General features: G+C 47.6%; 4 protein-coding genes, 1 long non-coding RNA gene and 1 other non-coding gene across 19 annotated transcripts; 3 read left to right on the top strand and 3 right to left on the bottom strand.

Moving 5' to 3' along the window:
* Positions 1-13705: 13705 nt before the first annotated feature.
* Nfe2 (nuclear factor, erythroid 2) lies at positions 13706-21764 on the top strand. 3 transcript variants are annotated; one of them, XM_028874408.2, is made up of 3 exons: positions 13706-14002; positions 18554-18723; positions 20505-21764. In XM_028874408.2, the coding sequence occupies exons 2-3, from the start codon at positions 18610-18612 to the stop codon at positions 21510-21512; spliced, it is 1122 nt and encodes a 373-aa protein (XP_028730241.1). In that variant the 5' UTR covers positions 13706-14002; positions 18554-18609; the 3' UTR covers positions 21513-21764. The 3 variants fall into 3 exon arrangements, with proteins under 3 accessions (XP_028730241.1, XP_037053206.1, XP_037053205.1); XM_037197311.1 differs by lacking the exon at positions 13706-14002 and adding an exon at positions 16471-16543; XM_037197310.1 differs by lacking the exon at positions 13706-14002 and adding an exon at positions 18249-18391.
* A 1834-nt stretch (positions 21765-23598) lies between these two features.
* Hnrnpa1 (heterogeneous nuclear ribonucleoprotein A1) lies at positions 23599-29880 on the bottom strand. 4 transcript variants are annotated; one of them, XR_003735034.2, is made up of 12 exons: positions 29769-29880; positions 29109-29225; positions 28744-28890; positions 28319-28529; positions 28144-28236; positions 27964-28056; positions 27726-27800; positions 27364-27522; positions 26652-26807; positions 26381-26446; positions 23943-24015; positions 23599-23743 (listed from the first exon to the last, which is right to left on the bottom strand). XR_003735034.2 is itself a non-coding variant. In XM_028874406.2 (11 exons), the coding sequence occupies exons 1-10, from the start codon at positions 29781-29783 to the stop codon at positions 26391-26393; spliced, it is 1122 nt and encodes a 373-aa protein (XP_028730239.1). In that variant the 5' UTR covers positions 29784-29879; the 3' UTR covers positions 25820-26153; positions 26381-26390. The 4 variants fall into 4 exon arrangements, 2 of the variants coding, with proteins under 2 accessions (XP_028730239.1, XP_028730240.1); XR_003735035.2 differs by lacking the exon at positions 27364-27522 and having other exon boundaries at positions 29769-29876; XM_028874406.2 differs by lacking the exons at positions 23599-23743; positions 23943-24015 and adding an exon at positions 25820-26153 and having other exon boundaries at positions 29769-29879.
* A 544-nt stretch (positions 29881-30424) lies between these two features.
* Cbx5 (chromobox 5) lies at positions 30425-73786 on the top strand. Of its 7 annotated transcripts, none has more exons than XM_028874412.2 (6): positions 52307-52417; positions 52557-52656; positions 54233-54414; positions 63833-64019; positions 67825-67922; positions 69141-73786. In XM_028874412.2, exons 2-6 carry the CDS (start codon positions 52597-52599, stop codon positions 69289-69291), a joined length of 678 nt encoding a protein of 225 aa, XP_028730245.1. In that variant the 5' UTR covers positions 52307-52417; positions 52557-52596; the 3' UTR covers positions 69292-73786. The 7 variants fall into 7 exon arrangements, with proteins under 7 accessions (XP_028730246.1, XP_028730245.1, XP_028730242.1 ...); XM_028874409.2 differs by having other exon boundaries at positions 52308-52417; positions 67822-67922; XM_028874410.2 differs by having other exon boundaries at positions 52319-52417; positions 52553-52656; positions 67822-67922.
* LOC119086332 lies at positions 39092-41007 on the bottom strand. Its single transcript, XR_005089580.1, has 2 exons — positions 40676-41007; positions 39092-39169 (listed from the first exon to the last, which is right to left on the bottom strand). It is a non-coding gene; the product is annotated as an uncharacterized LOC119086332 (long non-coding RNA).
* An 11864-nt stretch (positions 73787-85650) lies between the features above and the next one.
* LOC114696703 lies at positions 85651-85757 on the bottom strand. Its single transcript, XR_003735050.1, has one exon. It is a non-coding gene; the product is annotated as a U6 spliceosomal RNA (small nuclear RNA).
* Positions 85758-106853: 21096 nt separating this feature from the next.
* Smug1 (single-strand-selective monofunctional uracil-DNA glycosylase 1) lies at positions 106854-117913 on the top strand. Of its 3 annotated transcripts, XM_037197313.1 has the most exons (4): positions 106854-106938; positions 113669-113991; positions 114895-115014; positions 115128-117913. In XM_037197313.1, the coding sequence occupies exons 2-4, from the start codon at positions 113680-113682 to the stop codon at positions 115419-115421; spliced, it is 726 nt and encodes a 241-aa protein (XP_037053208.1). In that variant the 5' UTR covers positions 106854-106938; positions 113669-113679; the 3' UTR covers positions 115422-117913. The 3 variants fall into 3 exon arrangements, with proteins under 3 accessions (XP_037053208.1, XP_028730249.1, XP_028730251.1); XM_028874416.2 differs by having other exon boundaries at positions 114895-117913; XM_028874418.2 differs by having other exon boundaries at positions 113669-113970; positions 114895-117913.
* Positions 117914-140104: the final 22191 nt, after the last annotated feature.

Raw genomic sequence — 140104 nt, forward strand, 5'->3', positions numbered from 1 at the left:
TAAATCTAATATATATTTAATAATTTTTTTTTTGGTTTTGGTTTTTTGAGACAGGATTTCTCTGTGTAGTTTTGGTACCTGTCCTGGATCTTACTCTGTAGACCAGGCTGGCCTCAAAACTCACAGAGATCCGCCTGGCTCTGTCTCCCTAGTGCTGGGATTAAAGGCATGTGCCACAGCTACCAGACTAATCCTCATTTTTTTTTTCCGGGAGCTGAGGACCAAACCCAGGGCCTTGTGCTTGCTAGGCAAGCACTCTACCACTGAGCTAAATCCCCAACCCCTAATAATCATTTTAAAGTGTTCAATTCAGTAGTGTTGATATTTGTGGTGTTGCACAACCTCTATTATCTATTTCCAAAACACTTTCATTACCCCCACAGAAAATCTGTACTCATAAAATAGTTGTTCCCTACTTCCCCCTCCAACCAACCCTCTCAACCACCAAACTGCTTTCTCTATGAATTGAAAGGAAAAAAAAAAAAAGAGCCAGGTGGGGGTGGACTATGCCTTTAATGCCAGCACTCAGAAGGCAGACATAGGCAGATCTCTGTAAATTTGAGTCCACCCTGGTCTACAGAGCAGTTTTAGGACAGTCAGGGTTACACAGAGAAACCTTGTCTTGAAAAACCAACCAACCAACAAACAAACAAACAGCTTTCTTACACTTATTTAGTGTATGTGCATGAACATACATGTGACAGGGAGAATGTGTGGCAGTCAGAGAGTAAGTTTCAAGAGTTGATTTTCTCCACCACATGGAACACAGGGATCAAACTCAGATCATCAAGCTTGGTGACAAGCACCTTTAACCCAGAGCCACCTCACCAATCTGGTCCTCCCATCCCAACCTCTGTTTTCTAGACAGGTTATCTAGCCCAGGCTGGTCTTGAACTCTGTATTAGTCTGCTTTTTGTTGCTGTGATAAAACATCTACCAAAAGTAACTTGAGGAGGTGTGGTAGTTTGAATGTAATTGGCCGCCATAAACTCAGAGAATGGCACTATTAGGAGGTGTGGCTTTGTTGGAGTAGATGTGGCCTTGTTGGAGGAACTGTGTCACTGTAGGGGAGGGCTTTGAGGTCTTCTATGCTCAGCTACAAACAGCCCAATGTCTCAGTTCACTTCCTGTTGCTTGCAAATCAGGATGTAGGACACTCAGCTCCTTCTCTAGCACCATGTCTGCCTGCATGCCACCATGTCCCACCATGATGATAATGGACTAAACCTCTGAACTGTAAACTACCTCAATTAAATATTTTCCTTTATAAGAGGTGCTGTGCAGCTGAGCAGTGGTGGCGCACACCTTTAATCCCAGCACTTGGGAGGCAGAGCCAGGAAGATCTCTGTGAGTTTGAGGCCAACCTGGTCTACAGATCAAGATCCAGGACAGGAACCAAAACTACACAGAGAAACTCTGTCTCAAAAAAAAAAAAAAAGAGTTGCTGTGGTCATAGTTTCTCTTCGAAGCAATAGAAACCCTAACAAGGACAGGAAAAAAGGGTTTATCTGGCTTACATGTCTGAGGTCACAGTCCATTTAGAGATTCTAAGACAGGAACTCAAGGCAGGAATCTGGAATCGAGAACTGAAGCAGAGACCATAGAGGACTGCTGCTTACTGGTTTGCTCATCCTGCTTGCTTATACAACACAGGATTACCTGCTCTAGGGTGGCATCACCCATAATCATTAACAAAACGTCCTATAGGGACTTGAGAAATGGCTTATCAAAACAGGGTTTGTCTGTGTATCCCTTCCCTGACTGTCCTAGAACTCAGAGATTTGCCTGCTTCTGCCTGATGAGTGCTCGGACTACAGCGTGCAGCATCACAGCCCGGCTGAGCACTCACTGCTCCTGCAAAGGATCCTGGTTCAGTTCTTTTTATCCATTCATTGATTGACAGGCATTTGGGTTATTGTACCTTTAACAGTTGTGAATAGTGCCACTATGAATATTCATGTCACAAATATTTGCTTGTGCTCAGGGAAACAGCTCAGTGGTAGAGTATTTACCTGGCATGTGTAGGTTCCTGGGATTGATTCCCAGACTTAAAAAAAAAAAAAATTGCTCCGGTACATTTCAATAAATTTGGAGGCCAGGCGGTGGTGGCACATACCTTTAGTCCCAGCACTTGTTGGGCAGAGGCAGGCAGATCTCTGTGAGTTGGAGGCCAGCCTGGTCTACAGAGTGAGTCTCAGGACAGCCAGGACTGTTACACAGAAAAGCCTTGTCTCTGAGGGGTGGGGGGTGGGGAGCAAAACATCAACTTCCCAGCTCTCAAGGGCTGGAGAGATGGCTCAGTGGTTAAGAGCACTGGCTGCTCTTTCAAGAGGTCCTGAGTTCAATTCCCAGCAACCATAGGTGGCTCACAACCATCTGTAATGAGATCTGGCGCCCTCCAGAAATGGATGCAGACAGAACACTATATACATAATAAATAAATAAATCTTTAAAAAAATAAATTTGGATATATACTTAAGAGTAGTAATTCTGCCGGGCGGTGGTGGTGGTGGCGGCGGCGGCGGCGGCGGCGGCGGCGGCGGCGGCGGCGGCGGCGGCGGCGGCGGCGGCGGCGGCGGCGGCGCACGCCTTTAATCCCAGCACTCGGGAGGCAGAGGCAGGCAGATCTCTGTGAGTTGGAGGCCAGCCTGGGCTACCAAGTGAGTTCCAGGAAAGGCGCAAAGCTACACAGAGAAACCCTGTCTCGAAAAACAAAAAAGAAAAAAAAAAGAGTAGTAATTCTGAGCCGGGCGGTGGTGGCGCACACCTTTAATCCCAGCACTCGGGAGGCAGAGCCAGGTGGATGGATCTCTGTGAGTTCGAGGCTAGCCTGGTCTCCAAAGCGAGTTCCAGGAAAGGCAATAAGCTACACAGAGAAACCCTGTCTCGAAAAACCAAAAATAAATAAATAAATAAATAAATAAATAAATAAATAAATAAATAAAAGAGTAGTAATTCTGTATTCACCTTTGAAGACTTGTCTATTTCCCTATTGACTGCACTATTTATTTATTTACTTTTTTTTTTTTTTCTAGACAGTGTTTCTCTGTGTAGCTTTGCAACTTTCCTGGGACTCACTTGGTAGCCCAGGCTGGCCTCGAACTCACAGAGATCCGCCTGCCTCTGCCTCCCGAGTGCTGGGATTAAAGGCATGAGCCACCATTGCCCGGCTTATTTATTTACTTTTTGAAATATGCATTTATGTTATGTGTGTGCCTCAGTGTATGTCTGTTTACCATGTGCACACAGGAGCCTACAGAGGTCAGAAGGGGGCACTGGATCCTGTTGTAAGCAACCATGTGGGTGTTAAGAACTAAACTTGGGTCCTCGGCAAGGGCTGTAAGCACTCTTGACCACTGAGCTGTCTCTCCAGCCCCAATATTTGTCTGTTTGTTTATAGAGTAGCCTGGGCTGGCCTTGAACTAACTGTGTAGCTCAGGTTTGCTTTTGCACTTGTGACATTCTTAGTAGGAAGTATAGTTTAGTTGATAGAATCCCTGGCTAACATGCATGATGCCTAAGTTTGATTCCCTACAGCAGAGAGAGAGAGAGAGAGAGAACTTTCTATCTCAGTCTCCCAAGAGGTAGAAGCACAATATACAGTTCAAGGTTGCCCATTTTACATCCCGTAGGAGAAGTTATATGAGGTCTCTTGATTTCTCCACATCTTCACCAACACTCAGTCTCTGAGTTCGTTGTTTGTTTGTTTTTGCATTTTGTACAGCCGTTCTCACTGAGATGAAGTGGTGTCTCATTGTGGTTTGATTTGCATTTCCCACATGACTAATGCTTTAACGTCTTTTCTGTGTTCATGTTGTCTATTTGCATATCTTCCAGAAGAAATGTGTGTACAAGTCCTTAGCCCATTTTTAAATTAGGTTGTCTTTCTCTTGTTGAATTATAATAATAGGTGATGAAGTGGGACTTGGAAAGACAATTCAGAGCTCACAATACTCTTCTTTCTTTCTTTCTTTCTTTCTTTCTTTCTTTTTCTTTTCTTTTCTTTTTTTTTTCTTTTCTTTTTTTTTTTTTTTTTTTTTTTTTTTGGTTTTTTGAGACAGGGTTTCTCTGTGTAGCAACATTGGCTTTCCTGGAACTTGCTCTGTAGACCAGGCTGGACTGGAACTCACAGAGATCTGTCTCTGCCTCCAGAGTTCTGGGATTAAAGGCCTGCACCACCATACCAGGCTAACTCTTTTTGTTTGTTTGTTTGATTGGTTGGTTGGTTTTTGTTTTTTTCAAGACAGGGTTTGTCTGTGTAACAGTCCTGGCTGTCCTGGAACTCACTTTGTAGACCACGCTGGCCTTGAACTCACTGAGATCCGCCTGCCTCTGCCTCCCAAGTGCTGGGATCAAAGGCGTGCGTCACCACCTTCCTACATCCTTCCTTCTTTCCTTCCTTCCTTGCTTTCTCTATTTATTTGTTTGTTTTTATTTTTATTTATTTATTTATTTATTTTTCTTTTTGGAGCTGAGGACCGAATCCAGGGACTTGTGCTTGCTAGGCAAGGCAAGCGCTTTACCACTGAGCTAAATCCCCAACCCCTGTTTTTATTTTTCAAGACAACATTTCTCTGTGTAGTTTTGGTGCCTGTCCTGGATCTCGCTCTATAGATCAGGCTGGCCTGGAACTCACAGAGATCTGCCTGGCTCTGCCTCCCAGGTGCCGGGATTAAAGGCATGTACCACCACCACCACCACCACCACCACCACCACCACCACCACCCGGCACATACGTTTTTAAAAGTTTGTTTTGAAACAGGATTTCACTTTGTAGCTCTGGCTGGCCTGAATTTGCTGTATATCAGACTGGCCTTGAACTCATAGAGATCTACATGTCTCTGCCTCACAAGTGTTGGGTTTGTTAGCATGTACCACCAAGCTCAGCAATTTATAGGAGATATTTATGTATTCTAGATTTCTGGATGCTATATCTTTGCCTGACATATGAACTGCAAGTATTTTCTCCTATTTTATAGAGGCTATTATTATTATTTTGATATGGTGTCTTGCTACATTGCCCAAACAAGTTTCTAATTTTCAGTTTTCCTGCCAGCCTCCCAAATAGCTGGGATTGTATAGCAGCAGTTTTTAAGGTGGTAAATATGACATTCATATGCAGAAAGGATTGCAAGAGATGTGGAAGACAGAAAGACCATAGTTCTTCAGCTTACAGCTAGAACAATACAGTCAGAAAATATACAATAAAAACAATATAGTCAGAAAATGCCCCTAGAGGACAGTGCACCCTGTATGAAACTGAAAAAGGCAAATGGTGCTAGATTAGGTCAGCCGTTTGTGGAAATGGCAAGTGATCTAATGTAGTTCCAGGAAAGCATAATTCTGTCAATGTATCTGCAGCTCTAGCAACCTAATCACTTAAAGTGAAATAGCTGGAGCCTAAATGCAACCAAGCTCTGACACAGTCGGTTACAACAGCATGGCTGAAGGGGATATAAACAGAAGCAATTACATTAACTTTGCTAGAGCTGAAACCCAATCAACTGAATTGTGCCTTGACTTCATAGACAGGGGAATAACGGTCTTCAAAAGAGCTACCCCACCATGGCCTATTTTTCCAGTGATGTTTTGGGAAAAGGATTCTCTGCTTGGCTAACATGAGTGAATGTCTGATATCTTTACTAACGTAACAGATGCAGGTCTATTACTCATGAAAATTATAGCCAGTTCTCCTTGTTCACCAAGCAACCTTCTAATTACCATACTTGCCTTCTGAAGTAGCCAGCTAGTATACCTAGATAGTAGAACGTCCAGGACACTGTCAATTTTATGTAGAAATATGTAAATCAACCACATGTCTTATACATCATGCTCTTTTAAGTTAGGTCAGCATAAGATGAATTAATTGACCCAAGTTAGACTAAAATTGAATTTCTAAACCTTTAAGCCAAGGCTTAGTTCTTTGTACAGAAAAACGAATTAGTGTTGTGAGATATTTTTACAGTGTGAAGATATGTTGCTGTGATTGGTTTAATAAAGAGTAGAATGGCCAATAGCTAGGCAGGAGGTGTAGGCAGGACTTCAGGGCAGAGAGAGAGGAAGTAGGAGATGAATCTAGGTTAGTGAAAGACAGCATGGAAACTTGAAATGAGTCAGACATACAGAACAGGAGAGAGGTAAAAACCATGTGGTAGAATGTAGATTAGTAAAAATATGGGTTAATTTAAGTTATAAGAGCTAGTGGGGCCGGGCGGTGGTGGCTCACGCCTTTAATCCCAGCACTCGGGAGGCAGAGGCAGGCGGATCTCTGTGAGTTGGAAGCCAGCCTGGGCTACCAAGTGAGTTCCAGGAAAGGCGCAAAGCTACACAGAGAAACCCTGTCTCGAAAAACCAAAAAAAAAAAAAAAAAAAAAAAAAAAGAGCTAGTGGGAGGGACAAGCCTAAACTTGTTGTTATTTGGGAGCTGGCTGCCCAAAGAAAAATCCAACTACAAATCAGTGTGTTTCTATCCAGCCTAAGGGTGGGAGAGGTCTATTTCTTGTGCTCTAAGAGACAGTGAGAGGTGTTTTTTTTTTTTTTTTTTTCTGGACTCAAACTGGAGACTCAGAAAAGTAATTTACAAAGCCTGGTCTACAAAGGTCACCTGGATTGGGCTTTGCATACTCAAATTCCACCTGGTGGCTTGTTCTGCCTCCGGAGATAGCCATCATGGATTGATCCCAGGCAGCCACGGTAGAGTAGGGAACAGCACAGTGATCATCAATGCCAACAGAGTGGACAGCTCCAGTGGCTGACCTGGAGATGTGGGCACACACCTTCCCTAAGACAACTGGTGAGGACACTTGAGCCTTGGGCTCTAGACAGCATTGTTGGCAAGGGCTTTGGGAAGGGAGTATAGTTAGCATCTTTCTTCTAAAAATATTTATTTATTTACTCGTGTGTGTGTGTGTGTGTGTGTGTGTGTGTGTGTGTGTGTGTAATACGTACCACTCCAGTGCCATGGTGAGTGTGTGCAGGTGAGAAGACAGTTTACTGGCAGCAGTTTCTTTAATGGGCTGAGCCATCTCACTAGCCCAGAGGCAGCATCTTTCTGACCTGAGGACTTTTTACATTTTCTCTGAGGTATAGCAGTTGTCTCTTCAACACAAGGCTATGATGAAACTCAAGACCACAAAAAAGGAAGATTCCTTGGGTGCCTTAACCTGCTGAACCATCTTACTGGCCTCCCAACCTCTGTTTAAAGGAAAGTTTATAGGGACTGGAGAGATCACTCAGCAGCGAAGTGTGAACACTGGTCTTGCAAAAAACCCTAGTTTGAGAGCCGGTGTGGTAAGCAGAGGCAGGCAGTTCTGAGTTCAAGGCCAGCCTGGCAGTTCCAAGACAGCCAGGGCTACACACACAGGAACACTGTCTCAAAAACAAAACAACAAAAACACGCCCCCCAACCCTAGCTAGAGTCTGAGAATCATCATCAGGTTGCTCACAAACCACCTGTAACTCTAGCTCCAGGAGATTGGACATCTTTGGCATCTATGGGCACCGGCACACACTGAACATATTCACACAGAGGCCTCCACACATACACATAATTAAAAATAATAAAATAAAAATCTTTTTTAAAAAAAAAGAAGCTCACTATATTCCACGTATCAAATCACTGAATTTAACATAGTGCGTATGTTGCCAGGTGGTAGTGGCACATGCCTTTAATCCCAGCACTCAAGAGGCAGAGACAGAAGGACCTCTGTGGAGTTGAGGTCAGTCTTGTCTACAGAGCAAGTTCCAGGACAGCCAGGGAGGTTATACAAAGAAACCCTGTCTCAAAAACAAAAATAAACAAACAAAAAAATCTAAAAACCAAAACAAAACGTGTGTGTGTGTGTGTGTGTGTGTGTGTGTGTGTGTGTGTGTGTGTGTCTAGGGCCTGAAGCATGATAGGCAAGTACACTGACACTGAGTTACGCCCACGCCATCTTTTTAATTTTTATTTTGAGACAAGATCTGCCCAGGCTAGCCTTACACCCAATAAATAGTCTAAGCAGACCTTGAACTTTCAAAAAGACAAATGAATATATATGCCCAAGCTGAAGTAGCCAGAAAATGTGTTGTGGAACTGGAGCTTGACTTAACACGGGCTTTGGAGAGTGATCAGGCACCGACATTACTAGGCTTCCCAGTAATAAACAATGTACATTGCCTCATCTGATCCCACACATCCTGTGACGGAAGCTCAGAGATCCCCATTTAACTCAGGGAGGTTAAATAATTTGCCCAGGTTCACACTACTGGGAATTAAACTGAGGCTCAAAGCCAAGGAGGGCATTCTGGGTTAGAGATTCAGTAGGGGCAAAGACAGGAGGCTGGGATGCAGGATATTCTAAAAGGAGTAAGTAAACAGCTTGGCACCCAGCCATCCTTTCTGAGGGTGGCACTTCCTAGGCAGTTCCGCCCCCTGCAGATCACAACAGTGGGGTGGGTAGGAGTTCTGGGTTCCTGGAAGGTGACTGAGGCCCTAAGACTGGCCCTGTGCCCACTCTGTGGCTAGCATGAACCCCTCCCAACAGTGGCGGTGTGGAAGAGCCATGGCCTGAGGCTAGTTCCTGGAAGTCTAGCTGCCAACACTGTATCTGTCTTCCTCTCAGACTCAGGCCACCTCTTGGCTTCAGCTGTCTGTAACATTTCTTCACCAGTGTGGCCTCCAGATAGAGAGTTCTAAATTCCTGAAGACCCAAAAGGCTACGGCCTCCTGATATCTAAGCATTCATTTCCTAATAATAAGCTATTTTGTTAATTTTTTTGTAATCAATTAATTTATAATTAATTTAAGGAAGAAAGGCAGCAAAAGCATGAGACCATTGGTCATATTGCATCTGTAGTCAGAAAGCAGAAATGAATGATTATTTTATTTATTAGTGGTTTTTTTTATTATTTTATTTGTAGTACTGTGAATCAAACCCTTGGCTTCACACATGCTAGGCAAGAGCTCTGTTGTTGGATTACACACTTAGCCCTACACTCACTTAATTATCTCCAATTTTTCAGGTTCGGAAGTAAAGATCAGAAAGGTTGTGTTGCCCAGGCCCACACAGCCAATGACAAATGCCGGGACTGAAACATAGGTAGTAAGATTCAAGATCCTAGGAGAAAAACAAAAAGAAAAAAAAAAAATCAAGACGTGGTCCTCAGCTGGGTGTGGTGCTTGAAGCCTGCAATCCTAGCGCTGAGGAAACGAGGAAGGAGCAGCAGTGCTGGGAGTTAAAGGACAGCCTGGGCTACATAGTGAGTTCCAGGTCAGAGCTACAAAGTGAGACACTGTGTCGAAAGAGAGGGGGTGGGGGGGGGGAGAAAAAGAGAGGAAGAAAAGAAGAGCTGGGTACGGTGGTGGCTCACACCTTTAATCCCAGCACCCCAGAGGCAGATGCAGATGGATCTCTGAGTTTGAGGCCAGTCTGGTCTACACAGTGAGTTCCAGGACAGCCAGGACTACACAGAGAAGCCCTGTCTAGAAAAATTTTTAAAAAGGGAAAAAGAAAAGAAAACAACAAGAAGAAATAGAAAAGCTGATCCTTATTGTACGAGGACAACTATTTCTCCCAGGTTTAGTTAGAATTAAGCACCAAGGGCTACTTTTTGAATAACTTATTTATTTCCATTTTGTGTGCATTAGTGTTCTGCCTGCACGTATGTTTGTGTGATAGTGTCTGATTCCCCTGCAACTGGAGTTACAGATGGTTGTGAGCTGCTGTATGGGTGCTGAGAATAGAACTCAGTTCCCCTGGAAAAGCAGCCAGTGCTCTTAAACGCTGAGCCATCTCTTCAGCCCCTCCAAGGGCTATATTTTTTTTCTGGGATATTCTCACTCTAGGCTCTGCCAGCAAGACACAACCTTTAGATGCCAGAGTCCAGGAAAACTGGAGTCCTACTGAGTCCCTGGGAAGTCTCAGCTCTTTTAGCCTCAGAGTGTAATATCCCTTCCACCTTCAGAGTCAGTCCTCTGAGAATTCTTATCGGAGGAAAGGAACCTCCTCTAAGAAATGGGAAAACCCTATCCTCATTCAAATTGGAATACAAGGAAAATGAGTGATGACTCTGGAGATTGGACTCCACTATCTAGCCTTAGTTTAGACCTCCCCCACTCCCTACTTTAGCTAGTAGAGCTTCAGTATTCCCTGGTCTCAGGCGTCCTCAACCACCTCCCCCATCCGGGGCAACCGCCCAGCTCTGCTGTTTAGGATAACACCAAGCCCTCCCCCTGGCCCCCTGTGGCTGCCTCCCCTTTCCGTCTGTTGAGAGAGGAAGCCAGGGGGTGGCGAGTGCAACGCTGCCGGGCACTGATAAAAGGCCAGTCCCATCCCCGCCCTCTGGGGCCACTGCGGTCACACCAGTAGGCAAGCCGGGCAAGGCAGCCAGTTCCCTGTGGGACCCATGGCCCTCCCCTGGTTCCACCTCTACCCACCCCGCCCTGCTCACCCTTCTCGGGAAGCTGGTTGCATAACCCAGTGGGGTGTTTGGCAACATTGCTTGTGGCTTGACCTGATGCTGATGGTGGTGTGCACATACGTAGTGGGGGTGGGTTGGCCAGGGGTGACAAGTTAACCATTTAGGGGTGGAACAGCAAAAGTGGAAAATGTTAACATAGTAAAGTTATGTGGCCACTGTTCTATCTGTATTCTGTCTCTGCTACCTTTGTTGAAGTGGAAGAATTTTGGAGACATGAAAATCTCTTTTCGTTTTTTTGTTTTTTTGTTTTTTTTTTTTTTTGTGTGTGTGTGTGTGTGTGTTTTTTTGTTTTGTTTTTTGAGACGTGGTTTCTCTGTGTAGCCCTGGCTGACCTGGAACTCACTCTGTAGACCAGGCTGGCCTCTAACTCACAGAGACCCGCCTGCCTCTGCCTCCTGAGTGCTGGGATTAAAATCATACACCATCAATACCAGGCGAGACAGGAAAATCTTAGTCATTGTCACTTGGACAAGTCTATGCAGTCCACTTAGGTGGCACTCCCCTAATACCCTGCAGATTGTAAATCAAGCAAAAGAGATTTGGTGTAGCAGAACACTGACTGTGGACATAAGGAATCTGAGAGGAGGAGGCTAAAACAAATCCCCTCCTTCCTGGGGTGACTTAGAGGCAGGACACAGCCCAGAAACCACAAGACAGGGCTCTGCCTTAAGAGAGGGTGAGGTGAAGTGGAGGCTAGCTACTAGCTTAGCTCATACCTGGCCACATCTCAACAAACAGCATGTAAAGAACTTCAGATATCTCTAGGAGTCCCTACAGGAGAGAATACACCCTCCCAAGTTTGATTCTCAGAATGCCTTGTCCTTCAGCTCCTGTCACATTTCACAGGCCTCCTTATCCCAGATCCCAGGACCTAGGAAAATGCTTACCGCTAGGTGACACCCCAGCCCCTGGGGTCTTTAGGCTTATCATCTACTTGTCACCTTAAGCACACTCCAGAAAGTCCAAAGTATTTGTATTTTATGCCTCACTGTACCCATACATACCTTTGCCAGAATACTCTTTTCTCCTTTCTCCACAGTTCAGATCCACTGGAAAACCCTCTCCTAAGTTTCAGCAGATAGAATTTATTTATTTCCTTCCATAGTGCTTCATATAGACTTTTTGTTTTGTTTTTGAGATGGGGTCTTGTTTTGTAGCCCTGGATGGCTTGGAACTTGCTGTATAGATCAGACCGGTCTGGAAGTGGGCAATGTTTTTTTTTTTTTTTTTTTTTTTTTTTTTTTCCTTTGCTCCGTGACTGTTGGGTTTATAAGCATCTGCCACCACATCCAGCATTTTTCTTTTTTTAAACAGTCTTTCATTATGTGTTACATGCTGACCTGAAACTCACCATATAGCCCAGGTTGGCCTGGAAATCTCTGTCCTCCTGCCCCTGCCTCCCAAGCCCTGGGTTTTTAGGCATGTGCCATCATGCCCACTGGCTATAGATCTTATTGTGTGTGAGAACACAGACTGTTTTAGTCATATTTATGTTTCTGGAGTAGAAAATAAATATTTTTGAATGAATGAGGGCTAAGGTCTATGTTGTCTATAGAGGTATCTGAAATGCCACACTGTGTTCATAGACTATCTGTGACCCAACATTGTATAATCAGCTGCATGTTTGACTGTCATGACCTCTTATCCCCTCTGAGGACCTGAATAAGTATGCATGTATGTGACCTAGATTCAGTCCCATACCAAGCCCTGAGCCCACATCCAGCATGCAGGAAAGTCACTGGATTGCCTTCTGTCTCACAGAAACCGTGAAGTAAAGGTGAGTGCCTGCCATCAGGATGGAATGCAGAGCACCCAGCCTTGGGTCTGGCTGGGCATGAGCAATCTCAGCCATGCTATTGTGATGGGAAGCTTCTTGTGGTAACAACACTGCATCATTACTTGCTTGACTTTGTTGCCAGATTGTGGAGGATGCTGGGGAGAACTGGAGTGGACAAAGAGGAGGTGTTTGTGAAGGAAGTTAAAGGGTTCCCAGCAGCTGCTTTTCATGCTCCAGGACAGAATATTCCCATTATTCTAATACAATCCTATCGGAAGATCTGATAGAATGACAGCTCTGCCTTGAGGTAGCACTCATCTGCTTCCTGCCTATTTTATTAGTGTGTGTGTGTGTGTGTGTGTGTGTGTGTGTGTGTGTGTGTGTGTGACCTGGAACTCACTATGTAGCTAAGGATGGCCTTGAACTACTGATCTTGTTTCCTCCACCTCCTGAGTTCTAGGGTTATAGATCTTTTGTCAAACACCCAGCTTGCTTCTGCTCTGTAAATGTTTCCAAATTAACTTGAATATCAGTGAGGAAAATAATAGAGAAAAAGTATAAACTGCACCAATCAGAACTGAAGTTAGACCAAAAAGACGTGTTCCTTTGAGCTGAAAGTTGCTAAAGTGGGCACAGTGAGCATGCCTATAACTCCAGCATTCCACAGGTGAAGGCAGAACAGTTAGGAGCTCAAAGTCATTCTTGGCCACAAAGCCAGTTTTGGGGCTGGCCTTGGCTACACCATCTCAAAAGATCCCATCACAAAACAACTGAAAACTAAGGAAGGCAAACTTTCCTTCTAGAGAGAACTACTTGGCCTGTGACTTGGAGGCAGAAGGATGAGAGACTTCTGGGAGGACACACTAGCTTGATACAGAACTGTTGTGTATCTGGGACAAATCTAATATACACATGTGTCCTGCCCTGGAAGAAAGAAGTATCTCTTTTAGGGAAACTAATAATCATCCAACACAACAGCCTCCCACCTAAGGACCTCCCACCCCCATACACTTTGGCAATAAATAAATAAACGTGGCCACAAAAGAAGCCTTTGTCTTAGAGCATCTAAGGCTGGGGAGAGGGAGGCGGAGAGAAAGGCTACACATTGAAGAGGGCCTCTAAGCAGCCGGCGGCCCCTCACCCTCAAAATAACGCTCTTAGAGCCCAGGCTTTCTAGAAGCGAAGCTGTTGCCCTAAGCAAATTGGACTCACTGTCTGCGGCCCTCTGCCTTGCTATGACTCAGTTTCCCTATCTGTCCCTAAGAGCCACCACCTGGGAAAAGGAGGAGGCTGCTGACTGTGTTTAAGCTTGGGGGTCACTTGTGAGTGGAGCATCAGCTGGGAAGTCAGGACAGGGAGCGCACAGTCCGGGACCAGCTGGAGAGGACCGAGAGCTTGTGAGCCCCGGGTGCCCCCGTGGCCTTAGAGAGGCGGGGGCGGGGTGCAGGCAGAAACCACACCGGGCTCAAGTTTCCTCTCTTGGCCAGAAGGGGCAGGAGGAGAGGAGGGCCACGGGGAAAGGGAACGGTTGGAGGAAGCACTGTAACTCTGGCCGAGGGCTTCGGAGAGACCGCCGGTGCACCAGCTTCTTCCCCGGGCCAACCGGTGCTCCTTGCCCAGCCATGGCCCGGGGGCGGGGCCCGGCCCTTGGCGGCGCTCACAGGCAGCGCTCAGCGCCCCGGAGGCGTCAGCTCTGACCCAGCCTCCCAGGGACACTACCAGCAGCCTCATCTCTCTCCTCACCCGGCTTGGAATCCGCCACAGGTGCCTGAAGGGCGAGTAGGGGGAGGGAGCCCTCAGTGGCATCTGAGGAGGGCAGGCGGGGCAGGTAGAAGAGATACAAAGAGGAATACCTAACTTTCTGTCTGGATGTTTCTAAGACATCTTCCAAGACTGGCCCTGGTGTAGGAAACTAATAACTTTGGAGTAATACTACTTGGAGATACTTTGGAGATAACTTTGGACGGCTTCCTGGCTGTCCTGGGATCCTTGGGGTGGGAGGTTGTGAATGGGGAGCACACAGTGCTTTCTTGGGGCACCCTGAAGGAGCAGGGGAGTAACCAGGGGGAACCCTTCTATTGGCCTGTTGTCTGGAGGAGCTTGTAGGCTCCAGTAATATGGTGCCACCATGTCCCCTTCCCCACTGCATTCTGCAGCTCCAGCCATTTGAGATTTGGGGGAAGCTTAGGAACTGTAGATAGATATTGGATATCTGAATTTCGGAGAAGCCTTGCTACAGCAAAGGCCGGGTGGTTGGCCGAGAGGAGCTGTTCTTGCTTCTCTTCCTCTCCAGTCCTGGGGCAGTGGTGCTAAGCTGGATCTGCAAAGAGGGTGTCTAACAAAGTGTAGATGCTTCTGTGGGACTTCTTGGTTGCTTGCAGCTGGAGGTTGAGATGCTGTGGGAGAGAAAGAGAGCTACCAGATCTGCTGGATGCAGCCTCCATTTATTGCTTCCAAAGAACCGGAGTTTGGGTTCTAGGGATAAAGTCACAGGAGAGCAGAAATTTGTTCCCTTTTCCTTGTTCCCAGGCATTTCCAAGTGTGCTCCCAGGGGACTGAGCTTCCCTGACTCAAATCTTTTTCTCTTCCTTCTTCATTCTATTGGTTTCTCGATTTCACCTCTCTGTGCCTCTCCCTCTTGGGAAGTTTTCCCTGATCTTTGTAACTAGTTTGCTTACCTGCTTATCTACACACCAAGTTTTACTCATGTCTCCCCAATCCTTCCATTATTTGTGTTGACACTAGGAGAGGTGGAGTTACCTAATAAGTCTCCATAAAGCACCCTGGGGCAAGCTCCCTATCAAAGAAGTGAAAAGTCCCAGGTTAGCCATGGAAGGTAAAATGTCTTCCTCTCTCACCTCTCCAAATGATCCTGTATCCTTAGTCAGAAAGCTTCATATTCTATAAAGTCCTAGGGATCATGAGAAGACCTTTGGAGAATTCTAGGGATGTAGCTTAGTGGTAGAGTGCTGGCCTGGCATATTCAAGGCTCTGGGTTGGTCTGGAGAGAGGCCAGGAGGGAGGAAAGAAGGAGGGGAGGAAGGGAGAAGGAAGGGAGGAGGAAGAAAAAAGTGGGTTAGGACCACCAGGATGAAAGAGGAAGGAAGGATGGAAGGATGGAGGTTAGTTTCTGCAGTTGGCTCAAATTCTACCTGATCCACAGTGCTTAGTACTAAAGAGAATAACTAGCCCAGTGGATCCAGTGATTATATGACTGAAGATGAGGGCTAAACTGTAAAACAAGAGCTACTTTTGCTAAAGACAAGGGCCCCTGGAAGCCTAGCCCACATTCCTGGTCTCTTTTCAGTACTTTCTTTGGTGTTCTATTTGAACATGTCTGGCTCCTAGTCTGTCCTATTGGCTGCAAGCTTGCTGGTCCCCTGAAAGGCAGGCTCCCAAGACCCAAAGGGCCTATGCCTGGTACAAAAGATGGTCCTGTAATTTCCTTTATGAACCTCTGCCCAGCCTCCAGCCTCTTCCTGCCCTCTCTACCCTCTCAATTTTTTTTTTAAATCCTAAGAAGAGGGAGAAGACCCACTTCCAGGTCTTCATGGGAAAGGACTGATAGCTAGGCACCACCTGGAGTCTAGCCTTGCCTGGGGTCAAAGGTTTGCAGTTAGATGAAGACTATAGAACATTAGCTGTTCCCTTTCTTTGTATTCTTTCTTGAAAATTCATCTATCTGTGTTTCTTGAGGCAAGATTGGCCTGTTTGTGAAAATGTCTAGGACATTTGTTGAAATACTTGTTCTTAGTGCCTGCACATGAATTCAGTTCAGCAGGCCTGGATGGCCTTCAGGGATGTTTTCCATGTACCCCCAAGTGAATATGGTGCACAGTAAGATTTGTGGCTCTGACTAGATGCAGTCTGCTCCCTCTCATAGCAGTGAGGTCCTCTAGTCCTGCCTTCATTTAATTGGAGACTATGATGCAATTTGTTCAAGGTCATGCATCTTGAAGAGTAGAGAACCTTGCCTTCTCGGGCAAGATCTTTGTATTGCTCCTCAGATTCAGACCCAGGAAGAGAGGAAAAACAAAGAGAGGCAATAGTCATAGTCCCTGCCCACCCCCAAACTCCTTCTCCATTCACTCTGTCTTTGGGCAATTTCCGCCAGAACCTGGGTGGGGAGGGTGGAGTTCCGGTGTTGAAATGGCATCCTGGACAGACATAAACACCCCACCCATTCTACCCATTGGTCAAAGGCCTGTACCTATACCAACTCCCATTTCTGGGGATGGCATTATAGCAAGAGGGTGGAGGCTAAGCCTCAGGCAGACCAGCTGTAAAAAGGACACTTGGAGCCAGGTGGTGGTGGTGGTGGTGGTGGTGGTGGTGGTGGTGGTGGTGCACTCCTTTAATCCCAGCACTCAGGAGGCAGAGGGAGGCAGATCTATGAGTCTGAGGCCAGCATGGTCTGCAGAGTGAGTTCCAGGACAGCCAGGACTGCTTCACAGAGAAACCCTGTCTCGAAACCCCCCTACCCCCCAAAAAGGTAGTGATTATACATTTTGTGGTAGGTCCAAGAGAGGATTCCACAATGAACCTCAGGAATGGACTATTCTTCTGGTGGGTGATGTAAAGTCATACAACACAACTTTAGGTCATCCAGCCCCATCCCCTGTTCTTCTGTAAGGTTTCCTTTATTTATATGGTGTGTAGTGTGGATGTGCATGCATGTACATGCTGTGCTGTGTCTTGGCCCTGAGAGATCAGGAGAACCTTGCCAAGTCTACTTGGAATCTGTTGTTAGACACAGAGAGAGCAGATTCAGATAGAAATGGGTATGGGGAATACGGAGGTAGGATGAAGAGAGGGATGGACCAAGAGGAGATAATGAAAGCAAGGCTAAGAGTTTGCAGAGAACTGTCCAAGCAGCAAGGAATTCTTCCAGTTCAAGTTGTCTAACTCCTTGGCTTTACAACTGGGAGAACTGACAAGGAGCAGTGAGATGGCTTGCCCAGCTACCAGACTGCTGCTTTGTGGCAGAACTCAAGCTAGAGCCCAGGTTAAAAGAAGAGGGGCTGAAGGATTGGCAGTACTTGGGGGCCCCAAAAGATATTTCCCAGAAGAGAAAAGGGTATGAGACATCATGGGAACTTGCTAAGGTAGACAGCCCATACCTAGGGAACCAAAGGGGCCTAGAAAGCAGCAAGGGATATGATCAGGTTCCAACCTGCCACCTATCAGCTTGGGCCTCAGTGTCTGCCTCCTACCCCTTAAAAGGTCTTTGTGAAGCCCAGTCTTATATGCTATGCTTATAAAACGCCAGCACAATTCTTGACAAATGCTTGCTAAGTCTTTGCTGTGTGTTGACCTTGGAAGAGAAAGGAGCCATGGTCATGTGGGGTGGGGCATGGCCAAATGACCTGGTTGGGATACAGGGTTGAGGTCCAGTGTCTCCTGGAGCCCATTCCTTCTCTGCCTCTGCTGCCTGAAGCTGATAAACCTCTTATCTGGCCCAGGCAGAGGAGCCCAGAGTAAGGATGGGAGTAGAGGGTAGGGCTGCTATCACCAGCAGGCCTGGGCCCTATCTAAGACAGGGGAGGGGCTGTCTGTCTGCACTTCCCACAACACACTCCTTGGGGATCCCCAAGCACTCACATCTTGGGAGGAAAGGAAAGGGCTGAAATGCTAGGCATGGTGGTACATGCCTCTAATTCCAGCACTTGGGAGGCAGAGGCAGGCAGATCCCTGTGAGTTAGAGGCCAGCCTGGACTACAGAGCGAGTTCCAGGACAGCCAGGGTTACATAGAGAGACCCTGTTTCAAACAACGAAACTGAGGACCCAAGAGGAAGACATGGGTGACTCTTGATGTTTCCCCCAGAATGGAAAACAAAACCTCAATCTCAAAAACTCAGACGACTGGATTTTGCCACTGACAGGAATACCATTTTTAGAGAGTAAGAGAAGACATCTTTTTTTTTTTTTTGGTTTTTCGAGACAGGGTTTCTTTGTGTAGCTTTGCGCCTTTCCTGGAACTCACTTGGTAGACCAGGCTGGCCTCGAACTCACAGAGATCCGCCTGCCTCTGCCTCCCGAGTGCTGGAATTAAAGGCGTGCGCCACCACCGCCCGGCCAAGAGAAGACATCTTGTCTGAGAAAAAGTAAAGATGCCTACTGTGTGCCCAGAGGACTGACTATGGCCAGAGCAGGTGAGGTAGAGAGTACTCCACAGAAAAGAATTTTGCAGTCCCTAGGGTCCTGGCATGAGTGAACCACTGACACCGACCCTTTCTTCTGGGGATTCTGCACAGGGACAGGATAAACTTTTGATCTGGCAGAAGTAGCTCTAACTCTTCCTTCCTTCCACACAGGTTGCTGGAGCCCTTTGAGCTTTGGGGGAACCAGGGCCAGCCGCTGGCACAGTAGGATGCCCCCTTGTCCTCCTCAGCAGAACAGGAACAGGTTGTCACAGCTGCCTGTTGGGGAGCCAGGCGAGATGGAATTGACTTGGCAAGAGATCATGTCCATTACTGAGCTGCAGGTGAGTATGGGGCAGGCGCTGCGGGGGCAGGGGCTCTGGCCTGGCCAGAAAGAGAGAGCAGAGGGGGGCGATGTGGAACATGGAGTGGGGGCAGGGCAGGGGAGAGGGGAGGATCTGGCTTGCAGTGTGGGCTTCTGTCCAGCGGCTCTGCTCACATTTCTACCACCCTCTCTCCTCTTTGCCCCTCTTTTTTTATTTTCTTCTCATCTGATCTTCCTCTCTTCCAGCACTGCCCATCTTCCCTCATTACCACCCCGCACCCTTAGCAAAGAGCTCCTTTCCTCCAGGTAGCAGAGACTTAGTTAAAGGGCCTCAGAGAGGGGAGCGAGACTATGCCGGGGTCCTCTCCTCTCGAATGTTGGACAAAGGGGTGTCTGTTGGTCTAACAATGACACCTTTGTCCTCAGCTGGGCTTGAGCAGGATAGCTCTCCTATGTAAGTTGGGGGCCTTGTTTGTAACATGTGTTCTCCTCTTCACTGCACCTGGGCCTGGACAGAGGGCTAACCCCCAGCCTGGGCTCTGTGCCTACCCCACCTCAGGCCTCCTGGTGTCCTCAGGATCTGCCCTAGACCCTCTTCCCACATACCAGCTCCCTCTGCTGGGCACACAGGGAATGGCGAGGTCCTGGACTTGACCTTTTGACCCTAGATAACCACAGCAGGAAGAGGGTTCTGAGGATCCATCTCTCCATCTAGGATAATATAGCCTTGTCTTCCTAAAGAGAGTAAAGGAACAGGAGCTATGTGGCCCAGTAAGAGCTTCTCCTGAAGAGGAGACTGTAACCACTTCAATGGGAGGTTCTTCTCTGAGGTCTCACCACAGGGACTTTTATTCCTGCTTAAACTGCTCTTCTTCCTCCTCCCTACTTTTTTCTTTTCTTTTTGTTTTTTTTTTTCCTGTTGTTTTTCTGTTGTTGTTGTTTTTGAGACAGGGTTTCTCTGTGTACCCCTGGCTGTCCTGGAACTCACTCTGTAGAGCAGGGTGGCCTTGAACTCAGAGATCTTGGCTCCCTCTGCCTCCCCAGTGCTACGGTTAAAGATGTGTGCTACCATGCCCAGCTTCTTTCTTTCTTTTTCCCAGACAGGGACTCACTATGTAGCCCTGGAGTTTGCTATGTATACCAGGATGGCCTTGAACTCAGAGAGATACACCTGCCCCTATCCCCTATGTGCTTGGATTAAGGGCCTCTTGATTTTATTATTTCATGTATATTCCTGTTTTTGCGTGCATGCATGTCTGTGTGAATGTGTTGCATCCCCTGAAACTGGAGTTACAGACAGACGCGAGTTGCCATGTGGGTGCTGGGAATTCAACCCAGGTCCTCTGGAAGAGTAGCTACTGCTCTTAACTGCTGAGCCAACTTTTCAGCGCCTCTCTTATTTTTTTTTTTTTTTTTTTTTTTTTTTTGACACAGGGTCTTACACAGCACTGGCTGGCCTTGTACTTGCTATGTAGCCAAGACTGACCTTAAACTCCTGACCCTCCTGTTTCCACATCTCGAATGCTGGTATTGTAAGCCGGTGCCACCATGCCAGCAAACTGCTTTATTCTTGAAACAACTTGATTAACACTATGCAAAAAGCTTCCACTGCCTTTTGTTTTTCAAGACAGGGTTTCTCTGTGTAGTCCTTGCTGTTCCAGAACTTGCTTTGTAGACCATGCTATCATGGAACTTGGGATATTGGCCTGCCTCTGCCTCCTGAGAGCTGGGATTAAGGGTGTGTGCCACTACCACCCACGATAGTCTATCTTCTAACCTTTTTTGTGTCTTTCTTTGCAGGGTCTAAATGTTCCGAGTGAGCCATCCTTTGAGCCCCAAGTTCCCACCCCATACCCTGGACCATTGCCTCCTCCAACATACTGCCCCTGTTCAGTTCACCCAGATGCAGGCTTCTCCCTGCCACTACCACCTTATGAGCTCTCAGCACCCACTCCTCATGTCCCAGACCTCCCATACTCCTATGGCAACATGGCTATACCAGCGGCAAAGCCACTCACCCTCTCAGGTCTGCTCAATGAGCCCCTCCCAGACCCCTTAGCTCTTCTGGACATTGGGCTGCCAGTGGGGCCACCCAAGCCCCAAGAAGACCCAGAGTCCGACTCAGGATTATCCCTCAATTACAGTGATGCGGAATCTCTTGAGCTAGAGGGTGCAGAGGCCGGCAGGCGGAGGAGCGAGTATGTGGACATGTACCCTGTGGAGTACCCTTACTCCCATATGCCCAACTCCTTGGCCCACCCCAACTATACTTTGCCGCCCACTGAGACACCCTTGGCCGTAGAGGCATCCTCTGGCCCTGTGCGGGCTAAACATGCTGTCAGGGGGGAGGCGGGGAGTCGTGATGAGCGGCGGGCTCTAGCCATGAAGATTCCCTTCCCTACGGACAAGATCGTCAATTTGCCTGTGGATGACTTCAATGAGCTGCTGGCGCAGTACCCTCTAACAGAGAGCCAGCTGGCTCTAGTCCGGGACATCCGACGGCGGGGCAAGAACAAGGTGGCAGCCCAGAATTGTCGCAAGAGAAAACTGGAAACCATTGTGCAGCTGGAGCAGGAGCTGGAGCGCCTGGGCAGTGAAAGAGAGCGGCTTCTCAGAGCCCGAGGTGAAGCGGACCGCACTCTGGAGGTCATGCGCCAACAGCTGGCAGAGCTGTACCATGACATTTTCCAGCATCTTCGGGATGAATCTGGCAACAGTTATTCACCGGAGGAATATGTACTGCAACAGGCTGCTGATGGGACCATCTTTCTGGTACCCCGTGGGACCAAGATGGAGGCCACAGAGTGAGCTGGCCTAGAGACCAACAATGGTACTAGGGCCTCTCCTCATTCTCTTCTGATAAAGGTACTCCCACCCCCAGGACTCACAAGGCACCGAGTTCTCCAGACCAAAAGAGGGTAGATGCAACCTTAGCATTTGGTCCTTCCAAGGTGTGTTCAGTGAGGCTCACCTGGAGGCCAGGTGAGTGCTGGCTTCCCAGGCCCCAAGCCTCCACCTCTTGTCTAAGCTTTGGTCCATAAAGAGCTGTGTGGAAATAAGCTTTCCATTGTGTCTTCCTTCTTGAGCGTGATGGAGCTATCTCAGAAATCACTGCTTGTTGAAGGGAAATCCTGAGCTCATTTTAAGTACACATAAAAATTGGGGAATGAGCAATGTGACAATCTATCCACCTTCACACCCCCTTCCAGTCAGAAGGCACAGATGCTTGAGGAACCCCACAGTCCTTGGTGGCCCCCAGTTCATAAATGACAGGAGCTGTCAGAGGGTTGCATCCTCGTGTAGAGTCTGCTCAGTCTCTAGAGCACACACAAACACAAACGCCTTTAGTTCTCTCCTGCTTACCTCACCCTGGGTCTGATAGGCCAGACAGAGACGGGAAGACCAAGGGACTGTTCTTGACTGGAATGAGATTACTCTACATTCAAGTGTGTACTCTTTTTAAACCCAGCCTAGAGCCTCTAGAATGCTAAGCAAGCATGGGGCTACACCCAGCTCTCCCTGGTTTTGACAGAAATGCTATCCAAGTCAGGCTGGGGGTGGGGTGGGGGGCGGCAGCTACCGTTTCTACCCTTCTAGATTGGAGACAAGGTCTTTTAATATGTAGGCATGTCAGTCACCAATTCATAAAGTTCCATTTGCTGTCTCCAAAGTGTGGGATTAAGTGTGTACCACCATACCCAGCCCACCCTTTTTTTAAACATTTTGTGTATGATTCAATCAATGTACGTACCATAATCATGCAGGAGCCTATGAGGTCAGAAGAGGTGTTCCCTTGAAGGAGTTTAGAGTGCTGGGAACTGAAACCCTGTCCTGTTACTCTCACATAGGCAGGGTCCCACATAACAGGCTGGCCTTGCACTTGTGTAGTGGAAAATGACCTTGAGCTCCTAATCTTCCTTTTTCTACCTCACAAGGGCTGAGATGCTGTATGCCAACCCAGCTCAGAAACTGTCTTTTCTTTCATTTGGAAATACAACTGTGTTCTAGAGGAGAAAGCAGAGATTCTAGGACAGCCAAGGATGCACTTCTTCTTAGAAAACTAGGTTGGCCTTACACTCATTTAGAAGTCCAAGCATCTTCTTGCCTCCCTAGCAGCAACCAATTTCTTTGGCTGTTTCCCAAGTCATAGCCTTTTTATTTTCATTTTCTTTTATTTCATTTTCTTTTCAGCCTGCCCACTTACTGCATTTTTTCCTATTAGGAAAAACCAGTAGACTTATCTACTTCATGCCTGTAGATCTTAACTGTGTTTGCTAATTGGCCTAGCAATGTTTTTCCTTCTATGTAAAAACTCAAAAAGCAGTATGAATGTGTAGTGGCCCAAGCCTGTATTCCCAGCACTAAGAGGTAAGGGATTGCTCCATATTTCTACATGTATCTATATCTAATTATCAGGTTAGCCAAGGATACTCTTCACATTTAAGTGCCCTCCACCAAGAAAATAAAAATTTTATAAGGGTCTCATAGCCTCATCTGGGCTGGACATTCCTTAACTGGGAGTGGTGTGCACTACCCAGTTCCATCATCTCTGGAACACTTAACCCTCACAACTATCTCTAAATTCCCCATCAAGTTTTAGGTTTTTCACATCAGAACCCAAACATGCAACAGGTTTGCACCCCACCCCTACCCCATAGAGATGGTCAGTTTATCCTTGTTAGGTTCTCAGGGACATTCTATGACCAGTTTACTCCCCCTAAATATTAACTCACAATGCATCCAAAATATAACTCAAGGGTCAAAGAAACTCCAGTCAGAAATGACTCAGACTTGTATGCCAAAAAGTCCCATATCCCCCAAACTCAAATTTGGAATTTGCATAGAATACAGAACCAAGTCACCTGCCATAAATCCCAGAAAGAGACAACAGAAGTTAATTAACTATAGTTTATTTTAAAAAACCAAACTAAGCCATTCACAAAACTGAATGATTTTAGCAGCATGTTAAAACCCAACTGCATGGCAGTGAGAATGAAGTACAGTGGCCCAGAATAAAGGCTGCTCTCATAAGGATGTTCCTGCAAAGGAGAAAAAAAAAAAGTCATGTAGTTTTATATAGACAGTAGTGGATTATACAATTTTACCTACCCACCCCTGGTTACATTCTGTTGTCCTACTAACTGCCAGCTACAAAAATAACCAGGTATCGCTTGGTTTTTAATTGCAGCTTGCGCCTTTTAACTTTTAGATAGCAAATCACCAACCATAAAAACTTACCTTTTTAGCCAAGAACTTGAAGTTTTTGTTTTAAATTTTACAACAGTGGTTAAGCCTTGTAGCAGATTCCTCCCTAGAAAAGTAAACAACCTTTAGAACTAGTCTTTTGTGAAGTTAATTCCCATCTTTTAAGCTATTCCCACCCTCCTCCCATTAATGATCCACCCATCCTCCCACCATTTTGGGGAAAGGTGTCTAATATATTACTTTGAGCCATTGCTTTAAGAAAATGGGTCAAAGGAAAGTTACGTAAAATTAAAGGGCAAAATGTATCTTCACAATAGAAATGTGTTAACTTCCTTCAAGTAGGAATATTGGCATTAATTAAAACAATTTATCTCCAGAAAAACCAAGTGCAGCTTAACTGGACTAGTTTTGGCTCAATATATTAAGAAAAAATCCAACAGAGAATTGGACTTTATAACTATATGGATGTAAGTAAAATCTGTTCTTACCTACTAGCATAGCAATAAAACCTTTCCTTCTGGTTCTGCCTGCTAGTCCTAAGAGTCAGGTGTGTGCCTTACTCTCTTCTGCCTCCTTTCTTGCGATGGTCACTGAAACTTCACTCCCTCCTAGCTTTCATGGAGGTGCTGCCGTGGCCTGCCCCTGGCTTATCTGTACTCCACATACCACAAGTGTCTACTCTCAGCTGCAGAGTTTCTGAGCTCGAAGCCATTCGCGCTATGCTTGCTAGCAGTTCCTAGTAGCTGAACATCTCCTGGATCTTTAAAGGCATTGTCCCGATTCCTGAGGTCTCTGCAAACTCCCTCAATAGTTAAGGTTCCACCTGCTATTGCAAACTCAGCCAGTATCATGGAACTACCATCCACACTCCCCACCCCCACCCTGCCACTCCCCCTCCCTTCCCCCCACCAAAACTTCCAAGCAATACACCGTGAGATGGAATATACAAGTCCTATGGCAAACAAATCATCTATGCTACCAGGTACAATGGCACTTAAAAGGGCACCAAATGGGAAGCTCAAAAGCATCTATGCACAAATAACAATTATTGGATAATAACTATTTTGAATTCATTTTCTATACAAATAGAAAACACTTCAGGATAACAGTGTGAAGGAAAACTGCTGTTAATACAAAACTGCTGTTACAGAAATATTGTCAATTATATTTCTAATTTGAATTTTTAATTAACTCAATTATTTCTAGAAAACCCTGAGGCACACCCACCCATGACCCTGTGAAACTGCAGTTTTCCTTCACCATAGCCTGCTCTTATAGCAATTAAGAGTCCTTACTATATATAACCACTTTTAAGATGCCCCAACACTCTAATCTGTGGGCTTATGGGTGGCATAAACCAGCAGTTGGTTTCTACTCTGGCAGAGCTCTGAACTTGCACTGTGATAACAAACAATCAACATTTACCAGGGGTAGTGGGTAGGGAAAAGTCCAAATCTCTGCCAGTCCCAAATCCATACAGTTGTCAATCCATTTGAGAGAATTAAATCGTTTATTGATTTACACATGATAATGGATGATACACAAGCTTCATTCCCATCTGTTATTTTAACTGATACCATTATTCAATTTTGATATTGCATAGGGTGTGCCAACAACCATTTTATTGTAACCAAACTGTGACTGTGCTTGGATGACCCTTTTAATGGTAAAACTCATTAAAGTCACAACAGTAACTGGCAGTTTAACTACACCAAGGTTTTTTGAAGACAATGGCTTCTCCACCCAAGCAATTATAAATAAATTCCAAATGGAACTTGGCACCACCCTGAAGGAATTCTAACTTCACACTGTTGGGGAAGTTTACCAAGATGGCTTCAGAGTAGACTAACTTTACACAGCACATTTAAAAAGAAAAAAAAAAAAAAAAAAAAAAAGAAAATAGAAAAAAAAAAAGAAAAAAAAAAGACACATTTATTCAGCGTCATGATCAGACTATTACATTTAGCAATCAACAGCATGGGTGAAAAAAGGTCTACAGTAAAACCCTTTGTTGGAATGCTTTACACTTTCCACAGAACAGAAACTAAAATAACCTGTTATACAATTAGTCACAAATACAGTCCTGGAGTTTTTTGCCCATACACATGAGTATTGTCTAAAACATGTCTTCTTTGTAGCAGCTAGACCCTGCCACCACTGTGCTTGGCTGAGTTCACAAATCTGTTGTAACCTGTAGCTTCCCTGTCACTTCTCTGGCTCTCCTCTCCTGCTAAGCTTTGTTTCCTGTTGAACAATATGGAATAAAGTTGTTAATCTAAAACACATTAAGACTCAAGGCTACAATCCAATAGAGCAAGTTGTTTCCCACAAATTTTGCTGAACTGTATATTAACTTAACATCCACCATTTTACTGCAATTATAATGTTAACTATGTTGCACTGCTCAGCTATATTAGGGTTACTGGGTTCAATTACAAAATTTAGTCAACACACACAAAACAGGTACTTACCTGGCTGTAATTAGAACCTCCTGCCACTGCCATAGCTGCTGCTGCTGCTGGAACCACCATAGCCACCTGGAAGCATTCAAACAATGTTTCAATACTGTGCATGTGTGATAGCAATGATCTTACAGTAATAGAGACAAATTCAATCATGATCTGTTACATGTCCTGCACCTATGATGTAATAAGGTTTACAAGATTGATGGGAGGGTGTGATTTTATTATCAGACTTTTGCCATATTCATTACATATACTGTACCTTGGTTTCATACTGTACCTTGGTTTCGTGGTTTAGCAAAATACTGGCCACCACCACCATAAGGGCCAGAACTTCTGCCTCCAAAGTTTCCTCCCTTCATTGGTCCAAAATTTGAAGACTGATTGTTATAATTGCCAAAATCATTGTAGCTTCCACCACCTCCAAAATTGCTTCCTAAAAATGGAAAGAAGGACTTTATTGATGACCTGAGGACTGAGCTTGTTCTATTTAGTGTTCTGAAAGATTACTCTCCTTCCAAAACTGCTAACTCCAAACCCTTATAGTTCATTCTCCGAGTAAGGCATTCAGTTAATAATCCAGTATTTACAGGAAGAAAAAGTCAACCCCACTAATGACAAACTGAGTTTTCTCCTTAGTGGTACTCACAAGCAATTTAGACATACAGGCCTTCTATATTCATGGCCAATGCAGATATCTCTTGGATATATCAACTAAATGCCTGAATTCCCAAAGGAATTTAGATACTAAATCCAGGTATGGTTTAATCTAATTATCTTAAATTGAAGATACCACTAACCACTCATCCACCTACTTATTTTTTGGGGAGGCGGCCCCAGCTTAAAGCCAGGAGGAGGTAGCACAGCAAGCCTATTTAATGTACCATGCAGTGTACCCACAATGCTTTAAGAGCTGTAAACCCCAACACGGGTATTAAACTCTACGGCTAATCTAGCTATCACACCAAGTACTTGCATCACTGGATACCTACCACTACCACCGCCAAAGCCGCCTCCGCCTCCTCCGTTGTTATAGCTGTCATAGCTGCCACTCCCGCCATAGCCACTGCCCTGGTTTCCATAACCCTGTCCACCACTTCCATAGCCTCTGCTTCCTCCAGAGTAACCAGGGCCGCCTCCTCCATAACCACCTACAAGAATACAAGCCTTCTCAATAAGACAAAAGTATTTAACAATAAAAATCTAAGCATAATGGCTAGTCCTGCTCACAGCATGCGTATTACGGGGCTGGTTGAACTCTGTCATGCACTAGGTTTAGTCTCTACTACTAGCCTAGTCTAAAGGTAGAGGCTGCCAGAAAACTTTATACTTACGGACTCCTTAAGAAACTTACCATCATTACCAAATCCATTATAGCCATCCCCACTGCCACCATATCCACCGCCACCACGGCTGCCACCGAAGCCACCTAAAAGAAACAAAGGCTTTAAACCAGGCTCTAAGTGAATGAATCAAATGCCAATTGTTGTGTAATGAGAACTACATTTGTGTTAAGACCTAAATCCAGGAAACACAAGCCAGCAGTTACCCTGAGTTCCAAAGGCAGTATGAAATCCAAAATAAATACATACCACGACCACTGAAGTTCCCCCCTCGACCAAAATTGTCATTGCCACCAAAACCGCCTCCACGACCACCACCAAAGTTTCCGGAACCACTTCGACCTTAAGAGATGTTTGGATCATTACATTAGACCAACTTGCAATAATTCAAACTAGCCTCTATGTATTCTAAGTAAGCAACAGAAATACCTCTTTGGCTGGATGAAGCACTAGCCATCTCCTGCTTTGACAGGGCTTTTCTGACTTCACAGTTGTGGCCATTCACAGTATGGTATTTCTGAACTTTAAAAAAAAAAAGTTAAAATTTTAGGGCTCAAAACCACTTGAATTCCACAGTCATTAGGAAATCTAACTCGGCACTTACTAACAATCTTGTCCACAGAGTCGTGGTCATCAAATGTGACAAAAGCAAACCCTCTCTTTTTTCCACTGCCTCTGTCAGTCATGATCTCAATCACTTCGATCTTTCCATACTGCTCAAAATAATCTCGCAGGTGATGTTCTTCAGTGTCTTCTTTAATACCGCCAACAAAGATCTTTTTCACAGTTAAGTGGGCACCCGGTCTCTGAGAATCCTAAGAGGAAAAACCACTTCAGTCATTTAGAACACTCCAATGTCTTATGTCATTACCAGCAGCACCCTTCCAAATGAGAGGCAGCTGTGGCGGCCCACGCCTTTAATCCCAGCACTCTAGAGGGAGGGGAATCTAATCTCTCTGCTTTGAGGTCTGCCTGGATTAATACAGTCTCCAGACAACAAGAACCCAACTATTAATAAAAACCACTCACTTCTCTCGACACGGCTCTCTTAGGTTCCACAACTCTTCCATCCACCTTGTGTGGTCTTGCATTCATAGCGGCATCCACTTCCTCCACAGTGGCGTATGTGACAAACCCAAAGCCCCTGGATCGCTTGGTGTTTGGATCTCTCATTACCTGTGTAGAGTTAATTCAATCAACATATTGCCTGATCTCAGGACCTGACGCCATTCCTATCCTGAACAGGTCCAGACTCATATATACAAAACCCCCAAACTAAGACTTTTTTAAAACTACACCATTAATTACCTTTACAAAGCATCTGGCTAAGAAACGCAACAAGATTAAACCAATAAAATTAAAGCATCTCCGCTTTGTGTTCCTTCTAATCTTACCACGCAGTCCGTGAGTGTTCCCCATTGCTCAAAATGGCTCCTCAGGCTCTCGTCGGTTGTTTCGAAGCTCAGCCCTCCAATGAAGAGCTTCCGCAGCTGTTCGGGCTCTTTGGGAGACTAAACGGAGAAAAGAGCGGTTAGCCAAGGGGATGGAACTTGGGAGAATGAAGCAACTCCACGCATCAACACAGGCCGCACTTTTTTTTCTTTTATTGTTCTTTATCACTGCGCAGGACCACGTGCTCCTCCCTGGGCCAGGAGGTGCTGCTGGGGGACGAGCTGGCAGCGCATGCGTCCCCACTCCATACGCACGCGCAACAAAAGACATGGGCTGGACTGGTCAATCGCCATTAACACTTAATGGCTCCCAAAAACATTAGACAAAGCCAAAAAAGGAAAAAAAAAACCCAGAGTCACAACACTCAAAACCGTATGTCTCTGAATTCTGCCACAAGGCGCCGTGCGTGGAAATCAGTAGTTAGCGGACGGCAGCCTCATGGCGACTGCGAGGACAAAATGGCGACCTGCACTTTGTGAGCAGGCCTCGGCGAAGACCGACCCCACACCGACAGCACGGCTGCCAGCAACAAAATCAGGGCAGATCCCGCCATGTTCTTTAAGTATGAAAGAAAACGAAGCTGCAGAGCGGGCCCAACTCACCTCTGACTTGGACATGACGGCAGGGCAACGAGAGCCTTCGGCGATGCTTCCCCGGGCGCGTCAACAGCCAGAAAGGAGTAAGCCAACGAACGCACCCGCCAGCCTACCGTCTGCGCGCCCTTTTATCCCGCCCCCTCGCTCTCGGCATTGGCAGACTCCGCCCTTGCTCCACTCTGATTGGAGATCTGAAACTGTTCCCACCCACTATTGGCCCGTGGAACCGCCCTGCTAAGAGACATCATCTGTTTGGGCGTTCTACGCAGTCTCCGCCCCTTGGAGTCACTGATTCCCCAGGATGTTATTTTTAACCAGATTATTGGCTAGATAATCTTTTTTTTGTATTTGAATGTAACCATGTCTTTAAACGCTTTTTATAACTTTCCAGCGCCGAACATTACAAACTCACTTGGCAAAACACGATACGTTAGAAAAGCAGTTCGTACCACTTTTTTCAGCCACCACCCATAAGAGCGCATGTGTAATAAAAAATGGCGAGTTTACGCCGGCGCACTAAGAAGTTCCGCTTGCCTCCTGGAACACGTGAAATGGCGGGCGGGAGAGGGTTGTGAACCTAAGGCGCCTGCGTGGTGGCGGGAGCTGCGTCCTGTTTTGCGCAGGCGTTTAGGGCGGAGAAAAAGGTCTGGGCCCGGGATTGGTTGCGCAGGCGCAGGGAAGGATCCGTTTTGGCGGGCGGTTGGCGTTGCGCAGAAGGCGGCGGTAGCGGTGGCTTGTGGTGCAGCTTTACCACAGAAGAACCGTGCAGGCCTTAGTGTGAGTGGTCACTGTAGATCCCGGGTAAGTGGCAGAGAGTCTAGACTACTCGTACGAGATGTTGGACCCGCTCCAATTGGACTCGTTATTGTACGAAATGAATGGACCGCTGGACTGGGGGGGAACGGCAGTGGAGGGGCCGCGATGGGTCGGGCCAGCCAATGGGAGAGCTGGGGGCGGGATGTTTTAATCCTTGCAGGTTCTTTTGAGCTGCGCTACCAAAGCGTTTGACTGGCGGGGATATAGGCCAATTGGGTCTTCCTACAGCCGCCTGCCGCTCGGCCCTTGGGCCATCGGAATGTGGGAGGCGGGCTTTTCCCGCCTGAGTTGCGTCTGTCCGAGCCAATGAGTCCCAAGCGCGCGATAGGCCGGCCTTCTAGAGGCAGAGACTGGACTCCAAAGGAGAGCGCGGGAGTCGGCAGGTTTTATTCATGGACCCCAGCCTGGAGCCCCTAAATGGAGCCCCTAAAAAGAGATATTTACTCTTGGAGGGAGTTGTGAGGATGCATAAAGGAGGCATTCATTTAGTACATCACTTTAACGAAAGCATGCTTTTTTTTTTTTTTTTTTTGTGCCCCTCGAGTTTGGTCTTTTTCTTGCTCTTTTCGGTACGTTCCACTCTTCTCTTGATATTTTGAAGGACTTAGGGAGGGAGGTTTTAGTTTTTGAAAACTTTTAAAGGAGAATATTTAAAATTTTAGAGTGAAATGGCTACCTATTACTATAATGGAGAGCATCCAAGAAAAATAGATTTACCTCCACCACCTGTTTCCCGGGACACACATCTCTATTTCTGTGGCCACAGAGGAAGTTTTTGAGAGCTACATGACCAAGTGTTGCTTCTATGGACGCAGTGGGGTAGAGGCCTGCTGTATGTCTATTTGAGGGATAATTGTCATTAATGAAAAGCTTAATAAAAAAAAAATGGATTCATTTGGTTTTTTTTGTTGTTGTTGTTTCCAGTCATCATGTGCTTCTCACCATCATTCAGGTCTCCAATTGTTTAATCTGAGTCACCGAGGAACTTTTTTTAAAGTTTCTCTGTGTAACCCCCATGGCTGTCTTGGAATTGGCTTTGTAGATCAGGCTGGCTTCAAACTCACAGAGATCCGCCTGCCTCTGCCTCCTGGAGTGCTGGGATTAAAGGCGTGGGCCACCACCGCCCGGCCCCTTGTATTTTATCTGCAGTCTTTGGTATTAATAATGCCCACACTTCCCAGAGGATCTGGACAAATGTGTAATTTTTGTTTACTACCTGTCCGTTGATTTATTTTGAGTCAAGGAGAAATATTTAGGTTCATGATGAATAACTTTTGAGGTGCACTTGTAATTAGAAAATACTTTCCAGCCTGGCTTAGTTTGAACACCTTTGATCCCAGCACTTGAGAGACAAAGATAGGTAGATGAATCTCTTGAGTTTGAGGCCAGCCTTTGTCTACAAAATTCTAGGACAGCCAGAGGTACATAGTGAGACCCTGTCTCGAAACACCTATAAAAAATAAAAAGAAAGAAAATACTTTCCAACTTTGTACAAGACTGATGATTTCAGCTTAATTTTGTGTTTTGTTTTTGAGAAACTTTGTATCCCAGGCTGGCCTCAAACGAAGAGATATGCCTGTTCCTGTTTTGAGTGCTGGGATTAGAAGCCTATGCTACCATGCCTGACAGACTAGTGAAGTTTGTAATGAGTAGAGATTTCCACACTGGTACTTTATAACTGGTTACCTACTTATGCTAATAATGCAGTTGCAGAGCTCAGCTCCAAAACAATAGTGTTCTCAGGCATCTACCTAGATACAGTTTCGGGTGTGTGTGGGGGTGTCGCTGGGTTCAGGATAAGGTTTCTCTCTGTGGCCATGCCTGTCCTGGAACTTGGTAGACCATACTGGAGTAGACCATACTGGCCTTGAACTCAGAGAACCCCCTGCCTCTGCCTCCTGAGTGCTGGAACCAGAGGTGTGTACCAGTGTTGCTCTGTCTTTTTTCTTTCTTTTTTTTTAAAATAAAGTCTCAATCTAAAATGACTGATGCTAGAATTTATTATTTTCAGATATTTTAGATTGATATTAACAGTGTGGAGGAGATGAGGTGTAAGGGAGTAGTAGTTGTGGATATGGCTCAGTTGGTAGAATTCTGATCTACCATGCATGGAGTACTATTTTATCCCCATAGCAGGGAATAAACATGCTATGGTGGTGTTGGCCTATAATCCCAGCAGTAGGGAAGCCACCCTCAGCTAGCAAGTTAAAGGCCACTCCAAGCTTTATGAGACCTGCCTCAGGTTTGTGATTCTCCAACTTCAGCTTCCTGTGGTGCAAGTTTATTATGAGTTCTGCCATCCAAGTACAGTACAGCTCTAGCTCTTGCTTTCTGGGTTTTGTCTTGGGTGTTTTATGTAACCACTTAGCTTGGTTTTTGTTTTTTGAGACAGTTTCTTTGGGTAGCTCTGGTTGTCCTGGAACTCACTCCATAGACCAGGCTGGCCTTGAACTCAAGAGATCCTGCCTGCCTCTTGAGTACTAGGATTAAAGGTGCCACCATATTCTGCATAGCATTTTTTTTATAAGATTACATAACTCTACTTAGTAAAGAGCACTTTTACTATTTTGTCCTTCTGGTAATTTTTATTTTATGTGCATTGGTGTTTTGCCATGGGTGTCGAGTCCCTTGGAACTGGAATTAACAGAGTTGTGAGCTGTCATGTGGGTGCTGGGAATTGAACTCGGGTCCCAAGCAGTCTCTACTCTTAAATACTGAGCCATCTCTCCAGCCCCTATTCTGATAATTTTTATATACATTCACTTTTCTCAAAAGTGGGCCAGTGGCTGGGCAGTGATGGCGCACGCCTTTAATCCCAGCACTCAGGAAGTAGAGCCAGTTGGATCTCAGTTTGAGGCCAACCTGGTCTATAGAGTGAGATCCGGGACAGGTTCCAAAGCTACACAGAGAAACTGGGGGGGGGTGGGGGGTGGGCCAGTTTTTGTTCAGTGTTCATTCTTAGACACCCACCATTGCTGCTGCTAACAGTGCCAAAAGTTCATCCTCCCGTTCTGCCTGCATTCTCCCCAAGACACTCTAGGGGGAAAGGGGGCTAGGGCTCAGCAGGCTGGTTACCAACCACCCCACACCAGGGAAGATGGGGCCCATTTTGATGGGGAAAGGGTGTAGGACCACCTTCTCCCCTTGTTCTGTGGGGGAGGGGGAGCAGTGTTTGTCCCGGCCTGGGGCTCTGCTCTGGTTTCCTATTTGCAGTTACTTAAAAAAAAAAAAAAAAAAAAAAAAAAAAAAGTGGGCCAGCGCTACACTATATTGAGTTTAAAAACAATGTAGCTATCATTTGGTACAGTATGACTGTTACATATTGTTATTCATGACCTTTGACTGAACAGTCAATCATCTTTTCTTTGGCATGAGCTTTTACTTTTTTCCTTGCACTTAGAAGATGACTTTAACTCATTGTACTGATAAAAAGAAGTCTAGGGGCCCAAAAGATGGTTAAGCATTTAAAAGCATTTGCTGCTCTTGTAAAGGGATCTGAGTTCAGTTGCCAGCATCCAGCACAGATAACTCACAACCACCCATAACTCCAGCTCCATGGGATCCAGTACCTCTGACCTTAGACACTTGCACTTATGTGTACAACCATGCAATGCATACAATTTCTAAAGTTCTTAATAAAAAAACAACAAACCTAGGTCATTCTGAGAAGAATTGGCTTGTGTACAGTGAAAGCTGTGGATTTGTTGCATTCTGTAAGTCACTTGAAGCCACACACTCATTTCTGGTGACTTTACACTTGTGCTGACAGAACACCCACAGTGACACCTGTGCCTGTGTTTAGTCTGTCCAGGAGCTCAACCCCATCCGTTTGTGGAAAAACCTACACTGTTCTTGTTAGCAGCTATGTAAATATTAGTCCTCTTAGGTTTGCAGGTTTATTTTGAACAAATTGTATCTTGCTTTTTTTGAGACAAGGTCTCACTATGTAGTCCTGGCTAGTCTGGAATTCACAGAGATCCCCCCTGCTTCTACCTTCCAAATGCTTAGGATTAAAGGTGTGTGCCACCACACCTAGATGTAGATTGTAATTTTTTTTTCATTTACCCATTGGTATGAGGGATTGAAGGTTCTTTGTAACAGGCTACTACACTTGGGAGGCAGGCGGATCTTTGACTTTGAGGCCAAGGAAGTCAACATGGTCAACATAGTGAGACCCTGTCTCAAAAAAGTTAGGCTGATGCCGGGCGGTGGTGGCGCACGCCTTTAATCCCAGCACTCGGGAGGCAGAGCCAGGTGGATCTTTGTGAGTTCAAGGCCAGCCTGGGCTACCAAGTGAGATCTTCCTGTCTCTGTCTCCCTAGTGCTGGGATTAAGGTCTGTGCTGCCACCACCTGGCCATGTATCTTTAAGTTTGAGGCCAGCCTGGTCTACACAGTGTGTTCCAGGACAGCGAGAGCTACATAGTCAGACCCTGTGTCCAAAAAGAAAAACAGAGAAGCTAAGGTAGAGGATGATGAGTATAGGGTCAGTTTGAGCTACTTGGTGAGACCCTGTCTCAAAAAAAAAGTCAGGCCAGGCATGTTGGCACACAATTTTTTTTTTTTTGGTTGTTGTTTTGTTTTTCGAGACAGGGTTTCTCTGTGTAGCTTTGCGCCTTTCCTGGATCTTGCTCTGTAGACCAGGCTGGCCTCGAACTCACAAAGATCCGCCTCCCAAGTGCTGCGATTAAAGGCGTGCGCCACCACCGCCCAGCAGCACGCACTTTTAATCCCAGCATTTGGGAAATGGAGGCAGTCAGATTTTGTGCGATCAAGGCCAGCCAGGTCTACATAGATTCTTTCTTAAACAAACAAAAACATAGAGGAAGAAGTCTTAAACATTCTTTGGGTTACTTGAAATACAATTCTTTTCTTTGTTTTTTGATTGGGTGCTGGAGGCTGAACCCAGAGCTTTGAATATACTGAGTACATTCCCTTACCACTATACCATACAGCTCCCCCAGTTATCATCTAAGTTTACTTTCCCTGCTTATTAGCTTCCTGCAGCTTCTATAGCAGCACATTGCAGAAGATTCTAGAGGCTGGAAATGTGCATTAGAAGTCTTTAAACTCGATGGGCAGCAGTGGCACACGCCCTTAATCCCAGCACTAGGGAGGCAGAGCCAGGCAGATCTCTGTGAGTTCCAGGCCAGCCTGGTCTACAGAGGGAGATCCAGGACAGGCACCAAAACTACACAGAGAAACTGTCATGAACCACCCCCCCTCCCCCCCCCCCGCCCCCCAAAGGTCTTTAAACTCTTGTGCAGACTCTAGAAAGAATATGTTCCTTTTCCTGCTTCTGGTGGTCACCATCCCTTGGTTTATGGCATGATGTCCCTTTTTGTTCTCATTCTGTTCTTTGTGTGCCTGTCTGGGAACTCTGCCTCTTATAAAGATAAATATGCTTGTACTTAAGGCCCACTGGGGTAACTCGGGATCTATTTCTCTTCTCTCATCTTTTTTTTTTTTTATATTTATTTTTATTTTATGTGCATGGTTGTCAGGTCCCCAGGAACTGGAGTTATGGACAGCTGTGAGCTTCCATGTGGGTGCTGGGAATTGAACCCAGGTCCGCTGGGAGAGCAGTCAGTGCTCTCAACCTCTAAGCCATCTCCCCAGCCCCTCTCTTATCTTCTAATAACAACTTTTGCTATATAAGGTAATATTCACAGATTCATGGGATTAGGGTATAAATCTTTTTTGAGGGGGCCAGGGGGACTGTCATTCAAATAAGTTTTTTTTTTTTTTTTTTTTTTTTTTTTTTTTTTTTCGAGACAGGGTTTCTCTGCGTAGTTTTGCGCCTTTCCTGGAGCTCACTTGGTAGCCCAGGCTGGCCTTGAACTCACAGCGATCCGCCTGGCTCTGCCTCCCTAGTGCTGGGAATAAAGGTGTGCGCCACCACCGCCCGGCAAAGTTTTTTTTTTTTTTTTTTTTTTTTTTTTAAAGATTTATTTATTATGTATACAGTGTTCTACCTGTATGCCAGAAGAGGGTGTCAGATCTTATTACAAATGTTTGTGAGCCACCATGTGGTTGCTGGGAATAGAACTCAAGACCTCTGCAAGAACAGCCAGTGCTCTTAACCTCTGAGCCATCTCTTGAGCACTCAAATAAGTTTACAAAAAAGAGGTTATTTAAAAAAAAATTTTGCTGGGCGGTGGTGGTGCACACCTTTAATCCCAGCACTAGGGAGGCAGAGCCAGGCGGAGCTCTGTGAGTTTGAGGCCAGCCTGGGCTACCAAGTGAGTTCCAGGAAAGGCGCAAAGCTACACAGAGAAACACTGTCTTGAAAAGCCCAAAAAAAAAAAAAAAAAAAAAAAAAAAATTTTTTTTTTTTATTCTGTCTGGGTGGTGATGGTGCATGCCTTTATTCCCAGTACTCAGAAGCAGAGGCAGGCAGAAGGCAGAGGCCAGCCTGTTCTACAGAGTGAGTTCTAGTACAGCCAGAACTGCACATGGAAACCCTGTCTTTAAAAAAAAAAAAAAAATTCTTTTAGCTTTATTTTATATGTCTGAGTATTTTGCCTGCATGCATGTATGTGGACCATGTGTGAGCCCAGGGCCTATAGAGGCCAGAAAAGTATTGGATCCCCTGGAACTGAAGTTACCGATGGTAACTTCATGAAGGTGCTAGGAATTGACCCAGTTCCTCCACAACAGCAGCTAGCACTCTTTTTTTTTTTTTTTTTGGTTTTTCGAGACAGGGTTTCTCTGTGTAGTTTTGCGCCTTTCCTGGAACTCGCTTTGGAGACCAGGCTGGCCTTGAACTCACAGAGATCCGCCTGGCTCTGCCTCCCAAGTGCTGGGATTAAAGGCGTGCGCCACCACCGCCCGGCTCAGCTAGCACTCTTAATCACTCAACTATTTAGTTGAGTCCAGTCCCCAAACTTGGATTTATTTATTTATTTTTGAGTCATAGTCTCTCTCTGATATAGCTCTAGTTGTCCTGGAACTTGCTATATAGACCAGGCTGGCTTCCAACTCCCAGAGATCTACCTGCCTCTACCTCTCAAGTGCAAGGATTAAAGGTGTGTCCAACCATAACACAGCTGCATTTGGTTTTAGAACTACTCTCCGTTTACATTAGGCTAACCTTGAACTCATTCCCAGATTTTTTTTTTTTTTTTTGGTTTTTCTGAGACAGGGTTTTTTCTGTGTAGCTATGGCTATTCCAAAACTTGCTCTGTGGACCAGTATAGCCTAGAACTTTTTTCTTTTTTTAATGCCAATAATTAAAAATGCAAATCAAGCCAAGCCTGATGCTGTATGCCTTTAATTCCTGTACTTGAGAGGCAGAGGTAAGGAGATCCCTCAGTTTGAGGCCAGCCTAGTCTATATACCCAGTTTCAGGTCAGCTAAAGCTATGTAGTAAGACCCTATCTCAATAATAATTTATTCTAACACTTTGACCAGTCTGGTAGTATGGCATTTTTGCCTAGAACTTAAGAGGCATAAAATTGACTTGCTGGTTGATTCTCAACTCCTTGGGCTATTAATATAGACAGACAAACCTGTACTTAAATATATGCATGAACTTTTTAAAAAAGTGTAGGGGTTGGGGATTTAGCTCAGTAGTAGAGCACTTGCCTAGCCCTGGGTTCGATCCTCAGCTCAAAAGGAAAAAAAAAAAAAGGCTGGGCCATTTTACTCCCTTTAGTGAATTTGGGGGCCATGTATTCTGAACTTTCCTTTCTAGTAACAATAAGTACTTCATCAGAATTAAGCACTGTCATATTTTCTATCTTAAAATAGGTCATAGATGGAATAAAGAACACATGCAGGGTTTTGGTTTTGGGGGGAGGTTGTTTGTTTATTTTGGTCTGTGGTTTGTGGTTTGTTTTTTGTTTTGTTTTTGTTTTTTGTTTTTCTTGACAGGGTTTCTCTTGTGGACCAGGCTGGCCTTGAATTCACAGAGATCCATGTGCTCTGCCTCCTGAGTGCTGGGATTAAAGGCATGTGCCACCACCTCCCGTCTTTTCACATGAAGTTTTAATATATAGATTTGCTGAGTGTGTGTTGTATTAGGCTTCATAACTAGGAAGGATACTAGAATTCATGAGATTGATAAGGTATACTTGAAAAGATTTGTTCAAGGTCAATCATAGCAAATCGTACTCCCATTTTTTCCATGGAGCCAAGGAAGCACATTGAATTCAAGTACTCCCTGATTGTGATCTACATTCCTCAGAATACAGCAAGTTTGTATCTGAGCCAACAGGTATAATTATGTTGGAATAAAATGCCCTGTACTAAAGAGGTCAGCTAACAAGCTGGAAAGTTTTAAGTTTGGTTTCTGAAGCAAATCCTTGAACTCAGTGTGCCTTGTCCTCATTCCTAAATCATGGAGACTCACTTCACAGGGAGTTGTTGAGTGTGATATACTGCTAATTTGTTCAGTATCTTACAACAATAAATTATGTCTAAAGATCTGATAAAACATAGTAAGCCTCATTTATATGAGTAGTTGGAGACAGCATAGATAAACTTAGAGATAATTCAGAAAATTCATTAAAGTTATTTTTTAACTTCCTTTATTGTCAGATTTTTGCCTCTGTTTCCAAAGTGCTCTCTTGTTCTTTTTCCATAACAGACCTATGAAATAGGTTGGGCAATAACAGCAGGTTAGTTAATTAAGGTATCAATTCATCAAAAGGACATAATAATCTTAAGTGTTTATACAGCTAAAAAGAAAAGCTTTAGGGGCTGGGAATATAGCTCAGTGCTGGTGTTAGCCTAGCATGTGTTAGGCCCAGGGTTTCATCCTCAGCCTCACAAGTGTGTGCACACACTCACTCATAATGTGTGAAGGAAAAAAGATAAAAGGGAAATAGCAGACACCTGTAATTATATTGGGAAATTTAGCCAATTGATAAAAACAAATGTGTAGGAAAGTATGAAAGTAGAAGACAGCATTATCAACTAGTCTGACATCACTGACACCTGTAGAGTAGTTTACAAAACCGTGAAATGTTTTCAAGTAGTATGGACTGTTTAAGTCTCATTCAAAAGGATGCTATCATATAAAGTGTTTCTGACCTTAATTCAGTTGTATTAGAAATTAGCTACACATTGGGAAGTCTCCAAATATTTGGAGTACTCTATAACACCAAAGTTACTCAGGGTCAAACAACGGGGAATGCAGCTCAGAGCTTTTGTTTATGCAAGGTGCTAGCTTGGTATATTCCCAGCACCAACCCCAACAACAAAGGAGGATCACATGAGTTCAAAGACAACCTGGGCTATATAATGAGAGCCCATCTCAAAAGACAGAAACAGAAAAATCAAACTGAAAGTTATTTGAGAACTGATAAATCAAGAAAAGTAGAACACATAAATAACCATTGTTTGGAATGAGAGAATTGATGCCACTGTTGACCTTTGAAAAAGTAATAAACATTAGAAAGCTTGCATGGTGCTTCTCTAATCCTAGCACCTAGGAGGCAGAGGCAGCAGATTTGCTGCATGTTGGTGATTAGCCTAGGCTACAAAGTGAGACTCCATCCCAACATTTTCCCTTCTCTCCTCACCAAGAAAAGAGAAACTAAGAAATTATGCCACTGTTCCCATGTCTAATGAAAACCCTGTGCCCCACCGGGTGGTGGCGGCACATGCCTTTAATTCTAGCACTCGGGAGGCAGGGCCAGGAGGATCTCTGTGAGTTCGAGGCCAGCCTGGTCTACAGAACAAGATCCAGGACAAGCACCAAAACTACACAGAGAAACCCTGTCTTGAAAAACCAAAAAAAAAAAAAAAAAAAAGAAAGAAAGAAAGAAAAGAAAAAGAAAAGAAAGAAAGAAAACCCTGTGCCCAATTTGTTTTGTATGCCTCCACCCCCGCACCCACGGCAGCCCTGTGAGATAAGCAGGACAGTAACTAACATTTAAGGTTAAGTGAGCTGTTTGGCTTCATTTTTGATTTACTTATTACAGTTCTCATTTCCAGTATTAGGAAGTTGCCTTTGAGTTGGGCATGATGACAAGGCCTTTAATTCTAGCATTCTGGAGGCAGAGGCCAGCCTGGTTTAGCTCTAGTAGTGATACTTTGTTGTTTAATTGTCTTTGGACCTGGCAATATGGCTCAGTAGGTAAAGGCACTTACCCAAAGCTAATCCTGGTGGTCTGAGATCCATCCCAGGAGTCACAGGGTGAAAAGAGAAACCAACTCCTACAAATGGTTTTTTGACCTTTACCAGGCATGCTGTCCCACAAGTGTGCCCCCACACAAAACATACCTGCACAGATAGACAAATGTTTTAAAAATGAGACTTACTTATTTTATGTATAGGAGTGGTTTTGCTCCACTGTATGTATGTGTACCGCATGCTTGTCTGGTGCCTGTGAAGGTCGGAAGAGGACATGAGAGTCCCTGGAACTAGAGTTATTGGCCACTGAGTTGCTGTAATCCACCTGTCTTTACCTGTGGGCTTCTGGGTGCTGGGACCCTAATCTGGTCTTCTACAAGAGCAACAACTGCTCCTAACAGCTGAGCTGTGCTCCAGCCTCCAGTTAAAAAAATGAAGTTACACGCCCCCCCAGGAGGCAAGCTTTCTCTGTGTAGCTAGCCTTGGCTGTCTTGAAACTGGTTCTGTAGACCAGGCTGGGCCTCGAACTCACAGAGATTCACCTGCCTCTGCTGTCCAAGTACTGTAGAGTTACCTTTTAAGTAGCCTTTACTTTTCCTTTTGTGACAGTTACGCTGTAGCTAAGGCTGTGGTAGAACTCACTATGTAGCCCAGGGTGGCCTGGTGCAGTTCAGTGATCCTTTTCCTTCAGCCTCCTGACTGCCACTGGTTTGGCAAACATGTTGCCTTTCTGATCTTTTGGTTTGACTTGGTGGTATTGTGAGTTGAACCCTTAGCTTTGTGCTATCTCCCATGCACTCACTGCTCATTAGCAGCTAAGGTGCTGCTTCCAGAACCCGTGTGGTCCTTTGTGGTGGTGGGGGCAGCCTTTGTGGAGCACTGACTTAACCCAGGGGAAACTCAGATTTTTTAGCCCACAGGTTGAAGACAGCAGATTTAGTGCGGATGCAGTGCTTGACACTTATTAGGCTCTCAATAAATATCCCACAGCCAGCTAAACAGTTTTAGAAAAGGAACAGAATGACTATATTAATCATCTCTTTGGCACAGGATTTGAATTGGGAATGTGGTTGGAAACTGGACAAAAAGAAAAATCTTACTTGGCTTAAATAGCACATCAAAACACTTGAGCTAGGTGGTCTGAGATCAGCCATCCTCTCAGTCATTTATCTGATGGTGGCCTTTCTTTGCATTTAACTATCAATATATTTGAAGTGTAGAGCACACTTTTATTATATTGTGCCATAGTAACTCACACTTAAATGTCAATAGAGACACTTGCAAAGACCTGCAAGGTTCAATAACTTCTGGTGTGGGTTTGTTCCTCCTGTCATCACCCATTATGGTGTTTTTTTTTTTTTCTTTACAGCTTTTAAATTGCCAGAAAGCAGAATTGGTCAGGATCATAATAGATGGCCCAGGAGCTGCCAAGGATACCCTTGTATGGGATGAGAAAAATTCAATGCTGGCTTGATTTTATTTATCTAAAATGTAGGATATGACTTCAATATAATTCATGTTGCAAAAACACCAAGGTGATGGCCAAGCACAGAATTGTGCCATATGTTGGAGGAATGCTCTCTTTATTTCCTGAAGTTTTATACTCTGAGATGTTTTTTACTTTAATCATGTAAAGATTCCTTTCTTGTCAGCATGAATCAATCAGATTGTAGTATATAATCTTAAACAAATCTTCAGTTAAATTAGAAATATTTTATATTATGGTTATGTAAGTTAATTTTTATGTCTTTTGAATGTCTTTGCTAAACAGGTTATTGGACAAATCTAAATTGTCTGACTTAGTATGTATAGGCTCTTCCTTAAAAATAGATGATTGGTTGAAATGACCTAAAGGGGTCTTTGTAAGCCCTAAGCTGTTTAAGTCTAAAAACTGCAAACAATGCCAGGGTAAAGACTGAGTTTTGTTTGTGGTTTTTTGGTTTTTCAAGACAGGATTTCTCTGTGTTGCCCTGACTGTCCTGGAACTTACTCTGTAGACCAGGCTAGCCTCAGAGATCTACCTGCTTCTGCTTCCCTAGTGCTGGAATTAAAGATGTTTGCCACCACTGCCACCCTACCCCCCAGTTTGGGTGATGTTTGCAAAGTGTTTTCTGCCCATAGTTTTATTTAGGTAGAGGGACATTTCATTTCTCTTTTAACTTTATTTCATTATTCTTTTTTCTTTTTTCTTTTTGTAGAGATAGGGTCTACTATGTAGCCCTGGCCTACTTGGAACTCACTATATAGGCCAGGATGGCCCCAAACTCAAAAAGATCTACCTGCCTCTGCCTCTAGAGTGCTGGGATTATAAGTGTGTACCACCACACCTAGCCCAACTTCCATATTTTGTAAGGATGATCTGCCAAAGTGGTATGTGTAAATTCATTGTAATCTACCCAAACATTTTTATTAAGATTTATTTAAGATGAAATCATGAGGTTTGTTTTTTGTGTGTGTATGTGTAAGGTGACAGGTTTATAAATTCATGTTTCCACATTAAGAGAGGCATGGGTATGAGATTAACACCCACTTGAGAGTGGGGCTTTAAGATGAGGACATTCCAGGGGTAGAATTGTTAGGAAGCATCATCTGGAAGACATTTTCCAATAGTGGTGCCAAGTTTTACTTTCTCTAAGTCTTGGAACAGTTGCATATACAGTATCTACCCAAGGATTAATTTACCAGTACCTTATCTAAACTTCATTACAACTTACACTTAAGAGGAGAAACCAGTAGATTTTAATAAGAGGAAAAAAATACTCAACCTTATTTTGAGATAATAAGAATTTGTGTGTTGCTAAAAATACCAGTTTATTAAAACTGACATGTCAAGCAGTTCTGAGAATAGAGTCTGTAGTCCACATTCATTTATAAAAGAAAGATGGTCAGGGCCACTGTCCCTTGAGGAACCCATACCCAGTCTTGATTATGTCTCATTCACCTCCACCCCCCACCATGTACTTCTTAAAGAAGCCATGGTCTTGGATATGTCTTTCTTTTCTCTATATGTGCTTAAGCCTATATTAATATATCTTTTGGGGGTGGTGGATTTTTCTGTGTAGCCCCGGATGTCCTGGAACTAGCTCTGTAGACAAGGCTGGCCTTGAACACAGGGAGATCCGCCTGCTTCTGGCTCCCAAGTGCTGGGATTAAAGGTGTGTGCCACCACTCCCTGGCTTAATATATCTTTATTAACCCCCCAGCTCTTTGTTTTAAGCAAAAAGAAAACAGTTGTCAGCTGGGCGTGTTAACACACATCTTTAATCCTGGACTGGGGAGGCAGATATAGAGAACCTATCATTGCTTTCTGGCGAGCAAGAGATACATAATAGTGCTCTTTTAAAAAAAGGTCAGACTTGGGGAGCGGCACATACATCCAAATGGAATTATAGAATAGCCTTTAACAGGTTTATGTCTTAATCTGAAAGAACAAAAGGAGGAAACAGGAGAATTGTTGTCCATCTAAGGGATGAGACAGAATGAGACCTTGTCTCAAAAGCAAAAACCAAATAAAAATCCTTTACTCTTTGTTCATTGTAGCAGGATGTTTATATAACCAATAGTACTCAGCCTCAGTGTAGTTATATAGTTGGTTGAAACAATGCCTTAGCTTCTCATTTTGGGGGGATGTTCTGGGGATTGAACTCAGAGCTTTGCACATGGTAAACATTTCCTTTACTATTAGCCTACATCCTCAGCCACTTAGTCTGATTTTAAAAGGATTATTAACTGTAACTGCTAGCCACAGGGAGGACACTCTGTAGACACTCTTTCCTCTCTACTGTACTAAAGCTTGTGTTGATTGTATGTGGTTAGTTAATCCTCTTCAACTCTTTTCTAATCCAGTCTCTAACATAGATATTTTAAAAGCTTTGACTCCTCCTAAATTGGGTGTTTATCTGCTTCTGATGTAGATGGAACGATAGTTATCAGCCCATGTAACAAACCTTGACACAGCCTGGACAGCTGTAGTCTGCAGTTGTGCCATGTTCTTGTGAAAATGTCACATGACCAATAATCTAGAAATCATAAATCCAGTGCAAGATAAAATACCCTTTATGGAGGGAATTTTGTCTTTATGTTGTATGTGTTACATACCTAAGACCATTGGTCCTTCAATACCCATAAAGAGCAGAAAACACTAGCAGTTTTTAACTTGTTTGCATCTGCTCATTTCTATTTTTTTTTTTAATTATTTTTATGTATACTGGTGTTTTGCCTGCATGTATGTCTGTGGGGTGGTGTCAGATAGTTGTTAACTACCATGTGGCTGCTGGGAAATGAATCCAGGTCATCTGGAAGAGCAGTCAGTGCTCTTAACCGCCAAGCCATCTCTCCAGCCCCTCTGTTCGTTTCTTAAGTGTGTCTGCATAGAGTACTCCTAGAAGTTAGGACTGTGACCAACAACTGAAGCTTCCCATCAATTGCAAAATTTGTTTCCTTTGTAGTTTTTTGAGACAAGATCTTATACTATAGCCCAGGCTGGCCTCTTACTTATGCTGATTTTTCTGCTTCAGCCTCTCAAGTACTGGGAACTATAGGCATACACTGCTATGCCCAGCTACCCCCAACTGCTGTCTCTCCCAAGGGCCTTAGAGAAGAAATTGCTGTTTCTCTTTGAGTTTAGTGGTGTGTGCCAGTACTCCCAGAACTAGGGAGGCAGAGGCCGGAGGATTAAATTGGAGGACAACATACTTAGTAGATACAGAGAGAGAGAGAGAAAGAGAGAACGTGTCAGGAGGGAAGGGGAGATGGAGGAAGCCTGGGCCATGTGAAGCCACTGATCAATAGCATATTTAATTTGTGTGGAAAGGAGGAGCTTTGAATGTGTTTTCCCCCTCACTGCTTTTTAGCTGGGGCTTGCTCTCTGGAAGTTTTTTGTTTTGTTTTGTTCTTTTTTTTGAGACAGGGTTTCTCTGTGTATCCCTGGCTGTCCTGGAAGTTGCTTTGTAGACCAGGCTGGCCTTGAACTCCCAGAGATTCACCTGCCCCTGCCTCTGGAGATATGGCTCAGTGGTTAAGAGCACTGGCTGCTCTTCTAGAGGACCTGGGTTCAATTCCCAGCACCCACATGGCAGCTCACAACTGTCTGTAACTCCAGCTCCAAGGGATCCAATATCCTCATACAGGCAAACCAATGTACATGAAATAAAATAAATCATTTACAGGTTGGGAATTTAGCTCAGTGGTAGAGCGCTTGAAGGCCCTGGGTTTGGTCCTCAGCTGGGTGGGGGGCATATACCACCACTCATCTTGATTTTTAGATTTCATCCATTAAAGAATTTCTTGTCAGTGATTTGGAATGTGAGTCTGACTCTGCTTGACCATGAAGTTCTTTGATGTTTTTCCAAGACTGACTTCTGTCTTGAGGAACCTATAATGTGAATTTGCCTTACGTTGCTCATAGGAAGGTCTGTTGGTACTGCTCTTTTTTTTTTTTTTAAGCCCTATGGGCTCTAGTTGCTGCAATCTATGGTGTATAATCCTTTTACCAGAGATCAGTATTCAAGAGACACTGAAAGCTGTTTTCCTTTAAAAGGCTCTGTAGAAACTTGAGAGGCTCCTCACCCCTTCCCATGAAGATTTCCATAAGGATAAGGTTGCCATAGTATCGGGATTCTGCTTTAATCACTCCATCATCCTGCCAGCCATATCTCATTTCTCATACCAGAATGCTCCTCCCTCCCAGGCTCAGCTTGAACCACCAGTCTTGATGCTTTATTGGGCCCAGGCACTAGCCTTAAATTGTCCGCCTGGCTTTGTGTTTCATTTGACCCTAATACACTGGGTTGCACTGTCTAAAAGAGAATTATGTCCCCTCCCATGTCTGGATGCATTTCTCATTTCTTACTGCTGGTCCTGAGGAGATCTGTTAACTTCAAGGTTAAGATAAGACACATTCCATCAGAACTATGTCGTCATCCTTGCCAGCTTCTGATCTGTGACTGTGACAGGAGATTTACAAGGCAGTTGCACGCCATTCTTTAAAGAATATTATGGTTGGACTCTGACTCCTGGCATCAGGCCAATTTGATTTGTCAGCTGTTACAAAACCCATTTCCCATAGAGAAAGGGGCCTTGGCTCATGTGCCCTTCAGGCTGCTCTTACAGATGAACAGGAGTTAGTGTATCTGAACCTTTTATTTCCTGGTGTTTTATAAGGGTAAAGGTAGATAACAAGAATATTTTGTCCTTTGTTGTGTGTATGTGCGCACACATGTGTATACTGTGTAGCTGGGTATGCACACCATGGCAAATGTGTAGCAGTCAGAAGACAACTTTGTAGTGTCACTGCTCTCTTTCCACCTTTGTGTGGGACCTGGGGATCAAACTTGGGACATTGTCAGGCTTGCATAGTAAGCTGAGCCATCTTGATGGCTTCCTATTATATAGCTCTTTCAACATAAACTCAGTTCTTTCCTTACTGGGTAGACTGTGGGGATTTATTACTCTAGATTCTTCTTTTCTTTTAAGATTTATTTTTATTTTATGTGTATGAGTGTTTTGCTTGTGTGTATGTATGTGGATCCCTTGTGCCTTGTACTCGAAGATGTCAGAAGAGGGTGTCAGATCCCCTGGAACTGGAGTTCCAGACAGTTGTCAAGCCATCATGAAGGTGCTGGGAATCCATCCTGGTCCTTTGACAGAGAAACCAGTGTTCTTCACTGCTGAACTGTCTCTCCAGCCCTGACCTTTTTTTTTTTTTTTTTTTTTCTTTGGAGACAAGATCTTTTTATGTATCTCTGACTGGCCTGGAATTCACTCTGTAAACAAGGCTGCCTGGCCCTGCCTCTGCTTCTACAAGTACTGGGATTACAGGCCTTTGCTGTTGCTCCCAGCTATTTGTCCTATTTCAGTGATGCTGAGGTTTGATATAAAGGTTATTTGCTCAAGATCAGTTGTGCCTGGGAAGTTACTATCTTGACCCTATTTTAATTTCTTTAGTGATATTTTCATATTCCTTAATTACAAAAGGTTAAGAAAGGTTTGGGGGACCAGAATCCACACTTATTTACCCCAGGAACTCTTGAGGAATGGGGGATCAGAAGCAGAGAGAAAACATAGGACAGATGTAGTGGACGCCAACAGAAAAGATGAGACCAGGCACGATGGTGTGTACACCTTTAACCCCAGCACTGGGAGGCAGAGGCAGGCGGATCTCTGTGGGTTCGAGGCCAGCCTGGTCTACAGAGTGAGATCCAGGACAGGCACCAAAACTACACAGAGAAACCCTGTCTTGAAAAAAAAAAAAGAGTGAGTTCTAAGACAACCAGAGTTAAACAGACCCTGTCTTAGAAAGAAAGAAATGAATTGGGATTTAAAAAAAAAAAAAAAAACTTTTTTTTTTTTTTTTGTGTGTGTGTGTGTGTGTGTGTGTGTGTGTGTGTGTATGCGTGTATGCCTGATGGTGCCCACGGAAGCCAGAAGAGGACATCTGATCCCTTAGAGCTGGAATTTACAGGTAGTTATGAGTGCTGAGAACTTAGTCCTCTGAAGAACAGTAGCTCTCTTAACCACTTGAGACATGTCTCCCAGACCTCATTAGTTTTTATGGCAGTCTTATTATAGCCCAGACTGGCCTCAAACTTGTGAGCTAGTGACAGTTCTCTTTTTTACCCTCTGAATGCTGGCAGCATCACGGAACACTGCCACACTGTTTGGAGAAATGGGTCTGTGGGTAAAGAAGTTTGCTGCCAAGCCTGATAATTTTCATTCAGTGTCTGGAACTCACACAGTGGAAGGAGGGAATCAGCTCCCAAAAGTTGTCCTTTGATCTCCATATGCACACCATGACATGCAGGCATCCACACACACACTATATTGTAGTCAGAAGTTTTCCTGTGTCCCGCCTGGCCAGTGGTCAGGACAAATCTCTCTCCCACTCATGTCCCCCAAGTAAACACACAGAGACTTATATTAATTATAACTGTATGGCCATTCGCTCAGGCTTATTATTGACTAGCTCTTACATTTAAATTAACCCATAATTCTTATCTATGTTTAGCCACATGGCTTGGTACCTTTTCGCAGTTCTGCCTTGTCATCTTGCTTCCTCTGTGTCTGGCTGGTGACTCTTGACTCAGCCCATCTTCCTCCCAAAATTCTCCTCCTCTGCTTGCCCTGCCTATACTTACTGCCTGGCTACTGGCCAATCAGCAGTTTATCAACCAATCAGAGCAACAAATATTTATAGCATACAGAACGATATCCCACAGCAAAATGTGTGTGTGTGTGTGTGTGTGTGTGTGTGCGTGCGTGCGCGCGCGCGCGCGCGCTTTTAAAAGGCTGTGGTGGTGGTATACCACTGTATAGTATACCACAGATATACTATATCTCTGTCTGTTTCTGCCTCCTGGGTACCTCTAATCCCAGCACCCAGGAGGCAGAAACAGACAGAGATAGACCTATGACCAGCCTGGTTTAAATAGTGAGTTCTAAAACAGCCAGGGAAAACAGAGAGATGCTGTCTTTTGTCTTTTGGGTGTGCATTTACAGGCGACATGGGACAACAAATGGGCATGGACTAAAACCCAAAAGTTCCTGAACTTTGAGAAATTCTCTAGCAATAAAAAAAAAAATTTGCCAGGTGGTGGTGGTGCACACTTGTAATCCCAGCACTCGGGAGGCAGAGCCAGGTGGTTCTGTGAGTTCGAGGCCAGCCTGGTCTACAGAATGAGATCCAGGACAGGCTCCAAAGCTATAGAGAAACCCTGTCTCGAAAAACCAAAAAAAAAAAAAAAAAAAAAAAAAAAATTGCTCTTCAGACAGGTGCTGCTGGGTGAGTGAAAGCCAACTAATAATTCGGGAGGCTGAGGCAGGAAGATTGTAAGTTCAAGGACTTACTGGGTTAACTTGATGAGACCCTTTGAATGAAAATAAATAGACGAGATACTGTTCAGTGGTAGAGCACTTGCCTATGAGTTTGAAATGTGCTAGATTCAACCCTTAGTACCACAAAACTCTCATACTCTGAAACTCCTGGTTGGCTTGGTTTGGTGTGGATTTTTGAGACAAGATTTCTCTGTAACAGCTCTGGCTGTCCTGGAACTTGCACTGTAGACCAGGCTGGCACTGAACTCCACAGAGATCTGCCTGCCTCTGCCTCCCAAGTACTGGGATTAAAGGCCTGTGCCACCACTGCCCAACCCCTGATACTTCTGTTTGATGGCCAAAATTATCACCATTCTCTACTTTTGAAGCCACCTCCACCCTCCACTCCCACCACCCATTGGCCTTAAACTTAGAGATCTTGGATACTAGGAGTAAAGGCATACACTGCCATGGTAGGTGGGCCTTCTTTTCTTTTGTTAAGTTTTTATGTAGGTCTATGTGATATATTGAACACACTCCCTCACCCTTATCCTCCCATTTCTCGCCCTCTTTTTAGTCCCCCTTCTGCCCCTAAACAGTGTTAGTTCTACATACATGATTTTATGTATCTCTATTAAAACTAGGAGTTGCCATTGAAAGAACATACTGTAGTTGTAAAGTTTTTCCAGTCCTGCCAAGCCCCGCCCCACAGTCCCACAGTCCTCTGATAAAATAATCACTCAGAAGCTTATATTAATTATAACTTCAGCCATTAGCTCAGGCTTATTACTGACTAGCTCTTCTTACACTTAAATTAACCCATAATTCTTATTTATGTTTAGCCACATGGCTTGGTACCTTTTCTCAGTTCTGCCTTGTCATCTTGCTTCTTCTGTGTCTGGCTGGTGACTCCTGACTCTGCCCTTCCTCTTCCTGTCTCTCTCTTGGATTTCTTGCCTGCCTATATCCTGACTCGCCATAGGCCAGAGCGGCTTCTTTATTAACCAATCATAGCAACACATATTCACAGCATACAGAAAGACCATCCCACAGCAACATACTATATTTATGTTTCTAAGACTGGCTTCTTTTTATATAATCATCTCCAGTTACATCCATTTTCTTGAAAATGATTTAACTTTATTCTTTATATCTGAAAAAGATTCCATAGTGTATGTATGCATTTTATTTACCCATCCCTCAGTTGCTGGGCACCTAGGTTAGATAGTTCTGTATTTTAGCTGTTGTAGATAGCATTGCTATAACATGAATGTGGTGTGTCTCTGTGGTATGTTCATTTTTTAATTTTTTTTTTTTTGTTATTTTTTTTGTTTTTGGAGACAGGGTTTCTCTGTGTAGCTTTGCGCCTTTCCTAGATCTCTCTCTGTAGACCAGGCTGACCTTGAACTCACAAAGATCCGCCTGCCTCTGCCTCCCAAGTGCTGGGATTAAAGGCGTGCACCACCACCACCACCACCACCACCACCACCACCACCACCACCACCACCACCACCACCCGGCTTTTTTAAGATTTTTTTAAAAAAATTTCTATATGTGAGTGTTTGCTTGCATATATGTCTGTATACCACATACATGGCTGTTGCCCTCAGATGCCAGAAGAGGGTGTCAGATCCCATGGGACTAGAGTTACAGGTGGTTGTGTGCCACTCTGTGGGTTCTGGGACCTGAATCCTGGTCCTCTGCAAGAGCAGTTAAGTGTTTAAAATAATTGATTTATCCATCTCTCCAGCCCCTTATAAAGTAAAGAGCACCCTGCTTTTCCTTACTCTCCTGTGGAAGCAGCCTTAGCATGCATAGAGCTCTGACACCACAAAAAAGGTTTAAATTCCCATATGTGAAGCAAATAGGGTTTTGGATCTCTAAAACATTTGTTACAGCCAGGTGAAAGGACACTATGTATTATAGTCTGGTTTTCTTTCTTTCCTTCTGAGACTAGGTCTCCTGTAACACAGGGTGGTCATGAACTTGCTGTGTTAGTTGTACATGACCTTGAATTCCTGATTTTTCTGCTTCCTGGTAATGGTCTCTGTTTTATCATTATGTCCTCCTTTCCTTGGGTCTTAGGAATTATGAGTAATATATTAGGGGTTATAATTACTAAAAGTCTGTTTTATAGCATTACAAGAATAACTAATAAAAAACTTAAATTTAACTATAATGGCTGTGGCCAGCTTGCTCTCCCTCTTTTTTTAAACTGAGGGACTAATTTTTCCCACCTGTAAGCTCAGTTGGAAGGTTCTTCTGTGGTGGGTGTAGCTCAGTCGTCTGTCCCAGGCCCGGATTCCATCCCCAGCTTTTGCTTCACGTGTTTGGGTTCTGGTTGTGTTGTGGTTCTCTCAAACAAGAAAGGTTACATAGTATTACTAGAATACTTCCCCTCTCCCTTTCCCTGTTACTTCTTTCCCTTAAGCAATTTTAATTAACTGTGTACAGTGACAGATGGTGGAAAAAGCTTTGTCTAAAGTGCTTCTAGATTTGGGTGGTTTGTCTTGGTCTGTTGTTTGAAGAACTTACTCTTGCCCCTCCCCCTCTGCCAGTGAGCTGTGATCCTGTTAGGTGGTCCTAACAGGCTATTGATTAATTCACAGTGCTTTTAGAGTAATAAGTCTAAATTTTGGTCTGTAAACCAAAGAACTAACTCCCTTGAGCGCTAAACGCCTTAGTCTTAAGGCCAAGGGAGGTACCTTCCAACTTCTCCACCCAGTCTGCAGTGAAAAGGAAAGTTAAGCCTTTTAACTTTTTCATTTGCCTCTCCCTCTTAGTCTAGTACGGCTGCCAGTTGCCATGGCAACGGACTGGGACAGCTGCGCAGTGGCGCCCAGGCAGCTGGGTGGGGGCGGGGGAGCTGCCAGCCCGCCAAGCCCCAGACCTGGGAGGGGAGGCCCCTCCTGTTAGCCCAGAGGGAAAGAAGGAACTGGGGCGATCCGGTAGGTAAGGGAGGGAACCCCTATTGGTCTACTTAGGGCTTCTCTTCAGCATGAAGGTATAAAGAAAAAAATTCTTTTCCTCCCTCAAACTGTAGAACACATATGTAAATCCTTGTTTTTTTTCTTCCTGGTGAGGCAGGGAAGGCCATAGCCACAATGCTTAACTGCATGCTTCCAACATGGGGCTGGTTTTAACCCAGCGCTTTGACCTAAACTGCTCAGCTCCCGGAAATTCCAAGGTGAGTGGGGGTGGGGGTGGGGTACTCTCTCTGGAATATGACATTTCCTGTCTGTGGTGAGGTCGGAGGCTGTTTATTTTAAATAAACCTTAATATAATTTTTTGATGCCTGGGAGTCTTCTAAATTAATGGAAAGATTTTTTTTTTTTTTTTTTGAAAGCCTTTTACCTACATTCCCCCATGCCTTCTCTCTCAAAGTTATATAGGTCAGAAATTAATACAAGCAGTTTTTGAGGCTGGCCTACCTACTGTTAATAAGTTCTTTAGGTAGGATTTTCAACACTACATTCCTGTAATGATTTCTTAAAATTACTAATTCAAAATAAATTAATAAATACAACTTCTACTTTTTTGCCTTGAACATAATACTGAGATTAGTTGCCCTTTCTATTCCTGAGGTTGGCTTTCTGGCCAAGATGGGAATGCTCTGCAAAACATCTTTAGACATTATAGCAAAATAACAGTGGAGTCAGCTAAGATATCGATTCTTGCTATTTGGTAATCCAGACTATGGGTACCATTTAACATGATTAAGGAAGAATTTTTTTTTTTAATGATTATAGTTCAACAGTGTGGGAATTTTAAAAACTAGATTCTCTGTTGAGTACCTCTGACGTGCATATTTCTGAGTTTAACTCAATTTCCATTTGTGATGCATTGCCTTGGCTTTCCTGGGCAATGAATAGTCCTCTGTGTTCTGAGGAGGCTTCATGTTGATGCAGAATCTGGGGCCAGATTTCTTTCCCCTCCTCTTCCTTTGGCCCAAACTCAACTTCAGTTAAGAGGCAAGGTACCTATGTAACTATTTGGGTTAGTTGAGCTCTGGGAATTACAGGCTAGTCCAGTAACTGATTTTGAAGTTTTTTTCTTTGCCCCTCTTCCCTTGTATTCCCAAATGAGCTTGCTAAAAAGGAGGCTTAGTGTGTTTGAGCTGTCAGCCTTGCTTTTGTGAGCTGATGGACACTGAAGGGACACGTTCAAGTTGTTTAAGGGAAATGTACCAAGTCACCAGAAATGTGGTGAGAGATGACCCAAGTAGGGGTGTGTGTGTGTGTGTGTGTGTGTGTGTGTGTGTGTGTGTGTGTGTTGCTAAGAGACTGATCAAATGCTCAGAGTACAGAAAAGTTACTTTTGGGTGTTTTGTAGGGGGGAGGTTTCTTTTCTTTTTTTTTTCTTCATTTTTATGAAGACCTTTATTCACCTTGGAGGAAAAGATTTTTATTCTGTCTTGGTTCCTTTAATTTAAGGTTTTCCACATTTCTCTGAGTTCCTGGCTCACAAGTAGATGTAGAAACGGTTGAGAATAACATAACATGCTATTTGCTTTTTTGGAATATAAAATTAAAGGAGTTAAACAATTGTGCCTTCTAATAATTTTGATCTCTTCAACTGAAAAGAACTCGTTTTTAGGGAAATATGGATTGACCCATCATAAATTAAATTTGTAGTCCTGTCTTAGAATAATTGTAGACCAATAAGGATATGTGGCTCACTTGTATTGTACCCTCTATTCCATCAAGAAGTGACAGTTTTAACCTTCATGGATTGTAACTATTTTGTCTTTCCCCCTTTTCAGGAGGAACCTGGTGGCCTTAGTCCTTCAGGTGGATCAACGTGCGACATGGGAAAGAAAACCAAGAGGACAGCTGACAGCTCTTCTTCAGAGGATGAGGAGGAGTACGTCGTGGAAAAGGTGTTAGACAGGCGCATGGTTAAGGGGCAAGTGGAGTATCTGTTGAAGTGGAAAGGCTTTTCTGAGTAAGTGCCTTCTTTTCCAGGCATCAGGACTCTGTAGAAGTAGAAAACTGGTTTATTTGCCCTTGAGCTACGATCTGTCTTTTTCCCATTTACATTCTTTCATAAGAATCAAGAAAGGCAGCAGACCATAGTCTCCCCATCAGGGAGCTGATGTTTTAATGATCTTGTTTTTGAGGGGTAGTTTAAGGGATTGGTTGGGAGCACAGACTTGGGAGCTGGATTTCCTGGGACCAGATTCTTATTCCACCCTTTAAGATACAGGTTGGTGAGCTGAGCTAATTTCTTTTATTGTTATTATTTTAAAAAATTCTTTTCTTGCTGGGCAGTAGTAGTACACAACTTTATTCCCAGCACTCAGGTGGCAGAGGCAGGCGGATCTCTGAGTTCAAGGTCTACAAAGTGAGTTGCAGAACAGCCAGAGCTATACAGAGAAACCGTATCTTGGAAAACAAAAATTTTTTTTTTCTTATTTTGTATGTATGAGTGTTTTGCCTGCATGTATATTTATGCACTGCATTTGTGTTATCTGGTGCCCACAGTCCAGAGAGCATCAGATCAGCTAGAACAGGAGTTAAATATGGTTCTGAGCAGCCATGTGAGTGCTGGGAACCAAACCATGGTTGTCTGGGAGAGCAGGCAGTGCTCTTAAACACTGAGCCATTTCTCCAGTACATTGGTTAGTTTCATAATCTTTTTTCCCCCTTTAATGAAATAGGGATAAGATGTGGGTGTAGCTTAGTAGTAAAGTGCTTTCACCTAGCACACTCAGGGTCCTAGTTTGATCCTCAGATATGCCAAGAAAAGAAAAGACAAACAGAAAAAAAAAGGGATAAGACATAGTACTTAGAGTTTTCAGTGATTGTGAGTAGAAGACACACTTGTCATTCACTGCAAGTGTGAGCATGTGAGTTTAGATGACCGGAACTCATGTGAAGCCAGGCACGTGCATCTTTCCCTGTGGTCCTACTTTGAGATGTCAGACAGAGACAAGAGAATCCTTGGAAGCCTGAGAGACAACTAGCCTGACATACATAGCAGTGAATAACCCTGTGTTTGACCCTGTTCAAACAAGGTAGAAGTCTGGGACCAACAACTGAGGTGGTCTCTGACCTCCAGTTATACACACCCACACTCACATGCAAACATGCAGGAACATACACTTAATACATATACGTGTGCATGCGCGCTGAAAGATATGTAAAGGGTAGATGTTGGTGGTATTATGTTCCCCCAAATATTGTGCACCCTAATAAACTTATCTGGAGTCAGAGAACGGAACAGCCACAATATTAAACATAGAGGATAGGCAGTGGTAGCACTCGCCTTTTTGGGTTTTTTTGTTTTGTTTTGTTTTGGTTTTGGTTTTTTGAAACAGGGTTTCTCTGTGTAGCTTTGCACCTTTCCTGGAACTCGCTTTGTAGACCAGGTTGGCCTCAAACTCACAGAGATCCGCCTGGTTCTGCCTCTCAGTGCTGGGATTAAAGGTGTGTGCCACCACCACGGCAGCACACGCCTTTAATCCTAGCATTCCAGAGGCAGAAATCCCTCTGGATCTCTGTGACTTCAAGGCCACATTGGAAACAGCCAGGCATGGTGACTCACGCCTTTAATCCTAGGGAGTGATGGCAGAAAGGTATATAAGGCGTAAGGACCAGAAACTAGAAGCTTTTGGCTGGTTAAGCTTTTAGGTTTTTGAGCAGCGGTTCAGCTGAGATTCATTCTGGATGAGGACTGAGAGGCTTCCAGTCTGAGGAAACAGGATCAGCTGAGGAACTGGAGAGGTGAGGAAGCTGTGGCTTGTTCTGTCTCTCTGATCTTCCAGCATTCACCTCAATACCTGGCTCCAGGTTTGTTTTTATTAATAAGAACTTTTAAGATTCCTGCTACAGCAGATCACTTTCTCCTTGTGTGAGTCAAAGTCTCTTGTTTTGGTTATGTGCAGCATATCTGAGGCTAGCTGGCCTGTAGCCCTCAGTTCTGTCTTTGCCTCCCATCTTGCAGTGGGAACACCAGTCCATCCAGCTTTTTATGTGAGTTCTGGGGACTGAACTCAAGTCTTCAGACTTAGATAGCAAGTGTATTTACCTACTGAGTCATTTCCACAGCCTGACATCATGGCTTTAAAGTGTAGGGCTTCAGCAAGAGATCTATAGCTCACTTGTAGAGTGTTTGCCTAGTATATGTGAGGCATGGGGTTTTGTTCTCTTTGGTGTTTGGTTTTGTTTTTGTTTTTTTCAAGGCAGGGTTTCACCGTGTAACAGTCTTGGCTGCCCTGGAACTAGCTCTGTAGACCAGGCTGGCCTGGAAATCAAAGAGATCCGCCTGCCTTTGCCTCCCAAGTGCTGGGATTAAGGGTGTGGGTCACTATCCAGTTGGGTTTTATTCTCAATACCACTAAAAGTAAACATAGAAACAAAATGCAACAAAAACAAAAGATAGAACTAAACTTGCTAAAAGAGTCAATGTTTTGCCAATACTTTAGAGTTAGGTCCCTTTGGGACCTAGTGAAAGTTACTTTATTTCATGATTTAACATTATTCATATGGAGCACTGGACATTTTAGGTAAATTGATTCATGCATAACAGATTACTTAGCATCTCTTTCACCAGAGTACTATTTTTATACAAGGTCTCATAGCCCAGGCTGACCTAGAACTATGTGGCCAGAGATAATATTGAACTTCTAATCTTATGTTTCTGCTTCCCAAGTGCTGGGATTCTGGGCTACCACACTGGATTTTGTAGCACTTTGTGTATCTAGGCAAGGACTCTTCCCAGCTGAGCTACATGCCAAGACCCGCTCCATCATATTTCTAAAGAAGAATGATAGCACTACTCACCAGGTATGAAAACCATTGAATGTGAGAGAGAGATAGGAAAGCCCTATGAAATAGGAATTTAAATAATACTTGAAGAATTCCAGGTTGTTCTTAGACTTATCATTAAATCACCGCTAGAAATACTTTATGTTTGAAAGGAGCTTAAAGCATGCTGTTAGTCCAGGCACTCTGGAGGCGGATCTCTCCAAACAAACAAAAAACTATTTGAACTTTTGGTACCTAACATAGGTACAGAGGTGAAAGTTGGGGTAGATAGATTAAGCATTGTCATAAATGAATGCCTGAGATTGGGACTAGAGACATGGCTCAGCAGATGAGTGCTTCTTGTTCTTCCAGATCAGAGGGCAGAGCTAGCCACTAGTCAAACATAGAGGCCAGGCAGCGGTGTTGGTGCACACCTTTAATCCCAGCACTTGAGAGGAGGAAGCAGGAAGATCAGGAGTTCAAGGCCACCAGGTGGACAGAGGCTCATACCTTTGAGCCTAGTGCTTGGGAAGAACACCTTTAATCCCAACACTAGGGAGGCGGAGACAGGAAGTGATAGGGCTGGGTGGAGAGAAGAATATAAGGCAGGAGCCAGGCAGTGACGTAGGCCATTAATTCCAGCACTCGGGAGGCAGAGCCATGCAGATCTCTGTGAGTTCAAGGCCAGCCTGGTCTACAGAGCAAGATCTCAAACAGGCACCAAAACTTCACAGAAACCCTGTCTCGAAACACCCCCCTCCAAAAAAAAAGTGTATATATATATATGGCGGCAGGAGACAGGAGCTCACCCCTTTCAGGCTGTGGAGTTGGCAAGGTAAGTAAGAGGTGGCTGTGGCTTGCTCCTTTGTCTCTCTGATCTTTCAACACACACACCCCCACCCCTGCTGCCGCCACCATATCTGGCTCCAGGTTTTTATTAAGACCCATTTAGAATTCACACTACAGCTCATGCCTTTAATCCCAGCACTCAGCAGACAGTAGGTCTACACAGAGAAACCGTGTGTGTGTGTGTGTGTGTGTGTGTGTGTGTGTGTGTGTGTGTGTGTGTGTGTGTGTGTGTGTGTGTGTGTGTGTCTCGACATGGGTACAATATAGTAAGATAGGTTGAGACCATTTACCTATTATAATTTTTTTAGTAATTCTATCATTAATTGTTTTTTTAAGTAAAAATAAGATTCTTATTTTGTGTATGGATGTTTTGCCTGCATGCATGCCTGGTGCCCATGGAGACCAGAAAAGGGCATTGGGTCCCCTGGGACAGAAATTACTGAGGGTTGTGAGCCACCATGTGGGTGCTAGTAATTGAAGCTGGGTCCTCTGAAAAGAGTAGTCAGTGTTAACTGCTGAGCTGTCTCTGGTCTCCTATCACTAGTTATTATTAATTTTTAAAAGAAGACGTATGTGTATGAACTCTTTGCCTGCATGCATATATGTGTACCATATACATACATGGTCAGAAGAAGGGAACGGAACCCCTGGAACAGGGGGCTGGGGTGATGGCTCAGTGGTTAAAGAGCACTGACTGCTGTTCAGTCAGTTCAGAGGACCTGGCTTCAAATCCCAGCATCCACATGGCAGCTCACAACTGTCCATAACTACAAGACCTGACACCCTCACACAAAATAATAAAAATAATGATTGTGAGCCACCATATAGGCATTGGGGGTCAAATCCAGTTCCTCTGTAAGAACAAGTGCTCTAAATCACTGAGCTGTTTTCCAGCTTCCTGTTAATTTTTTAAATTTGTTTTTGTGCAGTTTTTGTTGTTTACTTGTTTTTTGAGACAGGTTTTTCTCTGTGTATCCCTGGCTGCTCTGGAACTCATCTTGTAGACCAGGCTGGCCTCAGAGTCTGTCTCTGCTTCCTGAGTGCTGGGATTAAAGGCGTGGGCCACCACTGCCCAGCTAGTTCTTTCTCTTTGTTGAGATGAGGTCTCACGCCAGGATAGCCTTTTACTCTGATGATACAGGTTTGTGTTACTTTGCTTTCGGTTGCTGTGACCAAAAGCAGTGTGAGGGGGAAAGGGTTTATTTTATCTTACATGTTACATATATTCCAAGGCTGAAGGAAGTCATAGCAAGAACTTGAGCAGGGCACGAAATTTAGGTAGAAGCCATGGAGGAATGCTGCTGGTTACTGACTTGCTTTCAGGTTTGCTGTCAGTTATCCCCCACTCCCTTTTTTTTTTTTTTTTTTTTTTTTTTTTTTTTTTTTTTTTTTTTTTAATTAAACAAGGTTTCTTTGTGTAGCCCTGGCTGTCCTGGAACTCTCTATATAGATCAGGTTGGTCTTAAACTCAGATCTTCTGCCTGCTCCTGCCCCCTGCCTCTGAAGTGCTGAGATTGAAGACATACACCACCAGACCTGGTTGTCAGCTACCTTACACAGCTCAGGCCCACCGGCCTCTGCGATGGCACTGCCCACAGGGAATGGGGCTTCGGTATCAATAAGCAGTCAAGACAGTGCCCCGAGACATGCTCACAGGCAGTCTGATGGAAGCTGTTCTTCAGTTGAGGTTCCCTCGTCCTAGACATGTCAAGTTGACAACCAAGATAGCTCCTCAACTTGACAAGCAAACACATAACTTTAAAACATAATACTTCATGTTAACATCACCGTATAAAACACAGTCCAACTTTAGAAGTCCCATACTTTTGGAAAGTTAAAATTTTCAACACTTTAAAAATTTTTTGTATTATGTGTGGATATTTCCCTTGCATGTATATCTGAGTACTGTATGTGTGCCTGGAGACTAGAGGGCAGAGAAGGGTGTCATATTCTCTGTTACTAGAATTACAGACACCTGTGGGTGCTGGAAATTGAACCTGGGTCCTCTGGAAGAGCAGCCAGTGCTCTTAACCACTGAACTATCTCTCCAGCTCTGTTCAGGTCTCCTTAAAAAAGCATCCACACTAGGCACCGTGGCACACACCTTTAATTCCGGCACTCTGAAGGCAGAGGCCCATGGATCTCTGTGACTTCTGAGTCAGCCTGGTTTGCATAGTGAGTTCCAGGACAACCAGAGCTACATAGTAATACTCTGTTTGAAATAACAAAAAAAAAGTTGCAGGCCTTTAACTGTGGGCTTCTGTGAAATAAAATACAAGTTCAATACTTCTCTTCCCCAAACAAAACCAGAGTCCAAAGGTATAGTGCCCAATATGATATCTTGGACTTGTTCAAGATCTTATGAGCTCCATGGGACTTTGAGCAGTCCCATTTCTCTAGAGGTGCCATTAGCCTCACACACACACACACACACACACACACACACACAACACTTGTCTCCTAGGTTCGGGCCAGCTCTGCTTCACACCTTCCATTCATTGTCCTTGCATCTCCAGTATCCTGGGGTTGCCACTGCAACTGAGGGTGTACCTTCATAGATGGTCTCTCTTTGGGGACGTTATCCCTGCCTCTTGGTACCAGGCCTCAGCTGTTCTTCATGAGACATCTATCATGTTTTCAAAATTAGAACAGTGTGGGAGACTTATTGCCAAGTTCTACCTGCTTGATGTCCAGCGTTGGACCCCTGCTCTCTGTACCTCTGTGCTCCCCAGAAGGCTGACCAGCAGGTTTCTCTGTGTAGCCCTGTCTGTCCTGGAACTCAGAGATTCCCCTGCCTCTCTCTCCCAAGTGCTGAAATTAAAGGCATGTGCCACCACTGCCCGGCCACTTCCACAGATTCTTAATCTAAAATGTCACACAGACAGTTTCAGTAGAGTCTTTGTTTCCCTCAGAAACCTCAAGTCAGCACTACCCAGCCTTACATACAACCCTAGATTTGACTTCAACAACTTCCCTCAAGCTAACTGCAGGTTATAGATGCTGCTTTTGTGGCTTGTTGCCTTTGTTGTTGGCTTCTGTAATTCATTATAGGTTGCAGGTGTGTTTTATATAAAAAAAAACAAACCTAATCTTTCCTGTCTAATAGAAGAACTATGCTTCTAGATAGGGAAAGGGGATGATAGTTTTTTTCTTTGTAGATTCATTTCTTGCTTTTTGTGGGGGGGGTGGTTTCAAGACAGGGTTTCTCTGTGTAGCTTTGGTGCCTTTCCTGGAACTGGCTTTGGAGACCAGGCTGGCCTCGCGAACTCACAGATCCACCTTTAATCCCAAGTGCTGGGATTAAAGACGTGCACCGCCGCGGGGGGGGGGGGGGGGGGCATTTCTTGCTTTAATTCTACAAGATTGTTGTACTTTTAGCCTTCTAGAACACATGCTGTGAATACAAAATACACTTTGAGAATACCAAAATTGAAACAGACATGTTGGTTCATTCCTGTAATCTAAGTTTTTGGAAGGCTGAGAGGCAAGAGAATTGTGGAGACTTCAAGACCATCTTGGGCTACATAGTAAGACTCTGTCTTTAAAAATTCAGAGAGCAGCTGGCTGTGGTGCTACAGACCGTTAATCTCAGCACTCAGAGAGGCAGAGACAGTAGAATCTCTGTTAGAAGCCACCCTGGTCTACCTAGCAAGTTCCAGGCCAGCCAGAGCTTGGGTCAAACGAAAAAAAAGAAAAAGAAACCTACAGAGAAGGCTGGGAATATGTCTTAGTAGAGTGCTTGCATAGGATACACAGCACTGGTTGGGCCTCCAGTACCATATAAAGAAGGTGTGGCGCCACATGCCTATGAACCCAGTATTCAGGAGGGAGAGAGAAATCTGAGGATGAGAAGTTCAAAGTTATCCTTGACTACATAGAGAGTTTGAGGCCAGCCTGGACTACATGAGACACTCTTCCTCAAAAAACTTACTTTCTACATGATAGGACTTCATGTTTTGTCCAATCATTATCTCAGATTTTGTGTGTGTGTGTGTGTATGTACAAAAACTTGCTGACAGTAGACTTGGGTCTACCACATTTGAATGAATGCATTCCAACTCCTACTTACCAGAGTTTACAAGTAATATCTAACACAATAGAAATTGGAGGTGTGTAACTTACTAAGTTACCCTCGTACAGACAACTGATGGTATGTATAAAATCACACTCTTTGCACTTAATTAAGCTTTTATAGTTGGGCTTTTTCATTGGAAAAGCTGTGCAAGGGTTTGAACTCCTGGAACCTGGCTTATAACTAAATGAGCATGCTTACCGTTGAGCTATATGCCCACCTTGTAGGTTGGGTTTGTTTTTTTGTTGTTTCTAAGGATTTGATTTCTTTTTTTTAATTTTGTGTGTGTGTGTGTGTATCTGCCTATATGTGCCTGTGTGTGTGGGGTATGTGAATGCTGGGCAGGTGCCTATGGAGTCCAGAAGGCATTAGGGTCCCTAGAACTGAAGTTAGAGATGTTCAGGTCCTCTGCAAGAGTAACAAGCACTCTTAACCACTGAACCATCTCTCCAGTCCCAAAATTGGGAGTTTTAAAAAGGTTTATTACAGTATAATTTATGTACCATAAGAGTCACCCACACCCGGTGGTGGTGGTGGTGGATGCTTTTAGTCCCAGCACTTAGGAGGCAGAGGCAGGCAGCTCTCTTAGTTCGAGGCCAGCCTGGTCTACAGAGTGAGTTCCATGACAGCCCCTCCAAAAAAAAAAGTCGCCCACTGATATTATACAATTGATGTTTTTGTTTCCTCTTTGAGATAAGGTCTTTTGTTTCTCTGTAGAGCCCTAGCTATTTTCTTAGGTTGTATTTTGTTTCTTTTTTTTTTTTTTTTTTTTTTTTTTCCGAGACAGGGTTTCTCTGTGTAGCTTTGCGCCTTTCCTGGAACTCACTTGGTAGCCCAGGCTGGCCTCGAACTCACAGAGATCCGCCTGGCTCTGCCTCCCGAGTGCTGGGATTAAAGGCGTGCGCCACCACTGCCCGGTGTATTTTGTTTCTAAATTTTTGTTGCTGAATACTATTCTCTTATACAGTTGTGCCACATTTTGTTTATTCATTCATCAGTTGATAAGCATTTCAGGTTTGTTTTTGGATTTGGCTGTTAAAATGTTGCTATAGGACTAAGGGTGTAGCTCTGTGGTGGATCAGACATAAAATCCTGGTTTGAGGTTTGATCCCCAGCCCTCAAAATAATACTGCTGCTGTAATAGTTCAACAATCCTCACCCCCACCCCTACCCCCACAACCCTAAGACAGGTTTTCTCTGTGTAGCCCTGGCTGTCCTGAAACTCACTTTGTAGACCAGGCTGGCCTCGAACTTGGGGATCTGGCTGCCTCAACCTCCCAGGTGCTGACATTAAAGGCATGTGCCACCAACCACAGCAGCTATAATAATTCTTTATGTGACTTTGTGTGGTCATACTTTTTCCCAGCTTCCTTCAGTGAAAATCTAAGATCAAATTTTTTGGATCTTTTTTTTTCTCTGCAGAGCTGGGATCAAACCTATGTCATTACATGTGCTAGGCAAGTATGTTACCACTGAACTATACCCTGAGCCTCTTATTAAATCTTTACTTATAGAATTTCTATCCTTTGCTTACATGTCCTCTTTAAAATAAGCTTTAGCACTGAAAGGGGCTGAGGATGTAGCTTGCTAGCACTTGTCAGTTTTAGGTTCTGCAGAGATGCTTAGTGGGTGAAAATAGGGCATTATCATCATCCCTCAGTCTTTTCCTTTTGTCTTTATTGTCATTGTTCAGGGAGCACAATACTTGGGAACCTGAGAAGAACTTGGATTGTCCTGAACTAATTTCTGAGTTTATGAAAAAGTATAAGAAGATGAAGGAGGGTGAAAACAATAAGCCCAGGGAGAAGTCAGAAGGAAACAAGAGGAAATCCAGTTTCTCCAGCAGTGCTGATGATATAAAATCTAAAAAAAAGAGAGAGGTAAGTTTCTCCCCTCCTCCCACTTAACTATCCTTTTACTACTATCATGCAAAGGGAGGTTTAGTTATTTTTTGGTCTAAGGACAAACCTAAAAGGTATATTGTTGGACAAAAGCTTCCAGGGAAGTATGCTCATTGACCACAGTGACCCCTTCTGGCAGAGGGAGAGCTGGTGTAGCACTGATTCTAACTAAAGTGTCAAAACTAATGTGAAACTGTCTCCCCACTCCCCCTCCAGTGAATAGAAATGTGTGTGTATATCTGTGTGGATGCTGAGGAGGCCAGAGGAAGGTGTTGGATTCCCTGCATCTAGAGTTACAGGCAGTTGTGAGCTCCCAGAAATAAGTGTTGGAGACCAAACTTCCATCCTCTAGAAGAGAAGCAAGCTCTCTTAGCCACTGAACCAACTGTCTAGCACCAAGAAGACTCTTAAATGTTTTTTTCTTTTTAAAGAAAGAAAAGTAGCTAAGGATATGGCTCATGAATAAAGGTGTCTGTTGCCAAGCCTGACAACATGAGTTCAAATCATCTCATATTGTGGAAGGAGAAAACTGACTCCTGAAAAGTTCGCCTTTGACCTCCATGTGCACCTGTCTGTCTGAACACACCAATAATAAGAGTAATAGATAACATTTGTTACTTTATTAAAAACCAAAACTTGTAGCCGGGTGGTGGTGGCGCACGCCTTTAATTCCAGCACTCGGGAGGCAGAGCCAGGCGAATCTCTGAGTTCGAGGCCAGCCTGGTCTACCAAGTGAGTTCCAGGAAAGGCGCAAAGCTACACAAAGAAACCCTGTCTCGGGGGAAAAAAAAAAAACTTAACTGGGCAGTGGTGGTGCATGCCTTTAATCCCAGCACTCAGGAGGCAGAAGCAGACAGATCTCTGAGTTTAAGGTCAGTCTGGTCTACAGAATGAGTTCCAGGACAGCCAGAGCTGTTAAACAGAGAAACACTTTCAAGATTAATTTTTAATCTTCTTTTGTGTCTGTTCATGGATTAGTTTGGAAACTAATTATGAAGTTTGGCTCGACTCAGTTGCTTTTATCTTTTTGGTTTTTAGATTGAAGGTAGTAACATAAACGCCATATTGCCTCTTATTTCTCCTGAATCTTGGCCATGTGAGTGTTACACAAATGCACTCTGCCCCTCCAGCTTTGCCTCCTTCCATTTTATTTCAGGGTTATGAAGAATATATCATACACTTAAAATTTAATAAAATATAAGTATGAGTCTATGTAGCATTCCTACATCAATTCCCTGTTTGATCTACATTATACTTGGATACCCATTTTTCTATACTGTTGCTCTTAACTCTTGACTACACCTTAGAACTACCCAGAGTTTCTGTGGGTAGAGACTTTGGGGCTCTATAAAGGCTTGTATATAATTCTTGGCCTCTGGAACTGGGGGCTATTCCTGTCTGGCTCTTTTCTCTGATTAATTGTATTTTTATAACCATTGTTTGTTTGTTTGAGACAGGGTATGTAGTCCTAGAGCTTGCTATGTAGACCAGGCTGACATCTAACTACAGAGATCCTCTTGTCTCTGCCTCCTGAGCACTAAGATTAAAGGTATGAGCCAGTATGCCTGGTTGCAACCTTATGCCAGATTCTGGAAAGGTGTGAATATCATTATGATAAACTATATTGATAAAGAATTTAAGGAACATTTTCTGAGGAAATACCACTTGAGTGTGTGTGTGTGTGTGTGTGTGTGTGTGTGTGTTGTTTGAGATAAGGGCTCACTCTATAGTCTTGGCTGGCCCGAAACTCACTGTATAGACCATCCTGGCCTCATAGTCTCTGTCTGCCTTTGCCTTTCAGATCTCCCTGTGCTCTTTTTAAATTTTATTTACATATTTAATACATTTTACTATTTTTCATGTGCGTGTGAGCGTGCGTTCCACTGCACATGTGTGAAAGGTAAAGAACAACTTGGAAAAGTCAGTTATTTTCTTTGGCCAGATTGGTCTTGGGATTGAAATAAGATCCTTAGGCTTAAACCAGGCACCTTTACTGACTAAGCAGCCAGCCTCTTTTTGTTGTTTTGTTTGATTAGCCCTTGTATTCTGGCTTTTGTCGTTTGGTTCTTTTCTAGTTAAGTTGAAATAGCAAAATAACACAACCAAAGGCTTTTAACTATGTATTTGTGAGAGATAGTAAACATTTCTTCAACTCAAGGTCTTTGTTCTATTAAAGGCAGTAATCTGGCTCAGAGTCCCTGGCCACTTCAGAGCGCTCCATGTCTATCTAGGTTCTGGAGCTGCTGACCTTGAAAACAACCTCCACACATCCTTTACATCATGTTTGTCTGGGCCCCTGATAGCATTCTGAGCAATACTGGCAGCTGTCAGGTAGACAGCTGGCATGATACGTAGTGGTTGTGTATTTTCAAGTACAGGGGGATTTCATTTCTTTAGACCGCTGCAGAAGAAATTTCTTGGTTGGTTTTATGCCTGATTTAAGATTACTGCCGGTGATGATTTTAATGTTTTCCTTGCCTTGGCTCCTTTCAGCGGCTTGAACATTCTTTTTTCATTTCCCTCCCTCTGTAGTAGACTGTTTCCAGCCGCCAGCGATGATGTATGACTTAGTCCCTGTGCCAGCATTCCAGCTGTGAGCAGCTGTGTTTGCATCTGGGAACCTATTCCCCTTAAATGCCCCAAAGAATCTGTGTCTTAAAAAGCCAGTATCTTTCCGTTGATTCATGGCTGGAATTTCTTTCCTGTTGTGGCTTCTGGTATCTTTGAGGACCACCAGGACTGTGCAAGCTTTTGTGTTCCTATTTTTAAATTTTCATTTTTTCATTTATTTATTTGTTCATTGTGTTGGGGGACATCATGCACTAGTGGAGGTCAGGGAACATGTGGGAGTTGGTATTCTCCATCCACCATGTGAGTCCCAGGGATCAAACTCAGGTTGTCAGACTTGCCTACAAGCCCCTTTGTCCACAAGCCATCTCACTGACCTTTTATATCTCAAAAGAAAGTAAGATGATCAGAAAGATGTTAGGAAAATCACACACCCAAGATTTGGTTCACTTGGAAAATCTTAAGTTTTTCTTTGTGTTGCTAATGAGTTTGCATTATCTCTTGTAAATTTTAGAACAGTTGTGATGTGTCTAATTTACACCTGAATCAGCCTCTGCTGTGTGTAGCAGAATTAATTACCTGAGAGCAAGTCCCAGTACTCTTCTCATAAGTTACCAGTTCAGTGGCCTAAAGTCTCAGTCCAGTCCCAATTAATGCTAATAGCCTGTCTGTGTTGCAAGGGGCTGAACAGACCAGGGGCTCCTCTCCCAAGTATATGTAAACTAGTGTTTGTGATCTTTGAAATTTGCCCTTTTTAGGGTATTGGTCTTACATTCTTCTTGCCTCTGTTTTTACAATATAGATGACTGTGAAATATTAAATCTATTGGTCACTGTTAGATAAAAGTCTAAAAGGTTATGGTTGAGAAAGCATATCTGAAATTAAGAGAGTGAGAATGAGCTTGTTTCGTGTCTCAGGAACAAGAGTAGAGGGGTCAGCTTGAAGTACTGAAGAGGAGGTCCTAAAGGTCAGGGTCATTTGCAAGGAATACCAGGAAAAACAACTGCATCTTCTTGCATAAATATCTCTTGGCGTGGTTACTGGTTGATCTAGTAGTATGTTTCTTGAGTTTTAAGGGTTTTTCTGAACTGATGATAAATGATGTCAAGTGATGTTAACAAAGGCTATGATTTGTTGTTCTGAGGAACCATTTTTTGTTTGTTTTTGTTTTTATTCTTTCTGTAAGCTCTAATCTCTCCTGTTCTATTTATAGCAGAGCAATGATATCGCTCGGGGCTTTGAGAGAGGACTGGAACCAGAAAAGATCATTGGGGCAACAGATTCCTGTGGTGACTTAATGTTCTTAATGAAATGGTGAGAGAAGTTGGGCCTCACTCTACAGTTATGTTCCTTTGCTATAAAAAAGGATGTAAAATTGAGAATTCCTAAATTTAATTCTTAACCAACACTGATGTCAGTATTAAGTGGGTATTGTGGTTCAGAATGGGTTTGTGACATTCTCAAGCTTTGGTATTATTGTATCATAGTAACCTGCATGTCAGAAAAATTAATTTAGGGTAAAATATTTGTAGCCATCCCTAAACGTCTTTTTGCATGGAACTGAATCTTTTGCTGTAAGATTGTGAGCCTGTGACCATGGGATAAGGGCTAAGTAAAGCTTCTTCCCATCACTGAGGGTCAGGATCACAGAGAGATTTCTAAAAGAGAAATTATTTTCAACAAAGGGCATTAAGATTAATGCTGAATAAAGCACAAAATACCAGAAACAGTTACTTCTGGAAGAAAGTGGAGTACTTCATCCCTCCCTCCTCCCTCCTTTTCTGACAGGGTCTAATATAGCTCAAGCTGGCTTTGACCTAAATGTGTAGTCCAGGATATTGAACTCATTCTCCTGTCTCCATCTCCCCAGGGCTGGAGTTACAGGATTATAGGCATGTCCTCACCATGCCTGACTGGATTTTTTCCTCTTTATTCTTTTTCTTTCCCCTCCTTTCATTTTTCTTTTAAGATTCATTTTTTGTTCATTTTATGTGTATGTATGTTTTGCCTGAATATATGTATGTGCACCATGTGTGTACAGTGCCTGCAGAAGCCAGAAAAAGGCATTGGATCCCCTGGAACTGACGTTACAGGCAGTTGTGAGCTGCTATGTAGGTACTGGGAACTGGGAACTGAGCTTGGGTCCTCCGCAGTAGACCTGGCTGGCTTTGAACTCAGAAATCCATCTCCTTCTGCCTCCCAAGTGAACAGTAGAATGCATTCTTAACTGCTGAGCCAACTCTAACCCCTAGGGTGTCATCCTCTAGAGGTAGAGAAAGAGACAGTTGCAAGCCCCCAGCTTTCAGCTAGTGCACTGAACCTGAGTCCTCTGTAGCAGCCATCTCTTCTTCAGCTAGCTTTTTCTTTCTTATGTTTTGATGCTAAAGATCAAATACAGAGGTGCCACCACTGAGTTATACCTCCAGCCCTGTAAAGATCCCTTTATTTGAGATCAAAGTGTAAGGAGGAGAACATTCAGACAAATACCTCTGTCTCACTTCTCCTTCTAAGTCTTATGTTCTTTCTTTCCAGGAAAGACACGGATGAAGCCGACCTGGTTCTTGCAAAAGAAGCTAATGTGAAATGTCCACAAATTGTGATAGCATTTTATGAAGAGAGACTGACGTGGCATGCATATCCAGAAGATGCGGAAAACAAAGAGAAAGAGAGCTCGAAGAGCTAAAGGAGGGCGTGGTCTCTGTCATTTCTCTTTGTATATAATACGTTCACCTTCCTGCCTCCTCTCCCTTCTCCCATCCTTTTCCATCCTAAACACATCCATAAAAATATGTGCTTATCACTGTGCTTCATGGGAGAGATGTTGGTATTGGTTCTCTTGTAATATAACCGATGGTCGGATTCATAAGTGTAACTCTGTGAAAATCAGGCATTTACATGCCATGTGTAATTCCCACAGTTTTTCCTTTTGCCCTGATCTTTTTCTTCTGCTCCCCTGTAACATTTTAATCACCTTAGAGTCATGATCTTTTTGGGCCAGTTGCTTTTTAAGCTGGGGGGTTTTATTACAATGATGATGACTTCAGTTTCTTTTCATTGTTATTAGAATGTATTGATGACCACCTTTGTTTGGACATAGAAAGGATGTTGTCCATCTTTTAGAAAGCCTGGAGCAGTGGCCTACTTGTGTCTTTTCCCGTCTCATCTATCTCTGCCAGGAGAATATAGGGTTCCTGGTTTGGTCTTCTGGGCCACCCCTGTTTGTTCTCACTTACCCTTCCGTAACAACTCTGCTCTTTTGAGGGCTTGGAACTTTACATTTAAATCTGTCAAGGCACTCTCTTTAGCCCTCAGGCTTTTGGCTTTTTTATTATCAGTCCCTGATTCTGCTTCTGTAAGGTGGCATAAAATGACAAGATGAACTGTGGAGTCTGTAAGCTGTAGTGCAGGAGGATAGTAGGATGAGGCCAGATACAGTTGTCTTTGGTATTACATGGTATATATGTATTCTTTCCTTTCATCCCTCATATTTAGACTATATCTATTTATGTAGGTGTGAGTGATTGCCTGGGGCTTGCTTGCTTGTGCCAAGGTGCTGGGCACCCTCTAACCCTGCCAACTTCTATGGCCTCCCAAAGCTTCCTGTTACCAAAGAGGCATCAGAGTAAATTCACCTCTTAGTGGACTCACATTCCCTTGTGTGCCATTATTTTCAATTGGGAATTCTTAGAGAGAAGCCACTAGCCACAGTATCAGTTTTTAAATACTCACAGTAGTACTAATCTGTAATTTTACTGTCTCATGACTCCTGGATTTGCCACCAAGTCCTCAAAGTATTAATGTTCCTCACCTTCTCCACCCTCAGACTTTTAGTTGTATCTTATTTTTTGGTTTTTCGAGACAGGGTTTCTCTGTGTAGCTTTGCGCCTTTCCTGGAACTCACTTGGTAGCCCAGGTTGGCCTCGAACTCACAGATCCGCCTGGCTCTGCCTCCCGAGTGCTGGGATTAAAGGCGTGCGCCACCACCGCCCGGCCTGTATCTTATTTTTTAAAGCTGTATTTTCTTGGAAGACTCATCTCAGAAAGTGACAGGTCTTGACATTAGCTTTTTGGCACAACCTTCTCACAACAAACTTTCCTTTTTGGCTTACTCTTGCTTTGCTGTTAATATGTTCTGACCCTGCTCTGCTTTTTTGTCCTTTAAGAGATGCCACCTTCTCTTCATTCTTGTATAGTTGAGGAGGCTGGAGAATCAGGACTAAAAGTAAGGAAATAACAGGGTTTGGAGCTAAGTACTCTTGTCCCAGCTCCAAGGCTGAGGATAAAAGAATAAATGCTGAGGTAGCCTTAATGCTAGACTTAATCAGCTACTGAGGCTGTTTTTGTTGTTGTTTCTGATTCTTATAACATAGCTGTCTGGGCTGGAACATCCAGCCATTTCTGGATTATTCATGGTAATGAGAGAAGTGGATGGAGTGCTCCAGTCCACAGATGGGCCAAATAATGTGCAAATCATAGACCCATTCATAGCATTTGTTAGCTTTGCTTTTCTGCTCAACTGCTGATTGAATCCTGTGTGCTTGCATAAATATGTCAACAGTTAGACTGCACAGCGGAGAAGACAGCTGCTGCAGTGACGAGGCAGACAGACAATGAAGCTTTGCCCTGAGTCAGCCAGGGAGAGCCTGTGGATGGTAATGTGGTCAGGGAAGAGCACCTAACCCATACCTCACATGGGTGAGTGTTTCTCTCTCCATAATCCATTGCTGGAGTTAGAGGCTAGATCAAGTTCTGGATAAGTGACTGTTGTCTGTACTTAACTTGAAACTTGAGGAAAGGAAAGAAGGGTGGTTAGAAAGCAGATTTGCCATACAAACAACCAAGGATAGTGGTAATTAGAGTAGATGAAAATGAGAAAGAATAAGCCAGAGCTCCTGGTGTGATCTGAGTGTCTTGATTGAAAACTGGAAGAAAGGACAGCCTGTCTGGGTAGTCAGTGGTAGTGGGCTTGTAAATTGGGGTGACAAAATCTTTTAAAGCCAAAATCTTAGCCTGTGGGCAAGCATAACAGTACATATTTGGTACTTGATACTAAGACTGCTCCTAAGAAGCCAGGCCTGGTGGGTTAAGCATATAGCCCCAGACTGTGATACAGGGTGTTTTATGTTCCAGGCCTTCTGGGAAACTTAGTGAGACCCTGTCTCAAAATAAAAAGTATAAAAGACTGAGGATATAGTTTGTTGAGAGTTCAATCCTTTGTAATGCAAAAAAGTCTAGGGAAGGAGTGGCCCTGAGAAGCCTACAGTGCATAATCACTGAGACGATAGATGGTGTTTAACAAGATCGTGTACTATTTGCCATTGTTTTAATAACCTTTACTCCATCTTTTCGGTCCTCAGTTCATGGTTTTCTGCTAAGTATTACCAAAATGTCCTTGCTCTTAATATTATTGCTGGTTATATCTAGAAATAGAGAACTGTGATTTCAGTATTATCTTAAGTGTGAAGAAGTCAGACACCCGCCTGTGCCTCTAGCTTGTGTTGGTGCCAAGTAGCTTGTTTCTGCTAGAGGATGGCAGCCTCAGATAGAAGAATTTCCTACAGATTTCCTCCCTTTAAAGAGTTTGCAGCCAAAGGTGAAACACTATTAAACACCTAAGTATATTTTCCTGTGTAAATCATTTTCAGAACTAATTTTGTGGTATTAGGAATTGAACCCTGGGGTAGCTTAGACACGCCAGGCAGGTACTCTACCACTGAACTGATATGTGCCCCATGCCCAACATTACACCATTTTGTTGTAGAGCAGGCTGGCCTCACACTCAAGATCCACTTGCCTCTGCCTCCTGAGTCCTGGGATTTAAAGGCTGTCTTGGCCTATTGTTTGAAAGTTTTATATACCAGGCTAACCCCAACTTGTGGTATAGTCAGAGGTGACCTTGAATTCTTGATCCTCCTGCCTCTGCCTCCCAATCCCTAGGATTACAAGTGTGTGCCACCATGCCTGGCTCTCTCAGCCCCTTTTAAAAATTTTTATTTTGAGACTGGCCCTTCAAAGTTACTTATGTTAGACAGGTATGGTGGTGCACACCTTTAATCCCAGCATTTAGGAGGCAGAGCAGGTGGATCTCTGAGTTGGAGGCCAGCCTGGTCTATATAGTGAGTTCTAGGCCCGCCAAGGTTATATAGACCCTAATCTCAAAAGGAATATAAAGAAAAGGCCAGCCTCAAACTTAGGGTCTTTTTGTATCAGTTGTGAGGAACCATACCTAACTCAATATTTTTTTAAAGTTAATTACTTTATGTATATGGGATTTCTGTCTGCAGATAAGTCTGTACACCATGTGCATGCCTAGTTCCCTAGGAAACCAGAAGAGAGCCATATCCCCTGGGATAGGAGTGAGCCACGATGTGGGTATTGAGAATCAAATCCTTGTTCCCTGCCAAAGTAGTCAGTGCTCTTAACTGCTGAGCTATCTCCCCAGCCCCTCAAATCATGTTTTTTGTTTGTTTGGTTTTGGTTTTTTGAGACTGTGTTTCTTTGTTTAGCCCGAAGTTACTTGGTAAGCTCACCTCAAACTCACAGATCTGCCTCTGCCTCCTTAGTGATGAGATTAAAGGAGTGCAAACCACTCCCCCCCCTCTCCCCCACCCACCCCACCCACCCCCCACCCCCCGGCCAGGCTCAGAACATCTTCCTGAACCTGAATTTCTTTTCTTTATTTTTTTCCTGCATAGCTCTGGATGTTTCTTGCTGGCTTCACCCTCTAATAGGCATGTTACCAAGAGCATGTTGCCAGCTTTACACAAAAGCAGAGATGAACGGGGTAACCCACCAACTTGACACTGTGCTGTTCACATTCCCACAACATTAGCACACATCAGTATTGGTTTCATTCAACAAACATTTTGGTTCAGGATACAAAGTTTATCACCATTGCCTCTCAGAGAACTTTGATAACGGTGTGGGATGTTGATCTTCACAGTTTTGTATGTAAAGAACTACACATACATAAGTTTCTGCTTTGGGGTAGAACAGTCCAGTGTACAGAAGGACAAGTCTTGGGCGGACGGTTCAGTGTGGCAGAGTGCTAGTGGAGCATTCATGGAGCCCTGGGTTCCCACAGGGAACCTTGGTGTGGAAAGACCTGTGGTCTTAGATGAACTGAGTTTCTGGCCATGGGGACATTGCAGAAAATAAAGAGGATACAGATGAGTGAACACTGAGAATCTTCTTCAGCTCTTTTGGACTCTGCCAAAACATGAGTGCTACTCATGGTTGCTTTGCTTGTGGACAGCATTGCCTGCATTACAGGTGCCTTTGTGTGCTGTGCTATGGGTCCTTATTTTAGCAAGTTGTTCACACTCTTCAATTTCTCACCCCTTTTGGAGAAATCAACATGAGGCTGGCTTTAAAGCCCAAAGCATACCATCTAATGACAGGCTTTGGTTTTTTTGTTTGTTTGTTTTTGGGTTTTTCAAGACAGGGTTTCTCTGTGTAGCTTTGCACCTTTCCTGGAACTCACTCTGATCCGCCTGGCCCTGCCTCCTGAGTGCTGGGATTAAGATGTATGTATATAAGATATACCGCCCAGCGATAGGCTTTGTTAAAGCTTAGGGACCATCTGCTTCTGGGTCAGGCACTGCCAGTCATTTCTAAGCAGCACCTGTGTCGCGTATGTGAAAACCTCCAGAAACACGTCCCGGCTCCTCAGGCTTCATCTGTCCAAGGAGGTGGACCATGAAGCCCCTCCCAGTTAAAGCTCTCATTCTGACTCGAAAACAAGAAAAAGATCATAGCTCCACCTGGATAATTGGCTCACTTCAGAAGTCAGAATTCCCAGGAATTCAACTAACTGTTCTAGAAGGTTAAAATGTGATGTTTCTTGTTTCTTCTTTGCTTATGTTGACCTTTTTTTGAATTTTAATCTACCTCTTATTTTTGTATTGCCACTTGAACATCAAGCTTGACTTTGGCCTAAGATGGTATATCTTCTGTTCGTTGACAGTTCATTCATTCTCTTGCCTTTTCTCTTGGCCCTCACTTCACCTAACATCATCTTCCATTGCTCCTGTCAGAAATATGTTTTAAAGTCTTTTTTTATGGGAAGAAGTAATCCACCGATGCTGTGTGTCTCTGAGGTCGATGAGAGAAGGGGCTAAAAGACAGTGGTGGAGGGAGGCAGATCCTGCACTGGAGGCAGAAGCTGACAAGGGAAGAGCCATTAATTAGACAATTTCAAAGTCAACTGATTGTGATCATTAATGTCACAATAGATCAAAACCTAATTATCACAGCCTAGGTAAGAGCCATCAGTATTAATCGAAAAATCTAATAGGAAACTATTATCAGGAAATTAGGCCAAATTGAATGCAATGAACTTTTTATTCTCTTTTTTTTTTGGTAATGTTCCTTGGCATTGGCAGGTGTGACCCTAACAGTTGGTCCAAGCCCAAATTGATAGTTTCACTTTTTTTTTTTTTTTGGTTTTTGGTTTTTGGTTTTTCGAGACAGGGTTTCTCTGTGTAGCTTTGTGCCTTTCCTGGGTCTCGCTCTGTAGACCAGGCTGGCCTCGAACTCACAGAGATCCACCTGCCTCTGATAGTTTCACTTTTAAAGAGGTTTTTTTTTTTTTTTTTGGCCAGGCTAGCCCCAGGACTTCCTGCCTCAGCCTTCAGAGCACTGGGGTTTTGAGGGGGTGGGTGTATTCAGGCTTATGTGTGTGCAGGGGGCGGGGTTTGAACTCAGGGCCTTGTACATTCTAGACAAGTGCTCTACCACTGAGCTATATTCCTAGCTCAAAGAGTATTTTGTTAGGGGAGTTTTTAGACAGACTGAATCCGAGCTGTCATTGCTGAAACACTACCCTTGAATTTTCATCACCTGCATTTGTCCAGTGTAATCAGCCATCAGTGGAATATATATATACATGTATCTTAAAGTCTTGGAGAGCCCATGGTGAACATTGTGTGATGTGTCACTATGCCATCCCTCAAGTTCTTGTTCAATGTAGTTTTTCACTGGCTACCATGAAGGCTGTGGGAGGAAGAACATGTCCTGCTTTGAAATTCTTAGAGAACTCCTAAAAGGATCGTTTCCTTGTGTGACAACATTCTCAAGATGTCAGTGTTTTCCAGCTCCGGCAGGTTCCTCCCCCCCCCCCCATAGTTTTAAGATAGGAACATAATGATTTCTCACTAGAATGGGAGGGGGGAGGGCTCAGCTGGTTTCTGTCCGCCTTGTTGGTTTGTTTCTGTTTTCTGTGTTACAAGTTATATCTCTGGCAGCAGGAGGAGCTATCACTATATCCTTAAGCTGTATGTGAAGATGCCACCACTCTTGGGTGAGATGAGGCAGACAGTAGAAAGGTGTTTCCTTTGGGTGTCACAGGAGGAATACCAGACTAGAAGGCATTAGAATCATGGACACTTTACCCTCTCTTGGGCTCAGCCCTGCAGCCCTGCTGTGCTTCAGTGCTCAGTACTGCTTACTGATCCTATGTGGAAGGGCCATGCTGCTTTCTGCATTTTTGGAACCTGGATTATTTTACTCAGTTGAAGACTGAGAAATCAATGTCTTAATACTTCACTTGTTAAATGAATCTTAGTGTTTAAAATGCAACCTAATTTTCAAAGTGGCACTAAGGTGGTCTTCAGAAGCAAGGCTCCTTGGGTTACTCCAGGTGAGCAACAGCCCTCATGTAACAGTCCGATGGTTGCCCTCATCTGGCTGCAGTGAGGTGACTGAAAGCAAAATGTTCTAATTGATACTGACTGTGCCAGCATTCCCCACTTGGTCTTAATGGCTGACCTTGGGCAAGTCTTTCCTTTCAATGCCTCAGTTCCCCATCTGTCAAATGGGGTAATAATACTGACCTACCTCATGGGGTGTTGTGAGGCATTACAGATCAGAACTGATGACTCCTTTGGGGTTGCCTGTGGAGGATGCCTTGAGTTGACATTTTTTTAGCCCTCACTGAACTGTTTCCAAGTTTGGAAGTACTTAGTGACCTTGGCAAGTTTCTGCCCCTCCACCCCTCATCAAAGCTGCTAGTTCAGATGTTGACAGTGTTTTGTGAATGTTGGAGTCTTGATAGTTCAGACTATCTTGGGATGTTAGAGTAGGCACTAGGGTTTGTGCCTTGCATTCACCAAGAGGCTGTTTGAAACTCAAGAATCATGAGGCAGGAATGTTACAGCATTTCTTTCTCTGTAGGTTGGGAGTTAAGCACCTATTCCCATGGACTTAAAACCACTCTGTCCATGAGCAAAGCAACCCTGGTAGTTTGGATTTATATTATTTCTTTCATTTTCCAGACCGGTCCCAGGATAGTGAGATCACTGTTCCTCTGTGCTCCTAAGCCTCTGCTTCTCGTAGAAACCACATGGTTCAATCAACATAACTTTCCATCTGCCACCATTGGTTCTCAAGGCTTCATCCAGTTCACTGTGTGTGGAATCTGTCACCTCTTTCCCAATGTCCACAGTCTGACCCTGACTGAGGACATCTTGGACACTTGTTTGCCCACTTATGGGCTCAGGAGCCTTACTCTCCGTCTCCTTAGGGGCTAAAGCAGCCCCTAGCTCTTCCAGACAGGGCTCTTTCCCTTTTCCCTCCTTGACCCTGGATTGGTAACCTGTGAAAAAGCACAAGGTCCTGGCTCCCTGGAGGCACACTCCAGTTCTGTTAGGTGTACTCTGCTCCTAAGGGGGGTCCTGGGGGCGGTGTGGTTCTTTGGAGTTCTAGAGGATGGAGAAGGAGCAGTCTCATGTCCTGCCAAGTAGTAGCCAGCAGTTGCCTTACCCCTGCCTGCTGGCCATGTTCCCACCTCCTAGAATGGGCTTTCAGAGACCCTAGAGCTGGCTTTCCTCAGCATTGTGCCATTCTGAGTAGGAAGCAGGTCATACCTTGTAGCACGTGTCTGAATGGAAGTGAGACATTGAATTCTCTGTGGACTTTTTTGGTTTGTGGGGGAGTTTTGGTTGCATTTCTTGGTTTTATTTCAGCCAAACTCGTCTGCTTTTGATTTCTTTAAAGGATAAATGTTCTATATATATGTTTGCATTTTAAGTGTAAATGTTTTTAAAAATAGACATTTATGTCTTTCTACAACTGACATCCAATTCAGACATCATTCTCCCCCCCCCACCCTCTTTCCCTCCCTTTTCATACTCTTGTATTGATTCTAATAAACGGTTGCTTTTCAAATATGGATCTTGAGTGATGGTTTTTAAATTTGGGTCCTGGGATGTTAGCTGATAATCATACATTTCTGCCATCCTCCATTACTTCATTGCTGAGCATCAAAGCCAGGGCCTTGTGTAAGCTAAGTAAGCACTCACTCATCGAGCTGAGCCCCAGCCCATTTCTAATCACGTTTTTGAAGCTTCGTGAAAGAGAGCTGGCTGTCTGGGACCTTTCCCTGAAGGTTTGTTGGTCCCGACTTTATGCAAGCAACCACAGGGTGGCGCCAACCCTGGATAATAAGCCAGTGCCCTGTGTCTGAGTGACCCTGCTCTTACTGGACAGTTCCGAGAGTAAACCCATGGTGCTCTGTGAGTTTTTCCTGCACGCTGCCGAGCAGTCTAAGGTTTACAGTTTATGGTTACACTGTAACTGTCTCATCTTTGATTTGCTTCACAAATACTAAAGAAACCTGTGTCCCAAGGACCTGTGGGCCAGAAACGGGGTCGCAGTAGGAAACGAGAGGAAAGTGAGGTTATCTAGGGTTTATTGGGCAATGTAAGTGATGTGGCCTGATCCTGGTGGGACTAGGTGGAAGCTTGCAGAGATAAGTGAAGATGGACGGACCCTGGAGCGGAGCCTGGTTTCTACCAACCTGTCCCTGCAATTCCACTCTCTTGTTTTCCTTTCTGGCTGTTGAGTTATAGAGTCTCTGCAGCCTAATCTCGTAAAAGTCTTATGAAGACATCTGTAGGTTGGCTGGCTTAATGGTCCATGACCCCATAAACATGGGACAGGAGAGCCATTTGGTCCACTTCAGAGATGGGCCTTTGTGAACATATTTATTTCCTACTTCTGAGGTCTGGGTCTGCTTGCTCCCTTCCCTTTCTAGTTCATTCACACGCCTTGGCCCATCAGGAATCAGGACTAACTCCAGGGTTGGAGGGGGTTGGATCCTATACTCCCAGCCTTAGACAGCTGTCTTGGTTTGTGTCTCCCCACAGTGAAGAATGAGCTCTGCTTGACACTCAATTCAGATTAGTTCTTCGTTGCCATAACTCATCCCCTTGTAAACTTTCAGTATTCTGGAAAAGTCCAGAAGTCACCAAGCTCGTGAAATGGATGCAGTGCTGGCAGCTGGAGACCAGTGGAGATTCACTGCGGGGTGTCTGCTCTGCTGGCTCATTGAGCACATAGCTCTGAACTGCCCTGTTGGAGTCAGCAGCCCCAGGCTCTCTCTGCTCTTTGGAAGGAAATGTAAGCTGGAACCATGATAATGAGAGCTGACCCTGATTGAACAGGGGAGGCCATGCCATAGCTCCTGCCCAAGCCTGGAGTGACCTGTGTGTGTGCTTGAGAGAGGAATGTGTGACACTGTGCAATCCAACCCGAGTTCAGTCCCTGGAAGAGATCTGGAGAAAATGAACTCCACAAAGCTGACTTCCCCGTGTATGTTTTTTGATTTGATTTTTTTTTTTTTTTTTTTTTTTTTTTAATGGAGCTCTCACTGGACATGGTGGCATGCCTTTAACTCCAGCACTCGGGAAGCAGAGGCAGATAGATCTCTGAGTTCCAGGCCAACCTTCAGTGAGACACTATCTGAAGGGGGAATAAAAGGAGACAAGATGAAGGCTGGGGTCAGTTGGAGTGTGGGCATATGGCATGGGCACTCTGTCCACCTGTTCTATGTCAGGTGGAAGGATGGTCTGGATCTGAGGCACCAGCCTTCTCCCTGCCCTCCATGTTGCTTCCATGTTTCCCCCCCCCCCGCCCCCTGCAGCTGTAACATCATGTTTTCCAGGTGCTGTGCGGGCTCCCCCCCCCTTTTATGGTTTTTGCCTCCTGTATTGTGTGTATTTGTGTGGTCCTTTTGTCTTTCCCCCCTCATTTCTGATTTCTCCGCCCCTCCCAATTCCATAAGCAACCTTAATTTGGATATTTCATTTCAACCCATCATCTTTCTTGCAATAATCTGGGACTGCTTACAAGCTTGTTCTGCTCCATGCCGCCTCTGGAAGCAGGTGCATGTCTTTCTGTGTGAAATGTGGGGTCCCCTTCCAGACTAGAAGGTGCTTGCCCACTAGCGGCCAGCTCCCTCGGCAAGGTCTTGTCTGATATAATTTGGTTATGAGCCAGGGAGGAAAAGATGCTGATAATTTTAAATGGGGACTGCTGCGATGAAAGGTTTGGGTTATGACGTTACCCTTTACCCCCTCCTGCTACTGCTGCCTTTGGAGAAAGAAACGTGTAGGGAGCCACAGCATAGGCCACAGCTGCTGCAGCTTGTGAAATTCTGCTACATCTGCAAGGAGGCAGGGGAGCAGGTGAACAGGAGCCCTTGCCTTTGCCGTGTCGAAGTGGAATGGACTCCCTCCAGCTATTTCCACACCTGCAGCATCTCCTGAGGCAGCCTGCCTCCCCCCATAACTGTCGGCCTCCTTGTGTATATCCTTTCACGGTGGGAGCCAGGGGTGGCCAGCTCCAAAGGATCTGGGCCTGGCCGTCCTTGCTCTAGCTTCTGCCTCATTCAGGCCCATGTAGGAAGCTGGGGTGGAGAGTGTGACCATGCCTGCCTGAGGCCCCTAGGAAAGAGTACCACCACATCCTGGGCAGAGATGCAGCTGCAGCCCAGCTACACGCTAGTCCTGCTCTGAGGGCTTCTTCCCTCTCCTGCCTCTTCCTGCTTATGGCCCTTTCTCAGTTCCTGATTATTCTTTTTCACATCAGAGAGCTAATAAAGGAGGTTAAGGAAAAGGGATACAAGGGGGAAGAATACTTCTTTTTCTTTTCCTCTTCAGAGCTCCAGTGAAGGGAAAATTGCATCCTTCTGGGAATTAGAGTGTCTCTATCTTCAGCTCTCCTCACTCAGCAATGATGTGTAAAACAGGCATTCCTGACCTTGAAAGACCTGTCAGGGCTGGAGGGCCAGCTCAGTGGGGCCACATATGTCCAAGCATGCATAAGGCCTTAGGTTCTGTCTCCAGCATTGTCCCACTCCAAATAATGGCCACTTTAAAATAATTTTTTAAGCCAGGCAGTGATTGCACACACCTTTAATCTCAGCACTCGGGAGGCAGAGGCAGGCGGATCTCCGTGGGTTCTAGGCCAACCTGGTCTACAGAGTAAGTTCTAAGACAGCCAGGGTTACACAGAGAATCCTTGACTACAAAAACAAAACAAAGACAAAAAAGCAAGTAAGTGTTCTTAACCACTGAAGCATCTCTCCAGTCCAATAATGGCCACTTTTGAGAATTTCATAACCTTTGGGGTGTCAGTACCATCTCAGGACAGGGGTTGCCATAAGACTAGAAGTCACGGTTATAAAACTGTTGGTTTCTTTGTCTGGAAAACAGAGCAGTTTCTTGAGGCAGGGTCTTACTATGCAGCCTAGGGTGGCCTTGAACTTACTCTTTGGCCTTAGCCTCCTGAATGCTGAGAATACAGGTATGTACCACCATGCCTAGTTTCTCTCTGAAATATTTGTTCCATTCATCATATCCACAAAGATGTCCCGTTCATCAACCTAGGGGAGCATGTGGGCAGCTGGATACCTGGTGCCCAGCAGAGCCTCAAACTCCCTGTGTAGCCAAGAGTAAGCTTGAACGTCTGATCCCTCTGCTTCTACCTCCCAAGTGCTGGGGTTCTAGGTATGCAACACCACACCTGGTTTTATGCTGGGGCCTTGTGCAGCTAGGCAAAAAGTACTCTACCAACTAACTGAGCCTCCCATTCCCTACCCCACGCTGCCCTCCACTTCTCAAACCTCAAACTAGAGGCGTGAGTCTGGGGTGTGGATTAAAGAGCTGGGTCAAGGGAGGGGAAGCTGTGGTGGGTATGTAAAATAAATGAAAAAAAAATTAATTAAAAAAAAAAAGAGCTGGGGTCAGTGTAGCTTGGGGACCAAAGTACAAGTCTGGGGAGGAGGGAGAGAGAGAAACAGTCTTGTCCCCGTGAAAATTAGCAGATGAATAAAGTGGGGAAAAGGAAGAGGTGAGAAATGTAGCAAAATCAGATGTGTGTCCAACATGTTCAAAGACTGAGGAGGCCCGTGGGAGGTGCATGCCTGGGCTTCTGTGGTTTCACCATCCAGGCAGGCAGCACCCTCACTCCCTACAGACACAGCAGACTAGAATGTCACTTCCAAAGAGCTCTGAGTGATAAATCACCTCAGTATCTGCCCTCCTGTGTTCTGAGACAGGACAGGGTTCCCTCTCAACTCCATGAGCTCCTTGGAAACCTGAAAAATACATGAATAATTTTAGGGGCCCCTGTGCATCTCCAATGGCTTTCATTTGTACTCTTGTGTGGGGAGATTGGGGAGCTTAGATCCCTCAACCTCCAGGCCTGCTTTAGGCATCCCAGAAAGGGAATGAAGGGAGGGGCAAATACTTGGCAGTTCAAGTGGCCACAGGGGAGGATAACTAGTCCCTGTTAGAGATCTCGGAGGCCAAGTGACACTTCAGGTTCTCCCCAACTACTCTGGATCCCTCACAAAGAAATGTAACATCTGGATGTAAGTGAGTTGGAGGGAAGGATCGATCGTTTGAATGTGTTTGTGCTCATTTGACTACTGTGAATTCCACCTCATCTAAGTCGAGCACATAATCTGCAGATCATTTATGAAAATGAGTGAATAATGCTTGGGATGCTCCTTGGGAGGGATTTCTCTCCCAGCCAAGAGAAGAAGTCACTATGGAGAAAAGACAATCTCTCTCTCTAAGCTTGCACCTTCATCCCCTAAGCAATACCCACCTCAGTCCTTAATGCAGGCCCCCAAGTCCTCTGTTCTGAGAGGCCTGGGAAGTAGAATTAAGGATGAAAGAGGGAACTAGGGAGGTGGCTCAGCTGGTACAATACTTACCCAGCAAGTACAAGGTCCTGGTTTGTTCCCCAGCACCATATAAAGCTAGCCATGCCACCCAGAAGCAGGAAGCTGCAGGTAGGAGCCCAGGGTGCTTTGAAGGCAGCACAGTCTGAAAGGATATCAAGCATGCTAGGAGCCCAGGGCACACAAAATGACTGGATAAGCAGGGTGAGAGAGGGTGGGCAATATAAACTCAGAGGTGACCTCTTCTGTCAGCCCCAAAGCCCCTGAACAGCTTAGGCTCTGGGCAAGACCATGAAGTGCTGAAGTTGGGCTAGGTGGCAGAGTCCTAAGCAGTGGGGTCAGGCTGTACTACCCAGCACCACCAAAGTAAGTGTTGGCTTTCTTGTTGCCCAGGCTGCAAAATAGCACCAACCCTCTATCAGTTTCCTGAGGGGCTCAGCTTAAGTACTGAATTATGCTTTCATTTCTCCCAGGATACTTTATTATTTTTATTGTAATCAGAATGTAAGAACCAACAAAAGAAAACTTCACCAATCTAATAACCTTATGGCAATATACTACATATCTTTTCATTTCTACACATGACTTTGTTTTTTGTTCATAGAAAAAAAATCCCTAATTTTATATTGTGGATGGATGTCTGTTTGGGGCTTTTTTTTTTTTTCCACATAACAGAATAGTTCTTGGGGCTGAAAAGATGTCCCAGTAGTTAAAAGAGCTTGTTGCTCTTACAGAGAACCCCTGTTCAGTACCCTGCACCCACTGCCTGCAACTCCAGTTATGGGCCATCTGATGACTCCTGCATTCCGAGGGCACCAGGCAAACACTCATACACAAAAATTTTTACAATTAAATTTCCTTTTTTTTTTTTTGTGAGGAGGGAGAGTGATTCAAGATAGAGTCTCACGATGTAGCTCTGGCTGCCCTGGAACTCACCATGTAAACCAGGCTAGCTTTGACCTCCTGGCTCAGCTTCCTAAGCGCTAGGACTAAAGCCATGTGACTCAGCTGGTGAGATTACAGTGTGTAAAGGTTCTTGAAGCACAAACCTGAAGACTTGAGTTTGAACCCTGGAACCCACATAAAGGAAGAGAGAACTGACTCCACGAAGTTGACCCCTACACGTGCTCTGTGGCATGGTGTGCCACATACATACACGTTAACTTGGTAATTTTATTTTATTTATTTTTGTTTGTTTTTTCGAGACAGGGTTTCTTTGTGTAGCTTTGTGCCTTTCCTGGAACTTGCTTTGTAGACCAGGCTGGCCTCGAACTCAGAGATCCACCTGCCTCTGCCTCCCAAGTGCTGGGATTAAAGGCGTGTGCCACCACGCCCGACCAACTCGTTAATTTTAAAAAATGTTATTTGCACATTATACTTGTATAAATTTATAAGGTTCAAAGTAGTATGTATATACAGTGTGAAATAATTAAATCAAATTAACATATCCATCATTTCAGATGCTTCTCATGTATTATTCCTGTCTACCTGAAATGCTCTTCGCAGGTGATGCAGGCACTTCAGCCTACAGCTCAGGAAACTGGCCCGTCTAGGTCACCCATGGCCGAGCCAGGCTTGTTTCAGGCAGGACTCTCCGGGAGCTCCTTTCCCAGAGGCTTAAGCCGAGTCTTCCTAGTTCTCGGCCAGCAGTTTAGGGCCTGTGACCACTATGAGAGGCGGACTGAGCCACTGGAGAACAGCAGCAGCTGGGCCAGGGCAGGGGACTCAGTCCTGAGAACGGTGGGGTCAGGGAGCCCGAGGTGATTTGGGGGTTCGTGCTGCCCCCTGGCAGCCACGGTGGAAATCGCATGCAGGTCGGCTCAGTGCGGGAGCAGGCACCATCTGGGCCCTCGGAGTCTCAAGCAGCTGGATGCTGGCAAAGCTCAAGTCCAATGCAGGGGTTACCAGGGACGTGTCCTCCTCCCCACGGGCAAGGGAGCTAGCGACGACCCTTTCTCCCGCCTGAAGCCCGGAGAACCTGCCCCTTCGCACACGCAGTAAGAGTGTCAATCCCTGGCTGGGTGGGGCTAGCAGGGTCACCCCTGTTCTGTAGCTCAGGGTCAGCTTCAGAGGAGGCTTTGCCTCCGGAGTCCAGCCGCATCGGAGTTGGAACCACAGCCCCTTGGCCCAGTCTGGAGCTCTCCCTGCGGCCTGTATCCCATGCCCCAGGTTTCTCACCTCAAGTCTTGGGCAGGGGATGGGGTGGGGTGGGGTAGGGTGGGGTGGTGGCTCGGAGAACTGAGTGAAGACAGGGCTCATAGGAGAGAAGATCTCTCCTATGCGATTTTCCCAGTTACCCCTGAGGCTGCCTGGATGACCTTGGAGTGTCTGCCAGTGCTCCGCATTGGTGTCTGAAGGGACCCGGCTTCACTCGCTAATTCACCATCCACTGTCTCTGAGTGTCCCTGAGGCTCCAGACTCTGTGGCCCAAAGTAGGACACAGCAAAGAACAGACATGGTGCCTGTCTTTATAGAGCTCGCAATCTGGGGAGTGCAAGTGACCAAATGTCTCTGCAGACAAGGCCTCGCTGCCAAGAGTCCTGAGAGAAGATGGTGGAAGCTCATTTTCTTTTATCTTGGGGTGTGTGTGAGATCATCGCTGTAGAAAGAATCCAGGGCTTTTTACACGTTAGGCAAGTGCTCTACCACTGAACTACATCCCCAGCCTTTAAAAAGAAGATGCATTATTATTATTATTATATTATTATTCTGACAGCCGGCTTTGTAGCTCTGGCTGACCTGGAATTCATATAGCCCAGACTGAACTGAAACTCAAGACAATCCTCTTGCCTCAAGTCTCCAGAGTGTCAGCTAACATCTGAGGTAGTGTTTTTGTTTTTTTGTTTTTGAGACAGAGTTTCTCTGTGTAGCCAGTCCTGACTGTCCTGGAACTCACCATGTAGACCAAGCTGGCCTTGAACTTTAGAGATCTTCCTGCCTCTGCCTCCCGAGTGCTGGGATTAAAGGTGTGCGCCACCACTGCCAAGCAGAGATAGTTTAAAAAAAAAAAAAAAGATTTTTCAAGACAAGAGTTTTTCTGTGTACCCCTGGCTGCCCTGGAACTTGTTTAAAAAATATATGGAATGCTTCATGAATTTGCGTTTCATCCTTGTGCAGGGGCTATGCTAATCTTCTCTGTATCATTCCAACTTTAGTGTCTGTGCTGCGGAAGCAAGCACAGATTAATTTGTTTTTAATAGGGTCTTTCTACATTGCCCAGGCTTGCTTTGACCGTGTGAGCCTTTTGTTTCAACCCCTGAGCAGCTGGGATTACAGGCCTATACCACCAACTCTGTTTGTCCAGGAGACAAGAGGGCAGAAGTGCAGTCCAGGTGGGCGACCGCTCCTGAGCTGAGGACGGCGAGCCGCCTGAGAGCAATCTAAGGAGTGCAGGGAGTCTCCGGTCCTCGGACAGAAGGCCCGTGAGATAAAGCTGCAGGGGTGCTGGCAGAAGGCGAAGGATGTCCCCAGCCAGAGCAGACATCATAATCTTTGTTCGAAGGTCTGGGCAGTCGCTGGAGTTTGGGGGTACCCCAGTCCCATACACCCCATTTCAGTAGGATAACGGCCTCGGAGACTGCACCAGTCCTTCAGGAAGGTCGGCCTGCGGCTGGGTGAGGCAGACGGATGCCCAGAAGGTGGCGCGAGCCGGCGGCGGCGGTTGGAGCCCAGACGGAGCCCGCCCCGTGTGGTGCTCACTCGCCCTGCCATGCCACCCGCCTACCACGAATTGATGGCCCGCAGCCGAAGGCAGCTGTGCGCAGCTGGGTATGCAAATGTATGCAAATGGCACGGCGACAGGGCTGAGTCAAAGGATGGGGGATGGAGCGCGGCGCTGTCACGCTCTTGCTTCCAAAAGTTCGGGTGGGGTGCACATGGTCCCAGTCCCGTTTGCTGGGTGACCGCAGGCAAAGAGCAGGCCCCGGCCCTGGAGGGATGTCCCCACCTGCCTGTTAGCCGAGCGTTGTTCCTGAACAAGCAGATGGGGCGCGGTAGGCCAGGCCATGACAATCCCACACTCAGCTCAGCCCCAGAACCCCCTCTTCCCAGGACCAGATGATGTCCGGATCCGAAGGCCTGTCCTCAGTCACCCCTTCATTGAAACCTGTCTCCCGCCTCCCTCTCTGAAGTCCTTTCGGAAGTCTAACCACAATCACACTTGCTGTTCGCACATACACTATTTTTCCTTGTGGTTTGGTGAAATCGTTCCGCAAGTCCAGGTTGTTGTGTTTTGAGTGTGTGTGGATGGGCAGAAGGCTTCAGGGGCACCGATAGCAGCCGAGGACGTCAGGGAGTGAGCCCCCACCCCCGGAGAGGACCGGGAACCGCGTCTGGCGCCCGGCCGCTCTCCCTCGCCTGCACCTCCCACATCGGCCACACGGGGTCTTCCTTGCGTTAGGAATGGGAACGCGTGCGCCCGCGCCGGTGCGGACCGAGTGCGGGACTCGCGGCCCCCACCCCCGCCGCCGCCGGGCATCCCACCGCGCACCTCCCTCCCCACCCCACCCCGCGCCTGCGCCCAGACGCCCACGACCTTCAGCTCCCCTACCCCCGCGTCGTGGGAGCTGCGGGTTCCCTGAGCCGAGAGGGCGCGGGAGGGAGCCACAGGGAAACTGCGGCTACCCCCCGGCTCTGCTTCGTGGGGCGTGGGTGTTGACGCAGCTGAGGAGGCAGGGGAGATAGGAAATGAGGCGGAAGGGGGCGATCAGAGCAGCGTTGGGTGGCCCGGGCGACAAAAGGCGAACGGAATGCAAGATGGGGAGGGGGAGGGCTTTTCCAGGAGGGGAATGGAGTGAGCCTGGGAAAGGGAGCGTGGGAAGAAAACTGAGGCACCCACTTTCTCCGGTGAGGCTATATAGCTTGTAAGGTTTGACCGAAGCTGCAGTGGTGGTCAGAATGGTGGTCAGACACCAGGAAGAACTTCCCCAGTGGAGCCAACCCTGGATGCTCAGGGTGAAGGGCTGAAGATGAGCACTGTAACCTGAAACCCCCTCATGCTGGAAACTGCCGAGGGCCAGGCAGTGGGAGGACGCTCAGGTGGAGTGGGTCGCCCTTCCCCCACGGAAGCGGCGGTCAGACCAGGTGCTCGCTCGCACGGCGGCCGCCCACTGGGACGCCCGGGTGGCCCCCCGCCCCGCCCCCGCTCCGGGCCAGCCGGGTGGGCTCGAGGGGCGCGGGCCGCGCTTTGGAAACACGTACAAGGGGCTGCAAGCTCCGCGCGCGCGCGACCACTCCAGGCGGGCGACACGGGCTGGGGGCGCAGGTGTCCGGCAGGGGGCGCCCGTGAGTGTGAGGCCCCGCTCCCGGTGGCGGGTCTCCTGTGCGCCCTCTGCTGGCTGCAGCGCGGCCTGCACTACGGTCAGCGGACCCTGCGCCAAGCCTGGCTTCCCTCCGTCGCTCAGAGGTGCGGGGAGATTTAACAACACAGCTCCCGCCCAGCTCTTCAGCCGCTGCAGTGGGGAACCCAGCAGCCCGACGCCGAGGCATCTTCCCGTCCACTGTGGAGGATTGAAGTCCAGCCTGTTCCCAGCGTCTCCCAGCCTGGCCTCAGTGTACCACTTCTCTTCCCTATTTGCCAGAGACGCCTTCCTAATACACAAACCAGTTGGCCCCCCTCCCACCTCCACACTGCCCACCGCAAAGGACACCCCGCGGGCCACCTCGGCCTTACCTGAGTCCACCCGGCTGCCTCCCATGCACACTTTCCGACTTGTTCTGCTCCTCAGCAGCCTTGGCCATGGCTTGCCGTCTTTATTAGTAGATTCCTGTGCATTCCTTAAAGCCCACTTCAAATGTCCACTCCGGAGTTTTTCCTTCCCATGGAGCCCAGCGTGGCCTCTATCTTGAACTGATGATCCTCTGCCTCCACCTCCGTGGTGCTGGATGATAGGTATGCACCACTACCCTAGGCTATATGAATTTTAGAAGCATTTCTTTTTTGGAGGCTTTTACCCTAGGCATGACCTATTTATTCTTCTGGTTTTCCTACTTCCATCTAGAACAAGATGGAGTTCTTATCCACACTTAGTGCTGTTGGGAGCCAACCTAAGCTTTCTCTCTGGCGCATTCAAGGAGGTCACGTGGCTCATGTGTGGTCCCTAGGCCTAGAGTGTGACCTCTACCTCCCTGTAAGACAATGGAACAAGTCATTCCCGAAGGAGGCTCTGCCTCCATCTCCACCTCCCAAGATACTGGCTGTCCTATTCCTCTGGTTTTACTGGGAACTCAAATCTAAGGGTGCTGCAGAGCCTAGTTGCAGGTGGATGGGGGCCTTGCTCCCTGCAGAATCCAGAAGACTCCCTGGTAGTTCTTGGGTCCCATTCATCTAGGCTGAGGCTTGGGGAGGGGGGGAATCATAAATTTGGGAGACAAAAGGACAGATAAAGATCATTTGTTGAAAATGGTGTTGTCAGGCATGTGCTAGAGAGAATGTATACAAGAATTCCAGAAACCTGTGTGCTGGATGCTCAGATGCAGGACTCTGGTCCCTCGTGAAAGCTCTCACCTGCTTGTCAGTTCCTCCCTCAGCATCTGTATCCTCTGTCTGTATTCTCAGAGTCCTCCAGCCCTTTCTTCTTCCACCTGGGAAGGGTCTTTTGATGGAGAGAGACACCCCCACCACCACCCACCCTGTTAAAGATTATGTTTTTGAAAGAGCCTGGAGGGGAGATTCCCAAAATTCCTAGTTTCTGAGTTTCAGGTTGAGGACAGCCAGATAAATAATGGCTTGCCAAATTAATTAATTATTTTATTAGCCTGAGTAATTATTAATCAGGCCATTAATCACCCAGCTGTGTCCTATGAATAGCAATTAGTTGGGGGATGGGGGCAGTGAAGAATCAGGTCATGGTTGTAAGGTCTGCAGTCTCTATAACTTCTCCAGTCCTAGGAGACTTGGGGAGATTCACATGGCCCCTTCTCTCTCTCCTCACACCCAGGCGTGGATGTGGGCACTAGAATGGGGTCTGCCTGGATCCCTTTGCTCTCTCCCTTGACTGTCTGGGGTCACATGCGGTAAGACCACAAACACAGGTGAAAGGAAGTGAAAACTGAGTATGGAGACAGGGCTAGAGACAGCGACATGTGCCAGATGTCTCCACAGCAGCAGTCCTGACTGATCATGGACAAATGAAATGGATTCAAGTTTTGTCCTTAAAACAGTGCTCTGAGTGGATGGAGCAATAGCTCAGTGGATAAGAACACTTGCTGTTTTCTAGAGGATCCAGGTTTGATTCCCAGCACAGTGGCCTGTAACTTCCTTTCTGTAACTCCAGTTCCAGGGAGTCCAGTGCCCTCTTCTGGCTTCTGAGAGCACCAGGTGTACACGTGGTGCACAGACATACACGCAGGTGAAGCACTCATACACATTAAGTAATGAAAACCCAGTGTGTTGGATCGTGGAGAGGCTAGCCCCAGATGGGGGAGGGTGGAGGATACAGCGAGGAGAGAAGGTTAGGTGGGACGGGGGACTGGCTGTTCACCTGGGAGTTGGGAACCCTGCCCCTCCAGAATGAATGCCTAGGGACTCCCGCTGCATGATCTTTCCCACTCCCTGCTCCCAGGACCTCTGTCCTGGCATTAGCAATGGACCCAACTCTTGACTCTCAATCTCTTGAAACTTCCTAGGACTCTGTCACTACCCCATGGGGCTGGAGTGCGTGAGATGATGGAGAACTGGTGAGGTGATGGCCTCCATCACCACTCTCCATTCCTCTTGCACTTCAGGCCCTGTGGTGCCGGGACCAGGTGCCTCTGCAGGAGCCCCTCCCCCTTTCTGTGTATGGAGGTTCCTGCTTTGTATTTATAGAAGACCTGCTTGGTTTACGACCTGCCCAGGACAGCTGCACTTGGGGGTCTCAGGCTCTGTCCCTTGCATTGTGTTTACTTTTGAGGGAGGGAGGCTGTTCTGACAGGCCAGACTGCAGCTCAGGGAGGTGGGTGGCCTATGGAGGGGGCCGCTGGGACACAGGCACACCGGGAAGCAGGGTCCCTCCAGTCCCACTTGTTCCCAAGTCAGCTGGAAAAGAGGCTTCCCATGCCAGGACCACCTGTTGGGGGCTCAAGCTAATAATGGAGAAACAGTTTTCCTCCAGCCTCAGACGGGGAGGGCCTGTCCACCGATCCCTGCTCAATGTTTCTTCTAGCAGAGCCCTGGGGGTAGGGCCAAGGGTCAGAGGTGGGCAGCTTCTGGCAGGACAGAGCTTGCCATGACATAAACAGGGCCTGGATCCCAGCCTCTTGTTTGGAATTCTTGGTAGTAGGAGTGGTAGTGTGGGAGGGGGTGGATGAGCAGTTGGTGGGAAAGGGAGTGGGGAGGGGAGGGCGGGCGGCAGGGAGAGTGGGGGGGGCACAGCTCCATGGACGGTGACATTGCTGAAGGATAGATACATGGACCTTGGCTTTCAAGAAGGGTCTACTACCCAAAGTCCCTTGAGCTTGTGTGACACTCGCTCTTCTGGAATCGCCCAGTGTCTCCCCGGAGCTGGCACATGTTGGCCTCGGTGGGAAGCTGGGAAGCGGGAGGAAAGGAGGCTGGCGGCAAGGCTCAGGGCCTGGGGCCACAGCCCACTGCTCAACGCATGAAGCAGCGCTTCCTGCCCCATGCCTCCGCCCTGGCTTGCAGGGTGGGCAAGAAGGTAGAGAGTGGCCGGTGTTGAAGGCCAGGTTGCCTGCTCTGGCATTCACTTCCGGCTGGGAGTTGCTGAGCTGTACCTAAAGGACTCTGGGATGTCCTGCCCTTGCCAATAGGTAGATTCTCTACATCTTCCCATCACTAACCTACTCTGTATGCGCTGGGGGCGGGGGTGGTTGTGTTTGAGGAGCTGGGAGTGCATGGGGCATAGGGCTTGCTCCATATCTCTGGCAGCCCTGTCCCCAGGACCCCAGCTTCCCAGGGCTCCAGTGATGTCACAGACCTTCCTGTAGCTACGGTTGTCCACCGTCCCGGTTCTTCCTCAGTCAGGGCGCATCTCAGGAAAAGGCCATGGCATTTTTGTCTTATCCCTCTGCGGAGCTAAAGAACTATCTGGTGCCCTTGCAGCCCTTCCTCAAGGGCGCCTCTCCACCTGTCCAAGATTTTCCATAGAGCCTGATTCCTACACCCAAACCTCGCTAGTCTGCACGTCTGTGATTCTTTTGCAGATTCCAGGACACCTGGGAATGTGTAGCGGAGCCCCTTCCAGCCCCGGGTCCCCAGACTATCCGTGGCAGAGAGTGCAGTTCTCCGCACTGCCAGCAGAGGGCAACACGCACGCAAATGCGGGCAAAGGGGGCTGAGGGGAGCTGGAGGTCCACCTCAGGGGACTCACTAGCTTGATGGTAGAGTCAGCAGAACATTTGTAGGGCCTCTGAACGCGGAGGGAACCTCTGGTTCTTTGCCTTATTTACAGACTCCATAAAGCTAATCATATCAGCTATAATTTGAGGCAGGAAGTTTGTACCTGACATGTCACATTCTCAAAAGAACCGTGAAGAGCTGTGATTTCCATCCTCGGAAGAATGAACTGAAAGCTGGGGAAGGTTAAACCACGCGCCCAAGGTCACACAGCGGGAGCTGGCAGGGGCACTCAGGGGGTGCTAGGTGGCCCTGCATGGGGGGTCCTGCCTCCGTCCAGCTCAGTGTACTGCCTGCAGGCCCCACGTCCTGTCCTCTTCCTTCCGGCGCCCAGCAGGGTTCAAAGGAGAACTGGGCAGGGAGCCCCCCTCCCTCTAAGCCCCCTGGCCTGGCCAGATGCCTTTGGGGCCTGGAGACAAGGGCTGGAGAATGGGGCAGCCATAAACAGCGTCCTGGCTGCGGGTGGCTGTAAAACTAGCTGGGGCCGAGGTTGGAATGCGCAGGGATCCTGGGAGGATTTTCCGCGGGGTCTGGCTGATAACATCTTTGGGGCCCTGGGGTCAAAGGGGAATCCGCCCCTCTTCCCTCCGCCAGCCCAGGGTCCTGCAGCCCTGCAGACAGAAGTCTGGAGATGTCACGTGTCTGTCTTCCAGCCCTTCCCATGCTCTTTCCCAGGAGTAAGGTCCCCATTTGAGCCTGCGGGCTGTGTAGCCCCGGGCTCCCTCTCCTTCCCTGTGAAACGCGGACCACTGTTGACCACATCCCTCGTGTCTGCAAAGCAGGGAGAACAAGGCCTCGCTCACATTTCAATTGTTTGTTCGTTTCTAAAGACCGCTGTGCTCCTGATTTCTTTTCTGTAGAGAGATCAGGGTCAGCGGAGGAGCGTCCTTCTCGCTCTTCTCACAGCCCTTCCTGGATCCCAGGAAGGAAGCAGTGGGATGGGGTGAGCTTAAGGACCGGGTAAAGCTGGACAACCTACCTGCCACCAGGCCAGGCCCCCAGCCTAGCACCACGGGAGAGGCTGCCATGCCGCACTTGGCCAGCAGGGGGCAGCAGACGCCCGGTCTGTGGCACCCAGAAGTGGTGTGCCCGCTGATCTGGCACTGCGTGGCAAGATTGAGAAGAGCAAAAGGGAGACCAGGGCCGTGCGAACGGCAAGGTCAGGTCAATGCCCTTACCTCTGAACCTCTGTGTGCACGAGAGTGAAGTAGGAAAGTGCTTTTCTCCACTATGACCCAGGCGACATGCACAGAGGTCGTGTGTGTCTTAGAATGCACCCAACCACCAAGTTATCATTCCTATTATGGTCAGAGGGGACTCGGGTTGTCTGATGGTCCAATCTCTTAATCTTGAGATGAGGTGGCTGAGGCTGGGAGAGGTCAAGCTGCTCATCCAGGCTTGCAGCAGTTTGTGTGTCCATTTCCACTGAAATTACTCAGGTGGTCAGTGCATCAGGATGAAGCAGGTGTGCAGGTCTCTTGTGCAGCTCCAAACTGGGAGCCCGCTCCTAGGTGCCTGCTCAGGGTGCTCCTGCTGTCCTACCATCTCTAACAAACTCTGCCCTGGCCTCTTCCTTGGCTCGGGTGACCCACTTCAGAGCACTCTCTTCCCTAGACTCCAGGTGTTTGGAGCAGGGCAGGACATCTGGTAATAAAAATGCAAACCTAAAGGGGGCAGTGGCGCACACCTTTAATCCCTGCACTTGGGAGGCAGAGGCAGGTGGATCTCTGTGAGTTTGAGGCCAGCCTGGTCTACATGGTGAGCTCCAGGACAGCCAGAGCTATATAATGAGACTCTGTCTTGAAAAAGTCAAAAAGAAAAGAATAATATAAACACTTTTTGTTTTTAGTCAGAAGCTCATGATCCAGACCGGCTCAAATTCATAATGCTAAAGATGACCTATGACCTATGACACTATGACCCTGAATTTCTGGTCCTGCCTCCATACCCCAAGTGCTGGCATTGCCTATGTGTCCCACTATGCCTATGATGGAATCTAGGAATTCATACATGCAAGGCAAGCACTGCACCTGTTCTCAGCCTAAAAGCCACTATTATTCCTACCATTATCATAGCTGACATTTGTACAGAGATTATTGCCACATATATCAGATCATTTAATTACTCTGTCCCTGAATAGACTCACAAGGGAGGCATTTTGACCACTCACCCTCTATACACAAGACATCAAAGCTCAGAAGGGTCAGGGTCTAGCCTGAAATCACACCGCCAGCCAGGACCCAGGCTGCCCCAGCTGAGCACCAAGTCCCAGCCATAGTGTGTCCCACACAGTGATGCCACCCGCCTGACAGCTGCTCCAGGAAGTGGGATGCTCATCCAATGCGATCACGTCTCACTCACTGCCCTGAGCTGCCAGCTAACGCCTGTGAAGCATTTTGCAGAGGGGTGAATGGAAGCGTCAGTCAGTAAGCGGAGGGGATGGGGTTGGGGCAGGAATAGGGCCAAACCTCCCAACCTGGCTGTCTGTCTCCAAGTTACTCCATAGTCTGTCTGTCTTTACCAAAGCCACAGGCTACAGTGAAGTAGATTCAGAAACAAAAGCTGGATTTCTAGAACTGCTCTTCCAGAGGACCTAGGTTCAATTCCCAGCACCCACATGGCTGTTCACAAATATCTGTAACTCTAGGTACAGAGGATCTGACACCCTTCTCTAGCCCCCATAGAGTGGTACACAGAGTCACATGCAGGCAACCTACAGAGAGTCAGTTAGTCAAACAGACAGACAGACACACGTACACTGGATTCTTGGACTCAGCCCAGTACTCTTCATTGATCTTGGGAGGGCCCTGGTGTTCTGGGAAGGAAGGCTCCCAGGTGAGGTTGGACACTGAGAAAGCACGTTGTCCTCCTTCCATCTTCTTGGGTCTTGGTTTCTTCCTCTGCTTCTTCCACCTTTCTGCTGCTTGTTTTCTGTCCTCTTTGAGCCTGGGCATCTCCTCTCATCCCCCAGCTTCCCAGCTGGGCTCTAGGGCACTTGTTCCCAGCCTACCTGAACCAGCTCGTAGGTGTGGCTTTGAATGGCACCGGGCAGTCTTCACTGCAGCGCCTCTCAGACTCTCTTGCTGACCCTGATCAGCATGACGCCTGCACCAGCTTCCTGCAAGAGAGCTGTAGGACTGCCAGGCTGAGGAGGCACCTCTCAGGGAGGGTCACACCCAGGCTGGGAAGGGAGTGAAGCAGCCAGGCCCTGTTGATTGCTTCCTGACTTGACTGGGGTGCCACAGCCCCATTCCCCAGAGTTCCCCCTGTCCCGCCCCCAGTGCAGCTTCGGGGTCGTGCCCTGGCCTGGCATGCAGCTGGCCAGCTGACTTTCAAAGCTAGAGTGCAGAACTGGCCAGTCCAACTGAGGGAGAACTGGGACCCAGGATGGCCTGGGGTCCCTGGAAGCCAATAGGTCACCCCAGGCTTTTCCAGATCCTGACTCCAGTGTCTGGGATCCTTCCTGCACTGCAGATGCCTGGCTGGGCTCAGGTGGGGCCAAACCTCTGGTTCTGGTGGCTGAGTAGGAGGGAGCTGGACAAGGGCCCCCAGGCTCAGAACTAGGAGCAAGACTAGAGTCTCTGGAGCTAGACACTGAGAGGCAGGGCAGTGCATGTTCCCTCTCCAGCAGGTGGAGGCCAGCTTGTTGGGGACCTGGCCATGTTTCCCTTCCTGTGTCAGTACAAGGCCACACGAGTGGGGTCTGGGGTGACATAGTCAGAGGTGTGGGGCATTAAGATCCCGATTCTGGGGTTCTGAGGGGTTGCACAGGGAGGCAGAGGCCTCTGAACCCCCTAATGCCTGAGGTAGCAAAGGCACCTTCAGCACTGATGCTCTGGTCAGTCCACATGGGGAAGCCAGGACGGGTGCTCTTAGGGCCACCTCACCCCAGGGCAGTCAGGGACCATCCCCAGCCATTTCCATCTGAGGTCCGGCCACATCTTATCTATGGCCTTCTCTCTGTCACCTGTGTTCATTTCTCCTGTTCTGATGGACACGACTCTTCCCTTCCTGTCTCCTGTCCTCATTCTCACTGTCACGCTCAGTTTTTAATTAGCTAATGTATTTTCAGAGAATGTCATCATGAGCCCTTTCTGGCAAGTTCTCCCTGTGGTCTGTCTCAAATCTCCCCTCCAAAGCAGCCCACATCCCGATTCATCCCCCAAAGGGGAAGAAGGTAGACACGGTGTCCCCCTGACTGTCACAGCTCTGTCTGGTGCCACCCTGTCTCCCTCTCTCTCCTTGTGTTTACCTTTCTTTCCTCTTCAGAGTTCCAAAACTGTTTCTATGGCTTAAAACAGGTAAAACGCTAGAATAATCCCAATAGTGAAACACTGTAGGTTAGATATCTGGAAGAACTTCCAGATAGCCCAGGAGAGTAGTCCTAAAGAGTGTGGATCTCGGAGGAAAGTGGTCTCTGGGTTAAAGCCCCCCTACCAGGTCCTCCCTGCCACTCACTTTCCACACTGGAAGGATCCTCGGCCTCCATCATAAGTGCTGGCAAGGCTACAAAGCTCCTGGTCTCCTCAGGGCCCCACCAATTCTGCAGCCATCCTGCCCTTGCCCTTCCTTCCTGTTCTAGGACTCGTATGCTCTCCATCTACTCAGTCATCACCTCAGGGTCAGCCTATGGGGTGCCTGGGAGGGCCACATGTGTGGGGAGACCTGAATGGGGGGATGTGCCTGTGGATTCGGTAGTGTGGGAGGCTGAGCATGCCTGAGAGGTTCTCATCCAGAGCTTCAACCTCTGGGCTCTGCTCCACCTTGACCCTAGGCCAGGCTGTGTGTGTGTGGGTGCATGTGATGATGTGTCGGGGCGGGGTGCAAGCTCTTGAGGGTTCCCTGGTCTCCTGCCATGCTCCTGTGGCCCCAGGCCAGGCTGCCTGACCACCAACACACCTACACGGTCCTAAGCAGACCACTTACAGACCATCCTGACTCGAAGGCATTGCAGGAGGGCTTGAGTCTTCAGGGTCCCTTTGTGATTCCCTCTAATGGCTCCAGGAACCCCCCCAAAGATCTCAGCAGGGGAGAGATAAAGAGGGGTAGAGCCCACTGCATCCTTGTGGCCCGTATCTGAGCCCTTACCCTCACCACATGCTGAAGCTTTTTTGTTGTTGCCGTTGTTTTTTTTTTTTTTTTTTTTTTTTTTTTGAGACAGTTTCTCTGTGTAGCCCTGGTTGTCCTGGAACTCACTCTGTAGACCAGACTGGCCTTGAACTCAGAGATCCACCTGACTCTGCCTTCTGAGTGCTGGGACTGAAGGATTGCACCACCACACCAGGCTTCCGCATGCTGATGTCTTAACACAGTAGGCCAGATATGGTAGTTTCAGCTGGTAATTTCATCATTTGGCAGAAACAGGAGGATTGCAGCGAGTCTGAGGCCAGCAGCTCCTCCCTGCTTCCCCCCTCAGTCTCTCCCCGCAGGGCTGGGGTCACATGTGTGCCCCACTATGTGGCAATCATCCAAAATCAATTTGATCTCTTTGGAAGGAAGAGGAAATTGAAGCCTAAAGGGAGATGCGCCAAGGTCTGGTAGCTGTGAGAACCCAAGGTGCTAAGCTGTGTCTCCACTCGGGGCTGACCAGACGCGGGGCTGACCAGACGCGGGGCTGACCAGACGCGGGGCTCATACAGCAGCAGCCTCCCTGGCCTCTGCTCAGGCCTCACAGCCAGTGTGGGTGCCAGGCCGCGCCACCCGTCCTGTCCTGAGTGGCCACAAGGGGGCTCTGGGGCCAGGCTTTTTCCTCCTTTTGGCTGGTGCTGTGAGAAGCCCTGCGACGCCAGCACACTGAGCTTCTTTGCACCTCGGGTTACCCCAGCTCCTGCCTCTACAGCTGCCACCGAGGGGCCCACACCAACTCGGATGCTGCCAGACCCGTGCAGACTTTGACTTCATTTTCCTATCCCAGAATTTCTCCCATGTTTCAGTAAGTCCTTCCAGTTGTCTACCCTCCATTTCAACTGCAACTGAAGGAGAGAGAGGTGGTAGATACTGCTTCCTCATCACTACCTTCCTGGTGCTCCTCCCTCGCCCTCAGCAGGGCCCTTCTTTTCCGAAGTTTCTTCTAATTTCTACTCTCCCATCCAAGACTAAAAGCTATTCTTCTCTTCCCCCAGAGCACTAGAGCTCTGGCTCTGCTTTGTCATTGCTGAGCCTCGAAAACAGAGTATCAGGAAAGATGTAAGCTAGGTACCAGAAGGACTTCCTCACAGGGCCACGAGCTACAGGGTTTGGCGAACCGAAGGAAGCTGAATACAGGAAAGCGGCTTGTTCCTCTGGAGCCAAGCTCTGGCTCTGCAGGGTCAGGGAGAGTATTGTGACCCACAGGCCCCCACCTACATTCTCTCGGGAAGCAGAGGGGTAGTGGCAGTCCAGTTACCTGCACTGAGCTTCTTTGACCCTTGGACAACCATGGACACGCCGGTGCCACAAGCGCCTTAGCCCTCTCTGCCAGGGTCAGAGGAAGGAAGCAGCTTCCCCAGGCACTCGGTGTGCCCTGGAGGCCCAGACGGCCAGATAGAGGCCAGCAGCCTTCTAAGCTGGTGTGAGCAGGCTTGCTTGAGCCCGGGAGCTACAAAGTCACACAGCCGGCGGTGGGGCACCCAACTGCCCCAGCGTGCAGGTGACAACCCTCTGCCGCCCCTTTTCCTTCCAAGGTCAGGGATAGGGCAGGAGAGAGATGCATCCATTTCTCAGGCAGAAAAACTGGCTAGGTCTTTGTAGTGGCTCGCGCCTGGAGGATCACCGCAAGTTCCAGGACAGCGGAGGCCACACTGTGAGACCTCCATCAAGCGAAGCTCAAACCAAACCAAACCGAAAAACCAGGGCAGGAGTGACCAGGCCCAGCTGGATCCTCGCCAACCAGGGTCCAGGCTCTCTCCTCCCTGACTCCGCCCTCCACCGACCCAGCCCCTAGAGTTCCGCCCCCTCCCGGCCCCGCCTCTTCTCTTCTTGCTTTGGGTTCTCTGCTCCTCTTAATTCTGCGCCTCCCCAGGCCACTCTCCCCACGTAACCCTAGTTTCTCTATGTTTCTCTCCGCCTGGCCCTGCCCTTTCATGCTTCCTAGTGAGAAGAGACCATTTAGGAAACCAGGAAGCGTCCCTCGCGCACCCGAGACCTCAGCCTGGTCGGGGCTCCCTTGGCTGCTATTCCTTCCTGACCTCCTCTTGGGTGCTCCCCTGCTCGGTGGCTTGCAATGCTAAGGAGATCTGAGCTGCATCTCTAAGCAGTGTCTTCCCGGGAGGTTGTACAGGGATGTGCAGCCCCTTCCTTGGTGCTGGAGGTAGTGGTGTTGAGGAGGAACGTCAGGGAAGGCTTCCCAGGGGGTGTGACTGTTGAATGGGTTTTGAGGGATGAGCTGGAGTTTACCAGGTTCATAGGAGGCGTGCGGGGGAAGGCAGTCCTGCTTGAGAGACCACGATGGGTTGGTCTATAAGCTGTGCAAACCCTGTGCCGTCCTGTGGTGACAGGCCAGACCAGGACACTTTTAGAGGGGCCTTTCAGCAGGGAGAGGCCGGCATTTGAGGCTTGTGTGGCCAGAGAAAGAAAGCTTCATGGAAGAGGCTGGCTGCGGTGGGGCTAAACTGTGTGTGGGGGCAGCCAGGGACGGTTATAGAGGATCTGAGACCGCGTAGCCCGGGCTGCTGGGCTTGATAGGGGCTCCTGGGGTCCGGGTGGCTTTAATCTGCGCAGCGGGGATAGTGCAGCCCTGAGCAGTGACTCTCCCAGGCTCCATGGGCCTTCTTTCTCTCGCCTGCCCTTCCTCACCTCTCCAGGGCCACCAGGGCCTTGCTGAAGTCCAAGTCGGGGGTAGACCGCAGAGTCCGAGAGGAGGAATGGGAACTCGGACATGCAAATGAATGCAAACGGCGCGCCGGCCACACCCACCCTCTGGGCCTTGATGAGCCGCACCCGCGCTTCCCAGCCAGAGGCTGGCGGGATCTGAGCCCTCGGCCTGCTCCAGCCCAGAACGTGCCTTGCGCCCTCCTGCACTGGAGTCCGGGGCGATGTCTGCTTCCCCGAGCCAGGGCGAAGGGCAGGCTATGAGGCGCTGGGATGACCAGGGTCACAGACAGGGAGGACAGGAGGGTAGGCACGATGAGCTCGGAGACTGGAGAAGGACCCGCAGGAAAATGACAGAGATGCAGACTCGCAGCACCCAGGGACCCCGGCCACATTCCTGCAGAGCCTTGAGTGACATGGGCAGGCGGGAGGGCTAGCTCACGTGCCCGCCGGCGGACGTGCAGCTGTCTCTACTTGTCGGCTGTCGGCCTGTCCCCAGCCACAGTCCCTTTGCCTGTCCAGCGCTTTGTGTGTTTCCCTTTGTCTGCCCGCCTCTCTCCCATCCCCCTTTCTTCCTCCTCTGCCTGCTGTCTGTTGGTCCAGACCTCGCTGTCTGTCCCTGCGCTCTGCCTCCGGGCCCTGGGCCCTGGCCTCTTTTCTTGTTGAGTTTGGGTCTCCATTCCCTCCTTTCTAGGGTGGCCCAGCCTTTTGCCTTCTATCACGTTTGTGAAACTCAAGAGTGTGGGCAGGTGGCTGTACTTGGACTGCTCGGGGTTTGTAACAAAGGATTTAATGCATGTGAGAGGCAACATGGCTGGCTTATCTTCCAAGGACAAAGCAAGAAGATGCAGCATGAGGCATAATGGCTAGATATTCAGAAGGACTTCCCAGAAGGGAGGTGCAGCAAATATTAGAAGAGGTCCACAGAAAGGTTAAACGACCATTACCCTCTCCATCAGGAGGATGAGCCACCAAACCTAGCGGCCCTAAGAAAAGGCAGCAGGGACTTGTACAGGGCACACCCCCTGCTAGGCTGCCACCAGCCCAAGCTCTCAGGTGGGGACAGGCGCGCGGGCAGCGGCGGTTCCCCACCTCCACCCGGCTTCCTCGCGTCTGCAACTCAGGACCCAGGCCGGCCCCCCGCCGCTCGCTGCGAGATGGCTGCTGGGGACGGAGTGATGTATGGAACACAGATAAAATGTCAGCAGTTCTAAATGGGTCCGGAGATGCAGCCGTTGGGGGCGCGCGGGGTCCCACCCCCCCTCCTCGCGAGCCCCGCGGCCGGAGCCCAAATGAGGTTTTGAAGAGGAGCCGGCGGGCGGGGCGGCGGCCGGGCGGGGCGGCGGGCGCTGATGTATGGCGGTTTCATAACTTCCTCGGTATTAAAGGCGGGTTCACGCGGAGGGCAGCGCCATCAATCAGCGGCCTCAATGGGCTGGGATCCTCCGCGAGGCGCGCGGCTGCGCGGCCCGGCCGGCGCGGGGGCGCGGGGACCCTGGCCGCACCCAGGAGGATGTGCGGGGTGGCCCGCCCGCATGGGGCGAGGGGCAGGCTTTGAACATGAAGTTGATCACATGCAAATCGCATGCAAATGTATGCAAGCGAGCTTGGGCTGCGGGGCCCACAGCTCCCGCGTCCTCCCTCCTGGGCGAGGGCTGGGGCTGGTTTGCATCCGGCTCAGCCTGGGGTCTAGGGTGCCTGGGCTCCGCTTCAGCCTGGTTGTAACGGGGTGAGGGTGGGGGCAGTTCTCGACGCCATCCTGTCCAAGAGATGTGACCTAAGAGGACAAGGAGGTACTGGGTGGTGGGAGAGGCCACTGGCCCCCTGAGCAAGGAGCAAGAGGTCCCTGTGGCCTGTGATTTGGGCCTGGTGTTCTCCCCAACAGGTGAAGGAGTGTGATGAGCCCAGGATCCTGACAACCCCTCCTCCTCTGAAGGCTGGGGAGCCACAGAACACCGATGGCAGACAGGGCTCCTAGGTCTGCCCTGGCACATTGTTTTTTTTGACACAATGTCCCATAAATAACAACTCGCTATGTAGCTGAGGATGACCTTGAATGCCTGATGGTCCTGCCTCCACCTCACAAGTGCCGGATTGCAGGTGTGTGGCACCAAGCCCGCTCTATTTTCTTCCTTCATTGCTGGGGGTAGAACCCAGGACCTGGAACCTGCTGAGCCAGGGCTCCCCCCTCTGGGCACCGTCTCAGCCCTGCACAGGGGTTCACTCTGCATATACTAGGCAAGAGGCCGGCTGCACTCAGAGAAGCAAGTGCCAACGTCCGGGAACGCACAGGCTGGCAGAGCCATGAGCCCTAAAGCACCAACAGACACACTGAACTATGGCTTCCAAGGGTCGCCAGCCTCGTCCAGGTTCCCAGAGGGGAACCCTTCCAATAGGGGGAATTGGGCCTTGGGATTTGGGGAACAGGAAAAATTCCAGGCCAGGGACAAGAGTGGTATGTCACTGAGGATGAGAAAGGATGGGAAGGCTGAGGGTGAGGGGAACCCTGCTCAACGCCACACTTCTGTGGTGTCAGGTGCGGGAGGAGACTCGGCAGTGATTAGCCCATGTCGCTGGCTTCCTTAACACTGTTCTGTTGGCTGTGGAGCAGAGAGGTGAGGGGTGGGAGGGGGTTCGAGGATGTCGTGGGACTGGGGCAGAAAAGGGAAGGCAGGCCCAGGGAGGCTGTGGGAGACGCAGATGGGGTTAAGTGTGGCCCTCAAGTACCATGGGAGGACTCGGCCTTCCTTTGTGGCTGGCTGACTGTGGACACAGGCAGGGGCGGGGGGTTGGGTACCAGCTAGCTGGCATGTTGGGTCTCATCTTCCTACTTGGCTTTGTGGCCTTGCTCCCTGGTTTATCATCTTTTCTCTTCCTAGTTGCTCAGCTCAGCTCAACTGCAGGAAATGTTCTCAGTCTGCAAAATCGAAATCTAACATCCATTTTTCTCACTCTAAGACCTGGGGGTCAGCCCCCACCCCCCACCCCAAATGCTGTCTATCTGATGTCTGTGTGGTCCCCTCAGGGTAACTGCTCTGGACAACTCTAACACCACTCAGACAGATTACCCAGCATCCTAGCCCGGACATCTCCTACCACTGCATCAAGCCAAATTACTCAGCACCCCCTCCCCCCAGCCCGGGGCTCTGATGAAATCCGATTAGTGAGAAGAGAGCCTCAGTGAGCTGACGGCTCCTCCGATAATTGCTTCCCAAGCAAGCAATGCACATCAGCTGCCCACCCTTCTCCTGGGTACCCAGGCATCCAGAGCCAGGCGCAGAGGACACCTGAGCTGGCAGACTAGGAAGCTGCCACCTCTCTCCAGTTAAGTGGGTTTCAACCCAAAAATTGATCTCTGTGGTCTTAGGTTTGCGGGCCAGAGTAAAGCCTTAGCCAATGGAGGCCCACGTTTCGACCTTCTCACCTCTTGGGGGAGACATGCATACCCATTTCTCTGAAGGATAGAAGGAGGCAGACATAGAGACCAGAGGCAAGGGAATGGCTTGATATGAACTCAACTCCCTGTTTCCCCAGTTCTGGGAGGTGGGTCCTGGGGACCCGCAGGCAGCGGGCTCTGCTATGGTCTCCTACCCACCAGGCAACCTTGAGAAGGTAAATCCTCGCAGAACTGGAGCGTCCTGTAACAGATGCCTTCAGAGGCCGATCAACCTTTGAGCCAGAGTCAAGGACAGGCTGCTGGGATGCAGGGTGTCCCCCGCCCCTCGCCGCCCCATCCCTGACCTTGAGTCCCCTCCCCGGGTCCCCCCACCCCCACATACACAATGGGTCTGCCCTCCTTTTCCCCACAGCAGGAAGTTTTGAGGGTTGGTGTTGGACACTTATTTATGAATGTGTGCTCATGTGCGTTCACGCAGCTGGAGCCCAGGAGACAACTTGGCGGGGTCAGGTTCTCTTCTTCCGCCATGTGGGTTCTGGGGATTGAATTTCGGAATTTAGATCATCAGGTTTGGTGGCAGGTACCTTTACCTGCTGAGTCATCATGCCACCAGCCCCCATTTTCTGGCTTTCTTTTTTTTAAAGACAGGTTGGTGCCATCATGCCACCAGCCCCATTTTCTGGCTTTCTTTTTTTTAAAGACAGGCTGGTGCCATACTTGTGATCCTCCTGCCTCAGTCTCCCGAGTGCTGACATTATAAGTGCATGAAACCATACCCAGGAAAAAAGGGCATTTTATGTGCCTGCTAATTGTTCTTTATTGACTCTCTCTTTCTGTCTTCTCTGTCTTTCCGTCTCCCTCTCTCTGTCTTATCTCTCTCTGTCTCCCTGTGTCTCTGTCTCTGTGTATACACTGGCATGGAACCCAGGACCTTGTGCATGCTAATCTGCAGTTCACAGCTAAGCTATACCCTGCTCTCCTTCCTTCATCTTTACCGCACACCCTTTCTTTTTCTGATCTTTCATCCAGTCTCCTCCGGACCTTTGGAGACTGAAAGGTACTTTGCAGCCCTAAACTCCCAGTCCCAAACCTAACCAGGCAGGCTGTGGTCTCTGATGAACTCTCCAGGGATGAGTTGGTTAGTATGGTGCCTTTGTGTCTGTCCAGGAGGTTGTGTGCTCAGCCCCAGCATCTGCCTGCAGGCCTGCCTGTAGCCATAGCAACAACGACTAACCTTCATGCAGCCCCTCTGGGCCGGGCCTTAATAAAACACCTTGCCAGTTACTTTATCACGAAAGAGATAGATTTCAAGGACTGTCCCATTTTACAGCTGGGATAACCGAGGCACAGAGACGCGAAGTCACCTGTCTGGGGTCCCATTAGTAAGCGGAGAGAGCGTGACCGCAGATCTAGCCCTGGCTCTAGGACTATCAGCTTTCATGCTATAATGTTCGTTCATGCGTGACCTGGCTGGGACAGAGGGGGTCAAAGCGTGGACAGAAGCTCCAGAAAGTCCTCTGGAGTTCCCCAGGGAAGTGGCCAGGTGACACCTGGTACCCAGCGAGGCGAAAACGAGGCCTGCATTGATCAGATAGGCAATCTTAGCTTTGTGGAGCCGGAGGCCCTTGGCAGGGGAAGGGCTGCTTGGCCTGCAAGTCTACGCGAGGCAAAGCTAGCTCCCCGGCGGCCGATAGATGGCGCTCGTGGCCCAACACAGCCCTTGCAGCCTGCCGAAACCCAGGAAACAAGAAAGCAAGTTAACCCTTCCGAACCCAGGCAGGCCGAGTAGCTGCTGCTGGGCCTCAGAGGCCGCTCCACAGCCCAGGAGGCACCTGCTAGCTCTTCCTTGGCTACAGCCAGGATCTGCTGTCGCCCTGGCCTAACAGGCCATCAAGCGCTGTTAGCCTGTCCCTTGAAGGCTTCTGGAGGGAACCAGGAAGGGCTCTGCCCACCTTTCATCTCTGGATCTCATTTCTAAATGTCTTTACTCTAGCAGAGCTCCAAGCACATAGTTTCTGAAAGAGAGGAGGGGTTGGGGTGGGGGGTGGCTGGATTAGAGGCAGGAGAGGCTCCGTTCAGGGTCAGCGTTAGCAGTGGCTGCCTGAACCTCAGTTTCTCTTTCCCCAGGGACTCACTCTGAGCTTCCAGGAGCCTGAGTGGACTCAGGGACAGAGGAGTTATTCAGTTGGTTCACAGAAGTTAACATTAGGTGATAAGCTTGAGAGAGGGTCTCACTATGTACTCCAGGCTGGCCTGGAGCTCACAGCGATGCTGGCATTAAAGGCAAGAGCCACCACACCAGGAAGATGGGGGCATTTTGTAGGATCGCTGTCTTCCAGCTTTACTCCTTGTTGTCTGCCCGAGGCCAACTTGGGGTTCTGAGGGACTATAAAGACCAGCAAATGGACTGGGGGGGTGGGAGGGGGCAATGGGCCTTTAATCCCACCACTCGAGAGACAGTCAGGCAGATTTGGTCTACAGACCAGGCCAGTCTGGTCTACATAGTGAATTCCAAGACAACCAAGATGAGATCCTGTTTCAAAACAGCAGCACCACCCTTCCCCCAAACAGGAACAAAAACCCAACAGGAACAGCTGGGCAAGCCAAACAGTTGTGGTGGAAAGGGGTATCTGAGAGGATGGTGGGGCCTGTGATGAATTCCTTCCATCAACCCCCTTTCTCTCCCTTTTTGGACAAGATTTCATTTAGCTCAGGCTAGCCTCAGACATATGTAGCAGAGGATAACTTCTGCCTCTCTCATACTGGAAACTGGTGGAGTGAGGAGAGGTGGGAAACTCTGTCAAGGGTGAGACAGCGGGAGGACGCTCAGGTGGAGTGGGTGGCCCTTCCCCCACGGAAGCAGCGGTGACTGGCCGTGTTGGACCAGGTGCTCCCTGCCCCCTTCCCTGCTCCGGGCTGGCCGGGTGGGTTGGGGGGATGGGGGGGCGTGTGAGACCGTGCGCAGGAGTCGCCCTGGGTGAATGCACTTTGGGAGCCCATAGAAGGCTCTCTCTCTAGGGTCTCACTGTGTAGCCCAGGCTACCCTTCAACTGATGGTCCTTCTGCTTCAGCCACCCAAGTGGTTGGATTACAGGCATGTGCCACCACACCAGTCATACTAGCTTCCAATTCTGCCTCTTTGCAAACTGGGGCTTCCATCTTCGGCCTTCAGACGTCACGGAGACTGGTCTGCTTCTCTGTAGAACCAGTTCAGGCTCAGACTGAACTACAGAGGGCTTTCCTGGTTCCCCAGCTTACAGAGCGCAGGTTCCGCATGACTGTGAGCATATTTCCACACTACATCTCCTCACATAGACAGAATGATTTTGGTTCTACTTCTCAGGTGAACTCCAGTCTGGGATACAGGCTGGCAGATGCCAAGGGAGCCAGGTCAAAATGGTGAAGCTGTGGATTTGTACGCTAATGGTAATGGGATGTTCATTGTCAAAGAGTCGGGGATGAGAGAGATGCCTCCTTGGATGTTATGCACTCAGTAATGGCCCATGCAGGGCTGCAGAGGTGAGGTCTCATAGCTTGAGGCAGCAGCGGGGGCTGGAAAGGTCTCTGGTGGGTGAGGGATTAAGGATGGCTGGAGAGTCCTGATTGTTGTGAATGAATTGGCCTCTAACTTCCAAGACAGCTTGATTTGAATCATATTAAACTACAACCCCCAGCGACCCATGGAGCTCATTTAGCGAGCTTTCCGGGGATTTAGGCATTTCCGGCGGAAGCGGACGCTGCTAGCCATTCTTCTAACTTAAATGCTGTTGACTACGACTTCCAGTGTCCTTTGCGCCAGGACGGAGAAAGGAAGCGGAAGCTGCATGGGGAGCTGCTGCAGGTGAGGCGGTAGGGGGCTGAATCTCAGTGCTGGGCGGAGGGGGTTCTCGGGGCTCGGGAAGGGTGGCCGTACTACGACGCGGAGGCCTAAGGGGCCCCTATTAGTCCTGCTGCGCTGCTAATTTTGGTTTAAATCCCGTGGATACCTGGAGAGTTTACAAGAGGCAGGGGCTAGCTAGTGGCTTGGATTCTTGTTTTTATTTTATGTATTTTATACATATGGATGTTTTGTTTGCATGTACGTCTGCACACCAGAAGAGGGCATTGGATCGTATAGGACTCGGTTAGACTGTTGTGAGCCGCTTTGTGGGTGCTGCGAATTGAGCTCAAGACCTTTGGAAGAGCAGCCAGTGCTCTTACCTGCTTAGCCATCTTTCTAGCCCAGTGTGGCTTGGATTCGATTACACTTCTTGGAGTTAATTTCAGATAGATCGGATACAAATATGAAGTCTAGCCTTGATCACATGTATATAAGGGTCGCCCTTTGCTTTTAAATGTAATTTGAAATGTGTGACACATTTCTTAAGCATCTGGGTTTTGAGAAAAAAATCACATGTAATCCAAATTCCCCTCACTCTTGCTATGAGGGGAATGCTCTTGATCTGATCTTTCTGCCCCCACCTCCTGAGTCGCTCTATAGGCATGTGGCTCCACACCTGGTTTATTCTGGGGGATTGAACCCCAAGGCCTCGTATACCCTAGGTAAGGGCTCCACTGACTTGCAGCATCAGCCCATTAAGCGTATGGCTGTTGGTGACTTTGGGTAGGGCTGCTAGGCTTCCTCTCAGTGCTCTGTTAAGGTCTGTCTGGGATAGTAAAGCTCAGATTATACTGCAATACAGCTTGTTTGTCCTCTTAGCTCATGGCTTACCCAGAGCCTGCCTTACATTTTATTCATTTTGGAGTTATTCCCCCAGCAAGAGACTGACCCATAAACAAGTTAATAGCTGGTGGTAGGTTGATGGAATATGTGGCTTCTATAGAGAGACTTCTTAGATGTGTCAGCTGGTAGGGCGCTTGCCACCAAACCTGATGACCCAGAGTTTGATCCTCAGAGCCTTGACTGTAGAAGAAGAGAACCAGCTCTCCAAGTTGTCTCTGACCACATGTGTGCGATGGCATGCCTCATCTCCCCAGTTTAAGGGAGAGAACCTTTTAAGAGAAAAAGCTGCTGGACAGTGGTGGCGGCGCACGCCTTTAATCCCAGCACTCGGGAGGCAGAGCCAGGTGGATCTCTGTGAGTTCGAGGCTAACCTGGACTACAGAGTGAGATCCAGGACAGGCACCAAAAAATACACAGAGAAATCTTGTCTCGGAAAAAAACAAACAAACAAACTAACAAACAACAAACAAACAAAAAACAAAAAAAGAGAAAAGGCCAGGGCTAGAATTCAAGTTAGCTGAGTTTTAGCTTGTGGTATCAGACCGGGCTTTGAAATTTGAACAGTGGAAATAAGGTCTTGTTACCTTTGTGTATGTCCATCCTTGTTGTCTTCAGCACCTGAGAGGGATCACTGGTGCTGCTTTTTCTAATATTGGTTCTACATAGGGAAATGCAAAGCAAGGTCCCAGGAAACCCAGTTCACCACACCGTTCTCAGCTTTCCAGAATGTCCTGGGCAAATTGGTTAAAGATTTCAGGCCTGGTAGGGTAGTGACACATGCAGGTAATCATAGCACTCAGGAGACGGAGGCAGGAAGACTGTCACAGTTTGAGGTTAGTCTGGTCTACATCTCGAGCTTCAGGACAGCCAAGGCCATATAGTGAGACTTTATCTCAAAACATATAAGATAAAAACAAAAGTGGCGTACATCTTTAATCCCAGCACTCAGGAGGCAGAGGCAGGCAGATCTCTGTGAGTTCCAGGCCAGCCTGGTCTACAGAGAGAGATCCAGGATAGCCAGGGCTGTTACACAGTTCATACTCATCCTTCAAGATGCAGCTCAAACCATCTCCTTGGTGAAGCTTTGCTTCTTCAGTACACTGAAACATTCCTCAGAGCCCAGCCCCACCCTATAAGCTAGGGTTATAGAATATTGAAGGTTTGGTCTCCAGCTGGTGGCCTGTCTTAAAAAACAAACAAAAAATAAAGTGGGGAGGAGGAGGAGAAGAAGAAGAAAAGGAGGAGGAGCAGGAAGGAACCTCATGATGTAGCTTAGTGAAGAGTACCAGCCTAGGCCTGGGCTCGTTCTCCCACACTGGTTTGTGGGGTGATGAAGAAGAGCCCGTCAGGAGTGGCTCATCAGGAATCAGGGGTAGCTCAGTGGTGAAGTGCTTGCCTAGCCCCAGGGTTCCACCCCTAGCAAGGGAGAAACAAAAGTGCTTTATTGGAAGGTAACTTTAAACAAGACTGATAACGTGGAAGTGGATAGAGTTGGGTAGGGGCTGTTGAGTACCTGAGATCTAGGACCCTGTAGGTGTGGCAGGGAATTGAATAGAGCCTGACTCCTGGTCTCCTTTACTTCTGTCTGGGGAGGCAAAGGGTGAATTCATGAAGAAGCCAATCAGTACACAGTGGCTCTTAGCCTTCACCAGGGCATCTGAATCGCTTTGTTCAAGATGCATATATCTTGGCTTCACAGCCAACTTCCTTGTGTGTGATATACCAGGAAGTTCATTGCTGTGATAGATACCTGAGAAGAACAGGATGAGAGAGGAAAGAGAGATTTTGGTCCACAGTTCAGAGGTTCCAGTATATTGAAGAAGCAAAGCTTCACCAAGGAGATGGTTTGAGCTGCATTGTGAAGGATGAGTATGAACTGGATCTGTTGGGTCGCCTTCTTGGTTGACTGCTGGTTGATGTTCTGGCTACCTCAGTCATATTTGGTTGGGTTTGTAAAAATGACCTGTGCAAAGTTTTGGGAGTTGGGGTAGGAGAAGCACTTTGAAAGTGAGTGAAAAGGTCAGGGACACGCACTGGGTGTGCGTAGGAGTGTGAGAACATCTGTTTCAGTTAGAAAGCTTGCTGCTGAGTTCCTCCCCTCTTCCCATTCATAGGCAGCTTTATGAAGTGGGTATTATTATCCTTAGTATTCAGATGTGAAAACCCGCGGCTCTGGCCATGGTTGCATAGCGTGTCAGAGTCTGTTCAGCGTCTGGCAATCATCCTTTCCCACCTCTGAGGATTCTCGACGGTGGGAAAGAAGCTGGGCTGGGGTTAGGGACTTGTAGAATTAGTAGGGTGGCTGATCAAACCATCTAAGGCAAGATGGTGTGGGTGGTTAAGAGCATAGCTTTGAGTCAGATACTGTGGGTTCAAATCCCAACTTCATTACTTGCTAACTGCATGACCCTAGGCAACTTGCTTGATCTCGTTAAGCCTCAGTCTCCTGGCTTGTAACATGGGAGCAATAATACCCACCTCATGGGGTTGTTATGAAGATCAATGAGGTGTACCTGGCGGAGAGCAATTGCTTGCCACCTGGAAGCTGCTGTAATTAGCCCTCCCAAGTCTCTGGGCTGTGGTTGTGCACCTGCATCTCATTCGTCAGCACAGTATTTCCAGGACACGCTCATCCTGGCTGGACTGGTTTTATTAAGGATGACATTGGGGAGAAAGGATGTCAGTAAATGTGTCCTGTTAATGTAGCCTGGGCTGGTGAAGGCTTTAATCCCAGCCCTTAAGAAGTGGAGGTGGGGCTGGAGAGATGGCTCAGAGGTTAAGAGCACTGCTTGTTCTTCCAAAGGTCCTGAGTTCAATTCCCAGCAACCACATGGTGGCTCACAACCATCTGTAATGAGATCTGGTGCCCTCTTCTGGCTTGCAGGGATACATGCAGACAGAACACTGTATACATAATAAATAAATAAATCTTAAAAAACAAAACAAAACAAAAAAAAAAGAAGTGGAGGTGGGCCAATGGAATGGCTCGGAAGGTAAAGGTGCTTGTCACCAAGTCCAAAGACCTGAGTTCAATCCCTGGGACCCATATGGTGGACAGTGACAACAGACTTCTGTGAGTTGTGCTCCACAGGTGTTTCACGGCACATGTATTCGTAAACACATGCATGAGACACAAATATATAAAAATATAATTTAAAATCATTTGCCAGGCCGGGCGGTGGTGGCGCACGCCTTTAATCCCAGCACTCGGGAGGCAGAGCCAGGCGGATCTCTGTGAGTTCGAGGCCAGCCTGGGCTACCAAGTGAGTCCCAGGAAAGGCGCAAAGCTACACAGAGAAACCCTGTCTCGAAAAAACCAAAAAAAAAAAAAATCATTTGCCAGGCAGTGGTGGTGCGTGCCTTTAAGCCAGGGCTACACAGAGAAACCCTGTTTAAAAAAAAAAAAAAAAAAAAAAAAAAATCAACCACCACCCTCCAAAAAAGAAAAAGACTTATCTTCATTGTGTGTGTGTGTGTGTGTGTGTGTGTGTGTGAATGTATGCCACATATTTGTGGTGGTCAAGGAAGCCAGAAGAAAGCATTGGATCCCCTGGAGCTGGAGTTACAGGAAGCTGTGAGCTTAGGTGGGTGCTGGAAACTAAACTCTGGTTCTCTGCAAGAGCAGTACATCCTCTTAACCACTAGGTTGTATCTCTAGCCTCTTATTTATTTATTTTGATAGAGTCACATGTAACCTAGACTGGTCTCCAACCTGCTGTGTAGCTGATGATGGTCATAAACTCCTAATCCTCCTGCCTCCACTTCTTTTTTGTTTGTTTGTTTTTGGTTTTGTTTTTCTTTTCTTTTCCTTCCTTCCTTTCTTTCTTTCTTTCTTTCTTTCTTTCTTTCTTTCTTTCTTTCTTTCTTTCTTCCTTCCTTCCTTCCTTCCTTCCTTCCTTCCTTCCTTCCTTCCTTCCTTCCTTCCTTCCTTCTTTCTTTCTTTCTTTCTTTCTTTCTTTTCTTTCCTTTTTTTTTTGAGACAGGATTTCTCTGTGTAGCTTTGGAGCCTGTTCTGGATCTTGCTATGTAGACCAGGCTGATCTCAAACTCACAGATCCACCTGCCTCTGCTTCCTGAGTGCTGGAATTAAAGGCCTGTGGTTGTTTTTTTGTTTGTTTTTGAGACAGTCCTACATAGCATCAGGATGGCCTCAAACTCACTGACCTCTGAAGTGCTGGGATTTACCATGCTTGGAACAAAAAAAAAAAAAAATATTTTAAAGAAAAGTAATGTACTCCATCCCCCAAAAAGAGAGAAAAGAAACCTATTAAGTAGCTATGATGCTTATGTAGGCTGAACCTCACTTATTTCAGAGGCTGAGGCAACAGGATTACAAGTTCAGGGCTAACCTAGGCTAGAGGGTAAATTCAAGGCCAGCGTGAGTAACTTATTGAGACATACCACCCACCATCTAAACGAAAAAGGGGTTAGGATTGTAGATTAGTGATAGAGTACTTGCCTAGCATGGTCAAGAATTCAGGTTTAACTCTCAGCACTGAAGAAGGAAAAAAAAAAGAGGCAGAAAGAAGAAATGAGGAAGAAAGCATGGCTGGAGAACTCGTGGCTCAGGCCTCACCTGGTGAGAGGTTTGGGATGAGGTGCTATTATGGTTAATATCTGATTGCCAACCTGACAGGATCTGGAATCGCTTTGAAGGTGAATCTCTGGGCATGTCTGTGAAGGATTTTCTAAATTGGGTTAACGGAGATGGGAAGACCTAAACTCCAAGAGTGTGGTGCCATCCCATGGGCTGGGGCCCCGGACTGCCCTAGGCTTTCTGTTGCTAGGTACGGAGGAGAGGGTTTGTTTTAGCTTGCTGTTTCATACACAGTCCATCATCAAGCAAAGGAAGTCAGAACAGGAACTGAAGCAGAAGCCATGGAGGGGTGCTGCTAACTTGTTCCCATGACTTGGCTCAGTCTGCTTTTTATTTTTATTTATTTATTTTTTTTAAGATTTATTTATTATGCATACAGGGTCCTGCCTGCAGGCCAGAAGAGGGCACCCGATCTCATTATAGATGGTTGTGAGCCACCATGTGGTTGCTGGGAATTGAACTCAGGACCTCTGGAAGAGCAGCCAGTGCTCCTAACCTCTGAGCCACCTCTGCAGCCCCATCAGTCTGCTTTCTTATAGCTCCCAGGATCAACGATCTAGAAGTGGCGCTGCCTACTGTGAGCTGAGCCCTCCCACATCGGTCTTCAATCAGGAAAACGCACCGCAGGCTTGTCCGCAGGCCAGTCTGGTGGGGGCATTTTCTCAGCTGAGGATCCATCTTCCAGTATGACAAGCTGACATAAAAACTAGCCTGCACAGCATAAAAAGGAGCTCTAGCCAGGTGTGGCAACACACACCTTTATTCTCAGGTTGAGAGGGGAGGAACTCGAGTTCAAGGCCAGCCTGGTCAACATATCGAGCTTCAGGCCATCCAGGGTTACATAGTGAGAACCTGTCTCATAAAACTGAGGTGGGGAGGGCCCGGGAGAGAGAGAAATCTAGTTGAATATAGGTATTCACTGCTTTCTGAGTTTTGACTATGGCTGCAATGTGATCAACTACGTTATGCCCCTGAAGCCATGACCCACCCTGATGAATGTACTCTCTGAGGGCTAAAATAAATCCTTCCTTCGGCTGCTTTTTCAGGTACATTGTTGCCAAGACTAATGTAGGGTGCTTGACTCTGGAAGCCGGGAGCAAAGGTCCCTGCATTACCAGGAACTGGAGTGAGCTTGTAGTAACCGACAGGGCTGCCTAGGGTCTCTTCTAGGCCTGGAAGTGATAGAGCCCTAGCTGGCACAGATCCCAACACTGGGTTGAGGTTGAAGCAAACTGTCCACCTCTTTTCCAGGTGACTGCAGCATGGCTGTGTCCCAGACCTTCCTGCCGGGGCCTACCCATGAACCTGCAGGTGCCCTGATGGAACCTCGGCCTTGCCCTCGAACCTTGGCTGAGGGCTTCCTGGAGGAGGAGCTTCGGCTCAATGCTGAACTTCGACAGCTGCAGTTTCCAGAGCCTGTGGGTGTCATCTATAATCCAGTGGATTATGCTTGGGAGCTGCACCATAACTACGTGACTCGATACTGCCAAGGTCCCAAGGAAGTGCTCTTCCTGGGCATGAACCCAGGACCCTTTGGCATGGCCCAGACTGGGGTAAAGGCCTGGCTTCCTCTGGTGGGTGGTTCTGAGGTGGATGTTTGCCTGGATGTGCGGTGGAGGAAGAACATGTAATTGGCTGGGAGGTGGGTGGGTCCTCCACCCCATCCCCTGCAGGACATACACTGGCTCCTGTGGTCTCAAGCACTCTCCTGATGCTTCTCTGTTCATAGTTAACCAAGCACATTAATGGTAGTTCCGTTTCCCCTGTGAGCTCTCCACTAATTGCCTCTGAGAGCCCTCCCTTCCGCCATCCTGCCCTATACCTTACCTTGCCGGATCTACTTTTTCCCTAGAGTGGTTAGAGTCAAGGAGAGGGGCTGGGACGCTGGATCCTCCAGGAAGACTGGCTGGGGCCGGGATGGGAGTGTAGGAGCTGCCAGGCATCCTGGTGGCAAGTCCCTGGGCCTCTGAAAGGTTCATAACAGAGTCAGGCGCGGGTCGGCCTGCTTTCCCTTAGGGATCAGGATGAGTGACTGCTGTTCAGTACATTGCAGGTGGGGGAGGTAAGGAAGCCTCAGGGCAGGAGGCTCAATCGCTTTTATTGACCCCGGCTGAGTGATGAAAGGTGATCAATGATGATCGATGGAAATGACAGCCTGAGGCCTGGGGCTGTGAGGGTACCCAGAGATCAGTGGTCAGCCTGTCCTGTCTCCTTTCTCCCTGGCTAACTTTCTGTCTCAGGAGATCTGTCTGTCACCAGTCTTAGAATCCTGCCCTCCGTAGGGCCGAATGTCCCCGCGTTCTGCCTGTGGTGGGGAAAGCTGGAGGGGAAATGGACCGAGGCAAATCACAAGGCCAGGAGTCCATAACACAAACGACTTGAGGGTGAAGGTGGGGTGGGCGAGATCATCATGGCAGCCTGATCGTCACCCTGAACTCCAACCCGAATCCCCTTGTGTCTCTCTCCTTCCCCCGCAGGTACCTTTTGGGGAAGTGAATGTGGTCCGGGACTGGTTGGGCATTGGGGGCTCTGTGAGGACCCCTCCCCAAGAGCACCCTAAGCGACCCGTGTTGGGACTGGAATGCACACAGTCAGAGGTGAGCGGAGCCCGATTCTGGGGCCTCTTCCGGTCCCTCTGTGGTCAGCCGCAGGTTTTCTTCCGGAGCTGCTTTGTCCACAATCTGTGTCCTTTGCTCTTCTTGGCTCCCAGCGGAAAAAACCTCACCCCGGCGGAGCTGCCAGCCAAGCCACGGGAGCAGCTGCTGGCGATCTGCGATGTGTCCCTCTGCCGGCAGGTGCAGCTGCTGGGCGCGCGGCTGGTTGTGGGAGTGGGGCGGCTGGCCGAGCAGCGGGCACGGAGAGCCCTGGCAGGGCTGAGCCCGGAGGTGCAGGTGGAGGGGCTCCTGCATCCCTCGCCTCGAAACCCACAGGCCAACAAGGGCTGGGAGGCAGCAGCCAGGGAAAGACTCCAGGAGCTGGGGCTCCTGCCTCTGCTAACGGATGAGTGCCTGGCCAGGTCTAGCACACCTTAGAAACCCAGTCTTGCCCAGGAGATGCCTACACACACGGGATTTACTGGGCTCTCTGTTGGAGGAAATGTGTTTTCAGCCCTCTGGGCTGCCCTCTCATGGCCAGGCAGACTCTGATTCCAGGGTGGGCAGCTTTCCCGATGCCTTGTCTCCAGGGGCTTGTTCTGCACGGCATCAGCAGAGGGTGGGCCTTTACACTCACACGCCACCTCATTTCCTTGGGAGCCTCCTCTGTGTGCACAGGGTCCTAGACAGGGATGTCTGAGGTCATATTTTTAATTTTAATCTTTCCTGTTTTGTTTTTTATTAGTATTGTTTCTGGCACTGTTTCATGTACACTAGGAAAGCTAACACTGACCTACCTCAGCCTTTTTGACACTCATTGTACATATTAGTGGGGTTCAGTGTGATGTTTCCACACATGCATTAAGTGTGTACTGATTGAGTCCAACCTCCCTTTTTCTGTCCTCTCCACACGCCCCCCCCCCCCCAACCAGAGGACAACCTTTCCAGGATCTCTACTCATCCTTACAGAACATCTCCCTCTAGCTGGCTCCTCTCCTCCCAGTGGCCAGGACAGGCATCATGTTGAGATTCCCAGCACTCAGAGGCAGGAGGATCAGATTAGGCTCTGCCTCAGAAATAAGTAAGTAAGTAAGTAAATAAATAAATAAATAATTTCTTCAGGGAGACCAAGGTTGGATTTGAGGGAGACTTCTATGTGGTAGACTAGGAAAGATCTAGATTTTCATTCTCTTCTCCCCCATGAGGCCTGTGAACTTTTTTTTAACCTCCCTCAGCCAAGCAGTGGTGGTATGGGCCTTTAAACCTAGCACTTGGAAGGCAGAGGCAGGAGGATCTCTGGGTTCAAGGCCACTTTGTTCTACAAAGTGAGTTCCAGGATAACCAGAGCTACATAGAAAAACCCTGTCTTGAAAAACCAAAACTCCTGTTTTGTTTTTGTTATTGTTTGTTTTTAAAACTTGAAGCAAGGTCTCATTGTGTTGGCCTGTAACTCATTATGTAGACAAGATCCAGCCCTGACCTCACAAGAAATCTTCCTGCCTCTGCCTCCTGAGTGCTGGGATTAAAAGGATGTACCTCCATATCTCGTTTCTTTCTGGATTTTGAAACAAGATCTCACGGAGTGGTAGTGGCTGGCCTGGCATCTCTCTATAGACCAGACTGGCTTCAAACTTGTGGTGATCTTCCTGCCTAAATGCTGGGGTCAGAGGCATGTGCTACCTTGCCTGACTTGCTTATGAACAACTTATGAGCCTCAAGATTCTTTGTAAGATGGGGGTTCTGCCTCCTGGCACTGATGTGAGGTGTGAGGACTGAGGGTACACTACAGAGCGCTTTGCAAAGGGCTGGCACGTGGTGCTCACTACATACACTTCCTGCTTGCCTCACTCTGAGATGGGGGTACCAGTGCACCATGAGGGACTTCCCAGGCCCCTCTGAAGACTTTTCCTTACTGGACCAGGGTTATGAAAATTTCAGCCTGTGATTTTTCGGACTAAGCATTAAAGACTCCTAAGACTTCTGTGTTGGTTCTCTCTTCCCGTTCTGCACTTCATTGGTGGGAGAACATTGCTTTTAGGATATTTCCTCCCATCTCTTGCCTATGCATTGTTTGCAAAAACTTCTCAGGTAGCTTGGGGAGGGGTGTATGAGACCTTTACTTGCCCTAGCCAAGCTGTGGGGTTTTTGGTAGGGGGCCTGTCCTGCAGTTTATCAGGTACTTGGGGGCACTGTTGGGGTTGATGGGGAGGCTGGTGTCTCCCCCGTCTCTTGAATTGGGTAATTAGTGGTTAGGGCTAGAGAGTGAACCACAATGGGAACAGGGCTTAGGACCACCTTAGTGAGGACCATGTGGTCTTCCTGTCTCCTGGGACACAAGTCATCTCCAGCATTCTAAAAATTAGTAAGATTTTAATCAACCATCCTCAGTTCCTAAGAGGGAAACTAAATCTTTGAGGTTTCCTCCGTGATAGAAGCGTCATTATTATTCACATTGGAGCCACAGAGCATAGCAGGATTTGTTGAGCTTTGACTCAGATGGAGTCCAGCCCACTAGAAAGACCAGCTCTATGCTTTGAAGGTCGGAACTTTGAAGAGTGATCTCAGCCTAAGCGTCAGAATGAGACAAGGCTAGAGATTGAGTTTGGCCAAGTAGCCCATCATCTCAACCAATTATACCTACACAGTGACCCTGACCAGAACTCTGAACACTAGTTTCTACCAAGCTTGCTGGTTGGTGAACACATATATGTTTGTTTCTTTTTGGGTAGTTGGTGCTGGTTTGTATATTTGTTCATTCATATTCTCTATGTGTCATTTTAGAGTTGAACCCAGGGTTTTGTGGGTGTGAAGTGTGCACTGCTCTATCACTTCTAAATCCCTAGCCCTTGACTTGTATTTGTGATAAATTGTAATAAATAAACACAGTGTTTTTATTTCCTGAGTTTCGTTTTGCAAATTACTGAAGCTGAAGGGTTTCTGGGAACACTTGAATTCATAGCTAGTTGGAAAGAAGTGCAACTGGTATCTGAAGTTGTTGTGGGATGTCTTTCTGTATGCTGTGAATATGTGTTGCTATGATTGGTTAATAAAGAAGGTGCTCTGGCCTGTGGTGAGTCAGGTCATAGCCAGGCAGAAAATCCAAGAGAGAGACAGGAAGAAGAAAGGCAGAGGTGGGGGAGATGTTAGCCCGCTGCCCAAGGAACAACATGCCAGCAGACTGGTAATGCCACAGCCATGTGGCAAAACATAGATTAATAGAAATGGGTTAATTTAAGATGATGGAGCTAGCTAGCAAGAAACTCAAGCCATTGGCCGTACAGTTTGTAATTAATATAAGCCTCTGAGTAATTATTTTATAAGTAGCTGAGGGACCATGGGACCTGATGGAACCAGATGATCACAGGGCCACAGGACTGGAGAAAACTTCAGCTACATGAGGTGACAGCAGTCATGTTGGGGAACCTCCTTAAGCTGGTAGAGTCTGCAGACTCCAGATCATTGTCAGGACCACCTCACAGCATCACACCATCACATGCTGTGGGCTCCTGGCCGCTCTGCAGCTACTGCTAAAGACGGATCATGTGGCAGCATTGCAGAAGCTGCAGAGGTGAGGCTGCTGCGTGCTTTCGTGTTTAGCTGAGGTGGCGAGGAGAGGCTCTGGTGGTGGGTCTTGAAGACTGGGAAAATGAGAGCTTTCAAGGGATTAGTGAAGGCTTGGCCAGGTGGAATAAAAAGTGAAAAATAAGTCAGAGCCAGCTCATGAAGGGCCTTGACCACTAGGCTGATCTTGGAGAATTTAGAGTCCACAGTGAACAGTCAGATGCATGGAATACATGTGCAGAAACACCCAATAGCAGCCCACAGACGAAGGAGCCCAGTCAGGCAAACATTATCACAGAGCTACACCCTAGACTGGAAAAAAATTTTTTGCTCACATTTGAGCATTTCCAACCCAGGGATACTTGGCTGTGTTGCTTCTGCCCTCAGCCGCACAGTCATCAGTGTTAGGTGTGTGGCAGAAGAATCCTGCTTGCCTCATGGCAGCTGGTAAACCAAGAGGTAAGGGCTGGAGTCCTAGTATCCTCTCTAAGGACATACCCAGTGAACTCACTTCCTCCCACTAGGCTCTACCTCTTAAAGGCTCTGCCACCTCCCTGTGGGACAATAGGCTGGTGGCTAAGTCTAAAAGGCATGGTTTCTGGGGAACATTGAAGACACAAACTTCAGCAAAGGAAGTGAGGGCGATGCTGCAGTAGGGAGGTGTGGGAAATGAAGGGGTTAATATGGAGTGAGAATATGCAGGTCTAGGGGAAAGCCTGGCCTGGCATACTTGGCTGGTAGAGACCGGTATGGTGCCTCAAAGGCCTTCCTATGGCACAGTCACTACATGCTCTGCTGTAGTGGAACTATTGCCCTTGATTCCTCCAATGTGACTTCAGGGTTAGGGTTAGGGTCCTGAGCTTGCTGGAGCTGCCATAACAAAAACATCACAGTCTGGATGGCTTAAACAACGGAGTTTATTTTCTTCCTTTTTTTTTTTTTTAAAAAAAAACTTTCTTTTTTTTAGATTTATTTATTTATTATGTATACAGAAGAGGGCACCAGATCTCATTACAGATGGTTGTGAGCCACCATGTGGTTGCTGGGAATTGAACTCAGGACCTCTGGAAGAGCAGTCAGTGCTCTTAACCTTTGAGCCATCTCTCCAGCCTGGAGTTTATTTTCTTATGATTCTGGCCACTGGAGGTACAAGATGATGGTGTTAGCAGCTCAGGCTCCACGGAAGCCTTTCTTAATTGCAGCAGCTGGCTTCTGTATCCTTACGTAGCTTTTCTGCCATGTGCAGCTCCATGGTGTCCCTCTTTCCTAGAAGGATAGCAATCATTGGGTTATTGCTTTACCCTCAGGATTTCATTTAACCTTTCTCTAATGCTTCTTCATTTATTTAAAGAATTTATCTCCAAATATTAGGGCTTTAGCATATGAATTTTGTGGGGCATAATTCAGTTCAGAGCAGCAAAGTCATTTTATCTCTCACCAAGGTTAACTTCAAATAAGATAGTGCACTCAGGAGAGCCCCCACCCCCATGCTTGGAATCCGGTGTGGGTGCTTATCTAGCTGTCCAGACTTAGTTCCACCGGACTGGCTTTTATCAATTAAATCAGAAGAGGTTATGTCAGTGCAGATAAGAGTATCCTTAGGGGAAGGAGGCTAATTGCTGTGCCCTTAATCCCAGTGTGGAGACAAGATTGCTGGGGTTTGCTGGCCAGTCAGTCCAGCTGGGTAGCAAGCTCTGTTTTCACTGAGAGACACTGTCTCAAAAATTAGGACAGTGATAGAGGTAGACACCCGTGGTCTACACAGGCATGCACATGCACATGTGCTTGCATATATACATTCACATATCTACATGAACACACACACTCACACACACACACACACTCGTGCAAAAGTGGGAAGGGCAGTTGAGGAAGACACTTGATGTGAACCTCTGGCCATTATAGGCATGCACGAACATATAGGCATATTCACAACTACACATGCACAAACACGCATAAACCTGTTATCGTGAGAGTGGAGTCTAAAATCAAGCTTGGGGTTGTCCAGATGGCTCACTGGGTAAAGGCGCTTGCCACACAAGCCTCACAATCTGGATTAGATCCCCAGAACTCATGTAAAAGTGTAAGGAGAGAATTTCGCAAAGCTGTCTGCTGATGTACGAACACTCAATATATACACATCTGTCACAATTTTTTGTTTTGAGACTGGGTTTCTCTGTGTAGTCCTGGCTGTCCTCGAACTCACTCTGTAGACCAGGTTGGCCCGAACTCAGAGATCCACCTGCCTCTGCCTCCTTAGTGCTGGGATCAAAAGTGTGTGCCACCATGCCTGGCCTTGCATTTTTTAAAATAAATAAAATGGGAAGCTGGAGACGTGGCTCAGTGGCTAAGAGCATTAGTTCTTGCAGAAGACCTGATTTCCATTCCAGTACCCACAATGCAGCCTACAACTGCCTATAATTCCAGTTCCAGGAAATTCAAAGCTCTCTTCTAACCTGTGTGCACCAGACATATATACACAAACATATAAACATTTAAACGCATAAAATAAATGAATCTATAAAATAAAAATAAAACAGAATTTAGGGTCATCTAGAATTTTGTGGTCTGATACAACAATCAGTAGCCATGTACAGCTTATTGATGGATTGATTGACAAATAAATCTCAGGTGGCCCAGGCTTGGCTTGAACTTGCAATGTAGATGAGAGTCAACCTTTTGAATGCTGGGATAGCAGGCATGCACTTCCACACCTGGTTTTACATAGTCCTGGGAATCAAACCTAGAGTTTGTGCATGCTAGGCAGGCAATTTACCAAATGGGCTGCATCCCCTGCCACATGTGAAGGAAGCCATTTTAAGTGAATAAGAATTAAGTAAAATTTCCTTCCGTTCACTAGCCGTATTTCAGGTGCTCGTACACACATGGTTGTTGGTGCTAACAGAATGGCACAGATAAAGAACCTCTCCATTACTGCAGAAGTCCTCTTGGGTAGGCTCCGATGCAGAGGTCAGTGGCTTGCAACCCTGCTGTGAATCAGAATTAACCATGGAGGTTCAGAAGAATTCAAGTTCCTCTGCTTTACTTCAAGAGATTGATTTGAGAGACCCAAGGAGCCTCCTGCTTCGACTTTAACAGAGTCTAGATCTCTGAATGCTCCCATTATGCAGCCCAGGTTAATTCTCCAGGAGGGCCAGGAGAAGGGCTCTTATATTTCTTTCATCCATATGCCTGGCACAATGTAGGTGCTCACAGGAACATGCTTTAGTAAGCGTGAACCTGGTTCGGGAGGATCCATGTGCCATCCATCACCATGAGTTTATCATTGGCATTGGTTTTGCCCTGTGATGGTGTTTAGATTTAGAGAAGTGATAGAGGCTCAGAAGTTCACACACACACACACACACACACACACACACACACACACACACAGAGAGAGAGAGAGACAGAGACAGAGACAGAGACAGAGACAGAGACAGAGACAGAGAAGCTGTGTTTGGTTGGGGTGGTGATGCTTCTGAGATGGAAGGGTAGAGCAGGCTGGGGAAGAATCCTCTTACCTCCTTTCTCTCCTTTTCCAAACAGATCAGCTTAAAGGGAGACCACTGTGTGGGCTCTCACATTTTTCTCACCTCAGTAGATGTTCCTCATGAGCCATGTCCATGCTAGGCACTGCAGGGAGAGACAAAGGGGATGAGGTGATCCTTTATCCTCACAGTGTTCAAGTCCAGTCCTAGGGATGCAAGCATGTACATCATAGGGTAGGTCAAGTTGAAAGCATGCTGTGAACAGGCTGTTCACACAGTATTCTGGACACCCCTAAGGTGGATGGAGGTGTGTGTACTGGTGGGATAGGTAAGATACTTTTCAGCTCAGTCCTAACTGCTCTGGGCTAGGAAATAGGTTGGAGGGTGGGGCTCAGAAGGGATCATGCAGGAGCCCAAAGGTCAGGCATATCTCTGTGGAAGGTAGGAAGTAGAGTTTGTTTTCAATAAGAAGGCCTTGTACAAGTAGCTTCTGGGGTGGAAAACTGCAGGACTCAGTGTCAGGGATTGTTATGGTCCTAAAGCAAAGGTATCTGGAAATGGGCTGGGCTGCAGGTCTGTAGTCGCATGCTCACTCCGCATGCCCACTCCTCACTCTCCAATGCAATGTTCCCCGCTCCACAACATGCTTTATAAAAACAAGACTGGAAATGCAGCCTGGCCATAGCTGAGGCCAAGAGCTACTGACAGAATGGGAGAAAAGAATAGAGATTAGAGATTGTGGCCTATCCCACACTAACTCTCAACTCTTCTAATATTCTTCTTTAGGGTGTCCCCCCATTCTCCAGAGAAGTAAATAACTTCAACTGGAACATGAGACATTGAGATTATACATATGGATAAACTGTCCTGCTATGGTCATCAGGTGATGCAGAAATAAATTGCTTTGGGGGAAGCTGAATTGCTCTCTTGTCCAGAAACCTCAATGCCAGCCAGGCCAGGGCCTGTGCTTAGCGGTCAAGGTTGAATTATCATGTCTGTGGGGTCACTTTCTCTTCCTTGACGGGGTCCTCACACTCTCAGACACATAGCAAGCAGGCCAACTGCAATAGAATACATACATTTTCCCGTTGTTCTTCTGTCCCCACAGCCAGCTCAAAGATCCCGAGGCTGACGTCATTCCCTGGGCCCCGCTTGCAGAAGGGATGGCTGAGAGCCCAGAATGGTCCTCCATGGCCGCCTGTGCCAAGCCAGGTTGCCATTTCCACTTTCATTAATTGAAGTAGTGTGGCCCTGATCATCTCAGGCCAGCAATTTCCTGTTGCTGGTTGGGAGGATGTGGAGGACATGCCTCTGCAGGACATGCTGTCCTTTCATCTGCCTTGATGGTGCTGACTCCTCATCTAGCTTCCTACTGCATGTGAGAGGGGAGAAACCCACCTCATACAAATGCCAGTCTCACGCCTTGGGGTTCCGGTTTCCGTCCTATTAGGAAGGCCCTCCTGCTGTCTGTCTACCCGACTTGTTGTAATTTGGACTCAATTTGTTTCTTTGTTCAGTTGAAGGAACTTCCTTTTAGGTGCAGTCGCCTCTTGAAGCCTCACACGCCGTGGTTTGGGAGAAGGACAACATGTCACTGAACAAAAGCTTTTGCTTCCCAACCGGAAAAGGCTGCTACGCTGCTACGGCAAATGTGTGATGGCCTGGCTGAGTGAGAGTGAACCGCAGGCTTCCCTCCTCACTCTGAGGAGGGTCTCTGCCTCACCCTGTGAGGTCACTGCTTTGGCACCTTCCTGTGCCCATGCTTGGCAGGGGCACTTTGTGAGTGCCCTTATCCCGGAGGAAGTCAGGTGGTGTGGCGCCTTGCAGCATGCGCTTCCAGCTTGTTAACATGCATTTGTGTACTTCTGTGGTCCCGGGGACCTTTTTTGTCTGCCATTCTTAACCTTCCAGATGGACACTCGTGCAAATGAATGTAGCCCATTTTTGCTGCTGCTGCGTCTTTGTGTGTCTGCAGCATTTTGTGTGTGTGTGTGTAGCTTCTGAGTTTTCATTCTGCGTAGGCCGGTGTCTTTCCGAGTGTCCTCTGGCCGGGTTTGGAAGGGAGGAGAGAAGCTTCGGAGACGGGAGGAGGGGTGCGGGGGGGGGGGATTGGGCGGGAGGGGGTGCGCGGCAATCTGTGACTCGGAAAACAGACGTGCGGCGCGTGCGGGGCGGAGGCGGGGGCACTCTGGCCCCCAGCTCCTCCGCAATCCAATTAAATAACATTTAAATGCATAACCAGCCCGCGCGCCGATGAGGCTGGAGATTGGAGCGGGCGCGGCGGCGGGCCGCGCGGGCGGCGTTTTGTGGAGCTCAGCGATTCTGGCGGCAATTTCCCCGCGCGGCGCGGCTTTTACGAGCCCGCTCCCGGCGCCCGCCCGCTCCGCTGAGCCCGCCGCCTCCGCCCGCCTCCGCCCGCACGGCCTGGCAGCGTGTGGTCCTGCTGCCCGCGCCGCCCGCTCCTCTTCGGCTCCAGGCCCCTTCCTCTACTGTGTCCTCCGTTCCTCTGGGCAGGGCGCCCACCCCTCAGTTCGTCTCTACTTTTTGCCTGCTGGCTGTATTCAACGTGGACTCCTTTTGGCCCAAGCTATCTCGACCTCTCTCTGGGTCACCAGCTTGCCCAGTTTGCGTTTCTCTCTGCCTCAGTTTTCCTGTCTCAAGCCTCCTGTGCCCTTTGCCCTAAGCCCTTCCTTCCCATTTCCTCTGGAAGCTTGCCTCCTAGCACCAGAGTAAGAGGCCGAACGAAGAAGGAGAGGTGGGAGGTATTGGGAGTGAGTGCGTGATTGGAATGTGGCTTCTCTAAATCCTTTAGGCACAGGAAGGACTGGCCTGTCCATCCAGGGGCTTCAGACTGCTCCTGTCTGGAAGTCCTGAGGGTGCTAGAGAGATGTCGGTCTGTTAGCCAGAGCAGCCCTACTCCGAGTTCCCTGAACTTCTGCAGACAGTGTCCCAGAAAGAGAGAAAGGAAGACAGGCGTTTCATGTTTTATGTGGGACTCGACTCTACTGTTCCCTCTTCCTTTTCCCTTCCTTGCTTATCTGTGTTTGGCCCCCTGCATAAGGAGTCTGGCGGTTACCAAATGACAGGGCTCATGCAGTTAGGGAAGACCTTTCCTGCCGAGAAACAGCAAGGGCAAAATCCTCCTGTGAGCATGTCCAGCGTGTTGGATGAACTGAGGCCAATGTGGCTGGAGCCACAAGGACAGAGAAGGGAATGGACAGCTTCTAAAGCGGCCACAGGAAGCTAATCATGATCGTGTAGGGACTAATGAGTCACAGCAAAGCTTCCACTCTGAATAAAAGGGAGTCACTGGAGAGTCAGGGCCTGAGAGTGACGTCCTATTTCCTCTGAATACTCAATGCTGCTATGTTGAGAATGCAGTGGGAGACAAGGACGGAAGCAAGATGTCTGAGAGCGCATTGCTGTGCGCACTGCAGCAGAGAGAGATGGCAGAGCCTGGGCCAGGAGGATGCAGTGAGGTGGGGAGCATGGTCTGGGTGAATTCTGCAGAGTCAGCTGCGGGGGGATTTGTGGTGGATCAGATGGGACGAGGATGAGTAGAAGCAATGCACACATAGTCAAGGATAAACTAAGAGGGTTTTGTTTTGCTTTGTTTTTACATCAGTGACCAGATCACGGAACTTGCCGTTACCTGGTATCATGGAATACTGAGGAGCTGGCTTCAGGGGACATGCTTTGGATACATTGAGTGTGAGATGCCTGCTAAATATTAAGTAGAGGAGGCTCCTGGGTCTTAGTTTCCCCAGAAGACCAGGCTGGAGGTAGCGATTTAGGAGTCCTCAGTGATGTGGCATGAGATCCTTCAGGGGGTGGAAGCAGATGGAAGCCTCCAGTGACAAGAGTGGAGGCCCTTCAACACGTAACACGATGAAAAAAAGGCTGAGGAGGATTTGGGAAAGAGATGTGGGATCAGGACTCTTGACTTGGCCGTTCTTCCTTCAGAGCAAATCTCATTGGCCCCCATCTAGATGGTCCTGGCTACTTGCTGGCCCCACTTCATTCCCCTGGGAGCTCTCCACAGCAGCTACTTGGCACCCTGTGCCACTCTTGACCAGGGCCTGCAAGGATTTATGAGACTCAGGATTCGGGCCTGGAAAAAACACTGGAGATGGATAGGGTCTGAAATCCTGACTCAACTTTACTGCTTTGCCAACAGGGAAACTGAGGCCTTGTGAGACACAGCTTGCCCAGAACTCCTGCCAGCAAGTGACCAGGGCTCCTAGAGCAGAACTGAGTGTTCTTCATGTACCTGCTCTGCCACAGGCAGCAGAGGGTTCCTGAGCACAGAACTGTGTCCATCCATCCGTGCGAGGGAGGCTTGAAGGAGACAATGGAGACTGAAGGAATTCTCACTGTTCAGAAATGACAAGGATGTCATTTGCTCCTTCTTTTCCTGCCTCTTTGCTTTCTTGGTGACTTCCCAATATGGACTCTCCTTTCTACCCTAGATCCTTTCTGTCCTCCAAACCTTACTCCTACCCGGTCTTTCAGAACCAGTCCCAAGATCCTCTTGGATTGTTGAGCCTGTCAGGTGACTCAGGCCCTGAACCCAACAGCCAGTCATCTTCTCCCTTTCTCTTGGGTTCTGAATACCCAGGCCAATATGTAAGTTCTCCAGCCCCATTCTCAAAAGGTAACGTAGCTCTGAGCCATGTACTTCACTGTCTCCCACCTGAAGGATTTCAGTGGAAGTCACTTTGGTTCTTCTGTGTTGCTGACTGCTGCACACCCCCAACTGTCCTCCCTCGCTGGTCCCATTCTGCAGCAGTCACTCTGACCGAACCCCTGGCTCTGGTTCCTGAGTCGGTGTGCTCCTTACTTTCCTCATGTGTCCTTCAGTCAGTCCCCTGTCCTGGGCTCACCCTGTCAGCCTGTGCAGCCTGTCTTCACTGTCTCGGCCTCTGGGTTACAGGGGCTGGAGGAAAGTGAGTAGATTTTATCTACAGGAGGTGTCTGTCAGAAGACCCCTTTTGTGGGAGGCTGGCTGGCTGAAAGTTGAGTGGCATCCTGGAGGGGGCCCTAATAAAGAAGTCAAGTGGCAGAGTGCTTATCTAGCGTGCCTAAGTTCCTGGGTTCCCTCTCAGTACTGGCAGTGGGGGTAACATGCTGGAGTATGCCTCTGGAATGGGGGTGGGGGGCGCACATCCAGGACTTTGCATCTTTTCTGTGTCCTTGTGTTCAGACTTCTCCCCATCTGCTCCTTATCCTGTCTGTCTTTTGATCTGAGGACAGATCTCATCAGCCTCAGGGTTGAGAGAGTCTTCAGTTAAATTAACCCCTTGTTCCACAGGGCTGGGGACCCAAACTTAGACAACTAGGTGAGAACAGACCTGATTGCTCAGCCTGGCCACCCAGACTGAGTCATCCACAGGTATTTGTTTGTTTATTGATTTAATGTGTATGCCTGTATACCATGTGCATGTCTGGTGCCCGTGAAGGCTAGAAGAAGAAGAAAGTGCAGGCTTCTCTGGGAATGAAGTAACAGAGGGTTGCTTCATGTGGGTACTGGAAATCAACCCAAGGTTCTCTAGAAGAGTGGCCAGTTCTAACTGCTGAGCCATCTCTCCAGCCCACAAGTCATTCATAGTTTTATCTCCAGTGCCTGGCATTTTTCACTCAACTGGTGCTTATTTCTTATTTATCAAATAGGAGCTTTAATGAATGAATGGCTTGGGCATTCTGCCTTCCTGTGGGGCCTCTGGTCTGCCTTTCTGGACATCTAGGCTATGACCTTCAACTCTAATGTGTTCCTAATCACCTGGGGGTCAGAGCTTTAGCACTGGGCTGAATGGGTCTGGGGTAGGGCCAAGAGTTTGCATTTCCACCATTCTTCTGGAAATGCCGATGTGGCTGCTTTGCAGATTACAAGCTTCCCTCAGCCTCAGACTGAGATGTTTCAGATTGAGTGAGAGAGACAGCGAGAGAAGAGCCCAAACAAACTCCAAGGCCCCCAAAGCCCTGCAGAAGCCCCTAACTGAACAGTTTCAGGAAGGCTGGAAGCATCCATGGCTTTCCGCCACATCAAAGCCTCTTTCTCAAAGGCCCCATCTATGATGGGGGACAGGCTTTTGGATGACTGCAGTTCCCCCAGTCTCTAGTTGGCCTCTTTACTCAGGGAACCCTGTGAGTCACAAAGAGACAACTGAGCTGAGGGCAGGTCTGTAGTTTTCATCTGGGTGTTCAAGCACAGCCCGGAACTGCCTTCCAACACCAGGCACAGAGTGAACTCGAGACAGAGGCCCGTCCCGTGGGGAGGGGACACACAGTGACAGAAGTACGGACTGCGGATGCAGCTCATTGGGTAGAGCGCCTGTCTACCACGCATGAGGCCTTGGGTTTGATCCCCTGCACGGCACACAATGGGCTTGGTGGTACATACTGTAACCCCGGCCAAGGTTATCTTGGCTACATAGAGTTCTAGGGCAGTCTAGGATATGTGGAATGCTGCCTTAAGATAATAGTGAGAGAATGGGAGAAGAGGAATTTAAATTTTGCCTTGGAGGAAGATGGAGAGAACACTGATGAGGGTGTGGGGTGGTGAGGTTGCACTAGAACAGTGAATGGCAAACAGCTGATTCACAGTATTGCCCTTTGAACCATAAAGGGACCAATAGCTGGAGAGTGGGAAACATGCTGGGGCTGTGCTTGCATTCTTGGAGGGTTCTGAATGCCAGTTGGAGGAATCAGTACTTTGATGTAAATGCAGGTTTCTCTCTCTCTCTCTCTCTCTCTCTCTCTCTCTCTCTCTCTCTCTCTCTCTCTCTCTCCCTCTCCCTCTCTCTGTCTCTGTCTGTCTCTCTCTGTTTATCTGTCTGTCTCTCTCTGTCTCTATCTGTCTGTCTGTCTGTCTCTGTCTCTGTCTGTCTGTCTCTGTCTCTTTCTCTGTCTGTCTCTCTCTGTCTCTGTCTGTCTGTCTGTCTCTCTCTCTCTCTCTCTCTCTCTCTCTCTCTCGCGCGCGTGTGTGTGTGTGTGTGTGTGTGTGTGTGTGTGTGTGTGTGTGTGAGCTGTGGATGGGAATTTCAGGAGGACACAGGTGTGTTTGGAGGGGAGCTTCTGGGAGGGGTTCTGTATTTGTTGGTTCACCGGTCTACAGGTCGGATCTTTGTCTGTGGACTCCCTTGTCAGTGTGTAGTTGTTGGGGAGGTTTGTGAGCTTTCTGCCTCAACTTCAGATTAGTTTGCCCAGGAACTTCCCACGAAAACCAGTTATGATAGTTTTTGTTCCTTGGAGACAGGGTGCCTGTCTAGTCTAACTGACCTAGTACACTGTGTCGCCCAGGCTGGGCTCAAACTCTGGCAAACCAGAGGCCGCTCTTTAGAGTGAAGCAGCTTCGCTGGTCCATGTTGGCAAATGCTTCTATCCACCTGCCTTCTTCCAGTACCCCACCAGCTGCTCAGATAGCTTTCAACCCAGTGTTTAAGGCCTTGGAGAGGGTTCCGCTGCTTATATGTTCAGTGCCAGAGGACTTTTCATGTCTGGATACCTCTGCCAGTCTTTCTAAGCGGCAGCTTAACGTTAGTATTGTGTATTGCACACACACATGTGCAGGCTGCTGGGGAAAGGCAGCATCTTTCTGACTATGTGGGAAGGAGCTGGGCCTGCAAGTCTGGCTTCTCCATGACAAAGACTCACTTCTTTCCCCCTTCTTTCCCTTCTTTCCCCCTTCCTTCCCCTTTTTCTTTTAAAGAATATTTATTCATTATGTATGCAGTGTTCTGCCTGCATGTATGCCTGAACACTGGAAGAGATACCAGATCTCATTACAGATGGTTGTGAGCCACCGCTGGGAATTGAACTCAGGACTTCTGGAAGATCAGCCAGTGCTCTTAACCTCTGAGCCACCTCTCCAGCCTCCCTCCTTTCCACTTTCTGCACCTGACATCACTTTCTTACTGGTACGATTTCCTCCTGTAGGTCAGAAGTTGTGCCAACAAGGAAGGAAGATTTTTGTTCCCGTGGAAGGTGTGGGATATTGTTTTCATTTAATTTATTTTGTTGCCATTGATCCCCATGCTAAGCAGAAGCAGCCAGGAGTAGTGAGCAGCACTGGGTAGAAGGTAGAGAAACTGCCTAACAGGAACTTGGTCCCACATGGGCCATTCCGGAGTGTGTGTGCATAGGGGTTGGAGGCAGGAAACCCACTGGAGGACTGCTACCTTCCTTCCTGGATTTGGCTTCTCTTCTCTGGGAGGGATTTGTGGGACACCATGGCCTCTGTCTTCCCCATTTCTCTCAGACCATGAGCCCAGCTGCCTCCAGTTCCATAGGAAATGTGCTCTGCCTCACATGTCAGGAAAAATCTAGAACTTGTGTAGTGATGAGAAATCCTTGCTGTTGATCACATTTTTTCTTATTAATTAGTTTTGAGAGAGGCTCTCTCTACGTAGCCCTGGCTAGCTTAGATCTTACAGAAATCCTCCTGCCTCCACCTCTCCAATGCTGGGATTAAAGGTGTGCACCACCACATTGAGAAGTCTTTAAAATAAAAGATTTATTTTTATTTTTAATCATGTGTATGCATGTGTCTGTATGTAGGCATATGTATGTGAATGAAGGTACCACAGAGGCCAGAAGAGGCCGTTGGATCCCCTGAAGCTGGACTTACAGGTGTCTGTGAGCTGTCCAACATGAACATGCTGGGACCAGAGTTCATGTCCTCCGCAAGGACAGTGGCCCCTGAGCTGCGGAGCAGCAGCCCCTCCTTCCCTCCTCCCCCCCCTCCTCCTCCTTCCTCCTCCCCTTCCCCTTCATCTTCTTCTTTTGAGACAGAGTTTCTCTATGCAGCCCTGGCTGTTCTGGAACTTACTCTTGTAGACCAGGCTGGCCTCGAACTCACAGAGATCATCCAGCTTCTGTCTCCTGAGTGCTGGGATAAAAGGCGTGCACCACCATGCCCAGCTCCATTGTTCTTTTAAATTTTTTAAAAAATATTTTATTTTATGTTTCAGTGTTTTCTCTGAATATGTCTGTGTACCACATGTGTACCTGGTGCTCTTGGGGGCCAGAAGAGGGCATCACATCCCCTAAAATTGGAGTTAGGGTGGTTGTGAGTCACCATGTCAGTGCTGGGGATTGAACACAGGTCCTTTGCAAAAGCAGTAAGTGCTCTAAACCACCAAACCATCTCTCAAGCCCTGTTTTTGTGTATGCACTTTTTTTCTTTAACTTTATTTATGGTTGGAGAGATGTCTAAGTGGTTAAGAGCACTTGCTACTCTCATAGAAGACCCATGTTTGGTTCCTAGTACTGATATGGTGGCTCATAACCATCTGTAACTCTAGTTTCAAGGGATGGGTACTAGATATGTACATGGTATACATACATACAAGCAAGCACTCATACACATGAAAGTAGACACATATTTAACTTACTTTATTTATCATTGTGATTATGTGTGTGCACACACGTGTGTAGAGATACCAGGGGTCTAGCTTACACCCTTACCCACTGAGCCATCTTGCTGGCTCTGTCTGATCATGCTTTTGATGCATGGCAAGGAATTGGTGCTGGGAACAGGATTGATAAGCCTTCTGGCATGGGGACACTTATTTATTATTTGAAACAGAGTCTCATGTAGTCTAGGCTATCCTGAAACTCATGATGTATCCAGGGATGACTTTTAACTCCTGGTCCTCCAGGTTCCATCTCCAAAATGCTGAGACTTCTGGTGAATACCTCCATGTCTGGCTAGGGAAATTTTTTTTAGCTGTTATTTGGTTCACAATATTTTTATGTTAGGAATCTGAGGACTGGGTCTTGGGTTCCTCTTCAGTAGCTGTACATTCTTGGCTTTCCTTCCCAGGAACATTTCTCACCCCACTTCTTTATTGGTTCTGGTTCTATCATGGGTGGGTCTTAGATGGTAGGTCATCTCTGATTCTGTGGGGTGGCAAGTGGGGATGGAGGTCCTGAAGATCCTGTCACCAGTGACGTTGTCTGCAGCCACTGTGTGATTTCTTTTGGGTCGTCACCTGCCAGCTCATTCCCAAGTAAAGGCCCCAGGTTGTCTGTAGACACACCAGATTCTGCTGGGAATGCCTGGAGAGGGAACAGAAAGCCAGTTTGAGATTTGTGAGGTGGCCTGATAGGAAGAGAGAAACGAAGATTGGACAATAGAAAGAGGATCAAGGAGCAAGGCACGGTGGGGTAGGGGCATGGAATCTTCTGAACTCATTATACCAGGCCTCAGTTCACATCTGTGGAATGGGTATGACAGGGTTGTTTCAGGAATCAGTCAACACCCATCACAATCTGGAATGTGTGGTGACAATAATGATAACGGTAATGCTGTCTGCTTCCCAAGGGTTGTTTGAGACTGGGGCTTGTAGATGTGAAGCCACTGTCTTTTCTCAGGATGGTAACTACATCCTGGGGGTCAACATGCCGATGAAGGGGGCGCTGCCAGGAGGAGGAGGGTGCAGATCTGGTTTCTGCTCTACCATGGGACTCTCCTTTCCCTGTCTTCTGGTAACCACAGTCCAGGCACCCCAGGCTCCTTACTGTCCTCTGCCCTGCAGCAAGCTTGGTGCCTGACGGTGAGGGTGGCAGGAAGGAGGCCGAGGGAAGCCAAGCTGAAAGTGAGAGTTGGGAGGAAGCCATGGAGTGGACACAGCTTGAAATTGTGCCTTGCCAGTTCCCTCCTTTGTTCTAAGCCTGTTCTCCAGGCTCTTGCTTCTCTCCTCTCCAGGCTCCCTTTGCTCTCAGCACATCTACACACCCTGGCTCCTCCCTCCCTCTCTGCCTCCCTGATTGCAGCTCCAGGCTCCTCTGTTGGTGGCTCCTCTGGATTCCCTATCCCATCTCCATTTTCTACCTTGCCATCCATTTCCATTCCAAGGGAGCTCTTCTTTATCTCCTCCTGGGCTTTCTCTTATGTACTTCTGGCCCACCCTTCTCTCTCTCTCTCTCTCTCTCTCTCTCTCTCTCTCTCTCTCTCTCTCTCTCTCTCTGGTGTAAGTCTGCCATCTTTTCTGTTCCTGTCCACCCCGGTCTTCCTCTTATGTTCCTGTCTCCTTATTGCCCCCTCTACCTATCACACAGCCTTACCCATGCACCCCCTCTCCTGACTCTTGCCCTTGGTAGCGACACCCTGTTGTTGGACGTGCTATTGGATCTGGGGGCCGTTGGCTAGATTCAGGGTCCAGGCTTAACCTTCACTTGCTCACCTGATGAAATCACAGTAACAGCAAGCCTAAATGTAATGAGCACTCACTACAGAGCTGCGCACAGTCACGTAACTCTCTGTAACTCTGGAAAAGGAATATTATTGTGTCCATTTTGTGGATGAGAAGAGCAGGTCTAGAGAAGCCAACTAGCTGGCTGAAGGCTTTTCAGTAAATCACATTGGGCAGGCAAGTGCAGGCTGCCCCCTACAGGCCGGGCAAGTGCAGGCTGTCTCCTACAGGGCTCTTAACCACAGCCCTGGGAAAGGCTGCTTTCAGTCTCCCAGTGAGACAGAATCTTAATCTGAATCAGAGTCTGTCTGTCTGTCTGTCTGTCTTGTCTTTCTCTCTCTCCATCTCTCTCTCTGTCTCTCTCTCCCCCTTTCCATCTCCCTCTCTGTCTCTCTCTCTCTGTGTCTCTGTCTGCCTCTTTCTCCCCCTTTCCATCTCCCTCTCTGTCTCTCTCTGTGTCTCTATCTCTGTGTCTCTGTCTGTCTGTCTGTCTGTCTGTCTGTCTGTCTCTCTCTCTCTCGTGTGTGTGTGTGTGTGTGTGTGTGTGTGTGTGTGTGTGTGTGTATGTATGCATGCACATGAATGTGTGTGCCTGTGTGGAGGCTAGAAGTTGACTTCGGGTGTCTTCCCACCTTATTTTTGAGAGAGTCTCTTACAGAACCTGGAGCTTTTCAGCTAGACTGACCAGGGAGCTCTGGGATCTTCCTAGCTCCCCCTTCTGGCGCTGGCATTACAGCATTGGGGTTACAGCCATGCCTGGAATTTTATACAGGTGCTGGCGATCCAAGCACTTTCTCATGCTTGCATAATAAGCTTTCTTCTCAGCCCCCTCTTCATGGGAGGAGGGGGCTGGGTAACATCCTCGCGGTACCTCCAGAGTCTTCCAAGGGTCTTATGATCCCTTCTCCCTTTGTGCATTCCTAGGCTGGCCCCGAGATTTGTTCTGCAATGCCAGGCACAGACCTAGATCAGATCTTTATCCATTGTATCTCATTTAGTCATAGTGATCCTGGGAGGTGTCTGCTACTCATCACCTTACAACAGCACAGAGAAGTCTAGCAACTTGACTGGGGTCGCACAGCAAGTGGCTGAGCAAGGTTCTGAGCCTGGCACTCTTGCTGTCCAGAACCTGCCCTCTCATTAGAGACACCATTTCACACGGCTTCTAAAGCAGAGCGGTGACACCCACTGTGACTGGCCAGATACTTTGAGCTGCTCTTGCAGTCCACTCCAGCCCTTGGCTTCAGCCTGCTTCTGCCAGTGTTGCCTGCTGTGGCCTCCTCTGTGCCAACGGGCGGGCACTGAAGTCTGTTCGGACTGCCGGCCCTAATGGGTACCTGAGGGGATTTATAGACAGCTATCCCCGGGGATCAGGGACAAGTGTTTTCCTCTCCAGCCGCACTGTGCAGCCCCCCAGCCCAACATCTCCCTCGTTCCGGCCCATCACAGCAGCTGATTTAACTCAGTGGCTGGGGGATTTAGCTGCTGCCCTGGTTCCTACCATAAATCCCTGGGCAAATAACGAAGTTGTGCATCAAAGCTGCCCAGGAGCGAGTGGGAGCAGCTGGTTGTGTGGCCGTGGGGTGGGGCAGGTGAGGAAGGCTCCAGGCCTTACCATCCATCCCTGGCCACAAGACCAGGGCACATAGTGTTCAGGCACACCGTCCAGTCCATTCTGGATGGCTCACCAGCCCTGTGTCTCCATCCCTCAGGTGCAGGCTCTGGCAGCGTCTGATCTCTGCAATCCCATTTGGAGTTTGTTTACCTGACCCCACCCCCCAACATGACAAAACTGACGTTTTCCTAGGGTCTGATCCTGCTTCCCAGTCAGGCTTTTCTTAGTCTCCCCTAGAAGTGGCTTTAACTCCCAGGCTGGCCAACCCAGGCTCAGTGGGAAGGGTGAGATGCTTACAATGTAGGGACCAGAGTTGGGGATGAGGCAAATTTGCAGACCAGAGAAGTGTGGATGAACCCCATAGGGTAGAGACATCTACTGAGTAAAGGCGAGAGGGTGGGTAGCCATGATTGGGATCCCCAAACTTCCCACACTTTGGCCCATACTCAGAGAGGCAATGTGGCCTCTGTGGGTCTGCATGGATCTGGGGATGAGGTGGCATTGGATGGGACCACATTCTGCTAGCTTTTTGGATGCTTCTGACACCTCTTGACTTTTTCAGTGGCTCCTCCTTGCCTCCCCCGCCCCGTTCTGCTGGTTTTCTTGTTCTTTTCCACAGCTTTCTTTCTCCATATGTTGAAATCACTCTTCCCTGGGCTGACCAGCTAGTGGTGATGGGATCCTGCTGGAGCCCTGGTTCTGCTCCCTAGAAACCCCCTCATCCAGAGCCTGTCCCTGGTGTCCGTGCTATTTTCCTCCTCATCCATCTTCCCTGTCCCCCTCCCCGCCTCCGCCTGGGAAATTACAGACACTGAATCAGCAGCCCTCACCAGTGTTCTGCTGACAGGGGATTTTCTGCCTCTGAGGGCTCCTGGGTGAGACCAGGCACCTCCTGGGGCCTGCAGACATGGGGTAGGGGGGAGAAAGGGAAGAAGGGAAGGAGAGGGAGAGATGAAGGATAGAAGGTAAGAGGGCGGGAGGGACCTTGGAGAGACAAAAGGAGAGTTCGAGAGGGGAATTGGGGTGGTTGTAGTGGTGCAGGCCTTAAATCCCAGCAGAGGTGGCAGAGGCAGGCAGATCTCTGTGAGTTTGAGGCCAGCCTGGTCTATATAGCGAGTTCCAGGACAGCCAGAGTTACATAATAAGACCCTGTCTAGAAAAAAAAAAAGTAAAGAAAAAAGGGGGACTGGAGAGATGATTCAGTGGTTAAGAGCACTGGCTGCTCTTCCTGGGGACCTGGGTTCAATTCCCAGCACCCACATGGCACCTCACATCTACCTGTCTGTAACTCCAGTTCCACACCTTCTGATACCCTCACACAAACATACATGAAGGCAAAAAACCAAAAAAAAATTAACATAAAATAAAAATAAATTTTAAAAAAGGACCTTCTCACCCTATTGTCAGGAAAGTAAAGGATAATTAATTTGTTAAAAAAAAGCCAGGAGCGGTGGCACACACCTTTAATCCCAGCACTCTTGAGGCAGAGGCAGGTAGATGTCCGTGAGTTCGAGGCCAGCCTTGTTTACAGAGTGAGTTCCGGGATAGCCAGGGCTACATAGAGAAACTCTGTTTCGACAAGACAAAACAAAACAAAAAAGAAAAAAGAAGAAGTGATACAGGAAAGGCGGGAGAACAATGCAGGAAGCGGAGAGCCGCAAGGACAGGAGAGAGGAAGAATGGAGTGTGGTGGCAGCTTGTCTGACCAATGCGTGAACCCTCCAGCCCAGCCCCTGTGCTTGCCCCCGCCACCCTTGAGCCCAGCAGGTACCTGGGAGGCCCAGGTTCACTGGAGCTGGACTGAGGGGTGCAGACGGGGCCTAATGTCCCTGGGCCTGGGGCTCTCCCTTGCCCCGCCCTCTCCCTCTCACGTGGTGGTTTGTACTTCATCTTGTTTGCGGGGCGGCTGGGCCTGCTCTCGGGGTTTAATGATCTGTGCCATTATTTATAGCTTTGCGCGCCGAGAAACACACTGAATTTATCGCTTGCTTCTATAAATAACCCTGGCAAACGGGTGCCCAGGGATGAGGGAGGGAGCGGGAGGGGAGAAGCAAAGAAAGGAGAGGTGGGGGGGGTGGGGCAGGGGAGGTCTCTGCGGACTCAGTCCCTAAAATGGGGTGATATGCACGCACAAGGACAGCAGAAGCTGGAGGGAGCGTGGGTGTGTGTTTAAGAGCAAGTTAATAGGAGCAGGGTGGCTTGCGCCTCTCTGATGGGGAAGCAGATGCCTGTGCGTTTCTGAGGACGCTCGCCTGTGAGCTGACTGTTACTGGTTGTTTGTTTCTGGTGCCATGTTGGTGACAGTGAGACTGAAACAGCACAAATGAGCCCCGGGAAATGGCTCGTTTGTACATGGCTGTGTGCGAGGGGCAGGGGTGGGGAAAGGGGAGTCTGACTCCTTTCTCTATAGCTGGGGTGACAGACTGTGGAACTGTTCTCCTTCTGGGTGTTCAAGGCCATAGGTGGGAAGAAATAAGGCTGGAGAATGCAAGTTAAGCCAGTAAGCGGGAGGAAGCTCCCAGCGTCCTATGGGGGCAGGGACCAGGGTCTTCCTCCACAGGAGCCTGAGGGACCACAGCACTTGGGCTTGGGGGAGGGTTGGGGGACGGGGGTTGGAGAAGTGGGGTGGGGTGGATGAGGAGACCGGTCCACTTGGCCCCAGCATTCCTCCGCCTGGTCCTGAAGAGAGCAGTGTACTCCATCCAGGCTACCCAAGCATAGCCAAATATTCTATGCAAAGACTTCCAGTGGCAGAAGCCTTCTGATTGCCTGCCCACAGCGGCCCTTGGTCCCTGCCATAGGCTCCTCCGCAGCCCTCTCCTAAAGCCCGCCTAGGATCAGCCTTAGGGATGGAGAGCCCTGGTACCCCTCTTCCCTTGCCCACAGTCCCTGCTCAGTACATCTTCACAGAAACACTGCAACCATTAGCTCAGGAAGTGCTCTGCATTGCTAATGAGTACATTTGCATATGTAATGAAGACCCTTCACAGGTGTTGGCGAAGCCCCCCTCCTCTTCTCCCTTTCTTCTCTCCTGCCAGCTGCCACTTTGACCTGTGGCTCTGGTGCTGAGGAGGGGGTTCCTCGTCTGGTTTGGAGATGTGCCAAGGGGTTACTGAGGCAAGTGAGTATCAGGGGTTCCCTTACCTGGGTCAGAAACAGTCAAGGTGAAAACCCATTGTGTTAGTGTACGCAGACAGGCCCAGGGACGTGTGACTGTGAGCCTGTGCACACTCAGAAATAAAGTACAAGGTCATCGTGTCCAACTCTGCCTCGTGCACTGCGGCACATTAGGTAATGTGTCCCATCAGTGTAAGTATTCAAAACACGTCCTGGGCTGCACCCACACCATATGTACAGCTGCCAACACAGACTTCTTCACACACACTGGCTGGCATGGCCTGGCACGGCCTGGCACGCACACGGGCAATTGGGGATTACACCTGCCTTGGCGGTTCCTTCTTTCGGTGCTTCTGTTCTCCCTTTCTCCCTCACAGAGGCATCAGCACATACCTGGTCAGACCAGAAAACTGCCTCCTCATTCGGACTAGGTAAGCACATGAGAGGCCATTGTCCTTTAAAGAGAGAAAGAGGAGTCCTGAATCAATGATGCGGAAGGCAGGAGAAAATGCTAGAGCTGGGAGGTGGATCTCAGATGAGGAGCAGGGGCAAGATGGAAGGATGTCTGGGGAGACAGGGCAGAGCCAGGGGCACTAAAGTCCCTACAAGGTCATTCTCAGGTTATCCCCAACAGCCCTCAACTCTCCTGCTTCAGCCCAGCCAATCCCTAGCTCAGAGGCTTCCCCTCACCCTCCTATTGGCCCTGCCCAGCCATGTGACCCTTCCCATCTCTGGCAGCTGCCCCTGATGATGGATGCTGCTGCTTAGCTGTACCTGTTGGGGGACAAGGACTGCACAGCTCCTAATTACCTCCTTCTAGAATGAGGGTTGGGGGCTGGGCGGTGTGAGGCAACTTTCTCTCTGGGGCCAGGGCTGCCATCCTGAGCTGGAGGCAGGTGTCCCCCAGTGCCCCTGGTGATGGGGTTACAAGAGCATTGGTCAGGGATGTGGAATGAGGGGAGGGCTTCTGGAAGGCTCGTAGAATGAAGGCTTGTCAAAGCCACAATGCCAGTGGCCTGGTGTGCCGGCATAAGGCTTTAAATAAATGGCCTTTTCCCTGTGTCCTTCCCACAGAGGGCAAGATCAAGGACAAGTGTCACAGAGAAATGCCTGGTGGTCAGGGGTAAGATACATTTGAACAGAAGACAGAGGTGAGGGACTAGAAGCTTGGGGATACTTCTGAGGAGGTGGATCTCCTTTTCTTCCCCAGTGGGTCTCCCACAGGCCTCAGCTGCAGAAGTAGTCTGGAGTTAAATCAGGAGGGCATGAGGGAAAGCCTGGGATCGCTGCTTGGAGGGCAGGAGTGGGTGACACTGACTGGCAGTTTGAGGAGGGTGTCATGCTGGTGCAGGAGCCTCTGGTCTGGGGTGGCTTGGGGAATGGAGAGAAGACCTCAGGACTGAACAGATGACAGAGCTCCTCCCTTCCCCGTGGGCACCAAGGACTTACGGGTTAGAAGCATGTATTCAACAACTCCTTAGTGTCTAGACCTTGAGGGGCAAGCCTACAGAAATGGAGGACATGGGACCTCTAGAAGGTCTGCTGCATCTGAGCTCCTGTGAGCCCCAGTGAGGATTCTCCACAAGTGTCAAGAGTGGAGGCTGGGGAAGGGTGAGCACAGAGCTAGTGGGCAGCACCGGGCACCCAGCCTGTCTGTTCTCTGGGTGGCGGAGGCTGTGATGAGGTAGCCACGATAACTGTTAATCACTGTTAATTGCTGCATCTCAGTGATGACACCCCTCCCAGGATCCACTGTTTGCAGTCACCTATCTTTGGGGGTGTGGGGTGAAGGAGGAAGGGTAAGGCATAGCCTAAGCACCTTGCCATCCAGGGGCCCCCCAAAAAAACAAAAGAAAGCTGTCCGGCATGGTGGTATGATAGTGTCCTTGTGGCCACAGTACCTGACAGTCAGTTGAAAGGAAGGAAGATTCATTTTGGCTCGTGGATTCAATCCGCCGTGGTGAGGAAAGTGTGGTGAATTAGCTTAGTTCACGGTGGTAGGAGTGCTTGGCTGAGGTGGTTCACGCACAGCCGACTAGGAAGCACACAGGCATCAGATCTGCCCCTTGTGACCTACTTCAGCCAGCTCGGTCCACTTTCTCTCTGTGTGTTTATAT

This window comes from Peromyscus leucopus, chromosome 20 (genome assembly GCF_004664715.2).
Source record: "Peromyscus leucopus breed LL Stock chromosome 20, UCI_PerLeu_2.1, whole genome shotgun sequence".
NCBI classification, from domain to species: domain Eukaryota; kingdom Metazoa; phylum Chordata; class Mammalia; order Rodentia; family Cricetidae; genus Peromyscus; species Peromyscus leucopus.

Excerpts from the sequence above, each read along its gene's own strand:
- Nfe2 (XM_037197310.1), top strand. Across the intron at positions 18,724-20,504 it reads TGTCCATTACTGAGCTGCAG|GGTCTAAATGTTCCGAGTGA; the intron begins GTGAGTATGGGG and ends CTTTCTTTGCAG.
- Hnrnpa1 (XM_028874406.2), bottom strand. Across the intron at positions 28,530-28,743 it reads AGAGAGCCGTGTCGAGAGAA|GATTCTCAGAGACCGGGTGC; the intron begins GTGAGTGGTTTT and ends TTTTCCTCTTAG. Across the intron at positions 26,447-26,651 it reads TGCTAAACCACGAAACCAAG|GTGGCTATGGTGGTTCCAGC; the intron begins GTACAGTATGAA and ends GAATGCTTCCAG.
- Cbx5 (XM_028874409.2), top strand. The coding sequence starts at position 52,597 with ATGGGGCTGGTTTTAACCCAGCGCTTTGACCTAAACTGCTCAGCTCCC. Across the intron at positions 54,415-63,832 it reads AAGTGGAAAGGCTTTTCTGA|GGAGCACAATACTTGGGAAC; the intron begins GTAAGTGCCTTC and ends GTCATTGTTCAG. Across the intron at positions 64,020-67,821 it reads AATCTAAAAAAAAGAGAGAG|CAGAGCAATGATATCGCTCG; the intron begins GTAAGTTTCTCC and ends TTCTATTTATAG.
- Smug1 (XM_028874416.2), top strand. The coding sequence starts at position 113,680 with ATGGCTGTGTCCCAGACCTTCCTGCCGGGGCCTACCCATGAACCTGCA. Across the intron at positions 113,992-114,894 it reads TAAAGGCCTGGCTTCCTCTG|GTACCTTTTGGGGAAGTGAA; the intron begins GTGGGTGGTTCT and ends CTTCCCCCGCAG.